Below are 109,303 nucleotides of genomic sequence, written 5' to 3'. Positions count from 1 at the left end.
CCCCAGAGGGCCACAGCCAATCTTTGCTTTTGTTTTGATATTCTCAGAGTTCGTAGGCTGTTAGGCTTTTGGTCCCTCCAGCAAGACTTGAACCTTCAAAGTTAAAAGTCGATTTATGGGAGGAGAGTCTGATAACAATTCTGGAATCATCCCGAGAACTTACATCTTATCTCACTGTGACTTCGCCAATCTGACTTTGACCATCTCCAATGTCATCAGTCTTGATCAGGTATATGCCTTCCCCTTGCAAATATATTCTTTCCTTTCCAGTTTCAGCAACGGAACAAACATAATGTAGAGAGTTATCATCAGAAGTTTAGTTGAATGTGACACATATAATAGACAATTTCAATGTCCATTGATAACTTTAGTTGTTAGCTTAATTGCATTTGTATGAGCTCGATTTGGCTTGCCTTGGTGCCAGTTAAGAAGATGGTATGAAAAGGATGATGTGGTTGCTGAGTGGAAGTCGGTCAACAAGGAGATGTGTCTGCACGTTCATTACTTTGTTAGTGGTCCAAATCCCTTGTTAGACCTTGCTCCTGAGTTCAGATACCGCATTTTCCCCAAGGGGATGCCTCTGATAAATATCTACTCTGTGTTTGCTTCCAAAAGATTCACATATCATGCAAAATCGTTTAAAATTGCAAGGAAATGTGTATGAGAGCTATTAGTGATTTAGTGGTGACCGCAGTACGACGACATAATGCCTGATGTTAGTTGCAAAGGACAGGGAACAAATCAGAAAGCAATTTACTGCAGGAATGGTATTATAGTTTCAGGGATATTTTAAAAGCATTAACTGTTCTTGTAGAAAAGCTTCCTCCGTAGAGTTTTGAGCAAAGAAAAATCTACCTTTTTGTCCAAGTTTGATCCTTGCATATCCTCAGTCATGTGTGAATGAAAAAAAAAAAAAAAAAAAAAAAAAATATATATATATATATATATATATATATATATATATATATATATATATATTATTTTCATTTCAGATGGATTTTGTTCTTTTAAGACAGTAGTATACATTGATGACTTTTAATTTCAGGATGACAATGAACAGGATCTCTCTTTCCATTTGAACTAGTTACTGAAAGCTGTGTTGCATGGGGATGCATTACTTTTTACAGATCATCCAGCGCTAGCAGATGCTCCAGTATGGGTTTACTTCCGTTCAAGTTCTCAAAAGTACAACTGCAAAGAATGCTGGGGCCTCTCAAGGATGCTGCACAGGTAATATTTTTATTACTTTTTCGTCCTTGCTTTTACAATTAGTATATCTGCATTCTGATCAGTTGGAGGCTTGCATCTGTTTGGAGTGATATAGTGGCATCGAGTTTAGGTTTTCACATTTCACATTGCGCAGAAGCATTGTCCAGTGCAAATTGGAGGGAATAATCAGTTCTTGTTTAAAATCTGTCTACCCTGAAATCTCAGTCTCATTAGGCGCCACCCGATGAGCTTTGTGCTTTTGTGTTTTTGTGCAGTGGTGTGATGAGCCTTTTTGTTGTTAGTTCTTTATAAGCAATTGAAAGTTTGAAACAATGCTTATTGCTCTTTTGGATGGGAATGACACGTTTTCTACCATTTTCCCTCTATATTTTTCGTTCTCTCCATTTGACAGAGTAGTTTTAAGACCTTTTATTGACAAAACTTGCATAGGATCAAACTAAATGATCTGTACTTTTGGCCATCTATTGTGGAGGACAGAGAGAACAAATTCAAGGATTTTTTACGGGCAGCAATGACGATTCCCCTGTGCCTAGAAAGTGGAGAGGCCTTAAATCAATCTTCTGAGCTCTGTTTGCCTTCCTTCTGTAAATGTGCACGCAACACAGTGCCATTGGCCTCCTCTAAGAGCCCGACTCAATTTTCACTCATAGAGCAGAGGATGACTCAGCTGATTGGTAATATTGCAGAGAAACTCCAATGAAGATATAAAGGTCGGACGGCATTTGACAATATTATTTGGTCCTGATTCATTTGCAGTTAACTCATTCAATTAGCTGGAAATGTTGAAAATCTGGTGCAATTGCCACTTATTTCTTTAATTTTTCGATCAACCTTGTTTGCATTGGGTGAGTAGACTGCTGTTGAGTGGATGGAACTAGTAAATCACTTGAGGCAGAGACTGTTGCTTCTTCATGTGTTTCACAGTCTATGCATGAAACTTGTGAATCCAACTATAGTTGTTGCATGCTTGTCTCATTAGGCAGCTCCTAATTTTGTTGTCCAGAGCTTTTATCATCAAATAGAAGTCCCACGCTCGTGTGTTGTGATGTTTGTCCTCACTCATTGTTGTTTCAGATTGTCTAGTAAGGAATTTCACCTCCTATAACCAAGTCTTGTACAACTATGAATACCTAGGAAAAATGATCCCTAAGTTATCAGAAAATGGGAATCTCATTTTATCAAATGTCACGTGACAACTTACATACACCCTTCTTATAGGTGGATAAAGACACTGATAAACTTTATGTCTCTGAGTATACCCTAGAATAGCACAGGGTAATGAGAATGGATTAAACTTTGTTGCACCATACGATCTAAGATGTGGATAGCATTCACACCTAAAAAATCGAAGAAACTCATGATCAGAATCTTTGCCAAAGAGCTTCCCAAATGGACTACTCATTCCCAACACTGGTCATGACAGCATATTGATGAGAAATGTGGTAGATAGGAATGTATCGACCCAAAACATCAACGGTACTTGTGCATAATAGAGTATAGAATGACCTAACTCAATTTTGTGCCGATGTTTCCTCTCATAATTTCCATTCTGTTCTAGCGTATATGGGTAGGAGACCAACATTTTAATTCCTTTCTCATTCAAATGATTAATAAACTGGCTGCTATTAAATTTCCCTCCACTGTCGCATTGAAAAGATTTAATTTGACTTTCAAATTGGTTCTCAACAAGATTTTGGAACATGACAAAGATGGAAAAATCCCTTAGACTTTCTCTTCATTGGATACACCCATGAGAACCGTGAAAAACTGTCTATGAAGACTACATAGGATTTAAACCGTTGAAAAGATTCTATCGGGGCGAGGGTGATGTCAGTTAACTTAGACACCCAAATCAAGTTTTTCTTAATCTTTGGGACCATTAAAATCTCATTTAAAGGAAATAAATGTAGTTCAATAGATAAAGATATCGACCCAATATGGGTAAGGAGCAAAAAAACTCCATTCCCCACCATTACTTTGCTTGAACCATAGTAAGGAGATAAAGAATTGAGGTTACTAGTTGATGACGTGATATGAGTTGTTACCCTAGAATCCGGGAACCAATCTCCTCCTTGATCATCCTCCAAGTGAAGAATAGCTAAGGCATTTGGTATTAGCTCGTTTTGATAAGAATTATCAAAGTGGTACTAGTAATATAGTGTCATGTCTCAGCCTCTTGCATATTTGACATTGAAGCTTCTTATTATCCATATAAAATGGCAAAAATATACCTCAAGTGTCATAACTTGGTACAAAGGACACTTAAGTAAAGGGATAAGTGCCATAACTTACGAAAAGTACACTTAAGTGTCACATTCGAAGAAAAACGGATCATTTAAGTGCCACCCCGGCCAAAGTTCGGCCAAAACGCTGATGTGGCATTTTTCCGGTGAAGCGAGTGCAAAACGACGTTGTTTTGCGCGCGACGTGGCCAAATAATGCAAAAATAATGTCGTTTTGGGCTAATATGGTAAAAACCAGGGCCCAGCGACCCGGACCGAACCTCCCCCCTCAGTCGCTGGCCCTTCTAGGCGACGGCGAGGAGGCAGTCTTTTTTATTATTATTATAATTATTAATTATTAATATTTAACTAAATTTAATTTTAAAATTATTATTTTTAATATTTAACTAAATTAAATTTTAAATTAAATTAAATTTTATATTATTTTTTATCACGTCAACTTAAAACAACGTTATTTTTTTGCATTATTTGGCCACGTCGGCATGTAAAACGGTGTCGTTTAGGCTTGTTTCGCTGGAAAAATGCCACGTATGCAATTTAGCTAGATTTTGGCCGGATTGACACTCAAGTGATCCATTTTGCTCTGATTTTAGCATTTAAGTGTACATTTTGTAAGTTATGGCATTTAAGTGTCACTTTCTGCCAAATTATGGCATTCTAGGGTCCGCGTCTCCATATAAAACTATATGTTCGAAGCAAAATTACCACCCACAGGTGGATACTCTTTTGAATTAGCAATCTTAGTTGGAGTGTTTGTATAGGATTGGAAGCCTTCATTCTGATAAGGTGATTTGGTCTATAATTTCCACCAAATTGAGAACCACCAGACTAATAACCACTAGGTGAATCATTGAAAGTTTCCGAGGGTCCATAGTTATAGAATCTGGGATAATTTCTAAATCTCCTTCTACGAAAATCGTGGTCTCTTCCTCTATTGTCAAACCTGTTACTATTTCCTTCAGAACCTCTGTTAAAATTTCTTTGGCCAACAAAAACAAATGTTGAAATAAATGAACTTGAATTAATTGCACTGCTTAGTCAATCTTTTCACCAGTAGATGCCAAATTAGGGTTTATTCGATTCGACAAATAATTTGTGCTGCACTTTATACCTCTCAAGCTAAGCAATAACGTCTTCGTAGCTCAGCTCAGATTTGAGACAATACATAGTCGTCTTAAACGTCTCATAGTCACTTCCGAGACCCTCTAAAACACCACAGACCTTTGTGATTTCATTGATCGGTTTCTTAACTATGTTTAACTGGTCAGAAATCAATTCGAACTCATGCAAGTACTCGGTTAAGGGCCTATTGCGCTTTTGATAGGATTGAAGCTTACCCCTTAATTCAAATTCTTTGGCCATAGATCTCTGAGTAAAACAACGATACAATACAATGTGTTCCATACCTTATAAGCCAATTCAAGACCGATTATGAGTCCCAGCACACACGGATCCAGTGATCCATAACGACACAAGTTGGTCAGCACGATACCATTGCTAATACTCCAGGTTAAGGACATCTTCAAAATTTTCCCTTTCGGTGCATGAGATTTTGAGTGGTGGAGTTTGAATTCGACTAATGATGAGACCCAACAAATCCTAGCTTCTAATGAAGTGAAGAAATTGTGTCTACCATAGATTGAAATTTCCTTCGGAAAATTTGATAGTCACAAAAGTTTGAAATGTTTGCATGTATAGGGTATGGGTATCTTGGATTTGGGTTTTCCGTCATGATTGTGTAGATGAAGAAGAGACAAACTACCACTGGCTGTGGTGGATCTGCTGGGTAGGCTCCTACCTTTGAAGGGAAATGTCAGGTGTTTGAAGCCCCTGCAACACAAGTTGCAGGGAGGCTGGCAGACCATTAGGTGTATTACGTGTGGCGCATTTGGTAGTGGGTCTTGGGCTAGCGTCACACAGGGGTTTATGTGGCAGGTATCGTCCCAAAGAGGTTCCTCGGGCAAAAAAAAAAAAAAAAAAAAAGACGGAGTCAAGGAAAAGGATGAAAACAAATATGATAAAATTGGCTCTTAGTATAAGGCTCTAATACCAAGAAGAAAATCAGAGGAATTAAGAAAGCAATGATTCAAAGGTAAATTTTCCAAGAGAAGAATGTTCTTTACCGAAAGCTATAATACACATTTTGCTTCTACGGTACATACTGCTATTTATATTAAGAAGACAACCAGATTTCCTATTCTATATTTCAAATATTTAATCTTACGGATTGATCGGATTAAATAACTCGCAATTAGAATAATCAAAATCAATTCATATCTCTTACTCTAATCTAATCTTCCTATGGCAGAATCAAATCATATCTTCTATTCTAATCTAATCTTTCGATGGTTCACCAATAATGTTATTAACCTTATTAGTTTCAAGGGCCCACCGGAGAAATATGTTTCCTAGCAATCTTTCTAACTTCTCTCTTTGCTCGCCAAAAGGATCTAAGATATTGCAAGTTACTCATGACTAGTCCGAGCACTATGCCACATAATAATCCTATTTCCACGGCCTCTGGTTCGACAAAATCTGCAAAGACCAAGTGAACCCCGCCTTCAGGCAGGACAGGAAGCTTCCCCGGCGCCCTGGAATCAGCACAAGATTTGGACAATGGAAACCCGCACAATCCTAGGTTCCCACGATAGGATTCAGCTTGAAATGTGTTGAATTGGTTCCCTCGAGGAATTGGTCCTGTTAGTTGATTGGAAGAGACATTTAGGACCTCCAGAAACGTGAGATTTGTCAATTCGGTTGGTAACATCCCGCTAAGCTCATTTGAAGAAAGATCCAACCACTCAAGCTTGGAAAGGTCCCCCAAAGATGATGGTATATGGCCGTCGAGATTATTATGAGAAAGGTTGAGCCCCTTGAGTGATCCTAGCTCTCCTATTACATCCGGAATCATTCCCTGGAACTTGTTGCTTGATAGATCAACGGTCGTCCGGGTCACTAGGATTTTAGGGAGATTCACTTCAATTCCTTTAATAATCTCAGTCACGGAATCCTGGTAGTAACCTTGGTCCATGTATCGCAACTCGGATCCATCCTGATCAGTCGACATCATCGCTTTCAGCTTTGCAAAGTAGGTGCTGGGCAAAGGACCGGTGAACTCATTGGAGGAAAGGTCGAGAATGCGCAACTGCGGAAAGGGAAATTCAGTTCTGGGGTTGGCTATGGAGCCGCGAAGTCTGTTTGATCGCAAGAACAAGACTCGCAGGCTAGGAAGTATTTCCAACCATCTTGGGAAAGTATCGTTCAACTTGTTACCACTGAGATCCAGCGCTTCAAGTTGCTTGCAATTGATTACAGAGCGTGGCAACAGGCCTTCAAATTTGTTTCCATTGAGGTGAAGACTTCTCAGGACAGCATTTTCGCCGAATGTGAGGGAGATAGTGCCGGAAAGTCCATTTTCTTGCAGATCCAACACTACAAGGCTGTCGCTGATGTTCCCTAGACAGTGAGGGATTGTTCCAGTGAAATTGTTATGAGAGAGGTCAAGAATTTGTAGGCCCTTCATTTCACAAATAGAGCCAGGGATATAGCCCGTCACTTGATTTCTAGCCAGTGAGAAGACGCGAACCAAATTCGGGAGTGATAGAGGTAGAAACGGCCCTTGGATCAAGTTCGAATACAGGTCAAGGACTATAAGATTTTCCCATGGAACTTGTTCGAAGCTAGTGAGGGAGTTGTGAGATATATTGAGATAAGACAATGACTCAGTCCCAACATCCCACATCCATGGCGGGATATCACCGTGGATTATGTTGCGCGACAGGTCTAAATACTCCACGCTGGTTGAATTTCTCAAGAATGCAGGCATTACAGTAATGTTGCACCCAGAAAGACTGACTTTTGAAAGTTTCGGCAAGACATGATCGATAGTTATGCTATTGCTCAGTGACAAAATGTTGTCTGAAAGATCGAGATCTTTTAGATTTATGAGTCTCGAGAGCAATCGTTGGTCTAAAACACTGGTCAGATTATTTCCAGATATTCTCAAGTAGGTGAGGTTCCCAAGGTGAAAAATCGAGTTTGGGATTGAGCCACGCAACTTATTACCACTCAGGTCAACATAATCTAATGAGGGTGCAGCAAGGAACTCGTTGACGTGACCACTGAGCCTATTGTTACTGAGGTCTAGCCTCGTCAAGGATGGAAGAGAGAACAGTGATGATGGTATAGACCCCCAAATGTGGTTATTTGAAATCTCGAGTCGGGCTAGATTGGAAAGATTTTTTATGCTCGGAGGAATAGGGCCCTCGAAGTGGTTATGTGAGAAAAGCAGTTTTTGAAGTTGTGTCTTGTTGTCGAAGACATTGGGTATCGGACCTGTGAAATTGTTGAAGGAAAGATTGAGCAGAGTGAGCCGATCAAGGTTTGACAGAGTTGGAGGAACCTCACCACTAAGCTTATTCGATGAGAATTCCAATCTGGTGAGTCGTGTTAGGTTACCAAGTGACAACGGAATAGAGCCAATGAAATTACACTGCTGTAGCAAGAGTGTCTCCAGAGAATGCAGGTCACCGATTGACTCCGGTAATACTCCAGAGAAGCCTGTGGAGGACAACTCCAAAACCTTCAAAGAGCTGTTCCAAGTTGATTCAGGTAAGTAACCCGAAAGCTCCTTGTTGCCTGATAAATTGAGACATGTCAGCTTTGGCAAAAGGAAAATGTTTGCTGCTAACGTGCCGCGCAATTGACAGGAACTGAGGCTGAGGACTTCCAGAGATGGAGGGAGATTCATTAAGCGACTCACGTCAATACCAGACATGTTTAACCCATCGAGAATGAGGATTCTTAACATGGTCAGGTTTTGAAGCAGCATATCAGAATTTGACCCTGATGGCCTTTCTGCTTTGTGAGGAGAAGAAAGATTGAGGGAACCCAATGAAGATAGTTTAGTGCTGTTCGAAGACGCTACAGAAGAGTAGCAGGTCTGGCTTGGGGGGTAGCAGCCAAGTTCAAGGCGAATCACATGACCTGTCATCTGATCGCACATGACTCCCTCCCATGAACAACAATCCTCGTCGGCATTCCAGGAAATCATATTTGGTGTCGTGGACCAAAAGCCGTCCGTTTGACAGGAGGAGGATGTTGAATTGGGCATCATCGCTTTTCTGAACTGAAGCAGGTCAGACTTCTGATCAGGACGACAGGGCGCTGCTGCCCCTAGAGAGGGAGGAGAGAAAAATGATGAGCTAAGGGCTTGTATTCCAATGAGAAATGAGAACAGAAACAGGATAATCAGACAAGATCCAACCGAGCGATCCATTTTTTATGTGGAGAGTAACTGCAATAGTTGGCCGTGGTATCAACATTTGGCAGAGTTGACTTATATAGATGAGTTGGTCACTATCGTGGAAAGCGCCCCATTAAATTTTTTTAGAGATTATTCATGAAATAACGGGTCTTTGTTTAAGATTTCACATTATTTCTTGAGGCATTGGACCCCATAAAATAGGAAATTTCTCCGCAATTTTCCACAACCACCTACGATCTTGGAGAGACTGACATTTGCCCTCTATCAGCTGTTTACTCTTGTACACGTGAAACGTGCTCATTCCGAGCATGTGATTTTTCGTCAATAAGCCAAAATTATATCACCATCGGGATCTTCGAGCGTGAAATGCGACCTGGCATCTGTCCATAATATCAGAAAATCACAAGAGGAGATGATCTGACAGTCCACAGAATACCAAAGGTAAATCCTATAAAAGGGTTGACAAATAAAATTTTGAAGAGGTCACTGATAAGTAAAAGAACACCTTTGCTCCAACCCCAATCGGACAGTGGACGGTGCTTTGCTTTGGGAGTTTAACCTCAAGAATAGATATAGATTGCTTTTTTGTGTATTACCAAACAAGAAGAGATTGGACCTGAGCAGATCCTTAAAAGGCTCAAAGAGAAGAAGTAGGCGGGAGATTCATTTTAGGGTGGGAGATCCCGCAATGTCACCACTATATTTTCTCTCTGTCGAGAAGACAAAGATAAACAGGAAATTTGGAAATTTCATGATGATAAAGATAAACACCACGTCAGGACGAAAGTGCTGACTATCACTCGGTAGGCAAATATAATAACATTCCACGCTTGAAAGGTCCAGTGCGAGGCTAACATGCCTTTCGGCACTGTTACTAAACCAATAGGCTAGTTCTCGTACCCTGCTTTTTTGTGAATTACCAAACAGGAAGAGAATGCTTTCTGCTCATTGAGAGATCTCGTTCATAAAGATTTAAGTCTTTGGTGATTCCAAGATACATTTATTTTTCCTGTGAGGTAGATTTGCTTCCTGTTTTGGACGGGGGTCGAAGAGAGAGAGAGAGAGAGAGAGAGAGAGAGGTGCATTTTTATTTAAGTTCTTGCGAGTTGCTAGCAACGAGGGCTTTATTAATCTATTTATTTTTTATTTTGGCCAGAACTAGGCTTTATTTAATGACTTGGGGTTCCACAAATGCTTACGTTGTTGTCCTGACATCATCAAAGCCACTCGAACGCATGCGAAATGACGCCTGACTAGACCACAGACCCAGCACATAAATTCAACTTTTGGGTGGTTAAGGATGCGTAAATTTTTTTCCAAATAATAAAAATAGAAAAATTATTTCTGTTATGAGAAGTAACTTTTTGGGATAAGTGTTCCAGAAGTCCTAAAATTTGTCGTGAAAATGTATTTGAATCCTAAAACTTGCAAAAGTGCAAATAAGTCCTAAAACTTATCAAAATGTTTCATTTGAGTCCTAAAATTGACACCGTCGATTTTATTGACGGAAAATGCTGACGATGGCGCTGACGTAGTATTTTAAATAATTTTTTATTTTCCAGCTAATTTTTTAAAATAATTTTTATTCAATTTTAAAAAAAATTATATTTAAAAACTAAAATTCAATTTTTAAAAACTGTTAAAAAAAAGGGAAGAAGAGGCGGCCACCCATTGCCGGAGGGTCGGCGACGGGTGATAGTCGCCGCCGCCGCCCGATTAGGGCGAGGCCTCGCCGGCCCCGAGGCGAGGGCGGTGACCTTTCGGCCGGGCGCGGGCAAGGGCTCGCCGGCCCCAGCGAGGGCGCCAGATCCGGGCACTCCGGCCTCGCCCGGGGAGGCGGCCGTCGCCGCCCGGGCAAGGCCTCGGCGGCCGCCCGGCCGGGGCCGGCGGGGCTCGCCCGGATCTGGGCGTTGTCGCAAAGCGTGAGGGCCGCGCGAGTGGCCCACTCCCCATGCTTCCCCCGTGCTCGACGCTAGCGCGGTCGAGCTAGTTGCCGGCCGCCGCCATCACTGCTGTTCCGAGTCCCCTCGTCGGCGACCTCCGCCGCGACCAAGCGACTTCCGCGTCTCGTGCTCGGGCCGAGATCAGGCGAGCCTCGCCGGCCCGGGCGAAGGCCACCGAGGCCTCGCCCGGGCCGGGCGACAATCACCGGCCCCCAAGCAAGGGCCGGCGTGCCTAGATCTGGGCGCCCTCGCCCGCGCCAAGCGAGGGTCGCGAGGGCTCGCCTGCGCCAGGTGAGGGTCGCGAGGGCTCGCTCGCACCAGGCGAGGGTCGCCGGCCCTCTCCTGGGGCCGGCAAGGCCTCGCCTTGGTCGGGCGGCGGCCGACGATTGTCGCCGGCCCCTCCGGCGATGGACGGCCGCCTCCTCCGCCCTTTTTTTTAAAAATAATTTTTAAAAAATGAATTTTAGTTTTTAAATATATATTTTTTAAAAAATTGAATAAAAAAATTTAAAAAGCCAGCTGGAAAATAAAAAATAATTTAAAAAGCCAACTAGAATATAAAAAATAATTTAAAATGCCACGTCGAAAAATGCCGCGGTGTTAGCTTTAGGACTCAATTGAACTATTTTGACAAGTTTTAGGACTTATTTGCACTTTTGCAAGTTTTATGGTGAAATGCATTTTCGTGACAAGTTTTAGGATTTAGGAACACTTATTCCCAACTTTTTACCAGATGTTACGGAAATAAAAAAGAATCGAAACACGTTTGGTAAATTTATGTTATTTTTTTGTTTCTTCTAATTTTTTAATATTTTATTTTTATTTTCTTTCTTCTTTCTTTTTCTTTTTTTCTTCTTTTGGCCGGTCGCCTTGACCTCGGCCATGGTCGGCGACCGACCGACGAGGGCCGGCGGCCTCACCTAGCCATGGCAAGGCTCGCCGGCCCTCGACGAGGCCAAGCCTCGCCGTGGTTGGGCGAGGCTCGGCCTCACTAGGCGACCGGTGGCCGGGCGAGCTTAGCCTCGGTTGGATCGGGGCGAGCTCGAGCTCGCCCGGCCAAAGCGAGGCCAAGCCTCGCCTCGTGTCGGCTACGCTCGGCCTCGTCGGGGGCCGCCGACACTCCAGCGAGGTCGCCGGCCCTCAATGGCATCGCCGACCCTCAATGACCGATCGTCGGTCATGGTCGAGGCTAGCGACCAGCCAAATAAAAAAAAGAAAAAAAAGAGAGAAGAAAAAAATAGGAGAGAGAAAATTTGTTCTTAAAAATTGTTCTAAAAACAAGAAACAAGTTTTTTTTTTCTTATTTATGTTTCAAATGTGTTCGGGAACAAAAATAGATTTGGAAAAAAAACGCAAACAAACGCGTTTTTGTTCTATTTTTATTCTCTGAAACAGAAAAACGGGAATTGTGTTCATGAAAAAAAAATGAACACAGCAGGCCCTGAGTATGCGTCAACTATGACAAAAAAGGAAAGCACGCATCAACAAAATTTTAGGGATTATTCATGGACTACCAGGTCTTTGTTTAAGATTTTACATTATTTCTTGAGGCACTGGACCCCATAAACTAGGAAATTCCTCCGTAATTTTCTACAACGACCTACGATCTTGGAGAGACCGACATCTGTCCTCTATCAGCTGCTTACTCTTTTTGCGTGCTCATTCCGAGCATGTGATTCTTCGTCGATGAGTCAAAATCATGTCACGATCGAGATTTTCCAGTGTGAAATGCAACCTGGCATCTGTCCACAATATCATAAAATCGCAAGAGGAGATGGTCCAACAGTCCACAGAATACCGAAGGTAATTCTACAAACAGGGATGAGAGAAAAATGTATGCGTCAACAAAATGACGTTGACGATGAGGAGGATTTTAAATGAGAAGGGGGCTTTCTCCCCTTATTTCTTCTTCCTCGGACCTTTTAAGGAGCAGGGCCCCCAAATTTCAGCCAATAGGGAGATGGGTCGTTAAAGTATGAGTCAACAAAATGATGTTGACGATGATTAGTCTAAATGGGCCTCCACCCGAAGGACGTCCTGAAGTTCTCCGCTGCTTCGGTGCATTTGAGCTAGAAAAGCATTTGCAGTACATAGCTGGTCAAGGTGAGCCTAGACCTTAGCAATTGCCGGTCAGAATGCTCTAAATTAACTCTATTAACAAATCGTCAAAATATTTATGGCTCAATTCACCAAATTGAATTTAAGACTTTTTTGATAATTATCCACGTCACAAAGCAGATCCTCAAATCTTCATGGCTAGCAAGTGTATGATACTTGTACCTTTCATTTCCTTGGATCTTTTAATTCCTTACACTCAATTCCTTGTAATTTATTCTTAGCAGACTTTATTTTGTGTTGCACTTAGATCCATAGGATTCGCACTCTGTGTAAACTCCATTCCGCATTTCATGCTTAAGTAGGAATCATTGCGCTCTTTAATCATTTGAATTTCATATCGCCTCGGCTTACATCCATTTTCGTCAATCTCTTCGGTATGCCGGTAGATCGATTTTCTCTGACACTGCCATATGTGTCTATTTGGTACAACTTTCTCATAACAGCTTTAGCTTTGAATAGGGACAGTGCATCGCTTATAAGGTGTTTCGAAGTGTCTCGCAACTGCAACACCTCCATAGCCAAAACAAGCAACAGTAATCTTATAGTCTTATGTATCAGCAAACATGGTGCTTGGGCTTTCCAAGGTATTTTGTGTGCTTTTAAATAATCAAATCTCTACGTTATACTCATGAATTACAAAAACAGAATCCAGAAAAAAAAAATGCTTGATGAGAGAGTGCTTGAACTCGTTGCCCGCTCAAAGTTTATCATAGTCCACTCGGTGTACATTTTTCCTTTCATGATACCTCATTTACAACTTTTCAATGCCGTGAGGTGCATCGACTAAGGCTACGTTTGGTCGTCCAGATTTCTAATCGGGATAGAACTAGATAGGATAGGATATGAAATCCTGGGATTTTTTTATATCCCGTCCATTGTTTAGTGAATCGTACTATTAAAGTCAGATATGTTCACATTATATCATGTACATTATATATATAAATAGCATATCATTATAAATTAATCTAAATGTTCATAAACAGAGATGGTGAATATATCTCATAACACTATTCCTTAATTTTTATTTATTTATTTATTTATTTTTCCTCTTTTTATATTATTTTCATTATTATTTCTTTTTTCCCCTTTCATCATTCTTTGAAAAATTTAATCAAATAGTAAACTGTACTAACATACCTAAAATACAAAGTACCTAAAATATATAATAAATATAAATAGTTAATATATAGATTGAGTGTTTATTATAATATAGAATTAAAGTTGAATATATAAATTAAAATAAGATTAATTAAAAATAATTTTTATTTATTTTTAATTTCTAAATTAGTATTCAAATATTATTTGTATTGAAATATAATTTCAATTTTGTTAATTTAATAAGTTTGTTATTCAAGAAAAATAACTTTCCTATTATGGACATTAGAAATCCTATCCACCTTTATCCCACCTCCCTCATGGGATAATTTTATCCTCGTTTATATCCTCTTATATCCGACTTTATCCTATCCTAAGCGAGCACTAAACGTAAGATAAGATAAATCATATCCTATTTCGAATTTTATCCCAACTACCAAACGCAGCCTAATGCTTCCCCTTATAAAAATCGTGCATTTGACGCCTTGCAGAAGCATCCACGTTCTTTCCTCCTAAAGAGAATATTCTTTTTCCGTCCAAAAAAAATGGAGAAGATTCTTTTGCTTGATCTGCGTTGACTTAGGAACTATTTGTTTTATGTTAATTGGAGGTAAAAATTTATTTTATATTCCATTTAACATTTACAATAATATTCAAATTTAAAAAAATTGTTGAAAATTATATGTGGATTTGGGCATCGATATTTTGATTTTGTGAAAGTTTCGAGTGTCTCGGAATCATAAAAGACAATTCAAGCGTGTGATCTATAAAGCAATTCTCTGAAAAGAAAGTAAGAAGCAATACTCTATCCATATTGACCCTTTGAAAATTTAGAGGCATGATAAATAGTATAAGAGAAGTAAACCGTGTGAGTTATATATAATACTAATAAAAATATATCACATTACTGAGTATTTTCATATTGTAATTCTCCATTATAATAAATATGGCATTATTACAATTTGGGTTATATTAAGGAGTGTCAAAATACTAGATAAGGATGTATTCGGGAAAAGCAGAAAACAAAAACTTTTTGTTTCTACTTAATCGTAAACATACAGATCCTACAATTTTCAAGTTAGTTACTTATCAAATATACTAATGGCTGGCTAACAAAATCCTCATATACGTGGGTGTTACCTCCTGCCATTTTTGCTTGGAGATTAGATAATTTTTTAAACGGGGAAAGAAAACAACAATAGCAATTACAACTGGAGCTGAATATGCAACAACAATGGTGCATTACAGCAAAGGGTCAAATCAAAAGAATGATACTTGAAAAGAAAACATCAAACAACTTAGGTTTTAATTATTTCACAAAAAAAAAAAATTGAAAATCATTTTTCTAAAAACAATCATTTGTATCATTTAAAATAATTAGTTAATAAAAAACTACATCTATCACCAATGCAATTTATATCTAAATATCTCCGTAGACGATGAATATATTTTCAACTCATTGATATTTGCACGCGATAAAAGTGATTGCTTTTAGAAAAATATTGTTTAAATTATTTATTTTTGGGAAATAAATGGATCCTTAATTTTCAATATTTTTATCTTGACTAGACTAACTCATTTGGAACAAAAATTTCTCATTTTCAAAGAAGAAAGACATTGGTAAGAACCAAGAAGATCACAAGATATTTCGTGCAACTTTAAATAAAGATTGAAGGTGACAAATTTACAGTCAAAGGACCTGCTCTGGTCCTGAAAGCTAACCCGACCCGACCCCACTCCACTTGACTAGATAGATTCACACTTAAACTACCCGGTCAGTTCTCGAAAATCAACCCAACCATTCACACTGAAAGGACATACTCTGTTCCTAGAAATCAACCTGCCCCACTTGAGTTGACTAAACGTGGATGACGAGCCAATTTAGTTCGTTGCCAGCTGGATATTGAAGTAAACTGAACGTTGTCCTTAGCATGTTAAAGGTTACATCCAAGGTTCCATCCGGACCTCGGGATCCCTCATGGGTAGAGCAATCAGAAGTTTGAGTCTGGCATGGGACTCAAGAAAGATATTGTGCCAATGAAGAGGGATAGGGTATGCGGCACGAGCACGTCAAAACAAATAAGGCAGTTAGATAGCCTACCGTATTGGCCGAAAGGTGTAAACAGCCCAACAGGATGCAACTCGACATGTTGTGAACATATTAGTGGGAATATGTTTATCATTTGTGGATATAACTATTACCAAGATGATTTTGAAAATTTAGAAGAGCACGAGAATTGTCGGTTTCACTATAGCTTCTATGCAATACGATACTTCTCGAAATTTCGTAAACGGTTCCAGTGTCTTGTTTCAATATTTACATTTGACAAAAAAGGGTTAATACCCTAAAAAACCCCAAACCGGTACACTTGTGACAAATTTACCCCAAAACTATTTTTTTGACCATGAAAAACCACAAACTAATATACTTATGATAAATTTACCCCGACTGACTATAAAAAACCATAAACTGGTACATTTATGACAAATTTACCCCAAACTAATTTATTCGACTGCAAAAAACCCAAAAATGGTAAATTTGTGACAAATATACCCTATGCTAAATTGGATTAATACCACAAAAAAATCACAAAAATTGTAAACTGTGACAAACGGAGCGTAAAATCCTAAATTGGTATACCGGTCAATTGTTACGTGTCATTTAACTTAATAATTTGAGAATAAAATTTAACGAAAACTAACAGAGGGTAAATTTATCACAAGTGTACCGGTTTGGGGTAAATTTGTCAAAAGTATACTAGTTTTGGATTTTTGGTGGTCAAAAAAATAATTTGGGGTAAATTTGTCACAAGTGTACCAGTTTGGGGTTTTTCAGGGTATTAACCCGACAAAAAACTAATAAAATGTTAATGTAGGATGTTTATGTATAGTCCTCACATAAAACCAATGCCATAATATCTACTATGATATTAATTCGTAGGAGTATCGAGACCTCAATCACCGAATGTCCGGTTACACACGCACACATGCGCACAAACACACACACACACACACACACACACACACACACACACACATATATATATATATATATATATATATGTCGTACCATTTGCCACAAAATTCCCCAATAAAATTATAGCATAATTGTGCTAGGCTGCTAGTTCTTCTTTATTCTAATATATATTTTACTAAATTTAGGTGCACCTAATTATACCCATAACCAGCATATTCACATCAATTTTTTTTTCAAAGCAAGGATCTGGAATCTTTAAAGTGAATCTCTTGAGCATCTCGCTCGTTCCAAATGTTGAAAGGCCAAACTAGTAAGATTTATTAAATAGGATGCACATCCATGTTATGTATTTTGAAGGTGTATTTGAAATAATTGAGATTTTTCCCTTTTCTTTTCTCTTTTTTTTTTTCCCTTTTTATCTTATCTCGTTATGCTTGTCCATAGCCTTGGCGCTGGCACAAGCAAAGGCTGCAGCGCCCTCACCTAACTTAGATTTAGTTAGGGTATCACAGTCCTCATTGGCCATAGTGAGGATCCACGAGAGTCATGGGTCCACAATAAAAAAAAAAAAGGTAAGAAAACAAAAAAAGAAAAATAATCAAAAATTTATTTTATATATATAAATTTTTCTTGTCAATACTTGGTATACTAAACATACCACGTGAGACTGCAGGCATCCATATTAGTTATTTTTTGTCAAAATTAGCTAGAATGACTACTTTGGCACATCGAAGATTTGAGATTAAATTAATCAAATTGAAAGGTTTATGATTGAATTGGTATCAATATAATAGATTGAAGACTTTTTAAAATAATTATCCCTATGTATGATGTAAGACATGAAGGCATGGCATATTAAATCCAATAGTCTTTGTCTTCTTTTTCTGTTTTTGATAGAGAAATGAAATAATAATAAATCTGACTTGGGAAGACTTTCAAAACAAATGTGACTTCCAAAACGCCGCGCAACTACTTCGCCAGCACGCTACTTTGACTTCGGGTTCAGAATATGAGACGGGTTATATATGACTCATGTTTTTTCCACTTCTTTTGTGACTTTTGACACCATCTATTACCTTAAATTGACCATAATATACCTTGCAGGTTCCAGATTTAAGAGTATTTCTTATCATTTTTCTCTTCTCTTCGGAAATTTTGATGCATTTAGGATCGACAAGGACTATGTATCCGCAAATGCTTTGAATGGAGCGTCTTACAATGCAATTACAATTATCATAATTTTCTTGTCAATAGCTAATTATTCCATTTAATCGAGGCAGGTATATTATTCCTTATAATGTTTTAAGGAGCATTAACTTTTAAATTTGCATGATAATAAGAGATGTTTAGAATTATGAGTGTAGTATTTTTTTTTTTTTTTGGTAAAATAAGTAATATATTGACTTTAAACCACAAACTATATAGAAATAGGGGGGTTGGCACCAAAAACTTACACTCATAAAGACAAACATGTCAAAACGAGCGGAAGGGTGCCAAGAAGAAGGGAACAAAAACAGAAATTTTGAGTGTAGTTAATTTTGTCATATTCTTAAATTTGTTTAAAAAAATTTAGAAAAAAAAGTGGAAATTTTGATTCACTGAATAAGACAAAATTCGAGTACTTAAAGAACACAAATTATAACATAATCGTACATGTTAAAGTTATAATTAAACCGAATGCATTAATTAAACTAGTGGATGATTCTTTTCACTTTTACTTGTACTTTTTGTTATTGGTGAAATTGGGTTAATATTATGAAAAATCATAAATATGTATATTTGTAACAAATTTACCATAAATTAATTTTTTGATCGCAAAAAGTCATAAACAGGTACACTTGTGATAAATTTATCCCAAATGACCACAACAACTCTAAACTGATATACTTGTGATAAATTTATCCAAAGCTAATTATTTATATTGCAAAAACCCAAAACCAATATATTTGTGATAGATATACCATTCGTTAAACTTGGTTAATACCTTAAAAAACCACAAAACTTATACAATAGTGACAAATAAAGATTATGATCAAAAACTAATACACTAGTCAATTTTCATGTATCATCTAACTCAACAATTTGATAATAAAATTTAACAAAAAAATAATAAATGATATATTTGTTACAAGTATATCAGTTTGGGATTTTTGATAGTCTAAAAATTAATTTAGGATAAATTGATCATTGGTGGATTAGCTTGGGATTTTTCGTTGTATTAACCCTTTAAACTAATGGTTTCCAAGCAAAAAGAAAAGAACTATACAGCTCATTAACACAATAACTTGCTAGTTATCTGCCGAATAAACTATTTTTTTTTTTTTTTTAAAAGAGGGACACTAATTTTGTCCCAGGATGGGAGCAAAAAAAAAAAAGAGAAGACCAAAAAGAAGGGAAAAAAGGTAAAAAAATTATTATAAATCAAAAGTAAACCCTACATTCAACCTTAATCTTTATCGTTTGAGTTGAACATAGCAGTTTTGTCTCTTAGTAAATTTGAAAGAAAAGAAATGAAAGAAAAAAGGTAAATAATCTTAAATGAATAGTGGAAGCCACAATGGATAATTAGATTAATTCAAGGTGGTATGGATGTCAAAAGCCAAAAAAATGATGGAAAAAGCATAAACCTATATGAATTGGTAATGGCGTTTTGATGGAACCCTAATATAAGGTTCTTTAATGGTCCGTCATCCATTATTAGATCCCATATATTTTTTCTTTTTTGGTAATATTGACTATCCTAATAACATTTGAAAGAAAATTATAGCATACGTAGTTAGTGAAAAAAAAATTACACTAGCAATCTTATCTATTATTAGTTCAAAGGGATGGACTTGAGCAGATCCTTAAAAGGCTCAAAGAGGAAACAGGTAGGAGAATCGCCCTGGGGTGAGAGATCCCGCGTTGTCTTCTGTATTTCCTCTCTATTGGAAAGGTAAAGATAGACAAGGAATTTGAGAACCTCATGGTGATGAAGGTAGACACCACATTAGGATTTCGATCCTGGTTATCGCTAGGTGGACAAGTATAGTAGTCTCTCATGTCTGGAGTGAATGAGGGTGGGTGAAATGCCCACTACTGTATTAGCACGCCTTACGGCACGATACCCAACCACCAACTAACATAGTACCCCTGGTTGGGTACGCATTATGGCACCAACCTTTAAATCAAGGGTAAGAAAGTTGTTTAACTAGCAATCTTATCTATTATTAGTTCAAAAGGTTTAACTTCTTAATCTCTTACCAAGCATCAAATCGAGGGTAAGAAAGTTGTTTAAGAAGATGTCTTACTACGTTAGAATTTATGCTATAAATGGTCTAATACCCCATAAAACCTTTAACTTTAGGTCCAATTTCAATTCTAAGTTTTTTTTTTTTTTTTTTTTTTATCTCATAAAAAACTCCAACTTTAGGGGTAGTCTCAATTTCACCCTAAATTCTTTTTTGTAAAAAAAATCACAAACTTTAGGTTTTGTCTCAATTCTACCCCAACTTTTTTTTTCTCATAAAAACCACCAATTTTCACTTAAGTCTCACAGCCACCCCCGTTGACTCTCCGTTCAAAATTTCTCTTGACAATTGAGAGATGGAGAACTCCCAAGCATGCTGTTGGAGCGTCTCGAGCTGAGTGTCTCGAGCGCAAGCTCTTCAACCACGAGATTGAAAATTGAGCGCAAAATTGAAAATCCCTAAGCAAGATAGAAGGAAGACTCTCTTAAAAGTAAGAGCTTTTGAAAAAAGTAAACCCTAATTGCTCTAATTTTAACTCAAATTTTAGATCCAATAAGATGTCATTTGGGCTTACATAGAAATACATCTCCAACAGACATTTGCTTGGATATGGAGTTTAGGGGAAAAATCTAGAGTAATGATATGAAAATGCCACATAACTAAAAGCGATTTTAAATGCGGGGTTAACGGGGACTAATATGGAACTCAAGTAAAAGTTAGAAAAAAAAAGTTGAAAATAGAATTGAGACTTGATCTAAAACTTTTGGTTTTTTATAAGACCCCAAGAAAAAAAATTATAATAGAATTGGGACGATATCAAAAGTTTAAGGTTTTTTTTTAAACGAAAAAAAAGTTTAGGGTAGATTGTAACTAAGCTAAAAATGGGAGGGGGGTTGTTAGGGTATTAGGCCTGCTATAAATACTCTATTTTAATTGTAAAATTCCGTTTTTTCCCTGCATGACAAGCCATCATCTTAAAGCAGTTCGATTAGTTTGCAGTTTTGCTTGCACCCATATACACGGGTCAATTTATATGCCAGAACTATTGTTCAATCTTTTAATCACGAAATGTTAGATACGCGTCCTTAAGTAGTCCCTCTAGTTTTTGCTATGACGTGCTTTCTTTAGAAAAATCATAGACTAAGAAAGGACAACACACATAACATAATAATCTACAATTCCACATCATGTATAACAAGTCATTGGGAGTTCTACTTTCTAAGTAAATAAATTTTAATATAGTCGGAAAAGAAGGAAAGGAATCTTTGGAGTTGGCCCAGACAAGGAGAAAATTAGGTAGGTTTGACGCAGTACATTCAGTATGAACACAACTAGAAATTTATAACATGGTTCTTATCATCCTAGCATCGCAATGCTGAAGACTTGACCGGCTCCAACGACTTGACCAATTTTGAGGATGGTTCTTATGTTCCTATCATCGGAAAGAAAGAAGAAAAGCATATTGCAGAATTGGTACTAAAGTTGGGAATGACCGGCTCCAACGACTTGACCAATCGAAGTCTTTGTTTAGTGATTATTTTTAGCTACTTCCAAGACGTATTGGACCTAAAAAGGTCTTTGCTTAAGCTTTCTTTTCGCCAACTTCCGTGCGGTAAATCAGGGTCCATTAATAAATTCAACCAGGAAAAAAGAGTCTTGGTAATTCGGTGGCATTAAACAAATTCTGCGTGTTTTCTTAATTCGGTGGTCATAGCCAATCGATCAATTTAACTATGATATTTTATAGAAAAAATTACCTAAAGTTCTAAACATATTACACGGATCACTATTCAATTTGACTTTCTGATTTACTTAATGTAGCCCTATTTTGACGATTTTCAAACGTAATTTATCTGGCAAAATTTTTTATGTTGAGGATTGGTCAGCATCGCTGGTCCTATGTGACACGGCTGATGATATGATGTAATTTCTTTCTTCTTTTTTTTTTTTTTTTTTTTTTTTTTTAACTTTTCATAATTTCCTAGTGATGAACTGAAGTGCTCCATTGACTGCTCTTCTTCTTTGCCGTCACACATTCGCTCCACCCTCCTCTATTTGCCGTGGAGCCTGGTGACCCTGAGATCTAGGCCACGTTGGACGACCTTGAGCTCCGCCGGCAAGTCGAGCCCAAGCTCAAGATCTGGGTTTTGGTTTCAAAGGCACCCAGCTCCAATAATTCATGGGCATTGAAATTTCTTTTTCATTTTTCAATAATTCATGGGGTTGAAACTTCTTTTCATGGAGTTCGAACTTTTTATAACCGACTTTTTCCTTTAGAAATTAATAAAATACCTTTCATCACAAGTTGATCTTTAGTTTTTGTGAATTGAGTTGAGTGAGAATTCTAACACGAATTGAATTGCGTAACGATAATCAAGAATAATAAAGGAAAAGAAATACAAATACTAAAATTTAGGATAAATTGAGAACTGAAACTGAGAAATACATAAATTTTTGTTGACGATAGTGAATGCTCTACAATGCGCACGCACTAACTTTTATAGTCTAAGCAGCGCAACTGCTAATAAGCAGCTAATTCCCATGATCGCACGTTACTATATTCGCAAGAGATTACAACTCCTTAAATATCACTAGAATTAACCACCAATCACGTATTCTTCTTCAATTGGCCTCCTCACTTGTCTCCTTTCATTTCGTGTCCAACACTTAGAAATAATCGTCAGCAGTTGCCAGCCTACGTCGGCAACTATATATCATGCTCATCAATAATCATCATGATTTCCAACAAGTGATGCCGTCCAGTGGTCTCTTGCGTTGTTGGAGCATCATCAGGCGTTTATGGTGAAAACAGAAAGTGCGTGATGACATCGAGTGAATAACGTGAGAGAAAACTGAAGTAATAACCAAATTCATGCGGCCGCATAAATCAGGAGTCGTCCCAGATCAGTCAAATGTCAACTTTTTTCAGCATAACCAACTAATCCTTAATTAATCTAATTTATAAAGCAGTGCCTAAGCCCTTAAAAGTTAAAAACACCGCCGCGTGCGTATCTTGTTATTTTCTTCTGCAGCCTTTACAATTCTGTGGCGGCTGTATTATTATTTTAACACGAGATCGACAGAGAAACTATTGCATAAAAAAGACTGCGCCAATTAATTTGTTGCCGAAGTTTTTTTGTTCTTTTTTGTCGGAACGTTGCCGAAGTTCACAAGCACCCATTAAAAAACTTAGACCACCTAGAACTATTAATTCAAACCAAACTGCAAACCTACTTGTCAGAAGATACCATTCATAGGTATGCCGTGGCAAATGACGAGCATTATGAGACATTAGAGGTGTTAGGGAACTACTTTCCAAGGGCTTAGGGAGGGGCTAGCATCTGTAAGGCTGAAAGCCAAGGCAAGTCCTAGGCTGCCTTGGGCTTTTAGCATTTTTGGAATACCTCAGATACTGTTCATGCTGTTGTTCATCTTCCTTCTCCAGCCATGCCGCTGATTGGAGACGAGCTCGAGAGGCCGGTGAGGTCACGGTTGAGGTCGAGGCGACCGTCACCGGCGAGTCGTGCGACCCGGCGAGTTGTGGTGATCGCCCGGCGACCGCATGTGAGTCGCGTTGCTGCGACCCAGCTCTAGGTCGCGTGACCCAGATTTGAGTCACTGAAGGTTGCGGTGTGACCCAAATTTGGGTCGTCGGAGGTCGCGCGACCTCGCGGCGATCGGCGCGATCCAGATCTGGTTGTTGCGAGGTCGCGCGACCTCCGACGACTAGATCTGGTCGCGGCGAGATTGCGCGACCTCAGGCGCAACCCAGATCTAGTCGCCGCGAGATCGCGCGACCTCGGCGAACTTAGATCTGGGTCGGGCGACCTCCGTGAAGGGCCGACGGGGGTCACCCGACCCTAGGTGACTCTCGCCAGAGGTCGCCCGACCCTAGGTGGCCCTTGTTGGTCGTCTCCGGGGGTTGCCTGAGGCCGGTGGCGGCCGCCTACCCTTGCCAATCAATTTTTTTAATTTTTCTTTTGATAATTTTTTTTATCACCAAAGCCCTTTGTAAATATAATTCCCGCAAACACCATTTTGCTCAAAGGTACTTCAAATGGGCTTTAAATGGGCTTTCAAACTACAATTTACTAAACGCACTTTGCATTTTGGAAAATACATTTAACTTAACTTAAAAGTCTTTGTATTTTCCTAAAGATTTTTCCCAAAAGCCTTCCCAAACGTACCCATTTTCCATAAACCAACTAGGATTTAATATACAACATATCCATCTCTCATTACTCGCTATGGTGACAAATTTCTACAATTGTAGGAAAGTTTCACATAGTTTAATTGGCCAAAGCTAAGCTTGAGGTATCTCATAACACCCACTCCTCTCTCTCTCTCTCTATCTATCTCGTTCTCGATTCTCTTGGTTGCATGATTACATGAATCTTCCCTGAAGGTTGATGTTGTTTTCAACTCTTCTTGTTTAGCTCTCCTATTACGTCCGTAATCATTCCTTGGAACTTGTTGCTTGATTGATCAATAGTCGTCCGGATCACTAGGATTTTAGGGAGATACGTGTCAAGTCCTTTCATTATCGCACTCATGGAATCCTGGCAGTAACCCTGGTCCATGTATGGCAACTCCGATCCATCCTGATCAGTCGACATCATCGCTTTTAGATTTACAAAGTAGGCGTTGGGCAAAGGACCGGTGAGCTCATTGGAGGATACGTCGAGAATGCGCAGCTACGGAAAGGGAAATTCAGTTCTAGTGTTGCCTATGGAGCCGCGAAGTCTGTTCGATCGCAAGACCAAGACCCGCAGGCTAGGAAGTATTTCCAACCATTTTGGGAAAGTGTCGTTCAACTTGTTTCCACTGAGATCCAGCTCTTCAAGTTGCTTGCAATTGATTACAGAGCGCGGCAACAGGCCTTCAAATTTGTTTTCATTGAGGTAAAAACTTTTCAGAGCAGCATCTTTGCCGAATGTGAGTGAGACCCTGCCGGAAAATCCATTTTCTTGCTGGTCCAACACTAAAAGGCTCTCGCTGAGGTTCCCTAGACAATGAGGGATTGTTCCAGCGAAATTGTTGTGAGAGAAATCGAGAATTTGTAGGCCCTTCATTTCACAAATAGAGCCAGGGATATGGCCAGTCACTTGATTTCTAGCCAGCAAGAAGATGAGAACCGAGTTCGGGAGTGATTGAGGTAGAAACAACCCTTGGATCAAGTTCGAATCCAGGTCAAGGACTACGAGAATTTCCCATGGAACTTGTTCGAAGCTAGTGAGGAAGTTGTGAGATAAATTGAGATAAGACAATGACTCAGTCCCAACATCCCACATCCATGGTGGGATATCACTGTGGATTATGTCGCGCAACGGGTCTATATACTCCACGGTGGTTAAATTTCTCAAGAATGCAGGGATTACAGTAATGTTACACCCAGAAAGACTGACTTTTGAAAGGTTCGGCAAGACATGATCGACATTTTTGCTATTGCTCAGTGACAAAATGTTGTCCGAAAGATCCAGATCTGTTAGAATTTTGAGTCTCGAGAGCAATTGTAGGTCTAAAACACGGGTCAGGTTATTTCCTGAGATACTCAAGTAGGTGAGGTTCCCAAAGCTGAAAAAATCGAGCTCGGGATTGAGCCACGCAGATGATTACCACTCAGGTAAACATGGTCCAATGAGGGTGCAGCAAGGAACTCGTCGATGTGACCACTGAGCCCATTGTTACTGAGGTCTAGGCTCGTCAAGGATGGAAGAGAGAAGAACAGTGATGATGGTATAGACCCCCGAATGAGGTTATTTGACATGTCAAGTTGGGCTAGATCGGAAAGATTTTTTGTGCTCGGATGAATAGGGCCCGCAGTGGTTATGTGAGAAAAAACAGTAGTTGAAGTCGTGTCTTGTTGCTGAAGACATCGAGTATTGGACCTACGAAATTGTTGGAGGTAAGATCGAGCAGAGTGAGCCGATCCAGGTTGGACAGAGCTGGAGGAACCTGACCACTAAGCTCATTGATTGAGAGTTCCAATCCAGTGAGTTGAGTTAGGTTACCGAGTGACGATGGAATAGAGCCATTGAAATTACACTGGTATAGCCAGAGTATCTCCAGAGAATGCAGGTCGCCAACGGACTCTGGTAATGCTCCAGGGAAGCCTGTCGAGGACAAGTCCAAAACCTTCAAAAAGCTATTCCAAGTTGACTCGGGTAGGTAACCCGCAAGTTCCTTGTTGTCTGATAAATTGAGACACGTCAGCTTTGGCAAAAGGAAAATGTTTGCTGCTAACATGCCACGCAATTTACAGGAACTGAGGCTGAGGACTTCGAGAGAGATGGAGAGATTCATTAAGCAACTCACGTCAATGCCAGACATGTTTAACCCATCGAGAATGAGGACTCTTAACTTGGTCAGGTTTTGAAGCAGCATATCCGAAGTTGACCCTGATGGCCTTTTTGCTTTGTGAGGAGAAGATTGAGGGAACCCAATGTAGATAGTTCAGTGCTGTTTGAAGACCCTGCAGAAGAGTAGCAGGTCGGGTTCGAGGGGTCGCAGCCAAGTTCAAGGCGAATCACATGACCTGTCATATGATTGCACATGACTCCGTCCCACGAGCAACAATTCGTGTCAGCGCTCTAGGAAAGCATCTTTGTTTCACTGAGCCAAATGCCGTCCATTTGACAAAAGAAGGACGTCGAATTGTTTGGCATCATTGCGTTCATGAACTGAAGCAGGTCAGGCTTCTGATCAGGACGACAGGGCACTGCTGCCCTTGGAGAGGAAGGAGAGAAAAAGGATGAGTTGAGGGCTCGTATTCCAATGAGGAATGAGAACAGAAATAGGATACTCAGACAGGATCCTACCAAGCGTTCCATTTTTCATTTAAAGAGCGAAGTGCATTAGGTGGCTGTGATATCAACATTTGGCAGAGTTGGCTTATATAGATGCATAATTACCGTTGTTGAAGTGCCCCCTTAAAATTTGAGAGATTATTCATGGACTACCAGTTCTTTGTTTAAGATTTTACATTACTCCTGCGAGACATTGTATCACATAAAGTGGGAAATTCCTCTGTAGTTTTTTGCAACCACGTACGATCCTGGAAAGACTCATAATTGCCCACTGTCAACTGTCTGTTCTTGTAAATGTGAATCATGCTTATTCCGTGCATGTGATTCTTCGTTGATGGATCAAAACTAAAATCACCATTACGACTCCGTTCGTTTCGCGGAAAATATCATGTTTTCGGAAAACATTTTCTGGAAGTCATTTTCCAGAAAATGACTCTATTTTCCGATGTTCGGCCAAAATCTAAAATTTGAGTGGAAAATATTTTCCATTGTTCGTTAGTTCATTTAATTGTTTGGAAAAAAATATCAAAATTGAATTTTAATATTTTTAATTGACCAAAAATTTATTTTATTTTATTTATATTTTTTAAAAATGATTTTTAAATTATTTATATTTTTTAAAATAGAAATTTTTATTATTTATTTTTCTTTTTCTTTTCCTTCCTCCTTCCTCCTCCTTCTTCCTCCTCCTTCGTCCGCCGTCGCCTCCTTCCTCCTCCTTCCGCCGCCGCCTCCTTCCCGCTCGACAATGGCCGGGCCGCCCGCCGCCGACCAAGACCCGTGGCCGATCCGGCGAGCTCGAGGCTCGGCCGATCTCACCCGAGCGCGCGGATCGCGACGAGCTCGAGCTCGCCCGGATCGAGAGCCCGAGCTTTGCCGCTAGATCCGGTGAGCCGCAAGCTCCGCCGCGATCCGACGGGCTCACGGCTCGCGGCCGCACGACGAGCGGCCCGGATGGCGGCGGGCTCCGGCCTCTCGGCGCGCCGCAGATACTCCCTCTTGAGCCGGATCCTCCCGAGCGGCTTCGAGTCGCCGGGGAAGCGAGCGCGGGCGCGGCGGCGCCCGGACGGAGCAGGCGGGCAGGAGCGGCCGGGTAGGGCGGAGGCTGATCCCGGAGAAGGAAGCCATTGCAGCAGGGAGAGCAAGAAAGAGAGAGAGAGAGAATGAGAACGAAGGAAAAAGGAGCTGGAGCGCGAGAGCTGCGGAAAATGACTTCCTCTTTTCCTCTTTTCAAAAGAGGAAGTCATTTTCCGCGATTCCAAAGAGGAATTTTCCGTTGACCGGAAAATATTTTCCGTTGACCGTGTATTTTCCGCCATCCGAACACCGGAAATTCAGGAAAATATTTTCTGGAAGTTATTTTCCGCGAAACGAACGGAGCCTAGCGTGAAATGCGACCTGGCATTTGTAATATTGGAAAATCCAAGAGGAGATGATACAACAGCATTCCACAAAATACCGAAGGCAATCCTACAAAAGGGATGAGAAATGAAATGTTGTAGGGGTCCATCGTAAGTGACAGAACACCTTTGCTCCAGCCCCAAGTGAACACGAGAGAGTACCTTTGCTTTTGGACTTAATGTATCAAGCACCGATTGCTCTTTGTCTATTACCAAACAGAAAGATATTGCTTCTTCTCGTCGATTGATCTATCGTACATCTATTTTTTTTCTTAAGGTAGATTTGCTTCCTTTTGTCTAACTTCTCACTAAAAACACAAATAGTTTTTATCTATTATTGGTTTGAAGGGTTTAACTTTCTTACTCTCTCGCCAACTATCTAATCAAGGATGAAAAAGTCGCTTCCGGAAGATTTCTTATTGCATTGACAATTTTATACCATGAATGCTCTATATTAATTGTTAAATTCAGTTTTCTTATTGGCATGCCATCGTCTTAAAGCAATTTGATTATTTTGTAATTTTGCTTGCATCAATATACACGGGTCATATGACATTAATCTACAATTCTACATCATGTATAATAAGGGCTCGAATGATAACCATTCTAGTTAGAAATTAATTTCTGGAAGAGAAATAGATTTTTCTATTTTTATTTCTAGATGAATTTATAAGCAAAAATACTCATTTGATAACAATATAAAATTTCTACTCTAAAAATATAAATTCGTTTAATAACGATATAAAATTTTTCCCTTTCAAACAAGTGGTTGGCGGCCACAGATGGACAACCGGTTCGTAGTAAGGACGAACGATGAGAATAATTTTTATTTCTTATTTTTATTCCAAAAATGGAAAAGTTGAAAAATTTTACTTCTGATTTTTATTTCAAACCTATTTCTAAAACAAAAATCTATTTCATAAATAGAAAAATGAAATAATTTTGTTAAATGGAATTCTATTCCGAAACAAGTTTGGAATAGAAAAATGATTTATGGAACAGAAATTCTGGTTTGTCATACACCCCCTAAGTGGTTGGGAGTTCCACTTTCTGGAGTTGGTTTAGACAAGGAGAAAATTAGGTGGGTTTCACATGGCATGTTTAGAATAAGCACAACTAGCAATTTTGAATATGGTTTCTATCATCCCATCATGGCAATGTTGAAGATTTTATAATTATTATGTATGGAAAAGAAAGAAGAAAAACATATCGGTAGTTGACGAATGTACCGATTTGTGATTGTTTAAATTTGTTAAGTTAAAAGATAGTGGTAGTTGACGAGATGTACCGATCTAGAGTTTTACCTCAGATTGTCATAAGTGTACCGATTTGTGATTTTTTATGATATTAATCCAATTTAATGAAAATTAATGGAGAGTAAATTGGTCATAAATATATCAGTTTGGGATTTTTATGATAAAAAATAATTTAAGGTAAATTTATAATAGATGTATTAGTTTAGGTTTTTTTTTTTTTTACCCTTAGGGATGAGATGTAAAGACTAGAATTGAATAGCGAGGCAAAGAGGACTTTTCCCTGATATTGATGTAAAGTATGGAAACTCAATTACATTTAGAAAATTCCTAATTGTCTTTATTTAGATGTTCCAAGTAGTCCTTTATAGGTTCCAAAGTCCCAAAGTATATATCGGACCTTATTGTATGTCTACTTTTACCACTACCCTTACTGTTTCGCGACACTCATGTGCGATCCGAGATGCCATGTACTGATTTATTTGATTTTCACAATTGTTGCATTTGTCCCAAGATTATATGTGCAAACATAGCAAGTGTATTTCCAAAGTTGAGTTCATAGGAATCGATCGTATGTTTTGCTAGTGTGGGATATGTGTTTCTCCATTGATGAATTTGTAAGTCAACCTAAAAATTATTGTGATAATACCTTTGGGTCTTAAAACTTTCATTTTGTGTATCTAAGCTCTCAATTTATCGTATTTGTCAATGTTAGTCATTCAGTAGTTCCACTAGGTTTTAGTGGATGGAAAACACCAAGTGGCTGGTAGTATCCATCGATTGATGAAATTAATAAAATGACTCAAATATATCATAGTTATAACTTTTGAGATTTAAATGGACAGAATTAATGTTTTGACTCACGTTTATTAGCATGATTAACATCTGGACTTGCTCTGTAGATATCTCTAAAGATTTTTTGGTTGGTCATATAGTCTACTAATGAACTCTATAAAAAGATTTATCTCTAAGAGGCCATAATATTTGGTTTCCCTCGAAACATGATCCAAAGTGTTATCCACGATCCAAGTAATTTTTTTACATTATTGGTCCATAGTAAAAACTTCATGTGAACATTCGATCAAGACATTTAACTATCTTTTTAGGAAAAATTAATAAAACAATCACTAACTTATTATATAGATATTAATTCAATCATGAACTTTTTTAATTTGACAAATTTAATTATAAATCTTTTAATAAATTATCAATATAATCTTTCAGGTCAATTTTGACCAGAAGTCACTATTGTGAATGTCTATGCTGACATAGATGAATTTTATAATTTTTTAAAAGATCATTCTGAATTTTTTTCTTTTATTTTTTATTTTCTTCTCTCTTTTACGGCGCCGCCGGTACAGTATATAGCTTTTCCAGTTCGAGAGCAAGCATGTAACGGTGTGAAAGTCGGAGGGGTTTTTTGGGACAAATAATCCACAAAATCAATAGCGAAAGAGGGGAATTAAAAAGGAAAAATCCGAAAAAAGGACCCAAGAAGAGCCCTTCCCGCGCTTTCTCACGCCCTAATTCATCCCAATTTGGGGGAACAATTCAGAACAAGCTCACTCCTACTCAATCTTCTCCCCCCCAATTCCCTCCTCCATCCTCCATGCTCCATCCTCTTCCAAGTTCCGATTCGTCTTTGCGCACGCATTCGGATTCCGCAGAATCCTCAGCGATGAGCCCGATCGTCTGCTGAAGGTCCGCCGCCGCCGCCGCCGCCGCCCGAGAAGGAAGGAAGGGAAGGGAAGAGAAGAGGAGAGGGAAGAATGATGAAGACGAAGCCGTTCCAGGGAGCGAGCGTGTTCATGTCGAGGAACCTGGTCCCGCCCGAGCTGTTCGACACCCTCCACGACGCGCTCAAGCTCAACGGGGCCGACGTCTTCCTCTGCTGCGATCCGTCCAGGAACGGGCCCTCCGATTTCCACGTCATCTCCTCCCCGACCACGTGAGTTCGGGCATCGGGGTCGGGCGCTACGGCTGTTCGGGTTTCGTTTCGAGGAGTCGGGGTTCCTGAAGGTTGTTGTGTTGTTTTTCGCAGGAGAAGTTCGAGGATCTTCGGGCGAAGGGGTGTAAGCTAGTCGGTAAAGTTCTTGTTCTCGTCCTTGTTTTTATTTAGTTTCTGGTTTTCGATTGAGGCTGCTCAATGCTGAACCGCGACTTGTGGTCGAGAAATGAGAACGGGAGCAGTGGGGGTCAATGTGATGGACAAGCAAGTTGAGAGTAGGAGTTCTTCTGGCTTTGGGGAAAAATGTCCGATTTTTATGGAGGATGTTTTGGCTTCTTGGCAGGTCCGCAGTGCGTGGTTTCGTGTGCGAAAGAACGGAGACCTCTGCCTCAAAAGGGGTATACTTGCTGTCTTGCGATGGAAGGTGTCAAAGTCCTTGCTTCTGGTTTTGAGGTGGATGAGAAGGTATAGCTGTTTGTAGATAAGCCTGGCCTTGTATGATCCTTTAGGGTGTAATCTTTGCTGTTGCTCGTCTCTCAAATTCAGTGCGGTGCGTCAGTTATCCTTATCCATGTATCCTTCTAGGCGGCCCTTTGATTCTTTTGGCTCCAGACATGCTTTTGTCCGAACAAATATGGCGGCGGCCTGTCATCTCTCTAATTGTTTCGCCATTTCTGTGAATCTGCAGGCTGAGATTGAGAAATTGGTAACTTCAATGGGGGGAATTCTACAGTCTAAAACTTTGGCTGATGTTAGCTTCGTAATTGCGAAGAATGTTTTGGCTGCAAAATACAAGGTTTAAGTCTTGGAGTTATTACTTTGAATTCAGTCCTTTTTTTTTTTTTTCTTTTTTAAATTTAGTTTAAGAGTATCGAATTTGTCATATAAGGTTAAATTACTTTAAATGAGATTCATTATGCTTTTTCATTAAGTATGGGAAGCATCCTAGGTAGTACTCTGCTTAAGTTGGCTGAATTAAGGAAGGGTTTCCTCCATATTTTTTTGAATATCCTCTGAAATTTTTTTTTTAAGAATCCCATCCTTGAGAGATGAATTGTATTTATCAATTAATGTTGTCATTGTGCAGTGGGCTTTAAATGTTCTGAAGAAACCTGTCGTCACCATTAATTGGTTATACCAATGCCGTAATGAGCACCGTGTGGTACCTCAGGAGTCTTACAGAGTTCTTCCATTTTCTGGATTGACAATATCCGTCACTGGAATTCCTGCAGGTACTGATCATTTGATATAGCTGCTGCTGTTGGTTGTCATCCAGTTCTTCAATTTTTATGTCCTTCATTATCTCAGATGCGCGGAAGGAGATTCAGAAGTCTCTCACACAAAATGGTGGGAAATATTCTGCAGAATTGACCAGGAAGTGCACTCATTTAATTGCAGAAATATCCTTTTCTTCTTCAAGATTAAGGTCCAGTGATTTGCTTGCATATTTTCCCTTTGATATCTGATTGGCATGTGAAATGCACATATCTTTATCTCTTCTTCGCTTATGAAAATGCTATTTAAGATTTTGAAAAGAAAATCTGTATCATTTCAAGGTTTAGTGACTATCGAAGTTTGAAATGGGAAATAGCTATACTTGATTTTATCCTGGTTTTGGTAATATCCTTTAACTTGGGAATTTGATTACTCAGATGAGAAACAGTGAAACTTCCTGGCATGAGATTATCATGGACTTTGACTTCTAAGTTGTTCCTAAAGAGTTGTGTTCTGTGTTTCAAGGATCCAAGGTTTTAAATGACGTACAATTTGAACCGCCAATTGTTAAAAGATCATCAATTTCTTCGGTTTCTGTTACAAGTTCTTGCTTTTCCAGTGTGAGTTAGGACTGCCTGTTGGCTTCTCTAAGCACATTGCTCAGCAATGTTATTACCATTGAATGATTCTATTGGCCTCATATATGATGCCTTGAGCACCGCGAGTCCCACTATGGTGATTCTAAATTCTTTAGATTGTGTTGTGCCCTTGACTGGCTGTAAGCTCCAGAAGGTGATAAGTACAAGGTTGCTAAAAGATGGGGTCACATTCATATTGTGAATCGCAAATGGTTTGATCAATCAACTTCCAGGAAAGGTGATATTTCTGTTACTAAAATACCTTGTTGCTGTCAAATATAGGAACATTATGTTCTTTTTGGGCCATCTAGTTGTCTGACTCTAATTTTGTCTGCTTTTGCTGACTAGCATGTCTTAATGAGGAGTCCTATCCTGTTCAGGGTAGTTCCATGTCTTCAGTGAAAACTGCAAGTAGTCAGCAAAATCAGGACAGAGTTATTGGAAGTTCACAGTCTCTCCCCTCTTCAATAGTTGGAGATCGGGACTTCCATTCCATTTCAGCTACTGACCATGCCGATCCAGATTTAGAAACTACTCTCTCACAGAATGTGTCTTCAATGTTTGTGGATCCCCATGTCCTTGGAAAAGAGGATAGTGGTGAAGTGCCAGCTGTGCAATCCAATGGTGAAGTGAATCATGATGGTTGTGTTGCTGCAGACTCTGAAAATGAAGACAATGACCTGTATTTGTCAGAATGTAGGTTAACGCTAGTTGGGTTTGAGTCTTCTGAATTGCGTAATCTAGTCAATATGGTGCGGAGAGGAGGAGCCTCTCGGTATACAACTCTAAACGAAAGATTGACGCACGTTGTAGTTGGATTACCTTCAGAAAGGTGAGTTTTGGAATTTTGTAGTATCTATTGAGAAAACAAACTCTGGATTTTTTGACACTCAGTTTGAGTTGGCTTTTTAATGTGCTTTGCGTTAAGAGCGCAAAATGTCCGGTTATGTCAGCTTGAGGTCACTAGTACTTGATGCACCTTTCCTGGGCCTATTACTTGTGATTTCTTAATTGCTTTTTGTGCTGAAGCTTTGTGTATTTTGCTCATATGATTTCTCTAGCGAGAAAAAGGAGGTAAGAAGCATTGCCTCAATGGGTCTTATAAATGTGGTGCGAAGAGGCTGGCTTGAAGATTGCGACCGTGAAAAGAAGGAAGTCCCTGTCTTGCAGAAGCACATTGCCCTTGATCTACTCGTCCCAAAAGGTTTGCTAATTGTATTTAATTATACGTTGGAGTTATTTTCTGCTAGTTCTGAGAATTGTAAAGGAGTGTTGATTTGCACTCAATAACTTATTTCCAACACACCTCAATTCACAGGATCCATATGCTTCAGCAAGGGACCTGCCATCAATGCAATTAGCATGAACCAGGGAAGCAGTAACTGTGCTCCACCTAAAATTCCTGCTGATCAGATGTTGAGTAATTCTAATGGGGAAGTTAGAGTATCATTTGATAAACGCGAGCAGGAGCGAATTACCAACGGCAGAACCAGTCTTGAAGGAGTAGCAAAACCATCAGAGCTTAACGTTTCTCATCCCATAAGTAATGAGGATAAAGTCCCTAAGAAGACGTGGAGTAACTGTATTACTCAGGATGGGAAGGCATCTAGTGTGTTTAAGGGGAGAACTTTTCATTTCTCCAACACCTTTCCTGAAGATAGGGTAAGTTACAAAGCTGGACTTTTCTTAAATTATTAAGCATAAAATTAAAGTGGTCCAACTTTCTCCGAAGTGCCAGTTGGAGCATATGAATATTCAACATAGTTTTCCAACATGGCTAAAGTATGGAACTAAATTTTCATACCCTAGAGCAGATTATTACTCCATCTGGCTGCTTTCCCCTTTGATTTGGTCTACATATTGGCCCCTGAAAGGAGTTCAGAAACCTTTCTGACCTGGATTATCTTCTTCACATAAGTGATCTAAGTAGCGCCTCTCTGCAGGGAGCCTTTAACATTGTTGGTTTATGTATAACTGACGTGTGAATTCATAAGCATTTGGTTTTGAGTTTTGAATTTTCTGTATGAAGGAACCGTGAAAGGCTGCATGGTTAGATATATTCTTTGTGGTCCATGGGCCTTGATGCATGCCCCTAAGTTGAGCAGTCCTACTTCTTAATGTCTAAGTTTATATTCAAAGCTTACTGAATCGTCAATTTCTATCATATATAGTTTACAAATTTCTCTAACTGTATGATACATGCCCATTTTGTGCCATTGGGTTGCTTTTCAATTAGTTACCAATCTAGACTGGTTATCTACATTTGGTCTTGCCTGTTACAGAGATGACCCTGCCACTGTCATTAGTCTTATATCATGCGTAATAAGATCAATTACAGCCCCTCCTTTTTGGATTAGTCACCTTGATCTAACTATTAATTCCTTGGATTTTCTTGCTCTGCGTCTATTTAGCAGTATTTTATTCTTTTTCCTTTGATTGAGCACTCTTTTCAAGTCGCCTGTTTAATTTTTCCCATCAATTTGACACTGATTGTGCATTCTGTTTTTATGTCTACATTTTTCCTACTGTTGTAAATCTTGGAATGCTTTCTGTATTCAGCGTGATGAAATTATTGAATGGGTAAATCAAGGAGGAGGTGCAGTGGTGGGTGATCACGAAACACAGAATGTTCATTTCATGATTGAGTGTCATGGCGTAAAGCCCAAAGACCATATCACCGGAACTATTTATGTGTCCAGCCACTGGATTCGGTGTTGTTTAGAGGTATGCTTGACAATTTGGTTTGTGTAGCTTTTCTTCTGTTAATTTTCAGCATGGAGTTTCTTCTTTTTTTCCTATCTCTTGTGTCATTATCATATATTTGCAATGAAAGAAGTTATATACTTTACTGGCTTATATTCATGAATTCAAATTTTTGAACCCGTAATGGTGTAGCCCCTATCATCTTCATGACATGGATTCTTTGATGTTGAGACAGTTGAATTAAGAGTTCTTTAAATTCTCTCTTTGTTACTTCGTCAAACAGAGGAAAGAAGAGGGCTTTCTTGTGAGCATCTTCTAATCTATCATGCATCCATTGAACAGTTAACAAAGTCTGTGTTTCAGTATTTTGTCTGTTTTGTTTTGGGGATGGATGAGAAGTATAAAACTTTAACTTGGAGCGATGTTATCTAGGCCATCAGGCTTGTGATGTATAACCATGGTGCAAGCAGACATGGAAAGACAACAGATATTGAGCACCCTAATTGGTCGAAAGATGATCATAAAATTAGGTGAATATGGTTCATGGCAGTAATTTTTAACTGGTGATGCACTTGAATGCAGCACTAGCTATTCCGTTCTGAGGCCGTGCAATATTATTACCCCCTTCTCTCTCTCCACCCCAACCGAGGACACAAGTTCATGGATTGAGCTCAATTCTTTTGTCATGGCATAGCTTCCTCATACGGGAAACGGAAAGGAAGAAGGAAGGAATTAAAATCCAATGAAGTTCATTATTCCTCCTTTGATTTTGTTTAGATGGTGTCATATATTCACAATCTAGAACAGATCTTTACCCATTAAGGAAATTTCCTAATTATAATAAGTATCATGTTCTTGTCAGATTCAGTATTGTTCTTTGGAGAATTTTATATTAGTTGTTGACCTGCAGTTGATTGAATATTTGGTTGTCTCTTAATTTCTTTCATTTTCAGCGCTTTGTCTAGAATCAGCCAATTTTACATAGAGATACTTGTTACGATGCCTTTCACACTGAATGCTAATGCAAGTGAATCTTGTCTTTGAAGGATGGATATTTGCTGGATGTTGATAGTCATGTCCTCTATTCTCCACTTCCCTGTCGGGTTCCTCTTCCAGGGTTTGAGAGTCTCCGCTTTTGTGTTTCCCAGTATGAAGAGAAGGATCGACTTTTACTAAGAAATTTGTGTTTTACTCTGGGAGCTAAGTTTGTGTTAAAGCTGACTAGAAAAGTCACGCATCTATTGTGCAAGTTCAGAAATGGGCAAAAGTATGAGGCAGCGTGTAAATGGGGTATAAAGTCAGTCACATGTGATTGGATATATGAGTGTGTTAGGCAGGTACGTCTGGTACTGTCTCATGTTTGTGTAAATGCAAACTATGATAAATTATGAAAGGTCCTAATAAAATCTGTTTCTTAGCAGAACAAGCTTATACCTTCTGAGCAATTTTGCCCGAAAGAAGTTTCTGAACAAGAAGCAGGATTATGTGCTATGACCCAGTTTCCTTCACAGATTGTCCAAACAATATCTGGAGATCATCCATCACAGTTTCCAAGTCAATCTCAAGACATGAGAATTACCCAGAATCAGAACCGACACAGGTTCTCTTGGGAAGAAATTGACAACTCAAGTTCTAGTAAAAAGGCAAGAGTCACTCCAGACAATGCCCCCAAAGATTTGTGCTCATTTAGAGAACATCTTAGTTACCCTACCAACAACAGTGATTGCAGTAAAGGGGAGAAATTGAATAATTCTGGGGAAGCTGCAGATGCTGTTCCTGATGTTGCTGCAGCTATTGAGGATTTGCTGGAGCAAACAAGCAAGGTAAGAGAGTATATTCATTCTTAAGATCATTTGCACATGACTGTTCATTTGTTGAACTAATCACCTTTTTTTTGCAAGATTCATGATCTGAAGTCTCCAGTGAGGATTGCGTGTGATAGAGGTGTCTCCTTTCTATCAGGTCTTTCTATAGTTCTACATAGGAAACTTTTCTGTTAGTATGGATCCTTGACTATGGAACAACTTTTCTTATCTCATTGTCCATTGCTAGGCCAAGAGCATTCAGGGCCTCCTACAGTAGTTGGATTGTCCAAGCAATGGATAAACAGGTGAACTTTGTAATGCATCTGCACTGAGATTTTGTTTTTCCTGCATTTTTCATATATATATATATTTATATATGTATGTATATATATTTTGTTTAAATATACGCCTGCAAGAATGACTGAATCATATGCTCAAATTGTGTATCCATATTATTTTTGAGTTAATATTGTTATTAACGTTTTGAAGAAAAGTAGTTTTCTCTTCTCTATTTGAGTCGAGTCGAGAAGAAAGTTTAGGGTATAAATGCAGTCTATTGGTTAGACAGTGGTGGACTAGTGCGTTTCTCACTTGGTTTATGGGCTTCAATTTTTCATTGCATCCTCTAATTTCAAGGCTGAATTCTGCAAATTGTAGATTGGCATATTAACATAAAAAAATGAAGTTTAATAAATTTAAGGTTGGCTAGTGACAGGTAAATGAACATGACGCAAGGATCTTATGTTAAAATTTGTCACTCTTGGTTTTGATGCTCAAATAATGACTATTAGTGTGACCCTTTCTTTTTCTTTTCTAATTGGAAGTTGCTTATGCATGAATAACAAGGTGATGCGGTCCAGTTTTCAGTTCATCTTCATGTGTTTTCACATTACCATGAGAACAGCAACATTTTGGTAGTTACAAAAGGATCGTCTTGAGTCATCATTAACTAGAGCCATAATTATTTTTCCTTTATCCTGGAATGTTTCAAGCCTACTAGATTGTGCAGAGGCCATTAAAAGGCCAACTTTATTTTCGTCTATAAATGGAAAGAGAGTTCCAGAATGAGAGCAAATGTACATGGGCATCTTGTGTCTTGTCTTCATTTTAGCTGTGAGCTTGTGATCTTTTCAGGAGCCAGAAGAATGAGAATATCTGCAACCCTTCTGTTAATGCAAACGCCCTTGATGGTTTTAGTGAGACACAAACTGATTCTCAGGTTTCCTCTCAACTCATTCTGATGCGGTTATTTCTCTTTAGCAACGTTTTATTTACTTTTTATTGAAAGCCATTGGCCATCATTGCCAAATCTATTTCAGCATCATTAGCTTTATGGTGATTATATTCGAGCTTGATGATGAAATGCAGGTAGTTGGTTATGAGGAAGATTTGTCAGGTCGGCAAATGATTATAGATCGAGTTCGAACACAAAGCAGCATGAGCTAAGCCTGGCGGAATTTGTGTAATAGATCAATTTAAGAGGTGATAGTTGATATGGTGAAAGGACAAGGCTATACTAAACCGAGGCCATACATGGCGAGGTCAGGATACTCTTATGCACGGTGATTGTCCTGGAGAGATGAGCAGATCACGAGATGTGGATGGCGGGCTGCCCCTATATAGAAAAATGAGACATCTAAGTTTCACACATAGATGATTTTGTAATAATCTATTAGTGCCTAATATATTTGTAAAATAAACGATCTGTATGCACTAGACACGGAAGCCTTTTTTTCTAACAGAGATCAACTGTATATTACGCCACATCATGTAACCATTCTAGGCTAATGGCGTAGATGAAGACCAGCATTTCGGTACAACCATCGAAAGCCTGTCTGATTTGCGAGAAACTTGTGTGTGTTTTCTGTGGAATACTTTTGCTACAATCTTGCCCGGCAGGCAAATTAGGTGTTGTGGGTCGTTCAAAGTTTTGTTCCCTGGATCTTGTAACCTTATTTTCAAAAGGACATCCTCAGTAAGATATTGTGTTACTAAAATAATGATTTTCAGGCCAAGGCTTAGTCACCTGTGGATGAAATGTACAGCCAATCGTGACATTCACAAGTGCGTTTGCATCAATCGACCGTAGGGGCATGATAAGGATTCTGATGAATGACATAAAGAGAAGATAAAAAGGAAAAGAAGGGATTTTGGTTCTTTCAAGCTTGGTTAGGGAAGAGAAAATAATGAAGAGGAATCTAATTCTTATTTTATAGGCAAACTGAGGGGCATCAAGAGAAAGATGGCGATGTTTTTGCAGCTGTCATAATAAATTCAAACCCCTTTAAATTCTTTTAGAATTAGCACGAGTTCGAGGAGATCTAAGAAAAACAAGATATGGCAGTCTCTTCGATAGAGACATGAATTGTTTGTTTACATACTCTTCTCTAATTTCTTGTTGTTGTCTCTGTATTTTTTGTTTTGCCAACATGAATTTTAAGCTAAATATTTTCTTATTTCCGTCTGTATTCGATCTTCATTACTCATACTAAACAACATAATTTTATTGGAAAAAAATTGTCCCTCTCCATCACCTCCGAATAGAAAGGAGGTTGGTAAATTTCTAAAGTCAAAAGAAAGTGACTCGACCAAAGGTTTAGTAATTATTCATAGTGAAGAGTACTTTTATAAGCATAAAAAATTCAGTCGCTTTTTAAATAAAAAATGATAAAAGGTTTTTTTTTTTTTTTTGGGTCAAAGAAACATTTCATTATACAATAGAGAAACGCAATAATACAAGCTCAAGATTAAAAAAAAAAAAAAAGAATAATTAGAACAATATTAGGCATTATACACTCAATAAGCAAATCCGTGATTTCTTCAAAACAAAACTAATAGTCAATTATTGAATTCATTTTCATTACTAAGCACATATTGAGATTTATATCTATTGCTACGGTTTCACCTTTGGTGTTCATAATAACAAAATTGAGTGTGTAAATATCTAATATATGTGAGAGTAAAAATTTCATGAAACTCCTCTTAACTTATTTGAAAATGAATTGTAAACTAACGAAACTCAAGAAAAGTGAAACCCCAAAATCATATATGCAAAAAATCCTAAATCAAGACTAGATTGAGATAGAAACCTCCCGAAACGAGAGATAGAAACTTCTACATTTAAATTAGATCATAAGAGAAAAATTCCTCAAAACGGAAGAAAAATAAAAAAAGGAAAATAAAGAACCAAATAAATCAAAAAAAGAAAAAAAGAAAAAAGAGAGAGAAGGAGAGGAGGGTGAGATGTAGCTCAAACCTTCTACTTGTCGATGTTGAAGAAGAAAGTTAGGAAAGGGCAAGGAGAGAACCCTCGGAAGGAGGAGACAGATGCTATGTACGAAAAATCTATATGAATATTATTATGTTCAACAATTTATTAACTAGCTGCGAAACCATCGGAAAATGGATTTAATGCGTTGCCTACCTCTTGCTCGAAATTGTTGTTTCGCTAGACGTTCGTAGCGTCGGCCCCCACGTGGGACCCACCGCGAGTCGAGTCCAAGCGAATGTCAAGCCTGAGGCGAGTGTGTTTCCAGCACTTTCCGTTACAAAAAAATACAAAAAAGGAAAATAATGGGAAAAAAGAGGGGAAAATACATAAATAAAAGCGATGGCGGGGGTGAAAAACATGCCCGCGACCCATCCCAAAAAAAAAAAAAACATATACTTAAAAGGAAGACATCAACATCGGAAGATCAAATGAAAACTACCTGTCCGAATCGAACTGTCTACTGTTCCACGGCAAGAGCCAAAAGCAAGAGAGAAGAGAAATACAGGAAGCAACAACTAACGAGGAGCAACGGACGCCACCCAAATTGCCTCCGCTACCCGCCAACGACATTATCCACAATCGACACCGCCACCTCGACGCCACCGATCTCCTCTCCTCATTCCGCGCGATTCGCCCGGAGCCTCCCGCCCTGGACCTCCCTCCTCCGTCCCCGCCATGGCGCGTTGCCCCCACGCGTGCCACCTGGCGGCCGCCGCTGCCGCCGGAGCTCCCCCCTCGCCCCTCCAGCTGCTCCACCTCTGCCCCCCGCAGCTGAAGCTGAGCCCCTGCCGGGCGGCGCTGGGCAATCGGAGCTCCGGGATGTTGGGGGGCGGGTTCTCGCCGCCGCTGCCGCCGCCGCGGGGGAAGGCCGGGCTCCGGCGGCGTTTCGGGTTCTGCGTCTGCGCCGAGATTCGGAGCGCCTTCTCGCCCGGTGTGGGGTTCGACTCGCAGGTGAGTTGCGATTCCTTGGGGAAGACGAGTTCGGCGCTAGTCGATATGTCCGAGAAAGTTGCGATTTTTCTTCCTTTTTCTTTTGGAGTTTCAATTCGCATTTCGTAGCATGAGAAATCGCAGTGATTGCTTTGAATCCTAGCGAATGAGTTATTTCTGTGAGTACTCATAGAGGGCATCTGTATGTAGTGAAGGATGGTTCTGGCTTGGCGTGATGTAGTGCTTTAGCTTTTGAAGTTCTTATCACCTTTGTGTTGGAGAATAGAAAGGTTTGCTTGTGCTCGGCCTCTAGCAAAGTGCCGCTTTTTTTGAACGTGATTGGAAGTAGTACTAAATCGATGATGCTGAGTCGGTGTCTGGGTGCACAATAGACTGATATTTTGTTTCTTTGGCAGAAAATTGGCTACTCTCCGGACTCGTCGCAGTTGGCATGGGTAGGTCCTGTTCCTGGGGATATTGCAGAAATCGAAGCGTACTGCAGAATCTTCAGAGCTGCCGAGGGCCTCCATGCTGCGCTGATGGACACGCTGTGCAATCCATTGACCGGAGAATGTGTTGTTCCTTATGATTTCGCGGTGGAGGAAAAACCGCTTTTGGAAGATAAAATTGTCTCTGTCCTAGGTTGTGTGTTATCTCTCTTGAACAAGGGGAGAGAGGATGTTCTTTCCGGAAGGTCTTCGATCATGAACTCATTTCAGGATGTAAGCACGATGGAGGATGATCAGCTTCCTCCCCTCGCCATGTTCAGAAGTGAGATGAAGCGATGTTGCGAGAGTCTCCATGTTGCTCTTGAAAAGTTCGTGACACCGGATGATGACAGAAGCCTGGATGTCTGGAGGAAATTACAAAGGCTGAAAAATGTCTGTTACGACTCGGGCTTTCCTCGTGGGGATGGTGATCCTTCTCATCTGCTGTTTGCTAACTGGAATCCTGTTTATCTGTCCCCTTCCAGAGAGGACCTAGATTCTGAGGTTGCATTTTGGAAGGGTGGTCAGGTGACTGATGAGGGTCTAAAATGGTTAATTGAGAATGGATTCAAAACTATTGTTGATCTAAGGGCAGAGACGATAAAGGATAACCTTTATCAATTGGCCTTAGATGAGGCTATTTCATCTGGGAACATCGAACTGATCAAAATTCCAGTTGAAGTAGGGACTGCACCTACGATGGATCAGGTGGAAAAATTTGCATCGGTGCTATCAGATTGCAGCAAAAGGCCTATTTATCTCCACAGTAAAGAAGGGGCTCGGAGAACTTCTGCTATGATTTCTAGATGGAGACAGTACATGAGCCGATTTGAGGCCAATTCCGCCTCTGCTAAGGATGTGGCTGCAGAAGCAACGAACGGCAGTGCAGATTATCATGAATCTCTCGTGGGTGAAGAGGGAATATTCGTTGGAAATGAAGATAAATCATTGAGGAAAAGCTTGGAAATGGCGTACAGTTCCAATGGAGCTTCTCATGGGAAACTCCCTCCAAATGGGGATAGTAGCAAAGAGGACATCAATGGGACATATGGTCCTCTCTGTTCTAGCGACACTGTGAAATCATTAGACACAGACATTAAACGGGCAGAATCTTCTAACAACTCATTCATTAACATCAATCCTCTTAAGTCTCAATTCCCTCCTTCCAACATATTCTCTAAACCGGAGATGTCGAGGTTCCTCAATAGCAAAAGGATCTCACCTCCTACTTATTTCATTAATCAGCCGAAGAAGCTGATAACAACCCCAGCTTTGAGTGAAGCACTTGATCAGAGAGCCCAGAAAGACCAATATGCTAGGGGAAGTCCAGTGTCGAGTTTTGCAAATTCAGGAAGTCCCAATGGTTCCCTTAATGGCAAGAGCCCCTCCCAAAAGCCCCAGAAAGCACCGGCTTATGACAGGATGAGTGCCATAGACGATGATTTAGATTCTACTGGCCCGTCTTTTGTGTATACCACTGTTCGTGTGAAAAATAATGTAGACGAGAATCTTATGACTGAAACTATTGTGAAGGATCGCAAAAGAACTGCTGAATCATCCTCAGTTAATGGCGATAATGGCACGGAAGTTGAGGGAAACATGTGTGCTTCGGCCACTGGTGTTGTACGGGTGCAGTCAAGAAAGAAAGCGGAGATGTTTTTAGTTCGTACAGATGGTTTCTCTTGTGCCAGAGAGAAAGTTACTGAATCTTCGTTGGCATTTACTCACCCTAGTACGCAGCAACAGATGCTCATGTGGAAAACTAACCCAAAAACTGTTCTGTTACTGAAAAAGCTGGGTCCAGAGCTCATGGAAGAAGCTCAAGAGGTAGATATTTCCTACACATAATAATAGAGCTTTGCTGTTTGAGAAATTATATGTCACATCTGCCAGCATTGATTCTACTCTGTTGGGCTAGGACCAAGGAAGGGGCATGTTAATTAACATTTCTCTTAGCCTCAGCATGGGCATTGTCTTCGTTCACATGCACATAACTGTGTGGAAGTAGATTTATATTTTTTATTTAGAAATCTAGTATCAATTGGAAGTAGCTATTTAGTTCGCCTTTAATTTTCCCACCTGCACTTTTTCATGAAGTAAAAAAGCAAGATCTTGAAAGTGCCTGCAACTTGAGATGCAAATTGCTGATGCAAGCACAATGGCTTGATGTGAACATTTATATGAAGGATTCCAAGGCCATTGACACCAAAGAAGGATATTGAGCAAGTTTGCGACTGCTACTTAAGAGCTTTAATAGAATCTGTATCATTTGATAGGAAGCGACTCATTAGTTGCTGCTGTTTTTCTGCATAATGCCAATTGTGGTATGTTAGGGTGCTGGTGTAATCTAGGGAATATGTAATTGTCATAATAGCTGCTGTATTGTTGTAGTACTGCACATAGTCAAGTGCTCAGGATTTGTTACCTCATATACAGGTCGCATCCTTCTTGTATTACCAAGAGAAGATGAATGTCCTCGTTGAACCTGATGTGCACGACGTATTTGCTAGAATCCCGGGTTTTGGGTTTGTTCAGACATTTTATAGTCAAGATACCAGGTAGTCGCAGTTGCATTGAAAGAACTTTCAGGCAGAATTTCAATAAATTCCACTGTAATTTGACTGCAATTTGATCACCCTGTGGTGTTTTTATCAAGTGATCTGCATGAGAGGGTTGATTTTGTGGCTTGCTTGGGAGGAGATGGAGTAATATTACATGCATCAAACTTATTCAGGGATGCTGTCCCCCCTGTCGTATCCTTCAATCTTGGGTCTCTTGGATTTCTCACATCCCACAAGGTTAGGCTCTGCAATTCAATTTTCCTCTCATTGTTTCTGTAGGATTTCTCTTTTAATTTTAACTCATTGCTTCTCTTTTGGTGCAGTTTGATGATTATAGACAGGATATGAGGCAGCTCATACATGGGAATAATACAGTTGATGGTGTTTATATAACTCTTAGAATGCGTCTGCGCTGTGAAATCTTCCGAAACGGGAAAGCCATGCCTGGCAAAGTATTTGATGTTCTAAATGAGGTTGTTGTTGATCGGGGTTCTAATCCATACCTTTCAAAGATAGAATGTTATGAACATGATCGGCTTATTACAAAGGTGAGTCAGTGAACTTATTCTCCAAAAGAAAAAAAGGTTGGAGAAAAGATATTAAGATTTTGCTCTTAAAAGGGGCAACATATCTAGTCATATTTTCCTCCTGCTGACAAGAGTCTATTTTTCTTAGTCAAAGCTTTTTGAGAACTAATACATGTCATACATGAAGCAGTCTTCATATCAAAATGGAACACTATTTTGTGCTTCTCAGCAGGAAAAAAATGAAACTCCAAACTTGTTATGCAGTGAACTGATTTCTTTGTTGCATCAAATTACAAGTAAAACCTTGTCATATAGGTGCAAGGAGATGGTGTCATTGTAGCCACACCCACAGGAAGTACAGCTTATTCAACTGCTGCAGGAGGTTCTATGGTAATTTTTGTTTAGAGCTTGTGTGGTACATTTTCCTTGTCAATTGTGAATGTATTATGCATAAGGAATAAAGCTTAAAACTCTATAATTGGTCCTCATTTACAGATTTGATGTTGCCAGAAATACGTGCATTTGCAGGCATATACATTTACTTGTTTCTTTGTTTGCCCCCTGGAAATAAAACCACCCATACACTCACTGGACCAAAATGATATCAATTTTGCTTCAAACACACAAGCTGGTGGAGATCTGCACTTGTTTTACTCTCTCTCTCTCTCTCTCTCTCTCCCCCTCCTCTGCGCCCTTCATGTGCGTGTGCACAAACATGCACACATGCATGTGCATGTTAACCCAGGTTTTGTATAAATATGGTATTTTAATTAGAAAAATGCCAAGAGAAGTCTGCCAAAATTTCAACCAAAAAAAAAAAAAAGTCTGCCAAAAGAATTAGACGTTGTTACCTTTCTACTTTTACTGGTTTTCTAATTGTGACATCTCCTTACTGCAGGTGCATCCAAGTGTTCCTTGCATGTTGTTTACTCCAATCTGCCCACACTCTCTTTCTTTCAGGCCTGTCATACTTCCTGACTCTGCTAGGCTTGAGTTAAAGGTGAAATTCACTATAGCTGTTGAAATTTTAACAATATTATTCCTCATTTTATGAGCCTTGTGGCTAAAATCTAGATGCAACTTTTGCTTCAATTGCTTTACTAGCGTTGCCTTTGCAGATTTAGATGTATGTTGATTGACGCGGTATATGGTGCATTTTTCGGTGCATAATGGAGAGTGAAAAAACTCTTTTCAATATAAGTGTCTTTCATGCTGCCATGTTCTGTGTCTACTGCATCAGTGTGACTGCGATCTTCAGCTTGTAGGGGCTTACTTCAGTTCTTTAGTTCCTGCAAAATGAAGTGATTGTGTGTGACGAAGTGGGAAAATGCCTGGTAAAAACTATAGCCCTGAAAGGATGATTAATTTGTTGAATTTGGTATATTTGGGGCTGTATGTCCAAGAAGAATTTGAAGTTTCTTTCCACATTGAACCGTCTCTTTCGCCCGACTGGACTCATGTATGACTCTAAGGAGTCAACAAGAAAACAATAGGGCATGTATTGTCATGGTGTCATCTTGAGGACTTGTCCATCATAGAAGTTGCTCTTTACGTGCATAATCATATTACAACGTGGAGCATTTTCTAGGTAGCTCTTTACATGCATAGTCGTATTACGAAATATAGCTTTTTCTCAAGTATTTAAAACATTCTGGGGAACAAACAGATTCCTGAAGATGCGCGAAGCAATGCATGGGTTTCTTTTGATGGGAAGAGAAGGCAGCAACTCTCGAGAGGAGACTCCGTTCGAATATCTATGAGCCAGCATCCACTCCCGACGGTCAACAAGTGCGACCAGACCGGCGACTGGTTCCGTAGCTTAATAAGATGCTTGAATTGGAATGAGAGGCTTGATCAGAAAGCTCTATGAAGCTTTCGAAAGCCCTATGAAGCTTTCGAAAGCCCTATGAAGCTTTCGAAAGCCAGGAGAAAGTTGCTACATTCAAGACCCATCGAGTCTGGTTAATGTACATATCTGTACAGTATATAAGTCCAACAGGTAATACAAAATCCCACTTACCAAAGCTGCATACCATATGGGCTGCCCATGGAACTGGGGTGCCATTCTCCATTCTCTTTTCCTCATTTTCCTTTTCAATTTTTTTATGGGTATTGATTTGGTGTATAAAAATAATTTTTTGAGGGAATGAAGGTCTAACCCGTTGGTTTCTTCTAGCCGGGATATCGGATATTTTTCATTTCATTTTCTCAGACTCTCCTAACTTCAGGAGTCCTTGGACAGCTGTTGGGGTCGTCATTCCAATTAGATTTCATTGCTTAATTCACCAGACATTTTGTGAAACGCGTTCTTATTCTCTAGAAATCGAAGCCTTGTCTATCCATCTAATCCAGCTAAGAAATATCTTAAGATCATCTAATCCACCTAAGAAATATCTTTAGAGCGCACTCCAACATGACTTTTCAACAAAGTAAAATGACATTGATTGATGACCTGTCTTAAAATTATGTTTTTGTGATTGTCGAACGGTGACCAGGAGTTATGTTCAGAAATATGGGTTTTCCATCACACAATTTTTATCGCTCAAAAGAAAGGCCCTTGCATTCCGTCACAACCACTTGGAAAACTTAAGGGTTTTTCTATGCACGCTAGACGGTGATGCTAGCCATCTCCTGTTAGGCCCAAACACCTCAAATTGTAAATCAAAGTTTAAGCTCCTACAAGAAAAACTCCCAAGACAGTCGAACTCACTTAATGAGGAAACATGTTTCTTCCCTTATGTCCTCCTAGAAAGGAAAAAGTTCAGACTCCAATCTGGATTGCGATCCACGAAGTAGTCGTTGGGCTAGACAAAGGTGAATGGGCTTGAGGTTGATAGTCCAGCATCGATCAAACCCACGTGAAATCTGATGCCACTACCCGTATTGCACGTTCCAGATGTTTCCTAAAACGGAGGAAAACTTACCAACTATCTACCCTCGGAGGAAGTCCGGTGTTTCCATGTCACCCAACCTCCCTTTAGGGATTGTAGTACTGCAAACAAAACCTCAACATTCGACCTAGATGGAAGCTCGAAGTTTTCTCTTATTAGTAAAACTAGGTAAGTTCCACATCTGAGAGCGGGAAATGAGCGGTTACATCCAAGGAGAATAAGAAGAAAAAAACAAAAATGAAAGACTGTATACAAATGCAAACACTATTACAACTTAAAACAAAGACCAGGGTGCATTTCATAGCACCTCGTGGTCAGTCACAAATCATCACAAACCTATAAAGTTCACACAATCCAGAGTTCAAAAACAACTTGCACTCCCATCTCGTCCACACAAGAAGCAGTTGAGAGATGACAAAGACACAGTTGTTTAAAGAAGAGCGATAATTATGCTATTCTCTTGTGGTAATTCACATCAGAAATTTCTTTTCATGCATTATTACATGGACTTCACAGCTTGGAACCTGGGCTCTTTGGGGCGGAACTTCTGCTCCGCGTAGACCGACATGTAGTCCCCAAACACAAACTTGGGGTAAGCACCAGCTTGCTCCACCAGCTGCGGTGCGGGGGCAATGGTGGCAGCGAGGGATGGGTTGTAGAACGAGGCGATGGAGCGCCGGTTGCCATCCGGGGTGGCGAGGACGCGGTGCCAAACACTCTTGTACTTGCCGTTGCTAAGGACCTCGATCTGGTCCCCCGTGTTGATAACGATGGTGTTGGGGAGCGGCTGCACATCGACCCACTCACTGCCCTTGAGTATCTGGAGGCCCCCGACGACATCGTCCTGGAAGAGTAGGACCACGCCGCCTGCATCGGTGTGGGCCCGGAGGGCGTTGACCCGCTCGGGTTGCGGGCAGGGTGGGTAGTGGCTCACTTTAGTCCCGAAGAAGGCCTTGCTGTTGTCGCCGTCATCCTTGTTGCTGCTGTTGAAGGCGCTTTTGATATAGCCCTTTGGCAAGCCCAAGTTCTCATCCATGACTTCCATGACCTTCTCTGCGAGCTTCTTCACTTCTGCGCGGTATTCAGCCATGGTTTCCCTGTTGCGTCAAGCGTGCAAATTGTTAACAAATCCTTTTATCAAAATTGGGTACTTAATTAGAGAAGTATTTGTATGTGGTTGCACTTAATTAGATTAATGAGAACATAGAAAAATGACAAATTTATCAAAACCAAACTTCTAATGGATGCGCGTATGATCGAGTTTAAATATCCGCAAAACGAAAAACATCAGTATGTTTGTATTAAACTGGCCTGCCATAAAGCGCATGCATATAATGTTATACTTGGCAAAAAGAAAAAGTAGCAATATAAAAAAAGAAATGCATATGGTGTGTATTTTGCAAAAGCTATTAGTCACATCTCGCATTTCTCTTTTGGACGTTACAAATGTATTCATTGCTGAAGTTTTGCAATAAAACAGGAGAGATTACTCCTCATAAATATGGTTGTTATTTTTTCTGTTTTATGCACAAAAACTATAATGTTTTATTCAGCAATATATGATGAAATCACTCAAACTTCAGAGAGAGAGAGAGAGAGAGAGATGGAAAATTACTTGAAATCGGGAGTGTTGGAAGGCCATTCATTGTCATCAAGGAGAGTGATAACATCCTCCCAGTCCACGTTCTCTATTTTTCCACCGTCACTCTCGTTCAACAGCTTCACAGGGGTTGACTTTTTGAAGTTCTCTTCCCTCTCCAACTTGTAGAACTCATTACACACTCTCTTCACTCTCTCCAGCAGCTCCTCTGGTATCCCATGGTTCTCCAGCTGCATTCATCATCACATATTCATCGATTCAGGTGATCAGAATAATTAGCTCTAGATATTTTTTAGCGGAAAGTGATGCATGTATCTTTTATTGGAGCCACTTGATCGTGTGGGTTGTGCATGAAGTTACCCCATTACATCTTTGTGATGATATGCATTTAGTGCACATGTACTCAGACGATGAATCTTATAGTTTTTTTCTCTAATGAACCCACCTAATATCTTCTAATAATATTGTTGCACTGGGATTTGTATTTACCTAACACGTCATGTCATAATCGCCTCATTTTTGGACAGTTGACAGAGAACCATTAGTCTAGATATGTTGAAATTTCATGGATATAGAGGGATTACCCTACTGGATAGTTCTCCTTTTTTGGAAATGGGACAAGAAAATAATGATAAAGATGTAGAAAATTTGGCAAAAGTGAGAACAAAAGATTTCCATCAATGATTGAGAAACCATTCAAATCAGGGCATTTTCATTATTCAGAGACACATCTAAATATTCCTAAGTTACCAAGATCTGGGTGAACACTACTAAGCTTAACGCAAAAAGATGATTAGCCGAGCGCCTACATGCACTCGGAAAGAGGATCAAACTCAAGACTTTCTCTCCCTCAACCAAAGTCTCAAGAGAAGATGAATACAGGATAGAATGTTGTACCTGGAAGAAACCCCATTCCTCACAGCCATTGGCAATCTGAGCCATTGTCTTGGCCCTCTCCTCGCCGCTGAGCTTCGAGAAATCAATCACCGGAATCGCCATTTGACGTGTAAATACTTCTTGAAGTTTATATGTGATTGAAAATAAGTAAGAGAGAACTCTGAGAGGATCACTCAAGCTACTTGCTTCTTTATGTTGAAACTAAACTTGTTTCTGATGCAGCAAACAGAGATGCGCACGCCTCTATTTATATTGCGCTCCTGCCGTCTTGGATCGATCTGAATTGTCAACTCTACACAATATTTGTTTATTCTTTTTTATTCTATAAGTAAGAAAGTTCTCTGTCAAAAGGCAGCCGTTGGATCAGGGGTAAGGTGTGGGACGGTGACACTTTATTTTAACCACCCAAAGTCAATGCTTGCAAGGTGGGGGTCTTTAAAACTGGTAGCCCATAACACAAGCACTTATTTTGTGTCTTTCAATTCAACGGTATTACCTGTGCCCTGCAGCCACCGGGGCCCCTTTAGCCTAGTTTTTTCCTTTTATTTTTATTTTTATATTCCCATTTTCTACTTTTAGATTTAGCTTTGTCTTCACCAGATAAACCTAAACCGAGGGTATGCTTGTCATGCAGACCCTTTTTGTATTACAAAGGAGGAAACTCCTAACTCAAGCGCCTTATCTAGTTAAACCCCTCAATGAAACTTCGATCTATACAGCTCTAATGGTTTGATGACCAACAACATTGGTGTGTTCAAAAACAGCAAAACCCCACTAATTTTAACATTGTTATTTAAGTAATAAATCAAGATTAACATCAAAACTGTCATTTGATGGAACTCTTATTACTTTCAATGGTATGTATCTTATCGATAAAAAAAATAGAAAGATAACAAAATTTGCCTTAGCTAATACCTTAAATAGCATTGATCCAATAATTATAGCATGACTTTCGTAGCGATGGATTGAATGGGGCCCTGCAAGGCTCATCACCCATCTAGCTAATTGGTGTTTTGGTGCAATTCTGATGCAATATGTGCCATAATCTATCAAATATCATATAAAATTTCTATATTTAATACCCTCGATGAGCTAAGTATTGCAATTTTTTTCTTATCCTACCCTCTTTGAGTTAGGTTTCTGATATTTAATCCAATCAGTGCGTGCGAAAGTTGTTAAAATAGCTGCTGCTTCTATAAACTATGCTTGCTATGATTAAAGTCAAGTACACCCCCAATTGGCAATCCCATATTTCCCTTTTTCATTATTCTTTGGCATGAAATTGATGTGATTATGTGTTGTATTACTTGCAATTCAAACCTCTGCCGACTACCCTTCATCAAGATGACGTGCCAACATCTGTAGCCCCCCCAACCCAAGCCTTTGACCAAGAATGAACAATCGGGCAGGCTTTTCCGTGAAAGGCGCGGTACGTGTTGCGTATCAGAAACGGGATACAGTGATCTGGAGGCATGATTCGAGGAGCAAGGCCGGAGTTGGTGACTTCAATAGAAAGGGACATCACCCATTATAATCTTGTCATTTACTTCGTCAACTCCCCATTTTTTTTTTCAAAGAAACTATGACCAGGAAGTTGACTTTATGTTATTAACTCTATTATGTACGATGTAAGTCGAAGCTCGATTGAGTAGTTCAAACATGCATTTTCTAGCGCTTAATAACATGAAAATTGACCTTGCATCGTGAGTCTAATTGATTAATACATATGTATCTCTTCATCAATAAGCTCTCATTAAGCCAATTATATGAGTTTATTATTTCTTTTCTTGATGTTGGTGTCTATTGGCCTCACAAAACATTAGTATTGTGTCTATTGACACCCAAAAATGATCAAGATTTTTTAATCGATGTGACACCAATATAGAGCTTGATGTTGAATAGTAAAAAAGCTTGTCAATGACCACGGATACTAATAATGGATATGGCACTTATATAAAAGGTCGGTGTTGAGCTATTAGACTATTGATAGGATATAAATGGCGGAGGAGCTTGTCAGTAATCATGAATATTAATGACCAAGTGCTATTATTGACGTATGGTGACGACTAGTCAATGACTGACACTTAGAATAGATTTATCGAAGTGTTGAAGGCACAACTGAAAATGATAAAGATGCCAATTGAGGCATTATAATTGGTTCGTTGAGAAGATTGATGTGCAATCATGGAGGGCAACCATGGAGCTTGTAAAGGAAATATGCAGTTGAGCTGATGGTTACTGAAGATTTTTAACCGCTTGTTGATAAGATGAACATGCAATTATATGGGGTGTGATCATGGAGCTGATGTGGTTGTAACTTCTAATTTGAGTGTTAACCACTAAAAATGATTACTTTTTTGATAGGCTATATGAGCCATGTTGAATTGTTGTGGAGAAGAACCCTCGATCATCAACACAAATAATGTATCTTTCAATTTATTTTGAGTTCCTACATATACTTCTTTAGAGTAATTGGTTCTATTTCTTGTTTTTGGTTATGCTTAACACTTTCTGTTCAAACTGTCATATAACCTCAATTAAAATTAAAAATCAAAGATTTAACCTTGATGAAAGGTATATCGTTGCGTGAAGCCATTCTCAACAAAACAGTGTCATTGATTTAGGACACTTCTCATTAAAACCAGATCGATGTTAGGAGGCATTGGCGAATTTCCATAAGATGTCAGTTGATTCCATAATGATTCGTTACCCCATATGGGTATGACCTGTAACACCATTTGCCCTCCCAGGTGGCTTTTGATTTGATTCTGATTCCTGTCCGAAATTTGGGGCACAGATGATTATGGCCTTGTCTCACCAAGGCATGACTTGCTGTAGTTGTGTTACTTCCACCACCATTGTCCCCATAGTTTTGTTTATTTTTTACGAGCAAATAAATCAAATCAAATTAATTACATAATTGCCAATTCGTTGACTAAAGTCTAATCCAATTCGTTGACTAAAGTCTAATCCAACTCTCCAGATTATTCTGTGTTTAGAATTTTATAATCCCTAGTTAACGTTCGGATCAACTGTGATAACTTATGGGCACAATTAACCAAAGTAATTGGACTATCAATGTGACGATGCAAGTGCTTCCCGTATAAGTTATTTTAGCATAACCCTGAAAGCTAGAGTTTCATTTTTTTTTTTTTTTTTTTTTCACCAAGAGCCAAAAATATTTTTACATATCATATTCAGAAAATTAATAACTATTTTCCACATTCTCTCTTGTAAAAACTTTAAGGCAGGATTAATTCCATTATCCATGTCTGATACCTTTTTTTTTCCTCCCTTGCAAGCCATTGACGTTCTATGAAAACTCAATAGATGACAGTGATGGTAAGATGACGTTGACCATCATTAAATTCGTTGACTAGTTACCATCTACATCAATATTTTGGTCAGCGCCCTAATTAGGCTGATTTTGCGTTAAAACAACCGATTAGATAACTCCATTGTAAATGTACTGATCAGCATTCATTTTTATTCACTCTCGAATTGGGAAAGATGATTTTCACATATGCGGTCTCAAGATTCAAGTATGCGTGCGATTGGATTTCATTCATATGCTAATCAGATCTCATATGAACACACGGTTAGATCTCAACATGGGCGGTGAACGAGATAAATGTGCTAAAGGTTCATATCAATAACTTGAGAGTTGAATAAGTGTTTTGGACGTGGAGCGAATGCCGCCCATTAGGAGTATTCAAGGGTCAAGTAGATGAAGAGCTGTAGCCACAAGCAACACATACTTAAAAAAACAAAAAAGGAAAGTCAAACTTTTCATTTAAAAATACAGGTCCATTGGTCAAATGTCAACGCAACTTGCCAGCAAAAGATAAGTGTTAACCGGCCACAAAATTATAATATATAGGCACGAGATCTCATTGTCTTGTATATACACATAAACATGGAGACTTTCCTATTTAATTAATATCAGGTTGACGGAAGAGAAGGCAAATGTGCATGCCACCACATCAACAGATTGGCTAATGAAAACACGCCGAATGCAAAGAAAGACATAAGATGTACGGATTCGTCGATGGCTGTTAGGGTAGATCGTTAATGCTGATGAATTCGAATATGAACAAAGTAAGTAGTGGTCACTGCACATTTCACACGTAAGTCGGATGTTCAATATCCAACTTCGACGAAAATAAACCATCGGATCTCATTCAAAGAGGTTTCTTTGAGTGAGTTGAGAATTGACATACAAAAAGAGTGTAATAGTTTGTACATTACCAAATGAAGAGTGTATGGACATATTTATAGGTTTTACAGGATGACAATCTAAAGTAGCAAAATATCAATTACAAATCAATTAGAATATATAACTTTAACATCCCCTCAACTCAAGTTGATTTGCAAGAGGTCAACTTGAGTTTAGAGAAAGATCCCGAAAATTTATTGGTGGATATGCCTTGATAAAGACATTAGCAGTTTATTTAGCAGATGAAGTAGAGACAAGTCAAACAGTATGACGAAGAACATGATATCGGATGAAATGACAATTTATTTCAATGTACTTCGTACATCACGGAAAACACCATTACATACTATTTAGATAGTTTGCAATGAATGTTTGTTTTGATATGATGACACACTCCCATGTCTTCTAGTAGCCATTGCAACCATAATTACTTTGATGTTATATCAACAAGAGCTCAATACTCTGCTTTTGTATTGAAGCAATTGACAATGATTTGTGTACTATGCCATGAGAGGAATGAAGTGGCCAACAAGAAATAGTAGCCCCTAGTAGAGGGACAATCTTGAGGGTCACCAGCCTAATTAGTATTGGAATAAGTTGTTAACTCTAAAGTAGAATGAATAGAAAACTGAATACCATGAAATAATGTACCCTTGAGATAGTGACGAATTTGAAGGACTATAGGAAAAAGAGTCGTATGGGGCATGGTCATGTACTGACTAACAATGTGAATAAATAGGCGATGTAAGGTTGAATAATGACATGATATGTATGATTGTCAACTAGCATTGATAGAGTGTAGGGTTCGAACATCTTTGACATATAATTTGGTCTTAGGTCTCAATATTAGTTGTACTGACATTGTTGTCAGTGAGTTTGACTTGAGAAATTAGATATGTTGCACATTTTTCCTGTGAAAGATAATGATCAAAGGAATCCCAATTAACCTTCAAACTTAGAAAGTAACTGAATCACCCAAGATATTTCATTTCAAACTGTTGACTGAGATATTACTTGAGTTTTGGAATGCTAATATGATCATTGCCAGTAATTGTCTACATATAGAGTAGCAGAATATATAAGCGAAATATGTGTCGGACAACAAGAACATGGTCATAGGTACTGGATTTGAAGGCAAGAGATTCCATGGTTGAGCTAAACTTAAAATGCATGCACAAGAAGCCTATTTTAGGCCATATAATACTCGTTGTAATCGACTAACCTTATTGGAAGGACACTAGATGCCAGATGTATATCTCATACATAAGTTTCACGGTAGATCTCCGAAGCAGTTTAATGTGCTGGAGAGCGAACCAGCTAACATTGATGTCACTGCTTATGTGGACATTGTGTAAGCTACATGATAGGAGGCTATTGTCGAGCTGGAGGTCATCATCAAAGAAATTTTAGGATGTGGCCTGTCTAAGGGAGGTGAGTTTGGTGGTAGTGATTGTTTTTTGAAATGAGTAGCGAGAGAGTCTCGAATAACAATTGAAGTTTTGGACTTGGTGGAGAAACGGGAGTGACGCGGCCTTTGCGGTTGGCATTGTAATAGCCACTATGGAGAAGCGCCACTGATTGGCTGGCGTTGTTATGAAACAGACTCGATGTGGTCATCAAGTGATAATGATGACTTTGATACCATGTTGAAAATTTAAATGAAAAAGAGAGTGTAATATTTTGTACATTACCAAATGGAGAGTACATTAGCTTAATAGGATAATAATCTAAAGTAGCAAAATATTAATTACTACCGATCATGATCAATTAAGGGAAATATACAAAATCTCCTAAATATAACTCTAATAGAGTGTCTTGGCTCTTAAAATGATGAACTTTTAGTGATAATTGACAATTGACAGACTTAGTCGATAATAACAGAGTTCGGTGAAAGACAAAGTCATCGTTGAAAAGAACAGTCGACAACTTGAAGAGTGTCAACAACTCACCAAGGAAGTTATCCATAGAAATCATCAATTATTGATAAGAACCTTCATTGGGAATGAAGTCATCAACATCGACATATTGTAGCCGAACGGATATGCAACTTCTTTTAAATGAGTGTTGTTAGATAATAAGTAACTATTGGGTTTATGTTTTTTTTTTTTTTTTGGTGAAAAAAAATTGATGAGAAATGAATACTGGGTTTATGTTTAATGCCTCTATTTTAGGGGTTTTGTAATTTCTTGTGGATAAGTGTTTGTTGTAACTTTTTTATGACCGTAGATATAATTAGGAAGCTATTTGTTTTGAAGAAAGGATTAGGAAGTCATCTTTATAAAATCAATAATCATTTATAACACTCAATTGTAGGCTCTAAATAGCCATATCGTATTACTTGTAAAACGCCAATCATTGTTTGCAAATTTATCTTTATCTTTACTTTTCCACAATTTTAATGTTCAATTGCTAGGGGTGATCGGTTCCAAAGTGTCCAAGTGCGGGGTTTCCGCCCTAGGATTGGGAATCGCTCACTAATGATCGGTTCGGAAAAAATGGAATCAGAAACCGCCAATTGGTTCCATGGACACACTCGGAACCGGATCATTCAATCCGCTTCTTGGCTAGATCTATGGAACCAGTCAAAATATCCCCATTTCGAAAGAGGAGTGAAGCTTGAGAGTGAGAGATGAGGATAGAGGTTTGAGGCAACTGAAAGCAAGAGTGACTGAAGAGTCACGAGGCCAGAGACAATCTAGAATGAAAGTGAAAGAGGGATTGACAAGGTCGGAGGCCACCAAGAGCAAGAGTGAGATAGAGAGACGAGGCCTGAGATGAGTGAGACGAGAGATGAATAGGAAACTAGTTATAATATGAAAAGTTAGAACTTAATTTAAAAAAAAAAATGATATATATGTACCAATTCAATCTAGCTTAAGTCGGCGGTTCCACACATAGAATTGGGAATCTGACCTATACTCACTAGTTCTAGTAAATTGAAATCGAGAATCGGACTAGTCCCTAAGAGAAGTGCTGATTCTAGACTAGTATGGTCCAGTCCAAGCGGTCCGGGTGCTTCTTAGTTTTTTTGCATACCCCTATTGGCTGTGATTGCCTCAACTCTTTGTACCTTTAAATTTACTTCATTTACTTTCTGGTCCAATTTGAGCAAAAGACCTTTCATATCTTTTGTCAATTCACTTATCCATCCATCCACATTTTGAAAGGTTGTTTAGTCGTAACTTTCTAGCGAAACAAAGTGAAAAAATGGTCTGCTTCACTCATCGATAATCTTATGTGAAATAGAATCACTATGTGAGAAATAAATAAGTGTTTTAACACTTGATCGATCGCTCTTCACCAATTTCCAAACTTCTCTCATCTTCAACCTTTCACGGAAATTAAGAGAAGTTCAAAAGGAAATCACAAGCGTTTGGTTTCTCTTATGACCCGATAAATTTGTATATTTCATTTGGGGCAACTATGATTTTTCAAGAAGCTCTACGCATCTCGAAGTCGCACATCCGATTTTATTCACTCCCAAACTCATCTTTCGGTTTCCCAACAATAACTCTATTCAAATTGTTTGTTATTTATTTATCAGCTTGTTTATCGATGTATTGTGAAGGCTGACTTAAACTTTTCTATAGTTTGTTGAGTATCAGTTGGTTATTTTTTCATTACAAGATACCCTTTTTTTTGTTGTTCGATTACAGTCCTCTCTAATCTTACTCCTTGTACACGCGCAAGTTTAGGTACCCGAATTCTTTCTTTCAACTTCAGTAAAACCCTAGTTCGGTGAAGAAAAATTGACAAAGGTTATTGATCCAGCCACGTAATGTTCTTGATCTTATATAGATCCATCCTTGTACAAGTGATGTGTTCAAAACCTGTACACTTCAATTATGAAGGCAAAAAGAAAAGGGAAAGATAATTGTACGTACAGAGTATACAGTTACGAGTAAAAAAAAGAAAAAGGAAAGAAACACTAATTAGCACGAGAGAACGCAAGAGACAAACTCCATTCATTCCCCCAAGACAATCCGTCGAGTAGGAGAAATTATAAAAAACAATAAAGTTTTAGTCTTCAGACGAGTGAAACGATTGAAGAGATTGTTCATGCATGAGGATCAATGCCACATGATGCTGAACTGCTATGTCTCACGCAAAGCACTCAGAAACGGTCTAGAGTGTCTGTACATAGATTTGGTTTTAGGTTTCTCTGTCTCAACGCAACTTTTTTAATCAATCCTTATCATGTGTCATTGCAGTCCATCATACATCTTGTTATAGGAAGCCTTGGATGGCTTCAATAAAAAAGAATTCGCTGGACATGCAGAGTACGCCAAGCAAAGTCATTGCCATGGTCGGCTTCGCTGCCTGCGGTACTCCTGGTTCACTTCAATTAAATAGGTTGGAGGATTTAGGGGAAGATTTTGTTCGAATTAAGTGTATTTTTTTCCCTATTATTTTCTGACCGGAACCTTTGAATAATCATTTCTCTGAATTGAAACACAAGTTCATTTCACTTTGCAGACATTAGATGTGATGACCGTGTCCAAGTTTGAATGGTCCAAAGCTCATGATTAGTAAATAATTAATGAGCAAAGACCAACTTTTCTTGTTTACTTAGAAAACTACCTCAACCGTTCTCTTCCCCCCATCAAGTGATGAGTTGGGGTTCTTAATTAATGGAGCACAAGATAGAGATTAGTATATTTAACTGGTTGTGATGAGTGTCATGTGTTTATCGAAAGTTAATTTTTGAAAGATAGAATCAATTTTCTATCTTGTAGATTCATACGTTTAAAGATTCAAGTTCCATGAAAACATGTACAAAGATTCATGTTCCTTGATTGCTGCCATAAAATCCTTCACAAACTATTTGTGTTCTCATTTTCCCTGTACCTAATTGTCCTTAAACCAGAAACTGCTGTGGAGGGCCGGAAAAGAAATGCTGAATCGAACTTAGTTAATGGTGATAAGGACACGGAAGTTGAGAGAAATTTTTGTGCTTCGGCCACTGGTGTTGTACGGGTGCAGTCAAAAAGAAAGCGCAGATGTTTTTAGTTCGTACATATGGTTTCCCTTGTACCAAAGAGAGTTACTGAATCTTCGTTGGCTAAAAACTCCCCCAAAAACTGTTATATTACTGAAAAAGGTGGTGCCAGAACTCATGGAACTAGCTAAAGAGGTTGATATTTTCTTGACATAATAATACAGCTTCACTGTTTGAGAAATGCTATGCCAGATTTGCCAGCATTGATAATACTCTTCCGGCCTAAGACCAAGGAACAAGCATGTTAATTAACAGTTCTCTTAGCATCTGCATGAGCATCATCTTCATTCACAGGCACGAAACTTTGTGTGGAAGCAGATTTATATTTTTTTCAGAAATCTAGTAACAACTGGGACTAGCTATTTAGCATCTAGTGTGCGTCTTAGTTTTTTTCCATCCGCACTTTATCATTCAAGTAAAAAGCAAGATCTTGTCTGGACATAAATAGAGTGCTTGCAACTTGAGACGCGAATTTGCTGACACAATCAGAATGGCTTGATGAGGATTTCAAGTCCATTGACACCAAAGAGGATATTAAGCTAGGAAGCCACAACAGCTTAAGAGCTCTCACAGAAGCTGTCATTTGATTGGAAGCGGCTCATTAGTTGCTGCTGTCGTTCTGCCTAAAGCGATTTTTGGTCTGTTAGGGTATCAGTGTAATCTGGGGAATATGTACTTATCATAATAGCTGCGGTATTGTTATATTACTGCGCAGAGTCAAATTTTCACCATTTGTTACCTCATATACGAGTTGCATCTTTCTTTTATTACCAAGAGAAGATGAATGTTTGCGTTGAACATGACGTGCACAACGCATTTGCTAGAATCCTGGGTTTTGGGTTTATTCAAGCATTTTGTAGTCAAGATACCAGGTAGTAGCTGTAGCAGTGGAAGATCTTTCACGCAGCCCTTCGATACTTTCCACCATAAATTTGACTTATTTAATTCGATTTTTCTTTTCATTTTAACCGATTATTCTCTTTTGACGCGGTTTGATGATTATAGACAGGGTTTGAGGCAGGTCATTCAAGGGAATAATACATTTGATGGTGTTTAATATAACTCTTAGAATGCGTCTGCAATGTGAAATCTTATGAGGTTTTTGTCAACTGGGGTTCTAATCCATGCATTTCAAAGACAGAATGCTATGAACGCGATCAGCTATTTACAAAGGTGACTCGGTGAACTCATTCTCTGAAAGAAAAAAAAAGGAGGGAGAAAAGATACTATAATCTTGGTCTTAACTTGGGCAACATGTCTAGTCACATTTTCTTCCCGCTGACAAGAGTTGATTTATCTTACTCGAAAATTCTGAGCACTAATACGTATGGTAAATGTCGTGTAGAAACGTGAAGCAGTCTGTGTGTCAAAATGGAACAGGAAATTTTGTGCTTCTCAACAGGAGAAAGTGGAACGGGGAACTCGTTAGGCAGTGAACTGATTTCTATGTTCCATCACATACAAATAAAACCTTGTCATTTAGCGGCAAGGTGGAGTCGTTGTAGCCACACCCACAGGAAGTACAGCTCGTTCAATTGCTGCAGAAGGTTCTATGGTAACTTTCGTTTTGAGTTTGCATATTAGATACATTGTGCATCGTGGATGTTGTATGCATAAGGAATTAAGCTTAAACCTCAATTTTGTTTATTCACAGATTTGATATTGCCGGAAATACATTCATCTGCATGCATATCCATTTACTAGTTTCATGCCGCCATGTTCTGAATCTATTGCATTGGTACGCTTCAACTCATCGGGATTACTTCAATTCTTTAGTTCTTGCAAAATAGAAGTAGCCTTTTACATGCATAATCATATGACAAAATAGAGCATTTTCTAAGTCGCTCTCTACGTGCCTAATCATATCACAAAATAGAGCATTTTTTTTTCCAGTATATACAACGTTTTGGTTAACAAACAGATTCCGGAGGACGCTTAAAGCAATGCATGGGTTTCTTTCTATGGGAATAGAAGGCAGCAGCCCTCGAGAGGAGACTGCGGTCAGATATCTATGAGCCAGCATCTGCTCCCGACGGTCAACAAGTGTGACCAGACCGGCGACTGGTTCCGTAGCTCAATACGATGCTTGAATTGGAATGAGAGGCACGATTGAAGCAACTTGAATTATTGGAAAGCAAGGAGAAAGTTACTACATCCAAAACCCATTGAGTCTGGTTAACGTACACAACTGCACAGGATATTAGTTAAACAGGTCATAGAATTCGACTTCATTTCTCAATTTACTAGACTTGTTTTGTGAAATGCGTTCTTGTTCTCTGAAAAGCAAAACCCTTTCCATATCTCTAATCCACTTAAGAAACACCCTTCAAGCGCACTTGCTGACACGACTCTAACACGATAATAGTACATATATCAATAACGTGTCTTTGAACAATCTTTTTGAGATTGTTGAACAGTGAACAAGAGTACTTTCATGGGGTTGGGGAATCAAAATGGGTTATCACACAACATGTCACTCACAAGAGGGTCCTTTGCATTGCGCCACATCCCTTCAGAAACTCATCAACAGTTTCCCTTAAAACGCTTGACGGTGATGCTGGCATCTCGTTTCCTCCATCCTCTACTAGGCCTAAACACCTCAAACTGCAATCAAATTGTATGCTGCTGCATAAATTTCCAAGATGATTGAATTTACTTAATTAGGAAACATGCTTCTTCCTTTATATTTCTTCAAGAATTGGGATTGACAAAGAAGTCATTGAGCTTGAGACTAAAACTCAAACGGTGATCGAAGTTAAATGGAATTTGATGCCACTACTCCTATTACAAATTCAAATTTAGGAAAACTTACAAACAATCTACCCTTGGAGAAGTCCAGTGTTTCCATGTCACCAAACCTCACTTTCAAATACGTAGTACTACAAAACCTCAACGTTCGACATAGATGGAAGCTCGAATTTTTCCCTTATTAGTAGACTGGGTAGGTTCCACAACTTTCAGCGGGAATGAGCAGTCATATCTAAGGGGAAAAGGAAAAAAACAAAGACAAGAGACTGAAGACACGTGCAAATACTATTACATGATAAAGCAAAGACCAAGGTGCATTTAATAGCACCTCATGCTCGCATATTATTACAAACCTAAAGCGCGCAGTCTTCAGAGTTCAAAAACAACTTGCATATACATCTCCACACAAGCAGCAGTTGAGAGAAGAAAAAGGCCATAGTTATGCATAACCCTAAAAAAGACAGATAATTATGCTTTTCTCTTCTAATAATTCGTGAAGAAATATATTTTCATACATTATTACATGGCGTTCACAGCTTCGAACCTAGGCTCTTTGGGGAGGAACTTCTGCTCAGCATAGACCGACATGTAATCCCCAAACACAAACTTAGGGTAAGCCTGAGCCTGCTCCACCAGCTGTGGCGCGGGGGCGATGGTGGCAGTGAGGGATGGGTTGTAGAATGAGGCGATGGAGCGCCGGTTGCCATCTGGGAAGGCAAGGACACGGTGCCAGACGCTCTTGTACTTGCCGTTGCTCAGGACCTCGATCTGGTCCCCCGTGTTGATGACGATGGCATTGGGGAGCGGCTGCACATCGATCCACTCACCTCCCTTGAGTATCTGGAGGCCCCCAACGGCGTCATCCTGGAAGAGAAGGATCACGCCGCCCGCATCGGTGTGGGCTCGGAGGCCGTTGACCAGCTCAGGTTGCGGGCAGGGCGGGTAGTGGCTCACTTTAGTCCCGAAGAAGGCCTTATTGTTGTTGTCCTCGTTGCCGCCGCTGTTGAAGGCGTTTTTGATATAGCCCTTTGGCAAGCACAAATTCTCGTCCATGACTTCCATGACCTTCTCGGCGAGCTTCTCCACTTCTGCGCGGTACTCCGCCATGGTTTCCCTATTAAGTCACTCATGCAAATTATTAACAAATCCTTTTATAAAATACATTAACCTAACAAGAACATTAAAAGCGAGGAACTTTTTGTAAAAGACAAACTTCTAATGTGTCGGTTTACGACTATGATCACGTTTAATTCTTTTAATATCCACCAGACAAAAAGATATTACTATCTTTGGATTAAAATGCATGGACGTAACATAGGAATATCAAGACCTGATATTTTGTATAAAGTGAGCTTAGTTAAAACAGTTGGTGACAATTCGCATTACTCTTTTACACATTACAAATATATTCTGACCTCTGTAGTTTTGCGATGGAAGGATTAGTTACTCTTTTTATATATATATATATATATATATATATAGAGAGAGAGAGAGAGAGAGAGAGAGAGAGAGAGATGGAAAATTACTTGAAACCGGGAGTGTTGGAAGGCCATTCATTGTCATCAAGGAGAGTGATAACATCCTCCCAGTCCACGCTCTCTATTTTTCCACCGTCACTCTCGTTCAACAGCTTCACGGGGGTTGACTTTTTGAAGTTCTCTTCCCTCTCCAACTTGTAGAACTCATTACACACTCTCTTCACTCTCTCCAGCAGCTCCTCTGGTATCCCATGGTTCACCAGCTGCATTCATCATCACGTATTTGTCATCGACATAATCATCAATTCAGGTCATCAGAATAATTAGCTCTAGTTATTTTTTAGCATAAAGTAATGCATGTATCTTTTACAGGAGCCACTAGATCGTGTGGGTTGCGCATGAAATTAGCATTCGGTGTTGACATGCATTGAGCGCATAGGTACTCAGATAGACGACGTATCTCGCAGTTTAAATTTCATGGATTTAGAGGGGAAGAATTTTCCCTGTTGGATAGTTTTCCTGTTGGAACTGGGAACAAGAAAATAACGATAAAGTTGTGGTTCGAAAAGGTGAGAACAAACCATTAAATCAGGGCATATTCATAATTCAGAGACACACTTAACATTTCCTATATTACAAAGATCTGGGTGAACACTCTTGAACTTGAGCCAAAAAGATATACTCGCGGACACATACATAGGACAAAAAGATAATTAAACTTAAGACTTTCTCTCCCTCAACCAAGGTCTCAAGAGAAGATGAATACAGGATAGAATGTTGTACCTGGAAGAAACCCCATTCCTCACAGCCATTGGCAATCTGAGCCATCGTCTTGGCCCTCTCCTCGCCGCTGAGCTTCGAGAAATCGATCACCGGAATTGCCATTTGACGTGTAAATACTTCTTGAAGTTTATATGTGAATGAAAATAAGTAACAGAGAACTCAGAGGATCACTCAAGCTACTTGCTTCTTTATGTTGCAACTAAACTGGTTTCTGATGCAGCAAACAGAGATGTGCATGCTTCTATTTATACTGCACTCCCGCCATCTTGGATCGATCCGAATAGTCAACTCTACACAATATTTGTTTATTCTTTTTTATTTTAGAGATATAAAAATTCTTTGTCAAGAGGCAGCCGTTGGATCAGGGGTGAGGTGTGGGACGGTGACCCTTTATTTTAATCACCCAAAAGTCAATGCTTCCAAGGTGGGGGTCTTTAAAACTGGTAGCCCACAATACAAGCACTAATAACTGTCAATTCAACGACATTGCCGGTGCCCTGCTGCCACCGGGGATCCTTTGGCCTAGTTTTTTCGTTTTATTTTTAGTTTTATATTTCCATTTTCTACTTTTAGATGTAGCTTTGTCTTCACCAGATAAACCTAAACCGATGGTATGCTTCTCATGCAGCTACTTTTGTATTCCATTGGAGGAAACTCCTAACTCAAGTGCCTTATCTAGTTAAACCCCTCAATGAAACTTCGATCTAGAGGGCTCTAATGGTACGATGATCAATAACTTTAGTGTGTTCAAAAACAGGCAAACCTCCACTAATTTTAACGATGTCTTTGTAGTGGTAGATCAAGATTGACATCAAAGCCATCATTTGATGGAACTTTTATTACTTTGAACAGTGCATACCTTAGCTAATACCTTAAACAGCCTTGATTCAATGACTATTACACCACACTCATAATGATGGATCAAGGACCTAGGCTCATTTTTCGGGGCAATTCTCACGCAATATGGGTTATAATCTATCAAATTTCATTAAAATTTTCTATATATAACTCCCTCGGAGTTAAGTTTTGCAAACTTTCCTTATCTTGCCCTTTTTAAATTAGGTTTCTAATTTTTAATCTAATCAGTGCATGGAATTTTTTTTTAAGTAGCTGCTGCTTCAATTAAACTATACTCGCTATGATTAAAGTCAAGAACACTCCCAATCGGGAACCACATCCTTTCACTTTATTATTCTTTTGTATGAATGTGATGTGGTTGTGTGTCGTACCACTTGCAATTCAAACCTCTGCCGACTACCATTCATCAAGCTGACGTGGCAACATCTGGTACCCCCCCAACCCAAGCCTTTGACCGAGATTGATCGATCGGGCTGGCTTTCCGCGAAGGGTGTGGTACGCGTCGCGTATTACTAAACGGGATACACTGATTTGTAGGCACGGCTCGTGGGCTAAAGAAAGGCAGTAGTTGGTGACTTCAATAGAAAGGGACATCACCAATTATAATCTTGTCAATTACTCTTGTCAACTTCCCAATTTTTAAACTATGACGAGAAACTTCACTTTATGTTAACTATATTAATTCAAAAGATGTAAGTTGAAACTCGATTAAGTAGTTGCATTTTCTAGTGCTTAATAATAAGAAAATCAACCGCGTATCGTGGTTCTAATCTATTAATACATATGTGTCTCTTGATCATTAAGCCAATTTTATGAGTTTATTATTCCTTTTCTAGACGTTGGTGTCTGTTGGTCTCACATAGCATCAGGATCATGCTTGTTGACACCCAAAAATGATCAAATTTTTTTATTCGATATGACACCAATATAAAGCTTGATGTTGAATAACTACAGCCAACGGTAGAGAAGCTCGTTAATGAACACGGATATCAATAATGGATATGGCATAAGATATAAGTCGAAACTCGAGTAAGTAGTTCGAGCATGCAATTCATATGTCTGGTAACATAAGAATTCACTACGTATCGTGTGTCTAATCCACTAGTACATATGTGTCTCTTCATCATTAAATTGTTATTTCATCTGAAGATGTTGGGTGTCTATTAGCCATGCTTGTTGCTATATCACGTCAGCTGATTTCGACAATCCATCGTAACTTTATTTTGATACGAACATATAGTAGTTTTTTTTTTTCTCAAAGTAAGGAAAAAGAATAATATATTACTCCTACTTGACTGAATAATTATTCCACTTTTGATTTGATTCTGATTACCGTCCGAAATTTGGGGCACGGTTCGAGGGACCAGATGATTATGGCCTTGTCTGACCAAGGAATGCCTTGCTGTGCTTGTGGTCCTTCCACAACCGTTGTCCCCATTATTTTGCCAGGGAGTTCCATCCATATCATCAAAGGTTTCTATTTTCCCTGTTTATTTTTTACTAGCACAAAAAAAAATTAATTGATTACACGATTACCAATTCGTTGACTAAAGTCTAATCAAACCCTCCAGATTAGTAATGTTTAGAACATTTTATAAATCCCTAATTAATGTTCCAATCGATTGTGGATACTTCTGGGCACAATCAAGAAAAGTAATTGGACTATCAATGTGATGATGCAAGGGCTTACTATACCCTGAAAGCTAGAGTTCGATATTTTTTTACATAAGGAGACAAAAAGATTGGTGGATGTCATATTCAGATAATAAATAATTGGGGAAAAGTGCCAAAAAGTCTAAACCTATTGGTTTTGTGCCGATTTAGTCTCTAAACCTTTTACGTTGTGCCAATTAAGTCCTTTCCGGCCAATTTTGACCGGATTTTGCTGATTGGGCGCCGGCCGGCGTGGCCGATCGGCGCCGACGTGTATAATTTTTAATAGTATTTTAATTTTTTTGAATTTTTTTGAATTTTTTTATCTTTTTATTTTTATTCTTTTTATTCTTTTTATTTTTCTGCTCATCTTCTTCCTCCAGCCGGTCGCCGGAGCTCGGCGACCGCCGAGGTGACGGCCGGTGAGGTCTCGACCTCGTCGGCCACCTCGCCGTGGCTGCGAGGGCGGCCTCGCGCCGGGCGGGCGAGGCTCGCCCTCGCCGGATCCGGCGAGGCTCGACCCGCCGATCCGGCGCGAGGAGGAGCCGGGGCTCACCCTCGCCAGATCCGACGCGAGGAGGAGCTGGCGGGCTCACCCTCGCCGATCCGGTGAGGGCGAGCCTGCCGAGATCCGGCGAGGGCGAGCCTCGCCGCCCAGCCTCGAGGGCGGCCTCGTGCCGGGTGGGCGAGGCTCGCCTAAGGCCGGCGAGGTTCGACCTCGCCTGATCCGGCGCGAGGAGGAGCGGGCGGGGTCGCCCGCCGGCCGTGGGCGAGGCTTGACCCTCGCCGCCCGGGTCTTGAGGGCGGCCTCGCACGGGCGGGCGAGGCTCGCCCTCGCCGGATCCGGCGAGGGTCGAGCCTCGCCCCGCCGGCGAAGCTCGACCTCGCCGGATCCGGCGTGAGGAGGAGCTAGCGGGGTCGCCCCGCTGGCCGTGGGCGAGGCTTGACCTCGCGGATCCGGCGAGGGCGAGCCTCACCGCCCGGGTCTCGAGGGCGGCCTCGCACTAGGCGGGCGAGGCTCGCCCTCACCGGATCTGGGCGAGGGTCGAGCCTCGCCCACCGCCGGTGAAGCTCGACCTCGCCGGATCCGCGCGAGGAGGAGCTGGCGGGGTCGCCCCGCCGGCCGTGGGCGAGGCTTGAGCCTCGCCGATCCGGCGAGGGCGAGCCTCGCCGGCCGTGGGCGAGGCTTGAGCCTCGCCAGATCCGGCGAGGGCGAGCCTCGCCGCCCAGTCTCGAGGGCGGCCTCGCACCGGGCGGACGATGCTCGCCCTCGCCGGATCTAGCGAGGGTCGAGCCTCGCCCACCGCCGCGGCTCGACCTCGCGATCCGGCGCGAGGAGGAGCCGCGGGGCTCGCCCTCGCCGCCCGGCCTTGAGGGCGGCCTCGCCCGCCCGGCGAGAGGCCGCCCTAGCGGCCACGGCGAGGTGGCCGGCGAGGTCGACCTCGACCTCGCCGCCCGTCGCCTCGGCCGGCCGCCGAGCTCCGGCGACCGGCCGGAGGAAGAAGATGAGCAGAAAAAAATAAAAGAATAAAAAATAAAAGAGAAAAATATTTAAAAAAAAAAAAAAAATATTTAAAAATATTTAAAATATTATTAAAAATTGTACACGTTAGCGTCGATCAGGCCACATCAGCCGGCCGGCATCCAATAGCAAAATCCGGCCAAAATTGGCCGGAAAGGACTGAATTGGCACAACGTAAAAGGTTTAGGACTAAATCGGCACCAAAAAAGGTTTAGGACTAATCGGCACAAAGCCAAAAGGTTTAGGACTTTTTGGCACTTCTCCCTAAATAATTGTTTTCCACATTCTCTCTTGTAAAAATTTTAAGGAAGGATTAGTTCGATAATCCATGTCTGAGGCCGTTTTTCCCCTGGCAAGTCATTGACGTTTCAAGAAAATTTATTAGATGACAGTGATGTGGAGATGACGTCGACCATTATTAAATTCGTTGACTCATTGCCATCCACATCATTATTGTGGTAAGAACCTTAATTTAGTATTAAAGCAACCGATCAGTTAAACTCCATTATAAAAATGATGATCCTTTTTTATCGTTATCGAATTGGAAAAGATAATTATCATACACATAGTCTCAAGATCTGACCTTGCGTGCAATTGAAATTCACTCATACACAAATTGAACCTCATGGAACACCCGGTTGGATCTTAACATGGGCAGGCCACAAAATAGATTTGTCAAAACTTCAAATCGATAACTTGAAAGAGTTCAATAAGCGGTTTGGACGGGGACCGAGAGCCGACCATTAGGAGTATTCAAGGATCAATTAAATGAAGAGCTACAACCGCAAGGAACACATACTTAAAAAACCGAAAAAGGAAATTCAACCTTGTCATGAAAAAAAAAAAAAAATATAACAGGTCTACTGGTCAGATGTCAACGCAACTTGCCAGCGAAAAATAAGTGTTAACTCTGGCTACAAAATTGGAATATTGACTCACGAAATCTCATTAGTTTGCATATACACAAATACATGGAGGATTTCCTATTTATGTAATGTTAGGTCGATGGAAGAAAAGGAAAATGTGTATAGTCACCAAATCAACAGATTAGCTAATGAAAACACACTGAATACAAAGAAAGACATAAGATGTACGAATTCGTGTAGATCGTTAATGCTAATGAATTCGAATATGAACAAAGTGCTTAGTGGTCTTTGCGCATTTTGCACATCAAAAATAATACCCGGATGTTCAAGATTCGTCTCCGACAGTAATAAATCATCGGATCCCATTTGAAATTGTTTCTTTGAGTGAAAAGTTGGTATTCTTCACTCATGGGCAACTCTTACATGGGATAGAAAGTCAAAAGAAGTTCCCTTTTCTTTTTGCTCAATCGCTCTTCACCAATTTCCAAACTTTCTCTCATCTTCAACATTTCAAGAAAGTCAAAAGAAGTTCAAAAGGAAATTTCTCTTATGACTCGGTGAATTTATAGATTTTATCTGGGGCAACTATGATTTTTAAAAAAGTGAATCTGTAGATTTTATCTGGGGCAACTTTTGTCTTGAGGGAATGAACGGAGATCCCTTTTCTTTTTGCCTCCATAATTGGTAAAACTTCAAGGATACAGACTTTGAACTCCAAGCTTGCCCCTGATAAAACCCTAGTTTGGTGAAGAAAAAAATGTCAAAGGTTATCGATCACAATTTACTGAAATGTTCTTGATCTTTTATAGATCCATCCTTATGCAAGCGCGTTCAAAATTTGTATCCTTGAAGTTTTACCAATTATGGAGGCAAAAAGAAAAGGGAACTCCATTAATTCCCCCGAGACACACTGAATATAGAACTCAAAATGTTCTTCATAATTATACATATCGAGTATGCAGTTACAAGTGAAAAAGGAAAGAAACCCTAATTAGCATGAGAGAATGCAAGAGTGGAACTCCATTCATTCCCCCGAGACAATCCATTGAGTAGAAGAAATTAAAACTAAAAATAAAGAAACGACGAAGTTTTAGTCTTGAAACGAGTGAAGCGATTAAAGAGATTGTTCATGTATAAGGATTAATGCCACATGATGCTGAACTAATGTCTCACGCAAGGCACTCAAAAACGGTCTAGAGTCTCTGCACATAGATTTGGTTTTAGGTTTCTCTGTCTGACCGCAACTTTTTTAATCAATCCTTATCATATGTTATTGCAGTAGATCATACATCTTGTCACAAGAAGCCTCGAATGGGTGCAATTAAAAAGAAATTGCTGGACACGTAGAGTACGCCAAGCAAAGTCATTGCCGTGGTCGGCTTCGCTGCGTCCGGTACCTCTCGTTCACTTCAATTAAATAGGTCGGGAGGATTTAGGTTTAAGATTTTTATATGAATAAAGTAGTCTGTTTTTGTCCACTTTCTTCATGAACAAGGTGATAGGGGTGTATTATTGTCTGAAGAGAACCTTTGAGTAATCATTTCTAGTAACTTGAGACTCAAGTTCAATTTCGTTCTGCAGCCATTCCAAAGCTCGTCATTAGTGAAGAAGTAGATGAGCAAAGTCCACTCAACTTGTTTAGTTAGATAACTACCTCAACTGCTCTCTTCCCCCCCCATAAAGCGATGAGTTGAGGTTCTCAATTAATGGCACTCAAGAAAGGGATTAATATATTCAAACTGGTTTTGGATGACCATAACATGGTTATTAAAAGGTATTTGGAGAGATAGAATCAATTTTCTATTCGAAGATTCAAATGTACAAAAATCAACGTTTCATTGAAAACATGCGTGAATAGATTACTTTATTTTAATTTCCTTTATAGGTAAAGAATCCAAACTGAGATTTCCCCCGATCAACTAATGAGCTGCGAACACTCTGCAGAAGAAGATAATTCCCACTTAACAACCTTCATTTGAATAGCCTTCTTGACACCTCACCGCTCCCATCATCAAAATTCCTGTTCAAATTTCTCCCCACCTAAGAAGCCGCTTCCTTCACCTTAGTCCCTAGTTTAGTGTATTCGGAAATACACATTAATCTCAGGTCAACCCAATATTTGTTTTTACAGTACCCGTACATATTCTTACTTTAGAAATTCATTGACCTCAATGATGTGACAATCTGCAAAAGCCATGGTGATTTGCCACATTTAGACATAACACCCGTCATCCTTTTTCTTTTCCCCCAACGATTAGTTAACATCCACAGTCAACTAATCTTACCTGTTGAACGAAACATTAACCGTTCGTGTTTTTGGTACAGCTGTATTATGCTTTGGTGGCGATTGGGACTATACGTATGCATCAATAGTTACTCGAATTAACTTAAGGTCAAGAGAAACGCGATAGGCTGAGTAAGACAGGGCGAGGGTCGAGGCCGATTGATTTCTAGCTTTCATTTTACATGAGGTCACGAGCCGGTCTGGGAAATTTTAGGCTTCAGTTTTAGAAGCCCAAAACCCAGATGGGCCCGAACAAGGAAAGAACATGGGGCCCAACAGGCAGGCACATTTGAGTCCTGGGCTTGAAAAGTCGATCCAGGTTACCGGGTTATTTAAAAATATAATGGCAAGAAGAGGATTTAATTTGCAAAGTAATCTTATTTTATGTTACAATGACATAGGTTTTTAACGTTTCTTCCATTATGTTCGGAATAAATTTATAACTTTCTGGCCAAAAAGAAGAAAAGATTACAACTCACATTGTGCAAAGATTTAGGTCTGGCATGCCCAACCGGGTAAGCTGAGGAATGCTTGAATGGTTCAATTGCTTCGAGATGTAGCTATACAGTGAAAAAGCTTTGAACTTTGTTAACCACATCTAGATACTGGAACATCTCCCTCGGGCCTTATGAAAATCATGAACTGGAGCCTCTGTAGAGGACACTTCAAAAAGTACCCCTTAAATCTCATCGGCCATGGATGAAAGAACAATTTTCCTTTTTGCAAGACCTTTTCTACAGTTCATTGCTTTAGATCAGAAGCTACACTGGGGTGAATTAAGCAAAAGAACTCCATAAATTGATCCATGAGGGATGCCCAATCAATATACTGTTAATTTGTCGGTTGCAGTTTTTCCATGTCATGCAGTTGCAGAAATTGGTAAAAGAAGAGTAGGTTTTTCATCATCCTTTTGACTGTACAAATCGTGACTATCGGTTGTGAGGAATTTCTTCCCCACATCTCATTTCCAAACAACTCCTTTGATAGGGTACTCTTTACCATATGTTCTTCACCTTCCAGACACCAAAACATGATGTTCTTCAGAATGCATTCATGTCATAGTCAAGATATAGGTTCAAAGCTTGAACTGACTGATGCCATTTTATGTACATCCTCCCCGTCCAATAACAATATATGTAATGCAACAGGACACCCTCTACACGTGTTCCACAGCTTGGAGTCAGATATTCTGTTAACCAGTGGTGAATAGGACGACACTTCTATTAGAAATCGCAGATACAAATGGAAATGTATAATCAATTGACATACCACAATGCAATTATGAGACCATACAAAAGATGGCTGCCTTGATGACCCATGTTACAGAGGAGATTCCTCACCAGCTTCACTTTCGATCCAAAGACTTCACCCAGTGGTGCTTAAAAAATATCTCTGAAGCTGTGCACGCTCTCCTCATAACTAAACAGGGAAAAGGGAGAACTGTAAAATCAGGAAAACCGAAAAGCAAAGCACGCACAAAATCAACAACCATGGGTGCATTTCTAGTTCCAAGGGATGCTGAAGACTACTAACAAACCCTAGTAGCCTATGGAGGTTTTACATGCCTGTTTTATAATGATTTTGAGTAAATTCTTCAAATGTTGCAACTGAAACCTACACCAAGTAAAAGCAATCTCTAACTCCGGTTCAAGTTATAAGAGAGACTGATACAACTTTAAATGGACTATCATCTCGATGATGTTACGCCTAATGCAAGGTCAAAAGTCAAACTTACAGATAGAAGCCACTGATCGTGATGGAGTGCCTTGACCAGCAATTCTTTCCTGATTAGTGGTCTGCTTCCATGAAAAACAACAATGAACCATGAAAAGCAGTTCCTGATTATCAGTGAAATATGCAAAAGCTCCATCTGGATTGGGTGATTCCAGAACCAAACAAAGATGATTGAACCTTAGCCTACTACAACTACTTGGTTAAAGCCAGAACCAATGTGTTGATTATTGCCTCTAACCCCATCTGGTGGAGCTTTTCAACATTGTCATGCAGTAAGTTACATCAAAATTTGGTCACTAAATAACCAATCACCACAAGCAACATCTAGAAGATCAGAAAAGGCATGAAAGGCCATCCGAGTTGTAAAGGATGACACAGTAATCCAAGGATGCATAAATAATCCCAAATTGATCAACAGTCACCAATGCCTCTGGAAACTTGAAGTTGTCAACACAAATTTTTCAGGTAGATGATGACGGTGCTCATTAAGTTGTCTAACTTTGCAATATCAGGGAAGACAAAGCATACTAAAATCCCTAAGTAGAATGGTGGCAATAAAACAGTAAGAACAACATAGAAGAATGACCTATTACTCTACGTGGCAAAGGACAACTCCACAATACCTGTTAAGGGCTATGTAAATATCTCAGTTTATCGATACTCCTTCCTTTGCTGCAATACACAAAAACCCAGAACTTTCAGGTGCTCCAGCTGAAAAAGTGTGAACATGAATCAGATGGACAACTAGCTAAATGGCTAATGAAAATGAGTAATTTTCCAAAAATTGGCTCTGAACAACCAAGGAAAATCAAAAGTTCCAAACATGAATATCTAGTTGAGAAATGACATCAGGCAGACAAGAACCTCTGAAATGAATTGATCCACCAACATTTCTTAGAGCATAATGCAAAAACAGAGTTCCTATATATACTCCACACAAGAAGAGAACTTTGTGGTTGTTTTCTCCAGTACTTCTCGAGGTGCTTTGTGAACTTAACTTTCCCAAGCTACAGTTAAAAACCATGGAAGAAAGAATTCTGGTTAAAACAAGGCAATGTTGTACAGTCGTGAATGCAACAACCACAGGATGAACATTCACAACAAGTCCATGGAAAGGTAAAACAGAGATAAGCATAAACCAGATCCATTGTTATACTCGCACACTAGATTAAGATAAGCACCTGAAGAAGCAGAAGTCTAAATCCACAAATCCAGAGGCCTGTCAGTCCCCCATCCTCTCCCTTCTCTTCATCTTGTTCTTCACCAATGCCACCAGACTTATCACTGGTTTCCTAAGGCCGTTATTCCAAATTTCTGAAGACTGCTGGAACCATTAATTTCCAATGATAATCCAAGTGCTCCAAAAGGCTCCCTCAAAATTCGCGTCCAGAGGAATATTGAGAAGGCAACTCTCAGTGCTATGGTACAGATGCAAAAACAAAAGGAATAGATGCACCTCATGAGACCAATACGTTGGTTTGGCATGAATAAATGTCGCCCATTGCCCAATCTAAGTTTTGTAGTAGATCCTTCATCTCATCTTCCTGTGCATGAGAAAAATTTCCTTTAGTAAATTTTCTCAGTGTCCCGTTAGCCTCAATCAAACTATGACCCGGCTCTTTCTTCAGTCCACTGACTTTCAACAACTTCCTTGCTTCGGCAACATCACCCCATGCCCTACCTGAAGCATACAAGTTTGACAACAGTACATATGGTGACGTTGACAGAGGCTGGAGTTTCAAAAGCCTTTTTGCTAGACGTTCCGCAATATCAACATTCCCATGCAGCCGGCATGCAGAAAGCAAGCTTCCTGATATGACCGGATCATGCCCAAAATCATATTCACTGATTAGCTCTTCTGCCTCGTGTAATCTCCCGGCCCGGCCCAACATGTCAATGAGGCAAGAGAAATGTTCTAAATCAGGGGAAATTCCGTACTGCTGTATCATAATGTTAAAGTAAGTTAACCCTTTGTCCACTAGCCCAGCATGGTTGCAAGCTATCAAGAGTCCTACAAATGTTATAGAATCTGGTCTTACTCCCATTGCAAGCATCTGCTCAAATATTTCAATGGCTCTCCCTCCGAGCCCATGGTTTCCATATACAGATATCATGGTATTCCATGAAACAAGATTCCGGGAGAGCATCCTCCAAAATACCCTACAAGCATATTCCAGAGAACCACATTTAGCATACAGATTGACAAGGGCATTACCAACTCCAACATCCCATGACAGCTTTGTTCTAATCAGATGAGCATGAATCTGTTTGCCATGATGAAGTGAAGCAAGCTCTGCACAAGCGGCAATCGCGCTGGTGTAACTGAAGTCATCAGGCAGTGCAGTGCACTCTACTTTCAGCTGCTTGAAAATTCTCAAACTCTTTGTATAATCAAGGCATTGATTACAAGCAGTCATTAACGCATTCCAGGAAATGGAGTCTTTATCTTCGATCACTCTAAAAGCCCTCTCCACCGAATCACACAAACTGAACTTGGAATACATTGTCATTATCAAGTTGCCAACGAAAGCACAGGAGTCAAGTTTAAGCTTGATTGCTAGACAATGATAAGCCATTCCCTCCTGTAAATTTTTTGACTCGAGGGGAATCCCTGATAACACGACAAATGTGAACCTGTCCGGAAGAAGACCCTGTTGACGCATTAGCTTAAAGACTTCTAATCCCTTTCCGGTCTGACGATTTTCTACAAAACCAGCAATTAACGTATTATAAGTAACGGCATTCGGTTCGGCAACACAATCATACACCGACTCGGCATCATCACAACGACCCAGTTTCATGTATAACGAAATCAGGGAGTTGGCGACGAAAGAAACGGGTGCGTAACCGGACTTCAGCGAGTGGGCGTGAATTTGCTGGCCTTGCAGCAGCGCCTCGAGCGCGGCGCACGAACTGACGGCACTGGCGTAAACGTACTCGTTCGGGGAAACACCCATTCGGGAGAACAGCCCAAGCGCCATCCCGTGGTCCCCTGCCTGGCTGCAGCCAGAGATCATGGCGGAATAAGAGACGAGGCTTCTCTCGGGCATTCCGTCGAACACCCGACGTGCGAGCGAGATGTCGCCGCACTTGGCGTACATGTTGAGGACGTGGTTGGAGACGACGGTGTCGGGGTGCATGCCAGATGTGATGGCGAGGCCATGAAGGCACGTCCCGCGGCGATAGGCTTTGATCTTGGAGCACTGGTGCAAGAGTGAGCCGAGGCCTTCCAAGTTCATGTGTTCGAAATGGAGGGAGGACGATTAAGGTGGAGGCGTGGGCGAAAGCGACGTTCGACGCCTTTTGTCGCCGGAGATTTGGCGGGAGGGAAGGGGGTCGCGGATGCGCTCGCCGGACGGCCGTCCTCGTACTTGGCGGACGCTCGTTGAAGTCCAAGTCGTTGTCCGAAAGCCGGCCCATTGATCACGAGGCCCGTCGTCCGATCCAATCTTTTGTGTTTTTTTTTTGGTCGAAAATCTTTTGTTCACCAATGGGATAATGCCACAAATTGTTCATCAATTTTAACCAAATTTACAATATCGTCCCTAAAATTTTAATTTGTTCAGTATAATCTCTGGATTTTAGTCTAATATTCAATATAGCTCCTAGATTTTTTATACATGTCGGTGTAGTCTTATACCCAAATTTTGGGGATTATCTTGAATAAATTAAAATTTTGTGGATCAAATTACACATTGAGTCAAAGTTTAGAGATTATTTATGTTATTTTCCCTTCATCGATTCCAACTTTATTTAATGAAAACATTTTTAATTTTCAAAATGATTTATTATTATTTATTTTGATCAACCCGATTACTACAGTACGTATTAGGAAAAAAAATCGTTTTCCTTTTTTATTCATCCAACATAACTTAGAGCTGGAATATGATACTTTCAATGTTTTCTATGATAACTTTTGCAACTTAATATTTACCACTTGTTTTTTCGTAGTTTTTGATAGGATTTGAGAATTCACATTAATCGAGCAACTCTTATGGACAAAATTATGCTCGGATCGGACATTATTTGATGGAAAAGTCGAATTTGCAACCTTTTTTTTTTTGCGATTTTCAAAGTATTTATAAGTAAAAATTCAATTTGAAAAAGTGGCAAACTTGTTTTGTAAATTAACCACACCGTTTTGTAATTAGAGAAAAATTGGGACATTCAACCTCTCGGCATCATGCCATTAGTAAATCGACGGAGTCATTAATGACCATTAAAGAAAGGACTTAAATCATCAAAGATAATTAGATTATTTGGTTGTAAAAAATTAAAATTAAAAAACCGGAAAAACCATTATAACACGTCGACCGTTGGATTCCGAAGGTCAACTTCCACAGCATACGGATCCACGTGAAAGTTCAGTACGAGGTTTTTTTTTTTTTTTTTTTTGTGATTTTTCAAATTATTTATAAGTAAAAATTCAATTTGAAAAAATTGGCAAACCTGTTTTGTAAATTACCCACACTGTTTTGTAATGAGAGAAAAATTGGGACATTCAACCTCTTGGCATCATGCCATTAGTAAATCGACGGAGTCATTAATGACCATTAAAGAAAGGACTTAAATCATCAAAGATAATTAGATTATTTGGTTGTGAAAAATTAAAATTAAAAAACGGGAAAACCCATCATAACACGTCGACCGTTGGATTCCGAAGGTCAACTTCCACAGCATACGGATCCACGTGAAAATTCAGTACGAGAGAGATCCACATTGAGGGTTGAATCGAATCATTCGCAGATTCCTTCGTAATTTTTTTTTTTTTGGTTTGTTTTGTTTTTTCTAAGAAGTTGGAATATTCAAAGATGACAACGGACTTCAATAATGCGCATTGTCGTTGTTGCTGACCATCCCTTCGACCGCGATCCCGGAGCACAGACAAATGCTACCGGTTGCCTTAGGACAAGAAAGTCAAAATTGCCAGCGTACTTTAGGACAAGAAAGTCAAAATTGCAAGCATACTTTACCCCCAGAGGATATCCCAATATTGACCAACCCGCACTAGTTGTTTTGGAGAGAGTACACTATTCTATTTCCAATTAGACTTACACTTTCGTAGATCTAGCAAATTGTTGAAAAACTGGCCCTTTTTGTCCAAGCTACTGTCCATCATCAACATCCCCGTTTACTTTCCGTTTTGCTAACGGGGTCGTTCGTTCATCCTATTTGGAGACCAATTCATAACAACTAGTTTTTGTGCCTTTCGTCATCCAATGGCATATATTTTGTATTAACATGTGTTGATCTAAACTCGTTCTACTGGATCAAGCCAATCACGTGTCAAGATTCAATGTGACACCTATACCAAACTCACGAATCAATTATTTTATCATGAATCAATAGTGTGATTAATGTTGTCCATCAAGTCAACGAGTTGCATACTTGATATCTCTTTTTCCCCACGCGGATGTGTGTATATATCAACGTCATGTCTCTGATGAAATTTTGATGAGCGCTACAAACTAAGCACGAGCTTCTGAGTTCATATTGGCCAGCACCGGTGAGGGGGAAGAGCTCTATCTGCGTTTTCCGTGATGGATTCCGGCGAAAAGCGTCTCAACGAGCTCGGATACAAGCAAGAACTCAGAAGAGAGATGGTTCTACACATCACTAAACCCGTCCTTTTCTTCTTTGAATGCTCTTTTCCCTTAGTTGACCTTCATATTCATATGATGCGAGGAGATATGTGTAAAGTTAATGAACCCCACATGTATATGCTGATGGATTTTTTGCTATATTGCAGACAATGTTCAAGACACTTGCACTAACGTTCTCGAGCATGGCGGTGTTCACGGGGACGCCGCTGTACGGGGCGAGCCTGCAATATGCGGGACCTGCGAGTTTAATATGGGGTTGGGTCGTGGTCTCGTTCTTCACTTGGTTTGTAGGGCTTGCCATGGCTGAGATCTGCTCCTCCTTCCCTGTATGTTGAATTCTCTTTTGGCCTTTCACTTTTCTCAAGAGATTATTGGATAATAATGGACTTAACTTTGCGAAGCAAACTCATTCATTCCATCAGGAATATTAGTGAATTATGCTTGATTGATATTTACAGACTCTACTTGATTGACTCCATTGTAGCTAATTTATTTGCTAGCTGAGTGAACTATGCTAATGGTCAGTGGTATAATTGAACAGACCACTGGTTCACTTTATTTCTGGGCGGCCCATATGGCCGGACCGAGATGGGGACCATTTGCATCGTGGTGCTGCGCATGGCTCGAAACCATTGGTCTAGTTTCGGGGATAGGTGCTCAGGTATTTGAGTGATGACTTCTCTCATACCTTAGTTCTTGCATTATCTAACTGTTCGCATTAGTTCAGTCCATATGATTTGATTCACATTACTAAAATGTGTTTTCATGAAAGGATGGCTTTTTGATTTTGCTAGGCATATTCAGCAGCACAGACACTACAGATGATCATTTTGCTGTCGACCGGAACAAACAAAGGAGGAGGCTACTTCGCTTCTAGAAGTATATTCCTGTGCATGTACATTGGCTTCGCCCTAGTATGGGCTGTTCTCAACACTTTTGCACTCAAAGTCATTGCTTATCTGGGCATCATTTCAATCTGGTGGCAGGCGAGAATCCCTCTGTTCAATGTTTACAGCTTTCTATATGATTAGGAAACTAGGAGCCGATCGTTTTGAAATGAAAGGCCATTCACAGTGCTATGTGTTGTCACAAATGGTTGCAGGTTTTGGGTGGCGTGGTAGTGATTATAGGGCTTCCTCTGGTGGCGAGGCCGACGCAATCAGCTTCCTATGTCTTCACTCACTTTGAATTGTCACCGGAATCGACTGGCATTAGCAGCAAACCATATGCAGTGATTTTATCTGTGCTTCTCAGCAACTACTGTTTATATGGCTACGACACAGCTGCTCATCTCACTGAGGAAACCAAAGGAGCTGACAGAACTGGCCCTACCGCCATTCTTTCTAGCATCGGCATCATCACGTTCTTCGGATGGGCGTATAATCTTGCTCTCACCTTCAGCATCAAGGTAAATATGGGATTCCTTTTACCCCCAAGTATGCAATTTTGGCACTGACTAGAATGAACTAAAAAGGAAAGGAAATGGGGAGGGAGGTTTGACAAGGGAACGATTCAAATGCAGGATCCAAACTACTTATATGACTTAAACAATGAGACAGCAGGAGCACTTGTTCCTGCGCAGATCATTTACGACGCATTCCACGGGAGGTTTCACAGCTCAACCGGAGCTGTCATATATCTCTGTATCATCTGGGGATCCTTCTTCTTTTGTGGACTTGCGGTGACTACAAGTGCTGCTAGAGTAGTGAGTCTCTCTCCCTGTGCTCATGCACGCATTTGCGCTAGATTGACAAGCTTTTGCTTCTCCTTTAGGTTTATGCACTCTCCAGAGACAATGGAATCCCATTCTCACCAATCTGGAGACGAATCCATCCAAAGCACAAAGTCCCATCCAATGCTGTATGGCTCTGTGCATCGATTAGCATACTTCTAGGGCTTCCCATACTGAAAGTGAATGTGGTTTTCACAGCCATCATTTCCATCAGTACCATTGGTTGGGTGGGCGGATACGCAGTTCCGATTTTCGCGAGGCTTGTGATGGTCGAGGAGGATTTCAAACCGGGACCGTTCTATTTGGGCAGAGCAAGAAGGCCAATCTGCTTAGTGGCTTTCCTGTGGATATGTTATACTTGTTCAGCGTTCCTACTCCCGACTACGTACCCAATTGAGTGGAAAAATTTCAACTATGCGCCTGTCGCATTGGGTGTTGTCATGGCACTAGTAATGCTGTGGTGGTTGTTGGATGCTAGGAAATGGTTCAAGGGGCCGGTAAGGAACATCGATGAACAAAATGGAGAGTGAAGGATTTCTGTTGCGACGGAAAGATAACAAAAGGCGGGGGGTGAACATTGCTCTTCCATTGTGTGATGCCATATGCTGAACTAAACTTTTGTCAAATTTTCCCCCAAAATACATATCCTCTCCAAGCTGTTTAAGAAGGCATCAAGAGTAAACATCAGACGTTTATAACTCAGTTGAATCCTGTGGTACTCATTGCACTTTTTCCTGATTCCATTGTCGTCGTTGTCATCATCATCTCTCCCTCTCTTCTATCGTAATGCCCCCGAATGCCTTCGAGATACAGAAACTCTCAAGCGTAATAGCACACTCACAACTTACGCAGTAGTACAAAACTTAAATAATTATTCAATTGGATCGAAATGATGACAAATGGCATTCTCATGTGCTCAACATCCCCAGGTGCTTTACACGAATATACAAAAGCTATTGCAAATTTGTATTCTGGTGTCTCTCACTCTTGAGCATAACAGGGTTCCGTTACAATACAGTTGAACCCCCCATCCCAGCCCCCCAAAAAAGGGAGAAAATGCGGGTTCCTATTTCAGTCACTTAATCTAGGTGGTATGCATTTTGAATTGCATGTGTAATGAAAAAACTATATCTGTGCCCTACAGCTGCTATGTACTCTTCGGAAGAATTGTCTGTGCTCTCCCATATCTCGAATAACCGATCGAAACTCGAGTAAAAACCATACTGCAAGCAATCATACTCCAATGTCAGTCCTTCCAGCAGCAAATAGATATCTTGACAAAATTGCAAAAACTTATTATTGTTAAAGAGAGAACTTCAACTTCTATACCCAGATATTGCTGCAGGTTCCTTGAGCAAATCTATAGAATGAGATTAGTCTGGATGTCATTCACTTTGAAAACCAGTAAGTTTGCAGGGACCAACAGTATTCCTTAATAAACAACTAATGCCATGCAAGAGCCACATCTCCAGAACAGCAATTGGGCATTGATTTGGAGTAAATATTCCTGAAAACCAAGACCCTTTATGTTGCAACAACTTAAGACTTCCAATCCAGTGAGCTCAAGAATAATCAAGATGGCAAATTTAAAGACACAAGAAAATAAATAAAGAAGATAAATGACAGAAGTTATTAACCCTATCAAAGATCACCAAAGCGAATAATCTTATTACACACAGTGCTATACTCTGGATGAAAATGAAACACTGTAGTTCTCAGACAAGAAAAGTACCTCTCAACAGAAATTTCTTTAGGTGTCATGACATGTATATTTCCTGTGTCTCCAATGGTGATGACCAGTAACGAGTCAGTGATTCTACCGTCAGCCTTCTTGTGGCGCTGAGCATTGAGATGAAGAACCTGCAACCGTCAATTTTGTATTCTTCTAGAGGATTCCTATGCCCGAAACTTCGCACGTTTACCTGTCAAGATGCACATATAAGTCAGGTACTTAGTCAAAAGCCAAAGAGAAGAAACCGGTAGAAGAAGCTGAAGTACCGCAGAACTGAGCCGGTTCATGTTCACAAGATGGTCTCTCCAGAAGCAATCTAGGGTCTTCACAAGAACTGCTCTCTGTTTTATGATATCATCATTTACATTAGTTCAAGTACATTTAGCAACAAGCAATATGAATTATGAACCGAAGTAATTCGCCATTAGTGTACCCTGCTAACAAGGTAAAATTAAAACCTGACCTATCCGGGATTTAGCTTTAGAAACATAGAAAATGACACGTCAAGCAAATTTGTTGTTTAATTTGTGTAATTCATTTGCGCTGTGTGCCTGTGGAAAGAAGATGATTTTTCCCCCCTTACAGCAATTAGCAACTAAAAACAATTCACCACCATGATAATCTTGAATCAAACCAGATATCATCTGTCACCTATTTTGGCCAGCTAAATTCTGAATATCTCATCATTTACAAGTCATCAGATTTCCTGACTTTGCATCTTTAATCACAGAAACCTCAAATTTTTCATTCTTTTCCTTACTCGAACAGTTTTAACAACTCATTAAGTGCTTCAAAAATAAAATTATACTCCTTTTCTTGATAAAGAAAGTTTCAAACTGGAATTTCAAATTCACTTATTACTCTGCTAACTGGACACACTCGTCAAGATCTTTTGCGAGCAATCTATTGACCAAGTATTCTCTATGTAATAATAGTAGCAACTAGAGCTATGAAAACTTCACCTCAATTTCCTTGACATAAGCATAATCATATCCTGACTCTTGTACGGCATCCAAGTATGAAGCAATCAAGAGATCTCCAAGGTACTTCCTAAGTAAACAAATGGCAGACCGATACCTTCCATTCCTGCATGACATAAATCCATTGCATGAATTGGATATTATCCTGCTAGACATTACCAAGAAATAACAATCCACTCCACAGAGTTGATACAAAGATTGTACTCACTTGGCCATATCATCAGAGCATATGACAAGCCAACGTTTCAATGAAGCGCTCTTCATGTGAATTCCTCTAAAAGTATTTGGAGGTTTTGGCAAGTTTGGAAGGTTAAAGTTGCTAATATCTACAGAGTTTATGTCATCAAGATGAGTAAGTGGCTCTAGTAAAGCCTCCTCAGTGATTCCTGAAAATAAGCCTGCAAGTTTAACTATGAATAGACTATGACCGAAGTAGGCCAGGGCAAATCAAAACAGAGAATCATCAGCAAGGCCCTCACCATCCAATAACTTCCCAGAAATGGAAAACAACTCTTCCAACAGCTTATTCAAGCTCCAGGTGCTTGGATGCTATCAAAAGAAAATGAATAAATTCATGAAAGAGGCAAAAATGGCCAATGTAATAGCAAATTCTATTATAAACTGCAAATACCTTTGCTGGATTAACATTTGATATTACTATTTCATCAACTACCGCTTGCATGTACCTGCAGGAAACATCTTTTCAGATGCGACTAGAAGTGTAGTCATATAGAGCTAAAGTTAGTATCCTCGTCTAGGTCATGATGAGATATGCAGGAACCTGTCAGTTTTGGGGATGAAAACTGCTCGATACTCCTTAATTGGTCTGGCTCTCAACCTATGTGCCTATAACTTCATGCCCATTCTTAGACATAAGAACCGCATCATGAAAGCTAGACATGCTTTATCTAATAAAGAGTAATATGAGTTCTGCTATAGCTAGAGAAACAACTAGTCAAGTACCATAAGGCCAATGAATGCACAACATTCATATCATTATGAAAAATGTCTCCACATATTTCACATTAACACATCCATATGTACACAGCTATCATGCATAAGGATCCTTGAGAGAGCTTTGTGTGAGAAAATGATGTAAACAGAATGTCTTTCCTGCTATGAAAAACCATAGATAAATGCCTGCAAAAGCAACAAACTTAAAGTGCCCACAGAACATAAGGATGCCATTGCTTCCACAGGAACTTTATAGCAGCACATAAATGACATTACTGAAAGGTAGAGGCACTGACTGGTATATGTGCTGGGAGCAACTTTCGCTATCACCCATTAGCATCAGCTGCCGAAGATCATACACATGCTTTCTTTGTACCTAACATTAAAAAAAAAAATTCAAATCATATTAGGGGTTTTTGTTCCTTATCGATAGTAAAAATTTGTTCTTTTAGTTGAAAAGGACATGCACTTCTCTAGTTCCATTAGACACGGAGGAAAAATCCTGGAACTATAAAATTGTCAAATACCGACAAGAACTTCAATAGAGTTGCGTTAAAAAAGCTGCAGATTTTGTGCAGCATGTGCAATTCAGAGGCAGAAAGATGATTGCAGTATGCTGGACCAAATTTTATCAAGGCCCAGTCAAGCAGTCTATGTATGAAACGCACCTCTAATACTTCATCAAATTCGACCAGGCTCTTTCTTATGCCAAAGAAGTACTTTTCTGCATTTATTTGCAGTGCCAAGAGCTAAAAGCAAACACATCAAGTCAAAAAATGGAGAAAATGAGGGAAGACGGAAAAGTACTTCACAGTGGATAAGGACGTTTACGAAGGAAATGGTAGTGCAGGACCTGTTTTACAATTGCATCGCCTTCAATGGGTATGTCCTCATCGTTTGTAATTTTTGATATCAGCCTAACAGCCCACTCCGTGTCAAAATTGAACTTTTGAAACATCTCATCCTGCAAGCTGTTGCAAAAGGAGCACTGGATGGCTTAAGACAGAAATCCTGATTTAGTAAATATAATGCAATCAATAGCAGCAAATTTCTTCAATCCAAATTTGAGGTAAATCTGAAAACCTGGTTTCAAGCCAAAGAATGAACAGCAACACATAAGTACGTAGGTAATCCGCTATTTGAGTTATCAAATAATTATGAGCGTGGAATCAGATTTTTAACTAAACAAGATATATCATTACTAACAATAAGCTATGTTTGATCCCAGGGGCTGGCTGCATGAGAATATTTGCAGCCAGAACATTTTTTCTTTCGTTACCTTGCCATCTTGTATAATGGCCATTTATCCGGTTGACATATAGCAATTTCATCTTGATAAAACATAAGAAAATGGGAGATTTTCTCAGTGCATCCAGAAGTTGACGTAACTCTCTGTCACATTGGCCCAATGCGAATTTTGAGGCTAGGGTCACTTTTTTTGAGAATTAAAAATTCCCGCATGTGTCATCATGAACCTACTGACCCTAATCGCAAAGGAGAAAATTAATTAATCTAGAAACAGGATGGATGAAGGAAACTCAAAGAATCACCTGATAATAGACATTTATGGATCCGAAAACATTTCATAGTTTTCATTATTCTTTACCAGGAACATACTAGGAATCAAATGTTATTGCTTATTGGACAAAACATAAAAGTGCCATTAGTATTCCTGAAAAAAACTACAAGAGAGGCCTCCAAGCTGAAAGTTCTCACATGATGACACAAATAAAATGATGTCATGACTAAGAAAGGTCCCCAATATCCTTATTCACAAACAATTGACGAAACAAAAATTCCCCCCCTTAGATAAATTCATATGATCTAAGCTAATGGCTTGGTCACATATTATCACGCAGCAATCTACCTGACCATAAATCGTGTTGATCCAGGATCCCCCTGCCTTCCTGCTCTGCCACGAAGCTACATGAGCAAAGAGGGGGCAAATCAAGATAGGAAATGGACATGAAACATGATAAGATCAGAATTTTTAGTGACCAGTAGAACAATATAAGTGACAGATAATGCATACAGTTTGAAAAATAATAATCTGAAATCCATATGATAAAAAGTGTAAAGAACTGCGGCAATGATAGCAATAGAAGAAAGCACACAGACCTTAAGAAAGATTAATGAACAGGGAACGCCCCAAACTTAGAGATTCTGTTTGTCTTCCCAATTTAAATCAAAACATAATTAAAAAGAAAAGGCTGAGGAATCTAAATGAGAAATAAGGCCACTCAGAAAATAGTCAAAAGATATTGCAAAAAGGGAAGGCACTCAACTTGTCCACTAATTAATTAAATGCTAAAGTCGAAAGATACCAGAACATGTCGAACGTACAAAACATTGTGTGACCCAAATAACAAGGGGAGCACAAGAAGTTTAAGCTGAAAAAGCACGTATCAAGCAACTATGACTTGTCATTGAGCATGGAGTGCATCTAAATTGGGCGACAAATTATTTTGGTAGATCACTGAGCATCAGACAGCTCAGTCCAGAAAATATTTGTAAGATCAAAACTTGCCTGGTTGTCAATTCTGCGAGACTCATGCAAGGAAGTTCCAATTACATGAAGCCCCCCGAGCCTTTTAACTTCAGCTCCTTCATTCAAACAGTGTACTTCACAATCCTTTAAAACTTCCAGATAAGCTATTGCTATGGTAGGACCCAGTGGGTACATCTCAGCCTGCTCATTGACAAGCCTGTGTAATTCCTTTATATCAGTTGATTGACTTATTTCGACAGATTCTGAGATAATGGATCTGGCCTCCTTTAACGTCCAGTATTTGCCCTCACTCTTGCGAACATATTTGGCTGGTTGTTTACATTTGAAACTTACACATGTTAGGAAAATATATGTTTAAGCAAGTGCTCCTTTAGCGTACTAATGACAACTATATGTGACAATGAAAATGGCACTAATGACAACTATCAGAGAAGGTTCACAAACCCATTAATGCTGTCTTTGCTAGCAGAGCTAACGATGATGGTCCCACCTTTATTTTTGAAAGTACCTACAAAATAAAATCAATTGAAACCACAAATAAATGTCCAACTCACCATATTGAATTTATAACTACCAGTCAAATCAATACATTTTCTGCTAAAGGTCGTACCTTTTCTGGAAGAATGTCTCCGTCAGCCTCCAATTCTGATACTTCTTGGGTGAGAAATGAGAGTAAACTGTCTTCTACCATTTCTTTTGCTAACATCTTGAATTTCGCAACAAAGAGAAAAGTGGATACTACCTTTAGTACTTACCCAAGAAGATCAGAAGAAACAATGCTATGACACATTCAGATGCCAGAGAAATAGATCAAATGCCATTTAGAAATATTTTAAGATTTAGACTTTCCTAGGACAAGTCACGCAAAACTAAAATTAATAAAACTAATGATTAAAGCATCACATACTTTTGGGTTTCCTCCAAGGATTATGTCCGTGCCCCTCCCAGCCATATTTGTAGAAATTGTAACAGCATACTTTCTCCCAGCTTGAGCAACGATCTCCGCCTCCCTTGCAGCATACTGATGAAACAAACATAACATTGAACGAAAAATACGGGTACCTTACAATACCTCATCTAGCTAACACTTTGAAGAACATATTTGAATTGACCTTAGGTCGGGCATTCAAGACATTGTGAGGAATCTTCCATTCCTTCAGCAGATCAGACAAATGCTCAGAGTTCTTTACACTGCATTAAGAAGATAATGCTTTTATTGAATGGTTTTTAATTCTGGATACTCATTGATAAAGCTACAATAAGAAAATACCTGCAAATTACGTGAGCAATTAAATAAAATAATGCGTGAGATTAAAATATGACATCAAGATTCAGTACCCTCAGAAACTTACGTGAGGACCAGCTATGGACATGCAATAAATGAGATAAGTCAAATCTCCATCCTTGCTCTTCAAAGATTTTAAAATAACCCTCAATTGTCCCACATAATACCCCTTTTAGAGCCCAACCCACATGGCTTCATATAGGTTTGTTAATTTACATAATTTACATAATTTCCAGTTCCAGGACTATGTCCAGCAAAAAAATCTGTCTGACACGCCACCCAATGTCCAATGCCTCAGTTATATCACAATATTCACCCAATAAACACTCTGAACAACTGCCATGGTGAATTATTTTTAATTTCTATTCTACTCCATTGATTATCACATGATGCAAGCAACTCTCATTCTATCCAAGAACACAGCTCGTACGGAACATGAACCTACTCTCACTACATATCTGTGTTTATATGCATGTGTCACATCCAATTCAGCTATTGTCTAGGTTAGACATAGTAGATTAAGTTTTTCAACCATGTCTTCCCCCAAATGTTCTTTGAAAGGGCCCATCCTTAGTGTCTTTTACATTTTTCCCTAATCAAGGTGCTCCTCACCAAGTTCTTGACTTCACATATAGAATAAATAAACATTAAACCACACCTTCATCTAAAAGCTTAAGCTTTTAGAACAGTTGGTTGTGGTTCTACAAAAACTTCAAATGATATCAAAGCTGGAGATCTCGAGTTCGAATCTTTTCAGGTCCCTTTCCCTCCCTAATTAAATTTCCACGCTTAGTGCTTGGCGAAAAGACCACACTAAGCATGAGTGGAAGTGTCAGAATATATAAATATTAAACCATGCTTTCATCTAAAATCTTAAGCTTTTAGAACAGTTGGCTATGGTTCCACAAATCTTCACAAAATATTAGTACCCTCTTCTTTGAGGCCTACAGATGAGGAAACTAAGCAAAATCATTTGAATGTGGTTGGGACGGTGATATTGTTATGAGCTGCGCATAAGTGTTAGACCTTCTCTTCATAGAAAAGACACAGATTTGGTGGTCAGATTTTTGTCTATTAAGGAGAAAAACCGAGGCTGTTCACCTGGTCGTGCCCACCAAAACAGGGCGTCCTTGTCTAAACATGTACTCAACTTCTTCACGAGCATATTGCCACTTTCCACGAGCAGTCTATAAGTAGAATCAAAGGCATAAGAAGAAAGAGTTATGGTTGCTAAATATAAGATGATTGCTAAATATAAGACAATGAATAAAAATGTAGATCACAGATGTTGTTCTCCTACAGCAAAAGCTTGGATGGGTAAATCTTTGCGGATATTTGGTAGATTTGTCGGAACTTCTACGACTGGCGTATGGAACATTTTCAGGAACTCTTTCTCCTGCAGTGACATTTGATGTGAGTAGTCAGTATTATAGGCAAGTTAACCTAAAGCAGGAAATGCTAGAGAGGTTCGAAAATAGGGCATCCATACTTCAGTTTTTGCAGTCCCAGTCATTCCAGAAAGCTTAGGATAGAGCTTAAACAATGATTGGTACGTGATTTGTGCCACAACAACTGAATCAGCCTAACATTTGTTTAATCACAATTAATTTCATAAATCAATATGAATGTCATGGACATTAAAATATGAGAGAACCGACAAAGAGGAACCTGAATCTTCAAGCCTTCTTTCGCTTCTACTGCCTGGTGTATCCCTTCAGACCATCTCCTCTTTTCTTCAACTCTCCCTGTCAGCTGCAATATAGATCAGCATATCATCATAGCTACTTTTTCCTTCCAGATAAATGAAATCATATATACTGTTCACACCTTACATCATGACAAATAACCTTGCAACTGAAGCAAGATATTGAAAAACGCAATAGAGACTTTTTCCTTACTTCCTTGACAAGAAGAAAACCAAAAGATAGAAGTATGTATCACTAAACAAGCATCCTAAACCAAAGGAGGCTTTTTTCTTTACTTTCTTGTATGAGTGATTAGTGCTTCAATGACCACATGCTCTCCAAATAAATATACTTCTTTTCAGAAAGACATATCAACAATGCCAAAAATATGGAAAGTAGGTAAATTAAGAAGGAAGGAAAAGATGAACCAATGGCCAACCACATACAACAGTGTATCCATGTACCTCATTGATAATCAAAGCCTTTCCATTTCTAACTATGTATTGGACATCCCGTCGGTAGAATTCTTTGGCCTTTAAAGCATTCATCACAAATCTATTAAAAAAAAAAAATGGCAGATATTAGTAAGAAGATACAAAAATTGCTCCTGATACATACATGCAACAGCGTAACCTCTATACGAAAGGATTTAATGTACTCATGTAAAATTAAGAGCTACATTGAAAGAAATAAGAGTCAATGAGAATAAAGAAGCTGAACTAGATCGAAATTGAGCAAACTTATAAAGGAAAGTTCCACAGAAGTCATTGGAGAAAGTAAGATGAAAAACCCCACTAAGCAAACTACAAAATGACACTTATAATCGTGGACTTCATTTTTTTTTTTTTTTAAAGTACATATTTAAAACAAAGAGTCAAATTTTAACCTAGCCCAGGGATCCCTTTCATCCCATAAGTCATTTGTTTCAAGAGCCAACTCCGCAAGCTCTATCCCTTCCTCGGTCAACTCCACAGAGTTATCTTTAAGCTCCACTTTGTAGTGCTGTCAATAATGATTCATAAATCTATCCATCCCCCAAAGATACCTGATAAAAAATTCTTCATGCCTTTGAATAAATGAAATGTAAAAGAACTTACAACCCCCTGCATGAGCAAGTCAGCCACCTTTGCAGCAACAGGATAGCGTGCTGCATCTTCACTAGCCTGAATTGCACATGGAGCTAGATTGTTTTTATCGCACATCAAATTGAAATATGTGTCTATTTCATGGTACATACTTGTAAGATAATTCCAATTTGACACTTCAAAAGCAGGCACATGAAAATTAGCAGACATTACCTCACCACTAATTAATAAAGGATTTCTTCCTTCATCGATAAGAACGGAATCAACTTCGTCAACAATCGCAAAATGAAAGGGCTTTGGCCTACACAAAACTATATCTAATCAGGATTATAAGATCGGAGCACGTACTTCAAGTAGAATTGTAAGTTTACCATCTCATAACAAGGTGCTCGCTATTGCCTGCTAGATTATCCCTCAAATAATCAAAGCCAAGTTCCTGAAAACATTATTTGAATTAAACATAAGCAACCAAGAGTACATGTCATCAGAAGGGTGGTGACAGTAATTGAAATTTCTCAAGCAGAACATTCATTACTCTAGCATCCAAGGGAGCTATAAGGGTAATGACTGTTCTAAAACACGGATCTTGCAAGTGCACAAGGGCATAAATGCAAGGATGACAAAGAAAAAGCACCCTACTTTAAGTCATAGTGAATAGATTGCCAATCAATTGATAAATTTGAATCTGTAAATATGAGCAACAAAATCCAAAGTAAGCTGCCAAGGGAAAGAGATCACCAACAGAATTATTAGTGTAGGTTATATCGCATTGGTAGTTGCGTCTCCTTTCCGCTGATTTCATTCCCTTCTGTACATGCAAGCACATAAAAAGACAGAAGATAAGCAAGTTGAAGACTGAAGTTGTAGCATTTTTCATATCTTCCCACACAAATATTGGTAAGGTTTTCACAGCTAAACACAAAACCAAATCAAATTCTGATTGAGCCCCTTTTCTTTCCCAATTGGATTTTTAAAGCAGTATATGGCACTGTGAGAATAACAGATGACTCTTTGCAAAGAGCTTTGTTAATAAGTAACCTGTATTAAACCCACTGAGAGGCCCAAGAAGCGATGAACACGCCCCATCCACTCAGCATCACGTTGAGCTAGATAATCATTCACCGTTACCACTGTCAAGGGAAAGGATAATAACATCATGAAATCGATAATGAAATGACCAATTAATCTTGTATAACAAAGGTTAAATATCCTCTTGAACAAGCAACAGAAAGATTAGAGAAACAACTCTGAATATTGGTAGAGGTATGGACAGATAAGTGAGTGACAAGCATTTCTAGGTGAAATGGCAGACTGTTGACTTATGTAAAATATATACAATACGCACTGTGTCAAACATGAATAAATTTCTTTATGCTTGAGGATAATATGTCAAACATATTCAATTTCGACAATATTTTCTGTTCCAAAAGATGAATCAGAAAGTACATAGGAAGATGGCAGTTTTGAATGGTATTTTGTTGGAGGAAAAGATGGAAGGAACATGACTTCCTTCAATAAGCTATTAAGGGACGTTATGACAGTAAGTTCCTTAAGTTATTGAGCAAGTTAGAGATGCAAAAGAACTATCACTATTACAGCTTTTCTTTAAGTGCGTAGTTTGTAGGAAAATTGCAAAGCACTGTTAAGCTACCAATTTCCACGATTCAAAAGATTACTGTTGAAGAACGACTCATTAGCTGCATGCAGTTGGATGGCAACAAATCCTTCTATACATTAACATACCATGTACTCCTTCACCAGTCAAAGCATTGAGATATGCTGCCAGAGTAGATACCAATGTCTTTCCTTCCCCTGTTTTCATCTCCGCAATGGATCCGTCATGAAGCACAGCGCCACCAATAATCTAGACCAACATATCAGAATAATGTGATGGCTTACAAAGAGATGGAACTAAAGAAGATGGTCAAAAGACAAACCTGTACATCAAAGTGGCGCATTCCAAGCTTTCTCTTTGCAGCTTCGCGTACCACGGCAAATGCCTCTGCAAATAAGATAACCAAAGCAGAATGACTGCCTCAAAAGGGTTGAAAATACAAAGACATAAAACTCAAGACCCATAAAATGAACAGCAAAGCTCCCACCACTTTGAATATCAGCCAGTGTTTCGCCCTGCCCCAGCCTTCGTCTAAATTCCAGTGTCTTCGCAGCCAACTTTCAAGCACACCACAAGGACATTTGCAGAAAAACAGTACCCAGTTATTTAGACTGAAAAGCTTAGCACGTAGGCTTAATAGAAGGAATTTTAAATTATACCAACCTGATCATCAGTCAGCCTCTGCATCTGTGGCTCGAGATAATTGACCGCCTCCACGAGCCGAAAATAATCCCGCACAACCCAGTAATTCAAGCTCGCGAAATCCCTCCACGTCCTCGCGACACGTCCATTATTCTCCTAACGGGAAACCAAGAAAACAGAAAAAATGAGCAACCTTTAACAGGAGCATACTATCGAGCAGGTGGCGTGCGATAGCCAAAGAAAAAAACACGCGCCGAGCCACAAATTCAAAACCTTCACAGCCGCGACCGCAGAGACCCGGGTCAAGCGACGCCGCCGGAGGCCGTGCGACGAAGGAAGCGAGGGGGAAGGAGATGCCGAGCATGGGAAAGATGATGTGGGTTTCAAGAAATGAAGTGGGTGTTGTTGGGGCGGAGGTGGGTTTGAGCTGACGGTGTGGAGCTGAACAAGAGCAGGCACGGTTGCCATGTGATGCGGGGAGGAAGCGGGGAGAGAAGAGAGAGAGAGAGAGAGAGCTAATTCATGCCAAGCTCAGCAAAGCAAAAATGGAGCTTCAGCACCTGCTCGTCTTGTCCTCTGCTAAGCTTTTGTATTTTCTCTGCCACTGCAAAATGCAAACCGCGAAAGAGAAAAGGCAAAGAAAATGGCTAATCTATATTGGCATCTGATGATTAATTTCTGATTTAATCTAATCTTCCGTTAATTTAAAGGTTAATATCATGAAAAATTCCAAACTAATATATTTATGACAAATTTAATCAAAACTAATTTTTTACCATAACCAATACAAACCGGTACATTTAAAACAAATTACTTTTTTTAGTTTATCTTAAATTAGATCAATATTACAAAAAACTATAAATTAATACACCTATGATAAATATAAGGTAAAATCCCAAATTAGTATACCTATGAACTACTATGTATCATCAAACTTAGTAATGTGACTTGTAAAATTTAGCGGAAACTATATTTATCATAGGTGTATCAGTTTAGAATTTTTAATAATTAAAAATTTAGTTTATGGTAAATTTATTATAAGTTCACCAATTTGAGGTTTTTCAATATACCAACCCCCTTCATTAATTCTACACGTAAAATTCTATCTATGATATTGTACTGTTCTGTAAGGCAAAAATTGGAACTTATCCATATCTTAAACTTACACATAAAATTCTATCGATAAAACACTTCTGTGAAAAAGCACCAATATTTATTGGACTGTTTTAGATTACAGCAAACTGTTTCATTATTCCACAAACTTTATATACGCAACTTACCAATATGAAAAAGATACTAACTTTTATAGAAAATTATCAACTCTTATTTGAGCCTACTTACTAAAGTTTATTGTATTGATTTGAAATTGCCTACCGTTCCTCTAAACTATCGACATTTATTTGTTGAAGTTATTAATGTGTTAGGCTTACTAACTCTTACAAGAAATTCTCACACTTTGATTAAGTTTCAATACTAACTTTTCATTAGTCAAGTTAACAACTAGTTTAATTCTACTAACTTTATTCGAGCAAGTTGCTAACCCTCATTCAATTGTTTCGAAATTTTCAACAGTTTTAAAATTTATTTACAAAGCTTACTGACATGTTAAATTTACTACACTTTTAGGAAATTATCAACTCTTGTTTTAGTCCTTTCATCGATATTTATTTTGTGTAGGTGAAAATGCTAATCAATTTCACAGTTCACCAACATTTATTTGTTACTAGCTCTTATAGAAATTATCAATTTTTATTTAAGTCATAATCAGAATTTGTTTGATAGTTTGGAAACTACCAGTTATTTAAATAATTTACTAACATTTACTTGAAAGGTTCATTAGATCGTTTTGTAAATTGCCAACGTTCTTATAATTATCTAACATATATTTTTTGAAGTTATACAAAATTACTAAAAACAGGTGGCCGGTTCTAAATAATTAAATAGATTAACTCAATCAAATAAGAGTTGGTAAAGCTATCTGGGCAATACCTTAATCCGTGAACAAACGGTAAACACTCAAGTCAATATCGCTTTTGATATAAGAGCTAGTAACTTATAGTTATCTTAGCAGACAAATATGGGCAAGTTCTTGAAGCAATTAGTTATTTTGAAATAAGCAAATAAAAATTTTAGTAAAGTAGACGCAGATAAGAGACAGTAAATTTCGTACGCTATGCAAGTAGACATTGGTGATTGATAAAATTATTGATAATTTAAAAAATCAAATAACTGTTGATAATTTACCAATACATTACAGGTTAAATAAGTTGCCGGTCAGTATTAAATTACCACAGGGCTTTAGGTTTGCAATGCTTCATCATTACGAAAGAATACTGGTTTGCTTTTCCACGCACATAAAGCTAGAAATATGCAACCTATTCTCATTTACATTAAAGTGACTTCTTTTCTAAAATTAGAAAAAAGTTATTCAGAAACTGCATACGATATGCAACCTAGTCGTTAACCCATGCCGTTATCCGCTAATTTATTTTCCCTTGGAAGTGTAACTAGATTTTAAGTTTCTATAATAACTTCAGTTTTGAAAAGTAACATGATCAATTGGTGGGTTGACAAATCAGTAATCATAATATTGGCTGATGATAAATTTTGGAAAATTAATATTAGCACTTTCATTTAGACCATGAATTCGAATCCATTAATAATAATGTTGCGGGCCCAAGATTAGTCCAAACAAAATTAAGAGGAAGAGGTTTCCCTAAAATGTATTAGAAACCTCCCAAGAAGACTAACCAATGAACGGGATAAGCCATATCAAATCGGGTCCAATTGTCATACGTAACTTTAATATCGGACTTCGTCTACCGAGAATATCTCATAACAATTTTCGGTGGGCGAGCTCCGGCGACATTGGACGAAAGACCAGTCATTTAAATGTGTCTGTAATTTATCTATTCGACAAAACGCACAAACCTTCCCCTGCAAATGCCACATGAAGTCATATAACACTGTAATAACGGTTCTGTGTATTGGATAATGCTGCTAGACTTGCTGAAACCAATGGAAGATGGTCAGGAGTGTGATTCACAGACATAGAAGACGATGGTCAGGAGTGTGATTCACAGACATAGAGGAAGATGGTCAGGAATGTGATTCACAGACATAGAGAAACATCAATGACCTGTGACTGCCAAATTTCTGAAAGAGGACAAGTAGTGCCTGATCAGGGAAACATTTCATGCACCATTACACTTTCATCATAACAAACTGAGAAGCTGGTAGTGTAGATTATACCTATTCGAATCAACACATCTTATGGAATTCCATTCACAGGCGGATACGGCATGCTCAGAAATGTAAACAACCAAACATAGTAACTAATGTCTGGGCATGCCTACGGCCGCATGGAGTGGGGTTGGGGGTTTGTGCCAGTTAAGTCTCAGAAGCGAAGCTCATAGCCGGGTAAGAATTGAAGGAAAAAGGGAAAAAAATACTTTTCGTTTTATACTATTCTTTGTCAGAGTATTAACATAGATCATTTACTCCAGACATCGTCTTTATTGGAGGTAACTTGTGTATATACATGTCATACAGAAATAGCTTCTTTACATACAAGAGTAACTACTGCTTGCATCAACCCTGTCACCTTCAACTCTCCCAGCAGTTGAAGAAACCGCCTGTAACAAATAGATCCAGCTATCCTTTTGTGTTTACAAGGGATCTGAGTGGCTATTATATACATAGAATCAGATATTTAACTCAATATCCAATGAGGATTTGTTGCTCCAAAGTAAAGACGCAACACCAAACTTAAGGAAGCACCTTTAGATGAAAAAGTTCATCTCTATCATCAGAAAATCAACGATCTCTTCCTAGAAAAACTCACTGGCTAAGATAATCACTTGCCGGAATAATAAACCTGCATATTGGAACATGACCACTGAGATCAGCTTATCATCTGTAAAAAGTACACAAGAACAGAATGATGCATTGAGATAGAAGATAATCACATTCCGGAATAATAAACCTGCATATTTGAATTCGTTCACTTAGATTAGCTAATCATTGTAGAAAGTACACAAGAACGAAATGATGCGTGAGAAAGATTTTGACTATGTTGGGAGAAGTTGAAGAGAGTAATACAAAGATTAATCAGAACTTTTGGGGTGGCAGACGATATTTTCGTTCTAAAGGAAGATCCAGCCTAAACTATATAGATCAACACGGTGCAGTTTCTATATTTTCCCAGGTTGCTTGGGAAAAAAATAAATAGAGGATGATACAGTTGATAAATCTAAATCTGGAGGCAATAGATTGTTAAAGTGGATGACTCAGCAAAAGATATGTAGCTTGTACGACATACTCGCAGTTCACTGTTTCTCCTTACAGTGATAATGTAACAAACACGAGAGAGATTGGGAACATTAGGACAAGAACTCAAATAGGTTTACAGGCAAAGATTTTACAAGCATTGTGAACCAGCGCAATTATTGATTGAACAGGTATGACCTTCTAGGATTGTAAAGAAATATGTGTCAATTAAAATAGAGCAACCAAATGACCAAAGGCATGCATTTGCTCCATAAAATTAACTCAAAAAGTATGGCGCCATGTAAATAGATATATCACAAATTTTTTTTTTTTTTGGCCAGTGTCAAAGAAAAATATTTGACCCAATCATGCAAACCACTGTATGACATAAAGCTGGCAAAAGCAATACGGGAAGCCAGCAATCTTGATTCTTAATAACATGACAAGAGAATCATTAATTTGGCGGAGTACCTTCGCAGACCTATTAGCACATCCGGCAAAAATTTTTCCCTGCCAGCTTAAGAGAGCCGTTACAACAGAACCACAAGGTATTGAACCAACTGGTCTTATGTCTACCTGAAGCTCATCATCTGATAATTCCTGCAGATTGTTGTGTAGATAAGATGCAAGAAAAAAAAGAAATATATTCTCAGCAGAGAACAATAATAAAAAATGGCCCAATTCTCTTAAAACACTGACTTTTGTTCAGGTTACAATTTAGGCCCAATTTTTTTTTTTTTTCATAAAAGAGCATCTATTTTAGCTCATGTCTCAATCCTAGCCCAAGTTTTGTTTTATCTGATGAAAAACACCAACTTTAGGTCTTGTCTTAATATTGGCCCAACTTTTTTTTTTTTGTCTTATTAAAAAGCAGACTTTTAGTTGGTTTCCAAATCTAGCCCCTGTTAAGTTTCCGTCCAATGATGATGTTCAAGATTCAACTTGTTATTCAATGCGTATTTGGCGGAAACTTGACAGGGGCTGGATTTAGGTACCACCTGAAAATTGGTACTTTTTTACAAGACAATAAGAAGTTAAAGTCAGAATTGGGATTCCAGCTAAAGTTGGAGTTTTTTTACGAGACAAAGTAAGTATGGGCCAAAATGGGAACCAGAGCTAAAGTTGGTGCTTTTTAATGAGGGAAAAAAAAATTCCAACCAGAATTGAGACTCGAGTTAAAAATTGGTGCTTTTTAAAGGAATAGGGCCAATAAAAACTTACCAGTAGCGATAAGTGCAAATTAACCACAGCATATATTTCTATCTGAGAAAATATATATAGCAAGAAGTCGATGACTACTACTTTACCAGTATATTGATGGTTTTTTCCCGGCCTCCAGTTATCAGCCATTTGCCTTCTAAGCTTACTGCAAAAATAGCACTATTATGCACTTTTGCAGATTTTATGAACACATCATTTTTCCAGACCTACAAAACAGAATGGAGCAAAATCAATTTTCAGTGATAGGGACATCCCATGGCAAAGTTTCATCCTATTAGAAATGGCACTCCACATGAAAAATGCTGGCTAGCTAGTCCCCTCCCTTATAAGCTTCAGAATCCAAAAGACTGCCATTTCCAAGAATCCACGAATGAACAGTTTTTTCAGTGATTCCATGGAGAACAAAGTTTAACAATTCTTCTTTCCCTTCTCCAGAAAATCTCAACGGTGCTTTTATTATCTGTCTTTCTGGGAACTAAAGAAACCGAACAGACTACAATTCATTAATTTCATCAATACAGCACCATGAGTTGCCCGATAACCATTCTCAGCATGAGACTGAGTAGGAAACGTCACCAAGTAAAGTCAAGAACTATTTCTCGCTATCATTTTGGTTTGAGACAACATATAGTCATTGACTTGTATTATGATGAGAAAAGCTGTCTTTAACCTCTATCATGTACAAAGACCCAATACAAATGATAGAAAGCCCCGAAAAGATTAAGAAAGACTGAAAGATGATAATACCTTTATACTTCCATTTTCATGAACTGCAACCAGAAAATGCCTCTCCCCTGTAATAGATAGGACTGGTGACATACTTCCAGGTATATCTTCCCCCAATACTGCCAGGGGACTATGATCACTAAGGCACCATAATCTGACAGTTCCATCCCAACTGCCACTGTAAAGGACCCCATCGAATGCAACCATTGTGGAAACTACAGATTTATGACCATCCATGCTGCATGAAAGGGTGCAATCCTGTTAAAAAAGAAACTCAAAGATTGTAAAATTGTATCCCCCTTTAAAATAAGCAAAACAGCAGCATCCATAAAGCTAGGAGCACAAGTGCCCACCTGCAATGACCATGCTTTTATCAATTTGTCTCCACTTCCAGTATAGAGGTACCCATTTCTTGAGTAGGCCAATGCATGTATACCACTGTACCGCCAATCCTTTTGCTCATACCATTTTTTAATGGCTCTTCCATCATAGGGGAATGTATTTTCCAGACACAAATGCCACTTCCACTATCAGCACTGACACATAATTGTTGTTCCCCATCAGCATAGATTACAGCCGTGACCTTGTGTTCATGACCCCTAAATGAGTGTATATGAGAGAAATCCTGGAAAAAGATGGAAAAAAGGAAAAAAGAAGCTTGTATTAACTTTCTGTATGAAGGTCAGGGAACCATGCTTTTCGACTGTGGCTTCCTGAAACTCTAGGTGAGCCTGAGAGTTATGGCACCTGTTGGGTTCATCTATTCATTGGTCCCAACAGATTGGGCCGGGCTTTTACATTGATGGCGATCATAATCTTATTAAAGGTATTACCTTAAAAGCATTGTATTTTCAAGTATTCCATTTAGTCACGAAAACAGTTCTCTCAAATTCTCTGACCCAAAACGGAGAACTCTCTCAAACTCCAAAAGTTGCCATAGAATTTAAGCTTAGGGACTCAATGGCAACTAGCCTCTTCCAAGTTTTGCCTTCAAAAGATCAACTCAATAGATTAAAAAGACTTGTTGAGAGGTAAATCATTACTGTAACTGTAAGCTTCTGTTGAACACTTTCAACAGCTACAAGGCCCACAAATTACGTGATATGTGATATTTTCAAAAAAATTTCCCTAAATCACTCACACAAGTTTGTTTCAAACATCAGCTTAGACCATTAGTCAGAATTGCTTTTCACTTAGAGTCATGGAATGCCCCCATAATCAGATTGAAGTCTATGATAATGAGGTTTGATGAATAATACAATGGAAATTAGTAAGTCAGCCTAAGACAATTATTGATAACACATTCAAACTTTTACCACTAAAAGCAGAACATTGGGAATCAAAGACGTGAGTTGATAGATTGCAGTGTAATCTATTTTGCTTAGCATGCATACCTGCAAAGACCACACCTGGACCGTTTTATCAAAAGAGGAGCTAAAGAGAAATCCTCCTACAAGAGCAAAAACAAACTTTAGAATGCAGTTATAGTATCAAACTAGCTGGAACTCAATGAGCTTGCTAAATAACCTAAGCATCTGGGCTCAATAAAATTTGTCAATAACCTAAGCATCAGAACCTTACTATTCCAACTTTGTACCCCATTCCAAAGCCCGTAGTAGTTTGAAGCAACAACAAAAAAACTTACCAAGAAACCTTTTAAAGAACTGAAAAGAAATTAGTCAAGAGTAAATTTGCAGGTTATGTATCTCTTATGCATACAGAAATGTTGTCAGAGCAGGTTCATGCGAATCTGTCCTTCAATGTCTAAGTCAAAATCACTCAATCAAAGCCTGTTCTGATGTAAGTATACAAAGTTAAGCACAAGTTCTACTCTCACTGAAATGATGATCCACAACATGAGAGAATGCCCAGTATACTTGAGAGCAACACAATGCCATGGACAAGAAAGCTAAAGTGGCATAGTGCTTCATTAAAAAAAGAAAAGCAAATAAATGAAAAGAATACTTCTTTACTAGAAGGAATTTGAAGTCAACTGATTCAATGCTTTTAGAGGGCAGTGGCACCATGCAGAAAGAACATGGATCAAGTAAACACATTGATGAAGAACATTAAAAATGAGAATTAATATAAAGATTTCAGCAACGCAAGCATGGAGAATGGCCCCCATACCTCCAATGGCGAAACCCGTAATACAGTCAAGATGACCCTGCAGATCTTTGCATCTAACACTTTGCTCAGAGAGACCCTCAACTAACTCTTTATCCACTCCAACCTTACCACTTTGAATATCTGCTCCACCAGCATGCTTGCTCCCATGCAAATCTTTTCTCCATGTATCTGAACTTTTCCATGCCATCCGACATAATTTCCCAAAAGTCAAGCAATGAAACTCAGGATCTTCTCTAACTACTTCCTCCTCAATAGCCCCATTGCAACATTGATATCCCACAATCAGTTCCCTAATGCATTTTCTCACATCAGTTATAAGTGGTCGTGTTTGTGGATCCAAGTTGAAACATTCAAGGAGCACCAGCCTCAACGACACAAAATTCGAGGTCACTTTTTTCTCCAATAAAGAACCAATATTTTCCAACCAATTATTGTACAAAACTGAAAAATCCAAATCATCTTCTTCTCTCACGTTCCAGGTGTCTCCAGGGAATGCAGCACCCAGAAGAAGCCTAATGAGCATACAGCCCAATACCCAGACATCTGATCCATACCCAATAAAATACGAGCTGCCAGAGTCATCTAATTTAGCATCCCATCTCCTCAATAGCTCAAAAAGTACCTCAGGGCTCAAGAGGGAATCACTTTCCAGTAACTCGTAAAAGATCTTATGCAGCTCTTTGTTATCAATTCTTTTTCCATCAGAAACATATTTACCAGCAACCCTGGCGACCTTCCTTTCCAGCACCAAGACCTCATTCAAGTCAATATACACATGTCCAAATTCATCTATCTTCATACATGAAAGACCCAAACAGCCAGCTATAAGCCCTTGCTTATGCAAGCTGACTACCCCCTCGCAAATCTCCATACCTGTAATGGCAAAATTGGACACCCAATCCTTATTCACATCATTTCCATCGACCCCATCAAACTGCGGCACCTCGTCAAAAACCCGTAAAACCTGTCCATTGAGCCTCTCACATACTAAATACAGCACTTCATCCTTAAGATTACCCCACAAGCCATAAACTTGACACACTCTACACTGTCTTCTCAACGACGCCCTCAAAATTAAAGACAATTCATTCAATACTTCCTCCCCAATACTACTCAAACAAGTCAAAACCCTCGCAACATAATCGAACCTAAATCCCGAACCGTCCTCACTCCCATTCGACAACGACGCCATCGGAACAAGACTAATTTCCTGCTTCTCGCGACACCTCATGGACAACAAACCAGAATCAACACGACCAATTCTCCCTCCTAACTCGTAACAAAAGTCACGCTGATCGCCCCCGCGATCTTCTTCAACCGAGACAGCGTCGCACGGGAGTATCCACTCCTTCCACGCGGCGTAGAGCTGGTCGGACCACGTCTTGCCGACGAACAGCTCCCGAATGACCCGGCGATCATCGTCCGACGATTCTCGACGCGATCGGTCGCGGCCGGCGCGATCAGGCTCGGGGTTACACAGGCGGAGGAGGTCGATGTTCTTGGGGAGAGAAGCGGGGCCCTGAGGCGGGAGCTTGACGAGCTGAGTGCACGCGGGGCACCGGACGGCCTGCGGGAGGGGCCGGGGGAGGCGCGCGAGGCAGGCCTCGCACGCGCTGTGGCCGCACGCGAGCACGCGGGGACCGCCTCGTCGCCGTCGTAGGCGGCGAGGCAGACGGGGCACTCCGGCGGCTCCATCGCTGAGGTCGCGGAAGCGACGGAAATGGCTTCTTCGGGCGTGCGGAATCGCGTTTCGTTACGTTACGCGAAAAAGGAGGGGAAAAAATTGGGCCGAAGTTCACCAAAGCCCAAAACCCATTTTCATGTCGACTTGTTCATCGGCCTCAGTTGCAGAATTAGGGCAACGCGTTTCATGGAACGGCCGTGAACGAACTCCATCGTCAGAAGATCAGAGCCGGGCGAAGATCAGCACTTTTTTGGTGGTGGATCCAGCTGCAGCTCCATCGTCATCGTCAGTCGACTGGTGAAAACTTTATCATAATACTGTTTGTTCCTTCTCTGGCATTACGTTGGACTGGTTTTTGTTCATGTTGTTGTTGTGACTGTCTGCTGCTGAGTTGGATGGACTCAATGCAATGTGTAGTTTGGGTGAGACCACAAAATGATAAGTCTTCCTGGAATAGATTTGGTCTCACTTTGGAGTATGCGATTGAGAATTGATAGAAGCCGTGGATTGCCGGTCGTCATAGCAGCCTAGCAGGATGGCGTGAGTTGAATTTTGTTGAGCGACTTGTGCCGGTGGGATTAGTTTGGTTTAGGGTATCGTTTAGTCAGGACGAATCAAACTGTTGAAGGCGCGAGGTGAAATTTTTGTCTAGAGGGTTGTGCTGGTGGAGTTGTTATGGTGAGAGCCGTTTAGTTGGGATGAATTGAACTGTTGAATTGTTCTGGAAGATGGTAGGTTAGCTGAGCCAGCATTGTTTGTTTATATAATTTAAACGTTACTGCTGCAGGACTCAATTCCAAGGCTGCTCTCCAACGTGCAGTTAAGACTGATTTAACTGACTGGCTCAGGTGGACTGTGAATTCTCAGTTTGGCCGATAACATGCCAAGAATCAACACTGGGTTTTCCTTGAGATGGAAAGTGTGGGGAAGAATGTATAGTTCAAGTGAATCAGTAAGAGACATTTCAGAATCATTGAGAAAGATAAGTAAAATTATGATGTCCACACCAGCATTGGCCCTTGATACTGCCCTTGACCAAAGTGGCATCAGGGTGTCCCCGGATATAGTGGAGGATGTCCTTAAGAGATTCGAAAATGCAGGTATGTTGGCTTATAGATTCTTTGAATGGGCTGGGAGGCAAAGAAATTACTCGCACAGTGTTAGGGCTTACCATATCATGATCAAGTCTCTGGCCAAGATCAGGCAGTATCAAATTGTGTGGGATGTTGTGAATGCCATGAGGAATAAGAGCATGTTGAATGTTGAGACGTTTTGCATCATCATGCGAAAGTATGCCAGGGCCCAGAAAGTGGATGAGTCGGTATATACATTTAATGTCATGGAAAAGTATGACATGCCTCCAAATCTAGCCACATTCAATGGCCTCCTAAGTGCTTTGTGTAAGGCCAAGAATGTGAGGAAGGCTCAAAAGATCTTTGATAGTATGAAACAGCAATATGTTCCAGACTCAAAGACGTACAGTATATTGCTAGAAGGATGGGGAAAGGCTCCAAATCTGCCCAAGGTGAGAGAGACCTTCCGTGAAATGGTTAGCGCAGGCTGCGACCCTGATATAGTGACGCACGGAATTATGGTCGACATACTTTGCAAGGCCGGGAGAGTCGATGAAGCTGTTGGAATTGTCAAGGAAATGGATTCCACTGCCTGTCAGCCAACATCTTTCATTTATAGTGTTCTTCTGCATACCTATGGGATAGAAAATCGGATTGAAGATGCTGTCGGGACATTCCTAGAAATGGAAAGGAATGGAATTGAGGCTGACGTGGTAGCATACAATTCCCTGATTAGCGCCTTTTGCAAAGTTAACAAATTTAAAAATGTGAAAAGGGTGTTGAGTGAGATGGAGAGCAGGGGAGTTAATCCCAATTCAAGGACCTGCAATATTATCTTAACAAATTTGATTAATAGTGGGGAAACCGATGAAGCTTACAGCTTCTTCCGGAGATTGATCAAGGTTTGTGAGCCTGATGCAGATACCTATACGATGATGATAAAGATGTTGTGCTGGAGGGATGAACTGGAGATGGCTCTTAAGGTGTGGAAGTATAAGAACTCAAAGCGATTCATACCAAGTATGCACACTTACTCAGCACTCATAATTGGCTTATGCGAGAAGGGTAATTCACCAAGGGCATGTGTCTTATTGGAAGAGATGATGGAGAAAGGGATCCACCCATCACGTATGACTTTTGGGAGGGTAAGGCAATTGCTTATAATGGAAGGAAGAGAGGATGTGTTGAAATTTCTTCAAGAGAAAATGAACCTTTTGGTTAAAGAGCCATTATGTGATTGAAGCTATGCATAAAGACTAAGGAGCTTTCTGCTACAAGTTATGAACTTGATTTTGTTAGATTCAGGCATTAGGACATAATATTCAGTTTGACAGCAGTGCTCTGTTTGGTTAAGATGTTGGGCTGTCACCGCAGGTGAGTACTTTTTCTTGTTTGTTCATAAATTATAGGCTGCAGATCTCATCGTACCATTGGAAGAAGGCCAATGGAGGTCACCAAACAAAGCACTGCCAAGTTCAGGGATCATTATGAGATTAGAGTCAGAAAGAAGATTTTCTTGACGACAATGATTGTGAGAGACCAAGAATACAAGCTTAGCGAACTTGTCGTTAGAGAATGAATCAGAGGTGTCCAGAGGATATATGGCAACAAGAAGAGAAACACGCAGCAGATTTTGGTGGGTCTCTTGGCCAGTGACAGGATTGGCTGTGCAAATGGTTACTTGCGGAAAAAAGGGTGAATGGTTTCGTAATTCCTATGCACAAAGTCTGCAAATTCACACTATACTAAAGATCCATTCGACCAAAAAAAAAAAAACACTATACTAAAGATCTGGCAAATCAGTCTTTGTCTAACTTCATCACAGGAATTCATGAACTTGTCATCGAAGCGTTGCATGGAAGAAGGAGAAGTAGAAATTAGACTCTGTGGAAATTGGAAATTTTTGTGACCGTACATGCCAGATCAAGAAAATAACCCTTGTCGGCTGCTAAAGCTTTGTGTTGGCAACCATTGCCTTCTCTTGGGGCTATTCACCTTTGGAGGACCAATCCCAAAGGTCCTCAAAGAGTTCCTCTGTGGAGGCACAAGAGTCGTCGGGCTTGGGATCAACAAAATGGCAGAGAAGCTCGAGAGAAACTGCGGGTTTTTGATACCACAGAAGTGGAGCTAAGGATATTGGCATTGGAGGGCAGGGCTTGCGAAGGAAAAGATCTCGGCAGGTGCAATTTGGAAGCCATGACCAGAGCGGTACTAAAAGGCAAAGCGGACGTCTTGAGACCATCGGGGATGGCATGATTTAAGGATGATATCTGTTGTGAGTAATCAGACGACTCGATCCAGTATGCAAGCATCGAATCTGCAGAGGATCGGCACCAAGCTGTTAGGGAACAGGAAATAGTTCGATCAAATCAATCAATCTCATATTTTGTCGGTGTTCACATATGTAGACTCTGGTTGATTTAGTGCTCATCTGGAAACATAATTTTTGATCTAAGGTAACAAAGATCCACGGACCTGGCAGGTCCTTAAAAGGCTCAAGGGTCCTTCAGACAGACGGGAGATCCGCCTTGGGGTGGGAGACCTCGCTTGGCTGTGGCCCGTATTCCCTACTAAACCGGGAAGAAAAATATCGGTTTAGCTACAGGAGGAGTCAGGTGCCGTGTCCCTGAGGCATTGTTTCGGGTGAGCCCAAGCAGCCTGCCACCTCTCCTTAGGACGTGGACAGGTGTTGGTAGACCTGGCTGGGGAGGCTGCTTACCTAGGTGAACCTTTAAACCTAGCTTAGGTAGGTAATGAAGCCATGGTGCGCCCTGGTTCAAAGGTTTAAAGGTCTAAAGGTTCATATGTTGTCGGTGTTCACATATGTAGACTGTGGTTGATTTAGTGCTCATCTGGAAACATATTTTTTGATCTAAGGTAACAAAGATCCTGCGTGGTGGATTTTTTTTTTCTTGTTTCATCAGCTTTAACTTCTATTTTGGTATGGTCGACGAAATCAAGTACGAGCAAGTTGTGATCATAACTTTCTGAATTTGAAAATCGAAAACTTAATTGAAGCCAGTAAAATTGAGAGACATAATTGACTTGACAATGCTCGGTAAAACATAACACATGATATGATAACAAAATTTGAATGGCAAATTCGAATTCCGTCATTAATTTTTGTGTCCAACTACAAGGTCAACGAGTCCTCTGAGCAGGCATGCTACGATCAGCCAACTGGAAGGCCCTCCTTGAAATCCGCTATTTAAACTACTTCCATCTACTGACCAAAAAAAAAAAAAAAAAAAAAAAACTACTTCCATCTTTAGATTCACAAATGTCGTGGCGGTGATCAAATTGGCTCACAAAACAATTGCATGATTATTTAGGAAACCAGATTGAAAGTCACCCACAAGTCTCATTCTAATTTAGGTCATATATAAATATTATTAAAGAAAAAATTTAGCACTAAAGAAATTCGTTATTAAACTAATTCTATCTTTAGATTGTACCCACGATTCTCATTCTAGTTTAAGTCATATATAGTTGTTAATAAAATAAAAGTTCAGCACTAAAGAAATTCAATATTAAACTAATTCTATCTTTAGATCAAAAATCAGATCAAAAGTCAATTATATTTCTCACTCTAGTTTCGGACATATATCACCATTATTAAAGAAAAAGTTAGAGCACTAAAGAAATTCAATATCAAATTAAGTTTATCTTTAGATTGTATAGAACCAAATCAAAAGTCACCAATGATTCTCATTCTAGTTTGGGTCCCATATAATTGTTACAAGCCGAACTTAGACTAAATTATGATTACGGATTGAAATCGTAAAGTATTAATTTGGGGTGACCAATGTTTAAGTTCGAAAGTCTTATATTGCACCAACTTTATCCGGATGATTACTATTGACCAGTGACGTAGTAGTGTTGGACTTCGGCATTCATTCTAAATGAAAAGCCTACCAAACCTTTTAACATTTAGAGCTTTCTCAATCAAGAATAGGCGTCGGAATTCAAAACATAATATAACTCAACTTTTGATCTTTTATTCTTTTCGCATCATTGAACAGATAGAGCACAAAGAATGCAAATATTATTGAATCGGTAAGGTAATTACAACAACGATAATAATAAAATAAGTGACATTTTGGCTTTAGGCCTTCCCGATCTCAATATACATCATAAGTGAGATCGAAACTTGAACATATAACTTATCGCACAGCAAATGCCATGAACATAATTAATCTTGT

At 39.5% G+C, this 109,303-nt stretch overlaps 10 protein-coding genes across 16 annotated transcripts; 4 read left to right on the top strand and 6 right to left on the bottom strand.

Annotated features, from left to right (window-relative positions):
• Nucleotides 1-5,853: 5,853 nt before the first annotated feature.
• On the bottom strand, nucleotides 5,854-8,586 carry LOC120294524 (receptor-like protein 35). Its single transcript, XM_039314657.1, has one exon. The coding sequence runs from the start codon at nucleotides 8,584-8,586 to the stop codon at nucleotides 5,854-5,856; it is 2,733 nt and encodes a 910-aa protein (XP_039170591.1).
• A 15,934-nt stretch (nucleotides 8,587-24,520) lies between these two features.
• On the bottom strand, nucleotides 24,521-26,486 carry LOC120294522 (receptor-like protein 43). Its single transcript, XM_039314654.1, has 3 exons — nucleotides 26,147-26,486; nucleotides 24,863-25,584; nucleotides 24,521-24,796 (listed from the first exon to the last, which is right to left on the bottom strand). Exons 1-3 carry the CDS (start codon nucleotides 26,484-26,486, stop codon nucleotides 24,521-24,523), a joined length of 1,338 nt encoding a protein of 445 aa, XP_039170588.1.
• Nucleotides 26,487-31,079: 4,593 nt separating this feature from the next.
• LOC120294616 (DNA topoisomerase 2-binding protein 1-like) lies at nucleotides 31,080-39,805 on the top strand. 3 transcript variants are annotated; one of them, XM_039314906.1, is made up of 17 exons: nucleotides 31,080-31,489; nucleotides 31,603-31,645; nucleotides 31,853-31,974; nucleotides 32,198-32,305; nucleotides 32,597-32,741; nucleotides 32,818-32,909; nucleotides 33,507-33,600; nucleotides 33,711-34,194; nucleotides 34,424-34,566; nucleotides 34,681-35,024; nucleotides 35,922-36,086; nucleotides 37,112-37,402; nucleotides 37,487-37,888; nucleotides 37,967-38,027; nucleotides 38,118-38,175; nucleotides 39,005-39,089; nucleotides 39,239-39,805. In XM_039314906.1, exons 1-17 carry the CDS (start codon nucleotides 31,331-31,333, stop codon nucleotides 39,314-39,316), a joined length of 2,874 nt encoding a protein of 957 aa, XP_039170840.1. In that variant the 5' UTR covers nucleotides 31,080-31,330; the 3' UTR covers nucleotides 39,317-39,805. The 3 variants fall into 3 exon arrangements, with proteins under 3 accessions (XP_039170840.1, XP_039170838.1, XP_039170839.1); XM_039314904.1 differs by having other exon boundaries at nucleotides 31,082-31,645; nucleotides 37,967-38,009; XM_039314905.1 differs by lacking the exons at nucleotides 31,080-31,489; nucleotides 31,603-31,645; nucleotides 31,853-31,974; nucleotides 32,597-32,741 and having other exon boundaries at nucleotides 32,742-32,909.
• A 1,836-nt stretch (nucleotides 39,806-41,641) lies between these two features.
• On the top strand, nucleotides 41,642-47,822 carry LOC104450540 (NAD kinase 2, chloroplastic). 2 transcript variants are annotated; one of them, XM_039315609.1, is made up of 9 exons: nucleotides 41,642-42,092; nucleotides 42,488-44,386; nucleotides 44,996-45,117; nucleotides 45,216-45,357; nucleotides 45,444-45,668; nucleotides 45,963-46,037; nucleotides 46,546-46,647; nucleotides 47,314-47,511; nucleotides 47,552-47,822. In XM_039315609.1, the coding sequence occupies exons 1-9, from the start codon at nucleotides 41,817-41,819 to the stop codon at nucleotides 47,555-47,557; spliced, it is 3,045 nt and encodes a 1,014-aa protein (XP_039171543.1). In that variant the 5' UTR covers nucleotides 41,642-41,816; the 3' UTR covers nucleotides 47,558-47,822. The 2 variants fall into 2 exon arrangements, with proteins under 2 accessions (XP_039171543.1, XP_010063433.2); XM_010065131.3 differs by having other exon boundaries at nucleotides 47,314-47,822.
• Nucleotides 47,823-48,670: 848 nt separating this feature from the next.
• On the bottom strand, nucleotides 48,671-51,253 carry LOC104450539 (1-aminocyclopropane-1-carboxylate oxidase 5). Its single transcript, XM_010065130.3, has 3 exons — nucleotides 51,036-51,253; nucleotides 50,154-50,368; nucleotides 48,671-49,635 (listed from the first exon to the last, which is right to left on the bottom strand). Exons 1-3 carry the CDS (start codon nucleotides 51,135-51,137, stop codon nucleotides 49,038-49,040), a joined length of 915 nt encoding a protein of 304 aa, XP_010063432.1. The 5' UTR covers nucleotides 51,138-51,253; the 3' UTR covers nucleotides 48,671-49,037.
• A 12,012-nt stretch (nucleotides 51,254-63,265) lies between these two features.
• LOC104450538 (1-aminocyclopropane-1-carboxylate oxidase 5) lies at nucleotides 63,266-65,458 on the bottom strand. Its single transcript, XM_010065129.3, has 3 exons — nucleotides 65,260-65,458; nucleotides 64,525-64,739; nucleotides 63,266-64,112 (listed from the first exon to the last, which is right to left on the bottom strand). Exons 1-3 carry the CDS (start codon nucleotides 65,359-65,361, stop codon nucleotides 63,518-63,520), a joined length of 912 nt encoding a protein of 303 aa, XP_010063431.2. The 5' UTR covers nucleotides 65,362-65,458; the 3' UTR covers nucleotides 63,266-63,517.
• A 7,782-nt stretch (nucleotides 65,459-73,240) lies between these two features.
• Nucleotides 73,241-77,555, bottom strand: LOC104450537 (pentatricopeptide repeat-containing protein At4g33170). Of its 4 annotated transcripts, none has more exons than XM_010065126.3 (5): nucleotides 75,358-77,555; nucleotides 75,041-75,183; nucleotides 74,800-74,887; nucleotides 74,178-74,238; nucleotides 73,241-73,861 (listed from the first exon to the last, which is right to left on the bottom strand). In XM_010065126.3, the coding sequence occupies exon 1, from the start codon at nucleotides 77,413-77,415 to the stop codon at nucleotides 75,634-75,636; it is 1,782 nt and encodes a 593-aa protein (XP_010063428.2). In that variant the 5' UTR covers nucleotides 77,416-77,555; the 3' UTR covers nucleotides 73,241-73,861; nucleotides 74,178-74,238; nucleotides 74,800-74,887; nucleotides 75,041-75,183; nucleotides 75,358-75,633. The 4 variants fall into 4 exon arrangements, with proteins under 4 accessions (XP_010063428.2, XP_039171012.1, XP_010063429.2 ...); XM_039315078.1 differs by lacking the exon at nucleotides 75,041-75,183 and having other exon boundaries at nucleotides 73,241-73,631; nucleotides 73,736-73,861; XM_010065127.3 differs by lacking the exon at nucleotides 75,041-75,183.
• Nucleotides 77,556-79,639: 2,084 nt separating this feature from the next.
• On the top strand, nucleotides 79,640-82,254 carry LOC104450536 (amino-acid permease BAT1 homolog). The gene is made up of 7 exons (XM_010065125.3): nucleotides 79,640-79,779; nucleotides 79,926-80,105; nucleotides 80,321-80,440; nucleotides 80,574-80,765; nucleotides 80,882-81,187; nucleotides 81,302-81,484; nucleotides 81,553-82,254. Exons 1-7 carry the CDS (start codon nucleotides 79,717-79,719, stop codon nucleotides 82,039-82,041), a joined length of 1,533 nt encoding a protein of 510 aa, XP_010063427.2. The 5' UTR covers nucleotides 79,640-79,716; the 3' UTR covers nucleotides 82,042-82,254.
• A 136-nt stretch (nucleotides 82,255-82,390) lies between these two features.
• LOC104450534 (protein translocase subunit SECA2, chloroplastic) lies at nucleotides 82,391-104,054 on the bottom strand. The gene is given in 40 exon segments (XM_010065122.3): nucleotides 82,391-82,734; nucleotides 82,841-83,018; nucleotides 83,244-83,433; nucleotides 83,510-83,584; nucleotides 84,206-84,329; nucleotides 84,432-84,621; nucleotides 84,703-84,772; nucleotides 84,855-84,909; nucleotides 85,474-85,553; nucleotides 85,846-85,926; nucleotides 86,031-86,148; nucleotides 87,045-87,100; nucleotides 87,705-87,994; nucleotides 88,131-88,194; nucleotides 88,297-88,392; nucleotides 88,594-88,707; nucleotides 88,799-88,877; nucleotides 90,073-90,158; nucleotides 90,272-90,367; nucleotides 90,461-90,553; nucleotides 90,640-90,723; nucleotides 91,121-91,211; nucleotides 91,543-91,658; nucleotides 91,754-91,819; nucleotides 91,955-92,042; nucleotides 92,113-92,177; nucleotides 92,484-92,549; nucleotides 92,780-92,871; nucleotides 93,485-93,605; nucleotides 93,679-93,743; nucleotides 93,844-93,913; nucleotides 94,020-94,154; nucleotides 98,739-98,867; nucleotides 99,575-99,694; nucleotides 100,236-100,472; nucleotides 100,568-100,719; nucleotides 100,722-100,839; nucleotides 101,609-101,664; nucleotides 102,345-103,985; nucleotides 103,988-104,054. Coding segments are annotated over 38 exon segments (5,496 nt in total). The 5' UTR covers nucleotides 104,040-104,054; the 3' UTR covers nucleotides 82,391-82,734; nucleotides 82,841-83,018; nucleotides 83,244-83,268.
• A 59-nt stretch (nucleotides 104,055-104,113) lies between these two features.
• Nucleotides 104,114-108,009, top strand: LOC104429885 (pentatricopeptide repeat-containing protein At1g77360, mitochondrial-like). Its single transcript, XM_039314210.1, has 2 exons — nucleotides 104,114-104,325; nucleotides 104,816-108,009. The coding sequence occupies exon 2, from the start codon at nucleotides 104,909-104,911 to the stop codon at nucleotides 106,340-106,342; it is 1,434 nt and encodes a 477-aa protein (XP_039170144.1). The 5' UTR covers nucleotides 104,114-104,325; nucleotides 104,816-104,908; the 3' UTR covers nucleotides 106,343-108,009.
• Nucleotides 108,010-109,303: the final 1,294 nt, after the last annotated feature.

This window comes from Eucalyptus grandis, chromosome 6, assembly GCF_016545825.1.
Source record: "Eucalyptus grandis isolate ANBG69807.140 chromosome 6, ASM1654582v1, whole genome shotgun sequence".
NCBI classification, from domain to species: domain Eukaryota; kingdom Viridiplantae; phylum Streptophyta; class Magnoliopsida; order Myrtales; family Myrtaceae; genus Eucalyptus; species Eucalyptus grandis.
The sequence above is the reverse complement of the archived record's forward strand: the minus strand, read 5'-3'. Positions and strand labels throughout refer to the sequence as shown.

Bases quoted from the DNA above. Each gene is read 5' to 3' on its own strand.
- LOC120294616 (XM_039314906.1), top strand. From the start codon at position 31,331: ATGATGAAGACGAAGCCGTTCCAGGGAGCGAGCGTGTTCATGTCGAGG. The intron at 31,975-32,197 runs GTATAGCTGTTT...GTGAATCTGCAG, and splicing joins GTTTTGAGGTGGATGAGAAG to GCTGAGATTGAGAAATTGGT. The intron at 38,176-39,004 runs GTGAACTTTGTA...TGATCTTTTCAG, and splicing joins TCCAAGCAATGGATAAACAG to GAGCCAGAAGAATGAGAATA.
- LOC104450540 (XM_039315609.1), top strand. From the start codon at position 41,817: ATGGCGCGTTGCCCCCACGCGTGCCACCTGGCGGCCGCCGCTGCCGCC. The intron at 45,118-45,215 runs GTAGTCGCAGTT...GTTTTTATCAAG, and splicing joins TTTTATAGTCAAGATACCAG to TGATCTGCATGAGAGGGTTG. The intron at 46,648-47,313 runs GTGAAATTCACT...GGGAACAAACAG, and splicing joins CTGCTAGGCTTGAGTTAAAG to ATTCCTGAAGATGCGCGAAG.
- LOC104429885 (XM_039314210.1), top strand. From the start codon at position 104,909: ATGCCAAGAATCAACACTGGGTTTTCCTTGAGATGGAAAGTGTGGGGA.
- LOC120294522 (XM_039314654.1), bottom strand. From the start codon at position 26,486: ATGCTGCTTCAAAACCTGACCAAGTTAAGAGTCCTCATTCTCGATGGG. The intron at 25,585-26,146 runs GTAATTTCAATG...AAATTCTAACAG, and splicing joins GATACTCTGGCTATACCAGT to ATCTGGATCTTTCGGACAAC. The intron at 24,797-24,862 runs GTCTTGCGATCG...CCCTTTCCGTAG, and splicing joins TTCCTAGCCTGCGGGTCTTG to CTGCGCATTCTCGACGTATC.
- LOC104450537 (XM_010065126.3), bottom strand. From the start codon at position 77,415: ATGAACTTGGAAGGCCTCGGCTCACTCTTGCACCAGTGCTCCAAGATC.
- LOC104450539 (XM_010065130.3), bottom strand. From the start codon at position 51,137: ATGGCGATTCCGGTGATTGATTTCTCGAAGCTCAGCGGCGAGGAGAGG. The intron at 50,369-51,035 runs GTACAACATTCT...TGATGAATGCAG, and splicing joins AGGAATGGGGTTTCTTCCAG to CTGGAGAACCATGGGATACC. The intron at 49,636-50,153 runs GTAATTTTCCAT...TTGACGCAACAG, and splicing joins TCCAACACTCCCGATTTCAA to GGAAACCATGGCTGAATACC.
- LOC104450538 (XM_010065129.3), bottom strand. From the start codon at position 65,361: ATGGCAATTCCGGTGATCGATTTCTCGAAGCTCAGCGGCGAGGAGAGG. The intron at 64,740-65,259 runs GTACAACATTCT...TGATGAATGCAG, and splicing joins AGGAATGGGGTTTCTTCCAG to CTGGTGAACCATGGGATACC. The intron at 64,113-64,524 runs GTAATTTTCCAT...GTGACTTAATAG, and splicing joins TCCAACACTCCCGGTTTCAA to GGAAACCATGGCGGAGTACC.
- LOC120294524 (XM_039314657.1), bottom strand. From the start codon at position 8,586: ATGCCCAATTCAACATCCTCCTCCTGTCAAACGGACGGCTTTTGGTCC.
- LOC104450536 (XM_010065125.3), top strand. From the start codon at position 79,717: ATGGATTCCGGCGAAAAGCGTCTCAACGAGCTCGGATACAAGCAAGAA. The intron at 80,441-80,573 runs GTATTTGAGTGA...TGATTTTGCTAG, and splicing joins TTTCGGGGATAGGTGCTCAG to GCATATTCAGCAGCACAGAC. The intron at 81,188-81,301 runs GTAAATATGGGA...ATTCAAATGCAG, and splicing joins CTCTCACCTTCAGCATCAAG to GATCCAAACTACTTATATGA.